General features: G+C 43.8%; 1 protein-coding gene across 5 annotated transcripts; it reads right to left on the bottom strand.

Annotated features, from left to right (window-relative positions):
• Positions 1-29,623: 29,623 nt before the first annotated feature.
• On the bottom strand, positions 29,624-106,366 carry LOC148037688 (uncharacterized). 5 transcript variants are annotated; one of them, XM_087676627.1, is made up of 5 exons: positions 106,028-106,366; positions 105,861-105,891; positions 75,561-75,627; positions 75,331-75,462; positions 29,624-29,856 (listed from the first exon to the last, which is right to left on the bottom strand). In XM_087676627.1, exons 1-5 carry the CDS (start codon positions 106,169-106,171, stop codon positions 29,811-29,813), a joined length of 420 nt encoding a protein of 139 aa, XP_087532753.1. In that variant the 5' UTR covers positions 106,172-106,366; the 3' UTR covers positions 29,624-29,810. The 5 variants fall into 5 exon arrangements, 2 of the variants coding, with proteins under 2 accessions (XP_087532753.1, XP_087532752.1); XR_015690671.1 differs by lacking the exons at positions 29,624-29,856; positions 105,861-105,891; positions 106,028-106,366 and adding exons at positions 76,062-76,138; positions 76,264-76,438; positions 76,543-80,859 and having other exon boundaries at positions 75,161-75,462; XR_015690670.1 differs by lacking the exons at positions 29,624-29,856; positions 105,861-105,891; positions 106,028-106,366 and adding exons at positions 76,062-76,138; positions 76,264-76,435; positions 76,543-80,859 and having other exon boundaries at positions 75,161-75,462.
• Between the last annotated feature and the right edge of the window lie 37,813 nt (positions 106,367-144,179).

Here is a 144,179-nt window from a genome sequence, read left to right as displayed (position 1 = left end):
AACAAACTCATGGAATAATTAACAAATTTCTATAAGATCCGCCATCGCAAGTCCACCCCCTATTAACCCAGAGCCAACAGCTAAGTTAAAGTCACCAATCGCATCCTCTGCTCGATCCTAACAAGGATGATTGTCGTACATCGTCGCGATTGGGATGATCGACTTATAGAGGCCCTCTGGGCATACAGAATCTCTTATAAGATAGCTACAAGACAAACTCCTTTCCAGTTGGTATATGGCACAAAAGTTGTCTTCCCTGTTGAGCTGGAGTTGCCCTCTTTGCGAGTGGCAGTTAAAGAACGCTTCAGAGATGATTAGTCTCTCTGGCGTCGCCTGCTACATTTGAAATATTTGAATGAGATTCAGCAGATGGCCCTGCACTGCATGGAAACCACTCAAGCATGACACAAGGCCTATCGTAATAGCTTCATCAAGCACAAGGAGTTCAAAGAAGGTGATCTTGTCTTAGCCTATGATTCTTGATTTGGCAAGCTTCAACAACGTTGGATGGGTCCCTATAAGATACTTGCTGTCAATCCGAATGGCTCCATCCAAGTGCAGGCCATTGATGCCTCTGATGATCCCTTTCTAATCAATGGCTATCGCTTGAAGAAGTACTTCCCTCCTTGGGGATCTTGACAATCACAGTCGACCCACCCTTTCCCTTTTGGATGTTGCACTGTCCTTCTCTTCGTACTTCTGATAGCCCTTATGGTCTTCCTCATGAGGCGGTCTCGTTCTGCTAGCTCCTTCCAAACACCTCCCATCCTTACTATGTTCTCCTCTCATCTGATTCAGCAGTGGTTATGAGGATGGTCCTAACACATGGTATTTCTACCATTCTTTTTATTAAAGAAAAAAAAAGATATATCGATCATGGGAGAAAATGACTTAGGTCGTTGTCATGTCGACGTATGCGAGAAAAGGTGGAAACACTCTCGAGAGTAGGAAAGAAGAAAAGAAAAAAAAATAAAAACAAAAACAAACTGCTATGGGCGAAAAGAAAGCAATTCCTTGTTATAGCAAGTCTCATTCCAAGAAAAGGTAATAAACACCCTTAGGTGGGAAGCTGGCTGTGGAAAAGGTGGTAACACACAGCATTCCAGAAAGTTGATCCATCAGTTGACATTTCCAAGACCTAGTTCCCAAGCCGCCTCCCTTGGTGCGCTGTGTCCTGCGCCTCTTTACAAAGCGTTTGACGGTCTTCTAGCAAACGATATGTTCTATATCCGATAGACAGTTCCGATCTGTTGACTACCTCCTTGGGTATGTGTCTTCATTAACAGACAAAGCAATCTTCATCGACAACCCCTTGAGTAATGTGAGCTTTCATCCTAACTAGATGGGGATGTGAGTATAGTCTGCCCTCTATATCTATCAGTGAGTGTGAGACAGGGGATGGGGTGAGTGACCATTCCTTTCCCTTCAATTCTAATGAGAGGTGCAATGTGTGAATGGAGTGTTGCATGCATGGGTTGGGCCGCTCAATGCACAAAGCATGATCTGTTCCTGTGTACTACACTATAAGGCTCCCTGGGCTTCCTTCTTGCACCGTATACCGGCACAGGGCAGGATGCATGGTTGCACCATCAAATGTGCACAAGGCATACAACCTTTGCACAAGTGACTGGAGGATTACATTAATGGGTTTCAGGAATGGGCTGCACTCTGTATCTTTTAACAGAGCGTGAGACAAAGGGTGGGCTGAGTGTAACTGGTGTTTCTCCTCAATCAATTCCGAGAGGTGAGGTTGAGGGGCATTACGACAATTGGAGTCAAATACGTTTTCGTTTCCCTATGCACACACGGGATGGGTCTCTTCCATCGTCACAGGACACATCACCCTGTTATATGCACTGCACTACAAGGCTCCCTAGCCTTCCTCCTTCCACCTATGCCAGACGGGTGGGCTTCACGACTGCACCAAAAATTGTGAACACTAGCGTATTTCCCCCTACACCATTCCCCTTGCTGATTTCTAAACCGAGTGTGAGATCTTGGTTTCCATAAATATTACCCTGAGTGATGTAAGTCATGGGGCGAGCGATTCTTCTATCCTCCTCTCGAGTGCCCGTGAGCTGAGAGTTCTATTCTTCATCATCAACACTGAATCAACGGACTTTATCGACAAAAGTTACCTCCCTAGGTGCTATGCATGGTCCCCGCCATGTTGGACGTGTTCTGTGGCGCGCCCTGGTCCCTCTTGCCTCTCGACGACAGCTTCAATCTTCCTGCATCAACGACAGCTCCCTTTAACCATCTACGCAATGAGCCAAGTGTTTCTAACCCTACCTCCTTTTGTTTGCCAGTGCATGTTATGTCTTAAGTGTAAGAACATCAGCATCCAGTCGGTTGACAAGTCCTAGGCCATGTCGATCAATCTACTCTAACTGGTAAGGTCTTAAGTGTAGGGACGCATCCCTGCGCGCTTGCTGTGCATACCACTGCATATGTCACTATCCAATCATGCATGTCTACCACATACTAGTTCTGCCCTAATGGGGTCCCTTCCCCATCCAACTACCCTCGTTTTCCCTATCATCGAGGCCGTTTCTCTCGTGGTTGCTTTTATTGTACTTTTTTTTTTTCCTTTTCTATGCGAGCGCACCCTACGTTCACCAAACTCCGATCCAACCTTCTAGTCCTATTCGTCCCTTCAACGAACTCTTTTCCTTTTTACATCCCCTGGTTCCGACTTCTTGTTTTTGCGTTATTAATTTTTGAAGTAATTTTTGCCACTTAGATGCTTTTCCATGTGAACGCTCCTTTCTTGTTTCAGAATGGTGATCTGATGTACCAACCCTATCCTACTCCTTCCCCTGGACATTTTTCCTTTTATCCGCCTATTATTCCGTTGTACGATTTGTCCGTAATTAATTTTTGTGTGGTTTCGTGTCTTTTTCGTGCGTATTTTTGCCATTTTTCCTTCGGAACCTATCATATTCTCCTCGGCATTCAATTTTGATTGGATAGCCTCGTCTGGCTACCCTTCTTGTACATTTCTCATTTTTCCTCCGCCCTGTTTCGATTGTTGGATTTTTTTGTTATTAATTTTTCTTGGTGTTTTCAAGCTTCATTTTCTTGTTTTTTCCATGTGCACGCCTCCTAACCCCATCCAAACTGAGATTTGATGTGACAATCTTGAAGATTATATGTATCTTGACATTTTTTTCTTTTTACTTCCCTCCATTCCAGTGCATGGATCATTCAATATTAATTTCCAAATCTCATTTCGGATATGATTTTTGGGTTTTTTCCATGCAAACAGGGTTTCTCTTGCTCGCATTGTGTTCTAATGTGATAGGATTGTCGGGCATATTTTTCTACACATTTTTCCTTCTTCCCTCACTTCATTCCGGCTAATGGATTTTTCAATATTAATTCCTGTATGCGTTTTTGGGCCCGATTTTTGTGTTTTTTCCATGTGAACCCCCTAAATTATTCTTGAACACCTAGTTGCCCTTTTTTGCTATCTTACCCTCGTCGTTTAGTCCATTTTTTCCTCATGTTAGCTGGTTGAAACATCATACTTAAAATTTAAAAATCTTTTTTTCATTAAACACAATAAAAAATAAATAAAACAAAAGTCAACACACCACCAACACATTAACCCCAACCAAATTCAATACACACATCCTAATCTTGTCAAATTTTTTTAAACATTGTCTTGAAAAAAAAACTACCAAATACCACATGTTTCTTTATTATTTTTAATGAGGTGTTGGTTTGGTTTTTTTTAAATGAGCTTACCATGTTTAAATCTTTTCTAGTTTTTGACTTTTCTCTTTTGAGACTCATTTGCATTGTGGGATTGATACGTGTGCATTCAATATCTTTGCATATGCACACACTCTCTCAAGTAATTCTTTCCCTCTTCTCATTTATTTTTACCACTACCCCAAAATTCACATATTAATTCCTAAAATGAATCCTAATCACCACCATGATACGCACATCCGTATTCCACACACATTCTTTTTAATTAAATAAAACTCAACCAACCGTTCACTTTGCACCCGCTACATATACTTCAGAGGCACCTTAATTTTAAAGAAAATGAACCAATTGTCACAAAAATGCACGCATTGAAAAAGAAAAGTGCATACATTAAATTTTTAATTAATGAATCTACATTTAGAGACCCAGTCTGGGTATCGAAGTCCGAGATTCGTTAAAAGCACTGTTCCACATTAATAAATTGTAACTAACAATTTAAAACCTTACATACAATAACTTATTCAAGGCACATCGAGGGGTTCTTTGGATAGATCAGCTCCTTTGCTGAACCGCTTAGTGACAGGGGATGCCATTCCTTTCCTTTGCAAAGACATTCATAGTTCTATTGAATTCTCAATGACAGCTTGTGCTCTCAACAGTTATATTCTTCTTTCTATGAAGAATTTATGCAATCCAAAGACTAGATGAATAAGGCAACCACAGAGCTAGCTTGTGCCAAAGACACTCTTTCCGATCTATTTAAGGAAATAGAGCAGCATACAAAAATGATTGAGACGACCCAAAGAGCAGACATATCTTCTTTAAAAATTTGGTTAGCAGAAGCTCAGTTGGAGGTCACTAGGGTTTCTGAAGAGAAAGAGAAAATATCCTAAGAAGCTCAAGAGTTTAAGACTCTTCTAGATATGAAACTGCCAGATTTGCAGATTGCTCACAATATAATGGAATCTCAAGCCTCCCAGATTAAATAATTGAAAGACCAATTGGCACAGTCACGATCCATTTCTCCAAGTCCCAGTGTTTCCATGATTCCTTCTATATCTCAGTAGAACTTGGCTGCTCTTCAACGGAATGCCACTTTATGTCCTTTATTTCAAGACAAGGTTGAGAGATTGCAGTTTAGAATGGATATCTTATGGACTACTTTTGAGCAGTTTATGGAGTTTATTCCTCCCGGCCATTCTTTCTATGTTCATTATCAACAACAGAAGTTGGCCTTTTATGTTAAACTTTCAACCATGGATTTATCTCCTCCAGAGGATGGCTAGAATGGACCTTGGTGTGTGGATCTGTTGTTTGAAGTGGTTAGAATGGTGTTTGAGGATTTGGTAGTCCCAGGTTCAATGTTGATGTCCTATATGTACCTCAGATGTGACTTGTTAATTCTAGATTATGAGGACCTTTCTTGGTATATTGGAGATGTAGTCTTGCAAGCAATACTCTATGTACACCAGTTGGAGCTTAAGATTGATGAAATGTTTCAAAAGTATTCTTCTAGAGTAGCTGATTGTCCAGAGGATTCTTGGCATCCAATGCTAGATTCTGTGATTTTAAATCAAAGACAGTTAATGACTTCGTCTCATGTGCAAAATGTCAACCAACTAAGAGTGGATCTGTTATCCAATCTTTCCAAGAAACCTCATTTTGATCCTTTATTTTTTGAGGCCTATGCTAGACGTTCTGTCTTAGAACCATCAACTCCATCCTTGACTTACTATCAACAAATGGCTCATAGATATGATGCTTATATGCCTCTTTTCCAGAATATCCCACATGTCATTTTACCCCTTTTATTTCAACCTAAAGATGCACCCCATATTCCTACTTTTTCGCAATGTCCTTTCATCATTGATCGGGTATTTTCTCCCCTTCTTTCTTGTCCTCCCCCATCTTTTTATTTCCTATCCACGTTCCCACCACATTTCCTTACTCCCTTCCTTTTTGATGCTGCTAAATTGCTAGATTTTCCTACCTTATCTTACTCTTCTTTTTACGATTTCGCTCATCCTTCTCTTCATCCTTTATCCCTTATTCCATTCCCCTCTTCTTCATCTTTTATTCAGACTCCCCCTTTGTTGGTTACAGAATGTGAAGGTTTTGATCAGACAATTCTGAGAAGAAAAAGCTGGAGTACTGCTGATTCTTTGACATGACCCCAAATTAATTGGCTTGTGATTCTAGGAGAATGGAAAACTACAAATCAAGCCTTTCACAACTATTTATGTTTTTCTCAGCTTCATTCTCAATCTTTGGATCCATCAGTGAGACTAACTACTCATTTTTCATGGTATCTAGCCTTTATGCACCGTCACTCTTATGGTGATCAAAAGCAAGTGTCAAAGTTATGTTTGGATATCAATATAGATGTGGATACCCATCAACTGGATGTGATTTATTTTCATGCTTTGTGCTTGCCAAGCAAATTTGTTATCCTATTAGAGCAAATGTGTTGTTTACAGTTCTTGCAAAATCCTCAAAAAACCTTTGTGGATGAATCTTTATCCCTATAAAGGTTTAAAAATCATCAATCCTTTAAAAGAGATCATCTTCATTAATCTATTATCATTTGTAACTTTGGTGCTTAATCAGAATACATCTATCTACCTTTTTCCTTCCAAAGAGGTGTCATTTAGATATTGTTTGTGTAAGTGGTGTGAGTTGTGGTATGTGTATATTGTTTATCTTTGTTGAATGGAGCTAAAATTGAAGTTGGATTGCTGAAGACGATATTGGATTAAAAGCTAGTAAAGATTATGGTCATTGACATGGTGGTTGAGAGAAATGGCTATGTATGCATAGGTGATGACACGCAACATAGCATTGAGCATAAATGCAAAGTGTCTCTTGTGATTCATGATGGCAAGAAGAAGCACTTACATGATGTACCGCATGTCCCATCAATTATGAAGAACTTAGTCTGTGGGCCAAATGACCGAGTAGAACTTGCAGGTTAGGTTCAATAAGCATGGGTGCTTTATTGAAGAATTTGGCAATGGATGAAAGTTGATTGCTTGTGGTCACATGAATGGCAGGATGTTTACTCTTGATGCCACTTTGCCAGAGCTAAATTCAACTATGTTTGCCCATAGTTATGGCACTATTAGAGATTTGAAAATTTGGCATAAGAGAGTGGGATATGTTAACGCAGCAGCTGCAAATGATGTAGAAAAAATAGCTTGTTACAGGCTTACCCAAGTTTGCATATTCTGATATTGGTCATATCTGCAGTGCTTGCCAGTTTGATAAACAATCTAGGTTGCCATTTGTCAAGCATGTAAGGCAGAGCACACGTCCGTTGCAGTTAGTGCACTCTAATGTCTGGGGGCTAGCCCATAATGCATCTATGGAGGCTTCAGGTACTATGTGACATCTATTGATGATTACAGTTGCTATACTTGGGTGTATATACTGAAGGCAAAAGATGAAGTGCTGGGTATTTTTCATCAGTTTAAGAAGCAAATAGAGAAAGAGTTTGGTTGCTATATCTCTTGCTTGAGATCAGACATTAGTGGTGAGTATGTGTCGAACGTATTTGACAGTTTTTTGGTTGAAAATGGCATACGCAGGCAGCTTACCTGCAACAATACTCCACAGCAGAATGGAGTGGTTGAATGTAAGAATAGGGTGTTGATGGAAGTTGCTCGGGCAATGATGAATGAGAAGAGTATGCCACTCTATTACTTGGCTGAGGCTATTATGACAACCATGTATATCTTGAACAGGACTCCCACTGCAGGTATTCATGAGATGACACCATTTGAGAAACTGTATGGCTACAAGCCTGATGTCAGTCACATGAAAGTATTTGGTTGTCTTGCTTATGTGCATATCCCTGCTAAGAAGAGGAAGAAGCTGGAACTGAAAGCTCATAAGTGTGTCTTTATTGGTTATTCGCAGTAGAAGAAGGCATATACACTAGTGAGCAGAGATGTTATCTTTGATGAGATGGCATCTTGGTATGCATCACCGGTTGCGGTGCCGTCAAATATGCCTTCTACACATGTTTCTACAGTTGATTCGTAGCAGAGTACTGCAGTGATAGGCCCTAGTGGTACAACGGTATCTCCATGGATAGGGAGATTGAGGAGCTCTGGCTCATCGTCCACTGACACCGCTATGTCAATGAGGGAGAGATATGGTGTGGTGGACAACAAAGGAAAAGAAAAAGTCATTGAGGATGCATCTAGTGGAATGACACCTGGCAAGACGACTTCACGCTATGACTCAGTTGACAGTCTAGACAGTGAGCTTGGTATTTCGACGGTGTATATGCCTAGTACTAGGCAGAAAAAGGTACATTCCGCCTCATGAGAGATGAGAATCGAGTAGTGCACCACAACTTAGACAATCGCAAAGAGTCAGGTACCCTGAGGATAGGCTGACTTATAGTGGTTACTCTGCAAAGCATTTTGCTTATATGACAAAGGTGACAGAGGTCAAAGAGCATGCTATATTTGCTGAAGCAGTGATGGATAAAAATTGGTGCATAGCTATGGATGAGGAGATAGATGCCTTGGTTGAAAATAGTACTTGGGATCTTGTGCCATTGCTAGAAGGAAAGGAGACCATTGGCTGCAAATGGGTCTACAAGATTAAATGCAAGTTCGATGGCAGTGTTGAAAAGTACAAAGCCAGGCTGGTTGCTAAGGGGTATGCTCAATACTACGGACTTGATTAGGAGGAAACATTCATTCCTGTTGCCAAGATGGCAACCATACACATAGTGATTGCATTGGTAGCTACTAAAGGCTGAAAATTGCAGTAGATAGACGTTAAGAATGCCTTTCTTAATGGTGACTTGGCAGAGGATGTCTACATGGATTAGCCCAAAGGGTATGCTCACCCTGATTTTTAGCATTATGTGTGCAAGCTAAAAAAAGCATTGTATGGGCTGAAGCAGGTTCCGAGAGCCTGGCATACAAGGATCAATAGTTACATGCAGAGTTTGGGATTTACTATTGAGAGGGCTGTTCACAGTATATTTACGAAAAAGATATATATTCATGATTTGATAATTGCTACTTATACATTAAATGAGCTGGATGGGATAGCAGTTAGAATTCCGGTAGCAGAGTAAAGAATCAAATTATACAAGAGGTGGAAATCTATTGCCTATGAGTTGTCAAAACTGGATGAAAATAGTAGCCATGATTATTTTTTTGGAAGTAAAATATGGCTGATTATATTATAAAAAAAAGTGATTACAATGGAATGCTCATGCTCGACAGACTAGCTGGAGTTGGTGCAAGGTCATAATTACATCATGTGTACAATCCTCTCAAGGCGGCATGGAGGGGATAGCGGCTAGAAGCCATGGGGGGAGGGGGGGGGGTGTGTATCACCATCTAGGGATGCCTGCCTGCATCAAGAAAAATAGGTCCTAGCCGCCCCAGGTGTGCATGAAGTGAAAACAGAGCTCCGGACGAGCTCGAGACTTGCCCTACACCTGGTCCCATTGGCTACGGAGGGAGTGGATGATGGAGGTCCAGAGCTCAGCCAAGATAGGGTCCGAACCATCATTTGCAGACATTACGCATGGCACTATGCTGGTTTTCCAAACTGCTGTCATAAACCAGCACCCAATCCCCATCTTGTATGGTTCTTGGTCTCAATCTATGTATTTTGTCAAACCATTTCTCGTTTTGTATCCTTGCTGCCCTTCACATTGCAACTACTGCTTCTATGTCTTCTAATTTCCTTTTCAACTATCTAATAGGTAGGGCCAACAACTCCTCTTCTCAAGGTAGCACACTGCATGTGACAGTCATCTCTTCTATCAATATGATAGATTTTTGACTGTACATTAGTTCAGCAAGCATATATCCTGTAACAGCACTATGAATTGTTCTATCAGCCCACAAAGCATAAGGGAGCAATCCTGGCTACTCTTTAACCTTCTCTCCACGTGCTTTTGTCATTGCCTTCACAATAGGCAGGTGACCTCTTTCACTTTTGTCATTTCCTTCAGGGTTATAAGCTGAAGTTAAAGCAAGCTTTATCCCCAACCATGCAAAGAAATCATGGGCTTCATCCACATCTAGTTCATCCTATCTGTAGTAATTTCTCCCACACAGCCATACCGACAAAAAATCTCTTCTAAGAGAAAAGTACACATTGCATTTATTCTCTTGGTACCCAGAGCTCTCCTTTCCACTTGATTAGTCAAGTCTTCACGGGCAAGTACAAGATACCTCATTTGCCAAAAACCTATAGGCATCATGACTAAATCCACCACCCACTTAGAATGAAAAGACAAGGAATATGTGGGCTACAATCCATCCCGGTGTCTCATAGATGAATACATTTGACATGTTGGACATGTTTTCACAAAGAGAGCAACATCCTTATACATGCCCTGCCACCAATATCTTTCTTTGATTTTCGCAAAAGTACCCCAAATGCCTCTATGGCCAGCCCATAAGCTTTCATGAAATTCTTGCATAATGTTTACCTGTGAAGCTTTGTGACCTAGAACTCGCAATGGCATACTCTATTTCATCTTAACATGTTTGCACAAGAACCCATCTTTTAAGAAAAAACCCATAGGCTTTTCTCTTGATCTTCTTAAACTCCTCATCTGACCACTTTTCTCTCTTTGTTAATGTGTTAAGGTATTGACCAATTCTCAGCCACTCTCCTGCATATTTGTCTACCATAAACACTTCTACACGATATACATAGCATCTAAAGCATTTTCTCTTTGTTGTCCAAGCTTTTATTAGTAGCAACTCCTTGCATTGTTGAATTCACTCTTACAACACTTGTACTTGACAAACCAACTACTGTACTTATTGTATTTAACGTTGTTGTTGCATTCATGAGATCTATACCTATAGTTATAATAGCTGTCAATTTAGTTTCACCAATCAAAATATCATTTTTGGTAGCAAGAAAGCCATCTTCTTCCTCCTCATCAATCAGCCCATCGTCATTCTCATACCGTGCCCAAGATAACATGTTTGCCACCGGGCTATCTTTTCCAACAATATTCTAAAATTGAGGGTTCAAAGATTTGATATATGCAATCCACCGAAGCATAGTGATGTCCAGGGTAGCACAACTAGTAATCATACCCAATACGAGCAATCAATCAGTCTCAATGACTACACAAGTACCATAAAATACTCATTGTCACATTTAAGGGTTGACACAATTCCCCATAATTCTCTTTTCACCTATGGATACCTTCTCTAAGGTTCGATCAATACTTTAGCACAAAACCGAATTGCATATCTTTGCCCTTTCTCATCATCTTGCCCGATTGCCCATCCAATCCCGATTGGGCTCGTATCAACAGAAGCCATGGGGGAGGGGGGGGGGTGTGCATGAAGTGAAAACAAAGCTCCAGACGAGCTCGAGACTTGCCCTGCACATGGTCCCATTGGCTACGGAGGGAGTGGATGATGGAGGTCCAGAGCTCAGCCAAGATAGGGTCCAAACCATCATTTGGAGACATTACGCATGGCACTATGCTGGTTTTCCAAACTGCTGTCATAAACCAGCACCCAATCCCCATCTTGTATGGTTCTTGGTCTCAATCTATGTATTTTGTCAAACCATTTCTCGTTTTGTATCCTTGCTGCCCTTCACATTGCAACTACTGCTTCTATGTCTTCTAATTTCCTTTTCAACTATCTAATACGTAGGGCCAACAACTCCTCTTCTCAAGGTAGCACACTGCGTGTGACCGTCATCTCTTCTATCAATATGATAGATTTTTGACTGTACATTAGTTCAGCAAGCATATATCCTGTAACAGCACTATGAACTGTTCTATCAGCGCACAAAGCATAAGGGAGCAATCCTGGCTACTCTTTAACCTTCTCTCCACGTGCTTTTGTCATTGCCTTCACAATAGGCATGTGACCTCTTTCACTTTTGTCATTTCCTTCAGGGTTATAAGCTGAAGTTAAAGCAAGCTTTATCCCCAACCATGCAAAGAAATCATGGGCTTCATCCACATCTAGTTCATCCTATCTGTAGTAATTTCTCCCACACAGCCATACCGACAAAAAATCTATTCTAAGAGAAAAGTACACATTGCATTTATTGTCTTGGTACCCAGAGCTCTCCTTTCCACTTGATTAGTCAAGTCTTCACAGGCAAGTACAAGATACCTCATTTGCCAAAAACCTATAGGCATCATGACTAAATCCACCACCCACTTAGAATGAAAAGACAAGGAATATGTGGGTTACAATCCATCTCGGTGTCTCATAGATGAATACATTTGACATGTTGGACATGTTTTCACAAAGAGAGCAACATCCTTATACATGCCCTGCCACCAATATCTTTCTTTGATTTTCGCAAAAGTACCCCAAATGCCTCTATGGCCAGCCCATAAGCTTTCATGAAATTCTTGCATAACGTTTACTTGTGAAGCTTTGTGACCTAGAACTCGCAATGGCATACTCTATTTCATCTTAACATGTTTGCACAAGAACCCATCTTGTAAGAAAAAACCCATAGGCTTTTCTCTTTATCTTCTTAAACTCCTCATCTGACCACTTTTCTCTCTTTGTTAATGTGTTAAGGTATTGACCAATTCTCAGCCACTCTCCTGCATATTTGTCTACCATAAACACTTCTACACGATATACATAGCATCTAAGGCGTTTTCTCTTTGTTGTCCAAGCTTTTATTAGTAGCAACTCCTTGCATTGTTGAATTCACTCTTACAGCACTTGTACTTGACAAACCAACTACTGTACTTATTGCATTTAACGTTGTTATTGCATTCATGAGATCTATACCTATAGTTATAATAGCTGTCAATTTAGTTTCACCAATCAAAATATCATTTTTGGTAGCAAGAAAGCCATCTTCTTCCTCCTCATCAATCAGCCCATCATCATTCTCATACCGTGCCCAAGATAACATGTTTGCCACCGGGCTATCTTTTCCAACAATATTCTAAAATTGAGGGTTCAAAGATTTGATATATGCAATCCATCGAAGCATAGTGATGTCCAGGGTAGCACAACTAGTAATCATACCCTATACGAGCAATCAATCAGTCTCAATGACTACACAAGTACCATAAAATACTCATTGTCACATTTAAGGGTTGACACAATTCCCCATAATTCTCTTTTCACCTATGGATACCTTCTCTGAGGTTCGATCAATACTTTAGCACAAAACCAAATTGCATATCTTTGCCCTTTCTCATCATCTTGCCCGATTGCCCATCCAATCCCGATTGGGCTCGTATCAACAGAAGCCATGGGGGAGGGGGGTGTGTGTGTATCACCATTTGGGGCCGCCTGCCTGCATCAAGAAAAACAGGTCTTGGCCGCCCCAGGTGTGCATGAAGTGAAAACAGAGCTCCAGACGAGCTCGAGACTTGCCTTGCACCTGGTCCCATTGGCTACGGAGGGAGTGGATGATGGAGGTCCAGAGCTCAGCCAAGATAGGGTCTGAACCATCATTTGGAGACATTACGCATGGCACTATGCTGGTTTTCCAAACTGCTGTCATAAACCAGCACCCAATCCACATCTTGTATGGTTCCTGGTCTCAATCTATGTATTTTGTCAAACCATTTCTCGTTTTGTATCCTTGCTGCCCTTCACATTGCAACTCCTGCTTCTATGTCTTCTAATTTCCTTTTCAACTATCTAATACGTAGGGCCAATAACTCCTCTTCTCAAGGTAGCACACTGCGTGTGACCGTCATCTCTTCTATCAATATGATAGATTTTTGACTGTACATTAGTTCAGCAAGCATATATCCTGTAACAGCACTATGAACTGTTCTATCAGCCCACAAAGCATAAGGGAGTAATCCTGGCTACTCTTTAACCTTCTCTCCACGTGCTTTTGTCATTGCCTTCACAATAGGCAGGTGACCTCTTTCACTTTTGTCATTTCCTTCAGGGTTATAAGCTGAAGTTAAAGCAAGCTTTATCCCCAACCATGCAAAGAAATCATGGGCTTCATCCACATCTAGTTCATCCTATCTGTAGTAATTTCTCCCACACAGCCATACCGACAAAAAATCTCTTCTAAGAGAAAAGTACACATTGCATTTATTGTCTTGGTACCCAAAGCTCTCCTTTCCACTTGATTAGTCAAGTCTTCACAGGCAAGTACAAGATACCTCATTTGCCAAAAACCTATAGGCATCATGACTAAATCCACCACCCACTTAGAATGAAAAGACAAGGAATATGTGGGCTACAATCCATCTCGGTGTCTCATAGATGAATACATTTGACATGTTGGACATGTTTTCACAAAGAGAGCAACATCCTTATACATGCCCTGCCACCAATATCTTTCTTTGATTTTCGCAAAAGTACCCCAAATGCCTCTATGGCCAGCCCATAAGCTTTCATGAAATTCTTGCATAACGTTTACTTGTGAAGCTTTGTGACCTAGAACTCGCAATGGCATACTCTATTTCATCTTAACATGTTTGCACAAGAACCCATCTTTTAAGAAAAAACCCATAGGCTTTTCTCTTGATCTTCTTAAACTCCTCATCTGACCACTTTTCTCTCTTTGTTAATGTGTTAAGGTATTGACCAATTCTCAGCCACTCTCCTGCATATTTGTCTACCATAAACACTTCTACACGATATTTATACATAGCATCTAAAGCGTTTTCTCTTTGTTGTCCAAGCTTTTATTAGTAGCAACTCCTTGCATTGTTGAATTCACTCTTACAGCACTTGTACTTGACAAACCAACTACTGTACTTATTGCATTTAACGTTGTTATTGCATTCATGAGATCTATACCTATAGTTATAATAGCTGTCAATTTAGTTTCACCAATCAAAATATCATTTTTGGTAGCAAGAAAGCCATCTTCTTCCTCCTCATCAATCAGCCCATCGTCATTCTCATACCGTGCCCAAGATAACATGTTTGCCACCGGGCTATCTTTTCCAACAATATTCTAAAATTGAGGGTTCAAAGATTTGATATATGCAATCCACCGAAGCATAGTGATGTCCAGGGTAGCACAACTAGTAATCATACCCAATACGAGCAATCAATCAGTCTCAATGACTACACAAGTACCATAAAATACTCATTGTCACATTTAAGGGTTGACACAATTCCCCATAATTCTCTTTTCACCTATGGATACCTTCTCTAAGGTTTGATCAATACTTTAGCACAAAACCAAATTGCATATCTTTGCCCTTTCTCATCATCTTGCCCGATTGCCCATCCAATCCCGATTGGGCTCGTATCAACAGTAATAATGATAGGCTTTTCATGTGAATAATCAACCTTTCTCAATGTAGGAGCAGATTTCAAGACTCGCTTCAATTTCTTCATTGCTTTCTTATGCTTCCTTTCCTAGTGAAACCTCTGATCTTTCCTTGAGTTGATACAAAGCATCAACTACATGTGCAAAGTGAGGGATCCATATCAAATAAAACACACATGCATCCAAGAATATGTGCACCTCGAATACATTCATACATACATCTTGCATTCTATCAATTTCATCTATTTTCACTGGTGATGGTATTCTCCCATAGGGCTCACACATATGCCCAACAATCAAAACCTCTTCAACTCCAAAGATTGAATTTTATCCAAAAAGAGTTAAGTGTGCCTCTTACAGATGCGTCAAATATCTTTCACAAGCAACAATATGGTCTGCAACAAACTATTTGAACCCATAAGCATCAATTTCTTCATTCTTTTCATCCACTACACACCCTTTGATCGGAACATCATCTAAGAAAGGCATTGTCAACTCTGATATAAAATCCCTGAGTACCCTATTCATAGCATTTGTCATGTGTGTTACTAAGTACATTGCACATTGCAGGAGAGTACACATCTGTACTAACCTTAAAAGAGTCTTCATGGTTGTGATATCCCAGCTCTCAAATCCAAGCTAAAACTGACCATACCTCGAGTAAAGATCACCCAAAGAATAGATCGCTTTGCCTGTAAAAGCCTCTACAAATTCATCAACCACGGGACTTGTACCCACATTTCTTATAACCACTTTATTAACCGGCTGCATGTCTTGAATAAATCTCAAGGCCCCATTCTTTTTGGGCACAATAAACCAACGATCTGAGTACGGAGCTGAAGAGGGCTCCAAGATCTTCATGTGTATGTTTTCATTTAGTAAATCTATTAGCTTTGGTAAGTAAACTTTAGGCATTGGAATAGGCATCAAGTTCCATGGTACATATGGCATAATAGATATTACCATAGGAGAGACAACATTCGGATCCACAGCTACATGCAAATGCTTTTCCATGCCTAGCCAACATATGCATAAAAAAGTCTCTTCCAACAAGCAAAAGAAATCCTTCTGCACCAACTTTCAGTTCTTGTAATGTTTCAATTGTAAACTAATGCCCTATACCTTTAGAATCTTGTAAACTTGGCTGCCTTGACACTTTTTCATACAAACCCTCACTGTCTAGTCGAAGCGGCAAAAGCAACTAGCTTCACCTTTTTGTCAACTGTCTTTTATTTTCTCTCCATAACTGCTTCAGCCCATTGTAATCCTTCCTACTATGCAAACAATGCTATAACATCATACATGTCTTCTCTTTTCCACGTGCTGCCTACTGAATAGCAACATCCTCAATTGATAACCCGGCACTTACATCATGCTTATATTCAGCCCAAATGCCCAACAAACCAATTTTCTCTTCAAATTGTAGCAATGCACTAGTAGTATTGCCAAGAAATTGATGCTTCCTCTTATTTATGTCAATGATTTCGTCATGAAATCCCCGCTTGGTGATGCCAAGCATCTTTCCCAATGTCAATTCTACTCGACTATTTAAAATCTGTTCTTCAAGAACCTTCTTGAGATCCATGGTTGTCTCACTATCAAATTGCAGCTTATATCCCGTTTGCTTGCCCTTCTTTTTGCCCTCTTGTTTGCTATCTTGTTTCTGCTCCTATCCAACCTCTTTCATAACATGCTCGAGAGGTGGTTGATTTGCAGCTTTAGGCTGATCCACACTTGTTCTTGTCACTCTCTTAGATGTCCTTGCATTATCTTCATCTCTCTTCCGTTTCTCTTCCACAAGTACATTCGTTTTTTGTGCTTTTACTAAATATGCATACACTGTATATGCATCTACCAATGATTCCCAACCAGAATGTCTTGCTCTGCATGAGATATTTCACTATTACTAGCTTTCCTCTTTTCAGCTGTATGCAAAGTATGTGTCCATATTATAGCCTTCAGACATCACTTCAAGCATTCTATCCGATTGTAGACCAAAAGTAACAACATGTACAGCCCCATAAGCATTTTGGACAACCAATTCTTCCAACAACTTTTGCATACCTCCCTTTCCAAAATTCAAAGCAAGAGACAATCCCATTTCTTGTGTATGGATCTTGCCATCTTTCCAAAAGAAGAGTTGTCATGCCAAGGCCTCTTGATAAGTAGCACAGTCCTTCCTTTCATGTTGGAAACTATCACACCACATACATCTTTTCCCTGGTTTAGGCGCTGATGCCCGTTCCCTTTCCTCTTGTCCTTTCTCATCCAATTTTGCAACTTCAACTAAAGATCTCACGCCTTTGATCAATTCATCTCATACATCTTCCCTAACAATGCAAACAACAGGTACCAACATAGGGTTAACCATAGAAGCAGGTGGCTTACTAGATACATTATGCAATCTTTCTCTTCTTCTATGCTTTTTGACCAATGCAATAACAACATCCTTAACATGTCTCCACTATTTGCGAAAAAAATCCTGAAAATGCTCATGTCTGTCACGTAGCAAGCGCCCCTCCCCTCGCCGCGTCTGATCGCGCCTGCAAGATTCTTCCTGTTGACGTAGCTGCCCCCCCTTCTCGACGACTCGCAATAGCCTGCGCCCCGCCAATCCCCCTCTGCCCCGACAGTTCGCCGCTCCCCCCCCCACCAACGGCTTCAGCCGCCTTCTTCGCCTACTGTAGCCTCCCCGCCATTCCATCCCCTCCCCCCCTGCTAGCCCCCCCGACCCCCGCCCGCCCTGCTGCCCCTGCCATACCTACCCCCTCCGTCCTGCTACCCCCGCCATACCCGCCCCCCCGTCCGCCTTGCTGGTCCCCCCCAAACTGCCAAAAACAGTAGCCCTCCCTCTCTCGCCATTGTTTCCCCTATCCTCCCAAGTTGCTTCCTCCCCTGCAGCAACTTTCCCCCTCAGGTAGCATCGCGACGTGATTGGTAGTTTTCTCAGAAGGGTCGTGCAATGGAAACCTCTGGTTAGATGCCAGCGCACTCAGCGAGTGCCCCTCAGACAAACATCTTGCGTGTCGTCCTCTCTGAGGAGTAGCTCTTAGCTGTCCGAGCTAAGGAGTTGGAGCTAAAGGAAACAACGATTTATGTTCAGGTAGTAGCACATTCCCCAACTAGGGCCCAGCTTCGGGACTGGCTTCACTCCACGTTGTGCATCGGCACAACGCAGATCATGGAGGTGGTCTTAATGGGCCAAGGGATTTTCATGGTCAGGCTCAGCTCGGCAGAAGCAGCTCGCGAGTTGCTTGCTAGTTCACCATATGTGTCCATGAAGGGGATCATATACATGGTCCCTTGGTATAGTGGCTTTACTATGGAGGCATTTGCACTCCACAACAGGTTTCTTCGGCACCCGGTCACCCTTCCTTTCTATGGCCTGGCGATAGAGTATCACCAATTGGTAGAAGACTTTGGACGGCTCTTCGGCACTATCCTTCCCGTGTCCTTTATAGATGTAGTGATAGCTACAGGAGTCCCAAAGGTATGGGTGGCAGTGAAAGAGGTCAAGAATATCCCACAGTTCCTAGAGATTGATGCGGGCGGGTACTTCTTTAGATAGTAGATCATTGTGACGGGGCAGCCAGGGTAGTGCCTACGCTGCCACGACTTTGGGCATCAGGCAGCAGGTTGCACGCGTTTCAGAGTCAAGGTGGCTCCGTCGACATGTTTGTAGGTGGACATTGATGGCTTCACACAGGTCCAGAGACGATAGAGAGGGAGACGACAGGGGGAGCGCAGCCAGCGTCTCAGACCTAGCCTTGGCAGCAGGGAGTAGGTGGGTGTGCGATGCCTCCTCGGTAGAGCATTCCACAGCCCCCCCTACCGGCCCCACCCGATAGGATCGTAGCCCCCCACATCCACCACCCGCACCACAGACTACCTCTCCTGAGTCCCCACATCCCCCACACCCACCTCCATTTACATCCCATGCCCCCCCTCCCCCACTGATCCTGGCCCATAGCCCTCCATTTCCAGGGCCACTAGCCCCCCCCACACCTGCCATGTACCTCCGTCCATCCCACTATCCCTCAATCATTCTCCCCCCCACCACCCCCTGTACTGAGTATCCCCCCTGATCCACACCTGGTTCAGGCGATTCCCCCAAACCCACCCCCCCTTCTCCCACAGAAGGTGATGAGCCACACATGTCTACATCCTCTTTGCACCAACTAGCAGTCCTCCTTCCATACAGCCACCAGCCCATCCACCCTTGCCACCCGTCACACTTTCTGTAAACGCCCCGAACAACGTAGTATGCTTAACAATTATGATATTCGCTTGTTTTCGAGATTTAATATAAAAGAGAATGAACACTTAAAGCTGAAAATGAAAATTACTCACAAAATTACAGCCATGAAAATGTAAAAGTAATGGAGACAAGATTGAGGGTTGAAGATGGGAAACCCCTCCCCTCCCCCGAAGGAATGTATTTTTGCTCAACCCAAGTCCCTTAGGGAAGAGCTCAGTTACAATCAACCTGAGAGTGAGGAGAAGTAATTCTCACTCTCACAAGATCATGCAAAGATGTACAAACACACATGCATTATCTATTATGCAATGATAAGAACTGATTTCTTTACAGAATGAGAGAAGAAAGAGAAAAAATCAGCCTTTCTTTATCGTTGATCAGCAGTACATGGATAGGGCTTGCTTCTTGTTGCTAAAATGGAAGAAAGAGCTCGAGAAGGAGGTGCTCTAATGAATTTACAGGCTTGCTGTCCTGTAAAACAACAGTGTGATAGAAGAGGGAATATGGAGGAATTTGATAATGGGGAAGTGGGGGATGATGACGGGGATGGATGGGGCCAATTTCTGGCTATCTGTGGGTGCTGTACATGAGTTTACAGCAAAGAAAAATGATACTGAATGAAGAAAAACGAGCTCTTATTTATAGGAGAGGGAAGAGCTAGTACAAAAGGGAAAAGTGAAGTAGCACAAGACAAGTGTCCAGCCACATGTCATGAGATGTAACAAGTGGTGGGACACTTGGAAACCTGTGTGACAAGTGTCTTGACACTTGTCTCTTCTTTATGGCCTTCCTTTTTGGGATGAATACTGTCAAGAATAGAAACAACCAAATTTAGTAAGCACAATCAGAGTACAGAATTTACTATTTTTAGAATGACATCCCTATTTTTTAGGACTAGCATTTTTAGGCTAATTCGAGGCTCCTAAAATTTAGGGACCCCTCCAATATGGGTGTCATATGAAAGCTTTTTCCGTGTACATCGCAAAAACGGTATCAGAATCTTCATGTGACTTTCCTATGTAAAGAAATGTGCATTTCAAGCTTTCAGCCCACACATGCACATTATACAAGCATTTCATGATCATGCCATCTTGTTGATTGTAACTGTCTGTTCTGCGGATCTAGCCGACACTTCAAGGCATCAATCCTTTTTGTGTGCAAGTCTAACCCTGATATGCGTGAGTTCTGATCACAAGCGCCCAATCGGGCCATATAGGTGGAAGTGTGAACTATCTTTTCTCTAACCCACTGCGTTGGTCCACCATAACCTGTGACCACTCCTCAATGGCTAGCTCCAATGCACTTTTCTTTATATCTAGTAGTGCAAAGGAAACAAATTTAATAAATCATTATATAGACAAATTAATGAAAAATGATACAAATTCTGTTTCTATAGAGTTGTGACAGCCCTCTGGATTTTATTCAGTTGTCCTCAGCTGAAAAGCTTCTTGATATGGCTGAAGAATGTCTGGGTAATCTTTCATGAATTTTTCATCTACCCACTGTGCATCTGTTGTGGATAGATTCTTGAATTTAAGTAAGAATTTTCGTGTCACAAGGCCACTTCTCATGGTTCGATCCTTGTGAAACAAAATCTGTTCAGGTTCCAAGAGTTGCTCTGTTTCTTCAACTTCTGGGGAATCTTCAGTAATGGGTTCCTTTAGTTCTGGTCCTATGTAAGGTTTTAGCAAACTTACATGCAAAGCATTGTGTATTTTCCAATGAGCAAGAAGCTCAAATCGATAAGAAACTTCATTTATTTTCTCAATCACTTTGAAGGGTCCAAAGTATCTACTGGAGAGCTTTGGAAAAGATGAATTTTGACCGGAACCTTGTTTGAGCCTACTTTTATCAAACTTTAGCAAGACATATTGACCTTTTTCAAAAGCCAAAGGTCTTCTTCGTTTATCTGCTTGCTTCTTTTGTCGCTCTTGGGCAACTTTGATAGTGGCTCGAACTTGATCCATTGCGGTTTTTAAATCTGAAGCAAACTCATCAGCAGCAAAAATCTTATCTTTAGTGTGAATAATTGGAGAAGGAATCACTTTACCCTGTACTATTTCATTTGGAGCTTTCCCTGTGGATGAGTGCAGTGTATTGTTGTAAGCAAACTTCAATAATGTAAGATATTTCTCCCATTGTGACTTATGTTCACTAACATAAGCTTTCAACATATCCAAAAGAGTGAGATTCATCACCTCTGTTTGGCCGTCAGTTTGAGGATGAAAAGCTGATGAGAACTTTAAAGTGGTTCCCAAATTCTCAAATAAAGCACGCCAAAAGTTACTTGTGAATTTGAAGTCTCTATCTGAAATGATCTCAGAAGGCATACCATGTAAACTGAAGATATGTTGAATGAAAAGTCTTGCAGCTTGTGCGGATTTCAATGTTTCATGACATGAAATAAAATGTGATTGTTTGCTGAATCTATCAATTATGACCCAAATCATATCATGACCTTGAGGTGTTCTTGGAATACCTGAGATGAAATCCATTGTGATAGATTCCCATGGATCTTTGGGCACTGGAAGAGGTTGCAACAATCCTGGAATCTTCTGCCTATCATACTTGGATTTTTGGCATACCAGACAAGTCTCAATGAAGTTATGTGTATCTCTTCGTAATGTTGGCCAATAAAAGTAGCGCTCAATTGCACTTAGAGTGGCTGCCCTCCCTCTATGCCCTGCATAAGGGGGTTCATGACTTTCTTTAAGCACCTTTTGTCGAATAGGAAGAGTGACACAAATGCGATTGTTCATGAGAAGGTAACCGTCTTTGATGGAATAATCCGGATGAGAACCTCCTTGCTATAAATTTGACCAAATTGCTGTAAAATCAGTGGCTTATGGCTTCTCCACTTCATGACCTTACAAAGAAGAAAACCTCTTTCCAATGGAAGGAAAAAGAAAAGGCAGCCTTGACAAGGCTGAAAACAGCTCTCACTTCTGGACCTGTTCTTATCATTCTAGATTTGGTAAAACCATTTGTGGTGGAAGCAGATGCTTGCCGTGATTGTATTGGTGCAATGTCAAACCAAGAAGGCCATGCCGTAGCCTTTGAAAGCCGCCGTCTAAATGATGTGGAGAAAAGGTATGACATTTATGAAAAGGAGCTCTTAGCAGTGATTCATGCTTTAAAGATATGGAAACATTATCTTTTAGGCAATGAATTCCTTATTAAAACTGATCATCAGAGCTTGAAGTATTTCAAGACTCAAAAGCATTTGCAAGAAAAATATGCAAGATGGGAAAATTTCTTGTCTATGTTTCATTTTCAAATTATGTACACTCCAGGGAAACAAAATGTAGTTGCTGATGCACTTTCTAGAGTGCCTCGCATTGCAACTATTACAATGGTATCAGAGCCTTGGCTCGATCCTCACCCCAACATTGGTAGTGCTTACAATTATAAGTTTGTTTGTTTTTAGCCCTTGCATTGAGTGCTTGAGCATATTTTTCTTAGAGTCTCAATGGATCAGTCGAGTGCTATCCTTCAAGCCATTCAAAGTCTTAGAGAGGAGAATCAGCAAATTCGTGAGCAACTTCTCAAACTAGAAAACGTTGAGAATCCCAAAGAATTCAAGGAAATAAGCCCATCTGCTTCAAGGAGACAAAGCCATACCAATGAAAGGAGCCGATCAAGAAGTCCAACTACTTCTAAGAGGCATTCCCATTCTACTTCAAGACAAAGAAAGAGATCGCGTCGAAGCTCATCCTCTTCTTCAAAGTCATCTGGCACCTACTCTGATGGACCCTCTTCTAGTGACGAAAAGTCACACCCTTCTCATGGAAGACCTCATCATCATCAAAGGCGTCGACATTCTTCACCCTCGTCTCCATCTTCATCCCCATCAAGCACTTCATCATCTTCAATCCTCAATCTTGTCTCCATTACTTTTACATTTTTATGGCTGTAATTTTGTGAGTAATTTTCATTTTTAGCTTTAAGTGTTCATTCTCTTTTATATTAAATCTCGAAAACAAGCGAATATCATAATTCTTAAGCATACTACGTTGTTCAGGGCATTTACACTTTCCCGAGACAGGCACACCTGTTGCCATAGGAGTTCTTCTGCAGTGCCCCATGGTCCTACTTGAGAGTTACGGAGCGTGGAGAGTTCCCACTACCTCTAGAGGTGGGGATCTTCGTGGTTCGTAAGTCAAGGAGAGGCAAGGTCCATCTACTAGCACCACTAGATGGATCAAACTACGCATTTTTTCTTCAATCCTCTCACTCACGGGAGTGAACGACAACATAGATAGAGGAAGAGTTGAAGAGTCAGGTAGCGGACCACACCTCCTAGTGGATGGGAGAAGAAGGACTAGCATTGTTTGCATAGCAAAGGCCTGGTTGCATGATGGATATTAACTGGTGGACTGGTGTCAAGGTTCCTCACCTGAGCATTATCTTTCGAGCCCCTCCACAATGGAGAGCTCCGAGGGATGTGATCGAGTGGCCCCTGGCACAGGCGGCCCGTTTCTACCAGTGCACAGAGTCTGGACTCTTAGCATGGTTGATAGGTGCATTGATAGTACCACCTAGAACATCTATCACCCCTATGGTCCGGCCGAGGGCCACCATGGGGGATTGGAGTTCACCGTCTAGACCAGTAGCAAAGCGTATCTGCATGCCTCATAGCTCCTCCTCTTCATCAGCAGCCTCCATACCAAATAGATGCATGTTCAGTTAGTCACAGATTTCCCCATGAGCTTACACCTTGCATCCTGGAATATGAATAGCCTCCACTATACTGGGGCACGTGGTTCCAGGAAATTGATTGTTCGGCAGGAGTTGCAGTCTACCCTTGCCTGACGGATCGACATCTTACTTCTACATGAGCACAAGCTCACCCCCACCTAGGCCCAGTGGGTAGGGAAGGTACTCCCAAGTAGCTCGCACACTTACTGGGAGCATGCCATAGGTACCCACGATAGGAGTGGAGGTGTATGCACCTCTATTGCTCTGAGTCTTATCGCTTGTGTATGAGACCACGCGATGGTAGGGAGGGTGCTATGGATCAGATTGGATATTGGGGACTCGTTCCTTGGATTCCTTAATATCTATGCCTCTACGGAGGTTAGGGCACGCAACAGGTTTTGGGTGGAGATCGCGGAAGAACTCCCAGAGGTGGACTCTTGGATTGTTGGTGGAGACTTCAACAACGTGGAGGATTTGGAGGACCAGCAAGGCAGAGGGAGAAACTACCAGGGCATGGCCGGGGAGGAGCAAGAGGCATGGGAGGTCTTTCTACTGGCAGTAGGAGCACACGATGCCTGGAGAGACCCTGCTTTTCACAGGAGGGAGAGGTCGTTGGACTTCTCTTGGAGATACAAGTGGCTAGGTGGAGTCCTGTTGGAGCAGTTGGACAGGTTTTATGTGGGAGAGTGGGAAGGCTCTCGAGGAGGCCAGATTGGGCAGTTGGCAAGCACCATGTTGTATGATCATTGCCCGGTTCTCCTGACAGTAGATCCCCTAGCATTTGCCCTAGATACACGATCTTCTCGGATCCCTGACTCGATCTATAGGAGGGAGGAGATGACAAGACAGATAGAGCAGATTTGGACCAAAGAGTGGGGCAAGAGGGACCAAATCGCAGAGGAGGTTGCAGAGCTCCTAGCTGAGTTGAGCAGAATCTGCCAAGAGGCAGCCATACAGGCCAGGCAACAGAGCTGGAAGGAGAAGAGAGCACTTCAGTAGGACCTTGCAACCACGTAGAGATTATTATAGGAGGCACCAGGAGATCCCACTCTCCACACGCAGGTGTGTGCGTGAGCAGCCATTGTTGGCCTAGAGGACAGGCGCTCAGAGTTCTCTTTTTGCACCTCAACAGCTTTCTGGGCACGGAAGGGGGACACGATATGCAGGGAGTTTTTCCAGGTGCACCGGCCTCGCACCTCAGTAGAGCAGATATGCAACCTCCGAGATCAATATGGGAGGACCTGTTCTAGCCTAGACAAGGTGATGGAGATTGCCACCAACTACTATAGTCGCCTCTTCCAGTAGGAGACAACCTCAGATAGAGGACAACGATGTAGATATCACGTCTGGGATAACATCCCATCCCTCATCACAGAGGAGATGGGACGCTCCCTCCTAGCCCCCTTCACAGAGAAGGAACTAGAGGAGGCTTTCCATACACAGGACGGGCAGAAATGCCTGGGAGAGGATGGCCTCTCTAAGGCTTTCTTCACTACCTTCTAAGAAGTGGTGAAGGACCCCCTACTGATGGCCTATCAAGATATTTTCACTTCAGGACAGATGCCAAGGAGTCTTTCAGCAAGCCTTATTAGTCTTCTCCCCAAAGGGGGAGACTGGTTGGAGCTTTCCCAGTGGAGACCGATCACCTTATTGTCAGTGGCCTATAAGGCGCTGGTAAAGATGATTGGTAGGTGACTACTCCCCTTGCTTCCAGACATCATCTGTGACACACAGACAGGCTTTGTCTAGGATGCTGGACAATGTATTCACCTTCATTGAGGTGACAGAGTGGGGCTAGCACAGCGGGCAGAGACTGACGGTACTACTCTTGGATTTTAAAAAAGCCTATGACAGGGTGGACTGGGATTTCCTAGAGGGCACCATGGTGAGGTTGGGTTTCCCCCAGGCTTGGATTTCGGAGGTCTCCGCACTTTACAAATCGGCCACCAGCAGGGTTCTCATAGGAGGGAGGCGAGGGGAGGAGTTTTGGTTGGAGAGATCGGTCCGATAGGGCTGCCCCCTAGCCCCATACCTGTTCCTTCTCTTTACAGAGGCGATGTCTCACTTCCTCAGTATGTAGATGATACAATGCTCTACATAGAGGACGACGAGTTGATGCTGGAGAGAGTGAGGTTGGCTCTTGAGGTGTTCTGTTTTGTAGCGGGAGCAAAAATCAACTGGCAAAAGTCGGTTGGTTTCCTCATAGACCCAGACTCTAGCACGGAGTGGAGCGTCCACCTGGGATTTAGATGGGTGAGTAGAGGACACAGACCATGCGGTACCTAGGGTTCTAGGTGGGACTCAACATCACTCCCGCCCAACAGTTTCTTCCAGTCCTCAATTCTATTCGGAGAAAGATGACCTACTAGAGCACGGTTACTAGCCGGTTGAGCCCTGGTGGTTAACCAGGTCCTCCTAGCGACAGCCTAGTACATCGCCTCGTGTTGGTGCTTCTCCTCCTACGTAATGCAACTTCGCCGCCTAGTGCAAAATTTCCATTGGTCCAGGTCAGATAGCTCCAGGGATTCTAGGGCCAAGGTGGTGTGGGTGACCATCATACGACATTGGTCAGAGGGAGGGCTTGGGATCATAGATCTAGAGTATCACAGCATGGCCCTCCTGGGCAAGCTAGTTGTCCGCGGCCTCACATCGGGAGGGCAGACGTGGAAGGTCCTATTGTAGGAGGGTCTTCAGGACTGTAGACCAAGGCTTGGCGGTGAGTGGAAGCCGTCCTTGAGATGGATCTTCACGTCAACCCAGATCACCCCCTCCAAATCACCCTTTCTACGCAGCTTGCTCTGCGTGTGGCACGGCCTTCGTAAGGCCCTAATCCAGAGCCCCCTAGGCTGCTAGGAGGAGATAGACCATCAGCCAATGATTTGGAACCCCAAAGTCAGGGACCGAGAAGGGGCATAGATTGGCGAGCGTCCCCATATCCAGTGGGCTGGCCTGGCTCGTACCATCAGGACATGGTGGGAGGTATACAGAATGGCGGACAAGGAGGTACTGCAGCAAATATCAGGCTGCCAGTGAGGAGTGGAGTTGAGGAGAAGGGAGATAGATGCAAATTTGGAACCCCCAGGTTAGGGATCGGGAAGGGACACAGATTGGTGAGCGCCCCTACATCCAGTGGGATGGTTGGGAGGTTGGCCTTGCTCATACCATCAGGACATGGCAGGAGGTATACAAGAGGATGGTGGACGAGGAGGTGCTGCAGCAAGTATCAGGCTGCCACTGAGGAGTGGAGTTGAGGAGAAGGGAGATAGACGCAGCAATACCTCAGGAGTGGCTTGCTCCCCTGATACGAGAGTTGATAGAGCTCGGGGAGGTGTGGGCCGCTAGGTTTTCACGAGCAGGTATCCCCCTACAGGTGGTAGGAAAGTAGGTGGTGCTCCACCTGGGACCTTTTTCACAGTGCAAGAGGGGGGGTGTTTGGCTCTTGACCGAGGGCAGCACGACCAAGGGATAGCTGTCCTTTCATGGAAGAGGATCCGGGTGGTTGGCCTTTAGGGGAAGACATGGCGGCTAGATCCTTTGGTCTTTTGCAGGAGCTCAAGGAATTGCACCTCTGGATCTGGGAAAAAAGGCCACTTGATGAGCTCGAATGGGATCTAGGAGAGTGGCTTTGGTCGGCCACTGTGGTCGCCAAGAAGCCACCGAGGTTCCTGGAGTACACTGCTAGGATTGGTAGACACGTACTAATGGAGGATATTGATTGGGCGCTGTCACGTAGCAGGCACTGGGCGAAGCACAGCATCACGGAGCCGTTCCGACGAACCTTCTAACGCCGCCTATGGGACAGTTGGAGGCCAAGAAGGGTATCGTATTTTCTATGGCTGGTGGCACATGGAGGCTTGGCGGTGGAAAGCTGGCTTGCCCAGATGCAAAAGGAGGGACTTTATAAGTGTTGCACACAAGAATCTATGGAAACCCCAAAGCATTGCCTTTGGTCATGTGAGGCAGCACAGCTCGTGTAGATACTAGTATGTCGTATCCTTCTCTGCATAGCACTTAGCCTTGGATGTATCTCTTGGGGAGCTTTCTACTGGCAAGCGGTCAGCCAGGGCCGTCACCTTCTATACGAGGCCGGGATGTAGGATACGATATTCATTATTGAGGCAGGGTCGTGCGCAGTGGTGGGTTTAGAGGCTCTACCCATCCAATATGTACTGGAGCCCACATCAGACCGCTCTGAGGTATGAGAAATCATAGGGAGTCTTATTAGTTGGCATATCTGGAAGGCGCGGTGGCAGGTGGCTTTCGATAGAGAGAGACTTTCAGTACATGTGACCTTAGCAAAGCTCTGGACCTCCATCATCCACTCCCTTCAAGGCCAATGGGATCAGGTGCAAGGCGAGTCCAAGGCTCCTCGTCAGGAGCTCCGATGTCATTTCATGCGCACTTGGGGCGGCCATGACCTGTTCTTCGTGATGTAGGCAGGCAGCCCCAGATAGCGATACACCCCCCCTCCATGGCTTCTTGCCCCCATCCCCCCCAGACCGCCTTAAGAGGCTTGTATATATGATGTATCTGTGACTTTCGTCAGCTCCAGCTTGGTTTGTTGAGCATGAGTACTCTGTTGTAATCATTTTTTTTTAGTAATATAATTAGCCACATTTTACAGGGAAAAAAACATGCCTCCACTCTATTTTAAGCCGTGTCTCTCTAGTTTGATCCTCTAACAAATCATCAAGCTTCACTTGAAGCTCAAGATCTGCCACTTATATAAACAACTTAATTTTCTAACTTACAAGAGCTTGCTGTTTTGCAAGATCTAATTGCTCAAACCAACTTTCAAATTCTCTTAATAACTCTGTAGCCACAAGACCGTTATTGGGTTTTAAAACCCACTCTTGGAAAGTCTTGCAGATAATCAAACTGGTGTCTTCAATGTAAAATTCTTCCCGGAGTGTCTTCTTGAAAGCTATCCAATTAGCATCTTGCATGTACAATTCAATAACTCAGGCTTTCAATTCATGTATAGTGACCCGTACAAAATATTGACTCCATGCAAGTCGAGCCACCCCAAAGAACTCCATCTTTTGAGCATAGGTATGTAAATATGCAGATATATTCCTACCATTAAACAACTTCATCTCACGCTCCACTGCCTACAGGGCATTCATCACAAGAGTTTTTATTTGAGCAAAAACTTGCATCACCTATTGTCGTTGTTGTACCTACATAAACATATTCATATTCCGCACTAACTACTACAAAACATCACTAGAAATTGTGCTTGAAGGTTCTCCCATCCTATCTTTCCTTCTGAGGACCTTTCACGTCAGGTTAACCAATGTCGGAAGGGTTTTCGTCAAAAGGTTATATCCACCGCGGATCAGAGAGAGAAAGAAGTAGAGAATAGGAGATAGAAGAGAAGAAAAAGAATAGACGAGATTCAAATAAATCCCAAGAATGTTGGAAATCAATTCTCTTCAAGACATGTCCATATATCATGTATCAATCATAAAACCTTCTACCAAGTTTGCCAAAGCCTTTATATATGATAAAAACAAAGCTTAATGATTCAAACTATGCATGTATTACATGTAAACTCTACTATACATCCAAGACAAAGAGTCCAAATAATCCAAATGTCAATAGGTTTAGATGATTTCTTGGTAGGAGAAGTCCAAGTACTTTTTCCAAGAGCACTATGTATTGATAGAACGTGAGAAAGAAAACAAAAGCCATGTATGAAACTCCAAATACACTTCAACTCTCTATATTCTTAGTTATTACAACAGTCATAAGCTAATTGTTTGATAGCTAAACTCCAAGACAAATGGTTCTTCAATTATCTAGACAATGTCTATTACTAGTCGAAAGCAATCTCCAAGCACCACGTCTCCTGGAGCTACCTGTTACATCCAAAAATGCGCACGAAACACTAGCTTCTACTCTGCTGCTCAGATGATCTAATGGTTCCGTTGGCTCTGAAAGGAGAGTACAACCCCAAAGACACTAGTTAAAATTCTCTTGGATCGCACATGACACAAATTCAAAAGCTCTTCTTTTTGCATGAGATCTCCCAAAACTAGCGGAAAAGGCCCTTGCTTTTGTTATGACACCCCATTCTAGAAGTTTTCAATACCTTTTTAGAATATTTACAAAAAATAACATCCCAAAAAGACTAGTCTAAAATTTATGTATTTTTGAACCATCCATACTATGGACACTAACACTAATGACTAATATGACATTGACTCTCTAGATTAATTAGAAAGTCAAATGATGATACACTCCAAGGTTTTCCACACTGTCCGCATAGAGGCACAATAGCCTGTCTTGTGCCAACTGGGGAGTTGTCGCCTAACTTGCGACCTACGTCTTGCTTACAGACTACTCCTGGTGACTTGCGACCTACACCCTGCATAGCCCCTCCGCAACTTGCAACTTACATGACTTGCAGCTTTCACTTGAGACTTGCATTTTTTTCTTCACATGGGACAAGTTGACATAGCTCTAACTAACTCCAAGAAGCGTACTCATGATAACCGATGCTCTGATACTAGTTTGAAGTGCCCAATACACAGCTGAGGTGCAATGGTCAATGATGGCAATGGCAAAACGAGAGAAAAGCATGATCAACAATAGAGAGTAGAGAGTAGCAAAGTGAGAGAGATGCACGATGTGTGGGTACAAGTGTTTCTCTTTTAGATTTTAGAGATAGATATATGTAATGTACAAGTGCTAAGGGTGTGTTCGAACACAAAAACTCCCCGCCATCGCAACGCGACACCACCCCTCTGTCTTGACGGAACTTTCGACTATGCCAGTCCTCCCCTCTCCCCACCTATGCCTATCCCCACCCCGCCCGCCCTGCACCAGTCCTCCTCCCCCCCGTCTTGCACCCTCTCGACAGTCCTCCCCCCTCCAACTCGAGAAGCCTCTCCCCCTGCCCTGCATTTCGACAGTCCCTCTCCCTCCCCTGCGCCTGCCGCCTACCTTGCGGACACTTGCCCCCTACCCCCTGCGCCCCCTCCCCGCCTACCCGCCTAGATCCCACTTGCGCTCCGCCTTTCCCCCCTGGTTGCCCATTTCCCTTCCCCCCCCCCGCCTCTTACGCCTTGAGGTCACACCACCATTCTAAAAATAGAAATTTCCCCTTCTCTCCCCCCTCCCTTCCTCGCCATCACTCCTCCCCCCCTATAGTTGCTCCCTCTCCCCTGTAGCAACTCCCTGTCAAGATTGTGGGAGAGAAGGAATGAGTCTCACTTGTAGCTTTCTTGCTTGCACAATGGGGGAATACACACAAAGGTGGAGCCTCAAAACAATTTTCCTCTTTTTAGTTGTGTAAGCCAAAAAGAACTCTCGTACATAGAAATAGAAGAACCCTATATATGGGTCTCAAACCAAACTCAACTAACTAAGGTGGCATACTAACTGAGCCACGAACTAGAGTAGATAAGGATAGCTGTCATCTAGCTATTATTCATGGGCAGTGTACCAACCGCATCTGCAACTGACAAGTCGGTGACATAAATGCATAACGATCATCCTGGCATATCACGAGTGGAGCTCGATATCTCAACACTCCCCCTCGAGCTCAACCCCAATTCCTGCACACCAAGCAAGTCTCTGAACTTGCGCAGTTCTCTGCGCCCAATGCTTTCGTGAATATCTTAGCTACCTGATCCTCTGTGCTGACATAACTAGATCAATAAGACCTAGTAAAACCCTCTCCCGCACATAGTGATAATGCACCTCAATGTGCTTTGTTCTAGCATGATAGACTGGGTTATTTGCCAAGTGTATACTGCTCATGTTGTCACAATAAATGGCAACTGGCCCATCTATAGGCTGATGCATATCATAAAGTAGCTTATGCAACCAAGCTACCTCACATGCAGCCATTGTTGTGCCCCTGTACTCAGCCTCTGTGCTCAACAAGGCAACTGTAGGCTGTTTCTTGCTGCTCCAAGTGACTGCAGCACTCCCAAAAGAGAACACATATCCACTAGTAGATTGTCTATCAGAAATACTACCAGCCCAATCAGCATCACTGTATCCATGTAACTATATCTGAATCCCAGACTCATAAAACAGTCCATACTGCAATGTGGACTTCACATACCTGAGTATGCGTCTAGCCGCATCCAAATGCGGTTTCCTTGGAGCCTGCATAAACTGACTTACCAATCCAACAGCATAGCTCAAATCTGGCCTAGTAATAATCATATAAATCAAACTTCCTACTATGCGTCTGTACATAGTAGGGTCTTCCAGAAGCTCATCTGCATCTGTGCTCAGCTTCACATTCTGCTCCAAAGGAACTGAAATAGGCTTACAGTCTGTCATCCCATATTTGGACAGCATGTCCAATCCATACTGCCTCTGCAAGAGCCGTATCCCACTTGGTGATCTAATCACCTCAATGTCCAAGAAATAACGCAGCTCTCCCAAATCCTTCATCTCAAACTTCTGCTTCAATAGCATTTTCACATGAATGATATCTTCATCACTGTCACCTGTCATAATCAAATCAACATAAATGACAAGTAGCATAATATCTTTCTCTGTTTTTCTCACATAAAGTGAGAAATCTGGCTTGAAAATCTAAAAGCCAATAGTGACAAGATACTATCATATCTTGTCAGACTATGCTCTAGGTGCTTGCTTCAAGCCATACAAGGCTTTCTTCAACCTACAAATAAACTCAAGATGAACAGCATGCACATAACCTGGTGGCTGCTCCATATAGACCTCTTCTTGCAAATCACCATGCAAGAAGGCATTCTTTACATCCATTTGATGTAAAGACCATCCCTTTAATGCCGCCATAGCAATGACTGCTCTTACGGTTGCCATTCTCGCAACTGGACTGAATGTTTCTTCATTATCAATGCCATATGTTTGTGCATATCCCTTGACTACTAATCTTACCTTGTATCTGTTCACAGAACCATCTGCATTGTGCTTCACCTTATAAACCCACTTACAACCAATTGTATTCTTACCTTTAGGCAAAGGTACAAATTCCCATGTAGCATTTGCTTCCAAGGCATCCATTTCTTCATCCATGGCTTTCTCCCATTTTTCTTTTCCCATGGCTTGCTCAAAAGAAGTGGGTTCTGGTTCATGTATCACTTTGACCATATAGGCATAGTGAATGGCTGTAAATCCATCATATTTCAGCCTATCCACAGGATACCTAGCTCTAGTAGACCTGCGCAAAGTAGGTTTACTCCCAGGTGCTCTCAAAACATCCCTAGTCTTCCTTACTCCAGGTGTAACAATAGAAGGAATACCCAACTCATCATCAATGCTATGTTTTGAGCCACTGGATTCACCATCCACATAAGAGTGACCTGTATTCACATCAACCATGGGCTAATCCACCGGAACCTCTTTTCCTTTTCGTGATACCTGCATACCACTATCTGCATTGCTTTCATAAGATTCTCCTGATCTCAATCTGCCTGTCCATGGCGAAGAATGTGAACCACTGCTAGAAGACGCTCCAAGTCCACTAATATCTTGTGACTACTGCTGTGAATTCTGTGCAGCATTACCATTTTGTGCATCTACATTATCAATCACATTTATTGGTTTATACCAGCTACTCATCTCATAAAAAACATCTCTGCTCACTGTAAACTTACGAGTAGAAGGGTTATAGCATCTATACCATTTTTGTTGCAAAGAGTAACCAATAAAGATGCACTTCTCAACTTTTGGATCCAACTTGGATCTCAACTCATCTGGCACATGAACATAGGCAATGCAACAAAAAATTTTCAAATGAGAAATATTCGGTTTCTTAGAAGTATATCTCTCCTCTGGAGTCATTCCATGTATTGCTACAGAGAGAGTCATGTTCATTATATAGACTACTGTAGCAACTGCTTCAGCCCAGTAAAAATCTGACAAGTCTTTTTCATTGAGCATGGCACGAGATACCTCTCCAATATGCATGTTTTTCCTTTCTGCAATTCCATTTTGTTGTGGGGTATGACTGCATAAATATTGCTGCTTTATACTATGCTCCTGCAGGAACCTTGCAAACTCATTTGAGAGGTACTCTCCCCCTCCATCTGTCCCTAGGCATTTTATTTACAGGCCTGTTTCTTTTTCAACCATAGCTTTAAGAGTTTTGAAATGCCAAAAAACTTTACTTTACTTTTTCATAAAATACACCCAAATTTTTCTGCTATAGTCATCAATAAAAGTGACAAAATAATGACAACCTCCAAGAGATGTAGCTTTAGTAGTCCACACATCAGAGTGGATTAATTCCAATGGCTTCTTACTCTCTTGAACATGTTTAGAAAATGATTTCCTTGCCTGGTTTCCAAATTGATAGGCTTCACATACCTTATGCATTTCTGCAACCTTGAATTTAGACAATCCTGCAACAATATTTTGGGCCTGCATTGATTTAAGTCATTGTACATTAACATGACCAATGCGTTTATGCCAGATATCAATATCTGCAACTACACCGGTCCCATGTGCAAACATTGTTGCACTCAATTCAGGCATGTCTGCATCCAACGTAAACATTCTGCCCTTCTTCTTTCCTTTTGCTATCAAGCGACCTTTATTTTTCATATCCTCAACAAAGCATCCATGAGGATTAAATCTGACCTGCAAGTCCTGCTCAACCATTTGACCAACAGAAACCAGATTCTTGGTGATATTCGGGACATGAAATACATCGGACAGGTATTTCTTTTCCCATCCTGCATAGACAAAGGAATTTTTCCAATCTGCACAATAGGATGTGCAGTATCATCACCAGTCTCCACAAATCCTGGTTTTTCAATTTTCCTTGCATCCTGCATCCATTCTGCATGACCTGTCATGTGGTTTGATGCACCTGAGTCAACATACCATACATCGTTGCTTTTTTCTGCACTTGTCACAGAATTGTTCATGTGCTGCACCATAAGCAAATGCTCATTTCTGTCATCACCCTGTCTACTAAAAGATGCGTAATTCCCTTGTTGCAATTTTCCATTCATGATGTCATTCTGCTTTTTATAGCAGTCTTTAGCCATATGACCCATTTTACCACAGTAGTAGTATTCAACATTACTGTTTGCATTTTGGCCTCTTTGCCATCCACCACGACCTCTTTGGCTCCCCCTGCCTCTAAAGTTACCATGTCCTCCTCCATAGGACTGGTTTTCTTGAGTTTGCTGCATATTCTAATTTCTACCACGGCCTCCTCTACCTCTGCCTCTACCTCTTCCAGCATTTGAGTAGAAGACAACTTCTTTTGAAGTTCCTCTTGAAGAGGATGCACCACCATTTCTTTGTTTCTCAGAAATTAGAAGAGCAATTAACTCCTCAAATTCAGGAAATCTTTCACGGACGGAAATGGATGTTCGGAACTCTGCATAATCCTTTCCTAGACCATTCAAGGTCACAGAAACTAAATCATCTTCCACTGGTGACCCAATGGAAGCAAGTGCATCTGCAATCTTCTTCACCTTCATGTGATAGTCATTGATGCTCATATTTTCTCTTTGCACATTATGCAACTCTTGCTTGAGCTGCATTTTCCTGGCTTGCATATTTGTGCTGTACATTTTTGACAAAGTATCCCATGCCTCCTTTGGCGTACTTGTATCTTGAATATGCACAATCATAGAGTCTGAAATGCTGATAGACAGCTAGTACATAACTTTCCTGGCTCTCTTATGCCATGCTTTAAATGCTTGCATTTGCTGTTGATTGGGAACATCAGGAAGAACTGGTTCTTCTTCATTCCCTGCAACAAATTCCCATAATTCTTTTCCCATAAGGAAATTTATAATTCTAAGCTTCCATGCTTGGAAGTTGTTCTTGTCAAGCTTTTCAGTGACAATCTGTGAAAGAGAATCAGACGCCATTACAGAACACTGCAAAAAATTTTGTCACTGTAAAGAACACAGCTTCAGCCTCACAAGGGCAAATCTGCAAAACTGACGAAAGTGGTATTTGACCACACAGTCACTTCCTAGTGACAATTTTGCATCAACAGGCAACAAGGATGATTCTGTAACTCCCAATGTCTCTGCGCACAGGCATACGATGCAATTTCTACAGTAACTTTTCACCGACCTATAGAATAGTGGTCCCACAGCATAAAACAGGGCATTTTCCTAAGTGCGTGCAGAAAACTTCCGCCTCTAAAACGGGCCCCGAAATGGTCTCAAATAAAAAAAACAGGGTCACCAAGGGCTAAAGCCCTTGCCCGCAGCATATACTGCCCTCTTGCCACACCGCAAAGGGCGTCTCAATCTGAGACAATGCACTCCTGCACTATCCGGCTGTGCTACCTGCAGAGACTTGCTCCCAAACCAAAAAAGTAAAAGCAACACTGGTCCTCTTACCAGAACACTGCGAACTTGGCTTGCTTTCTTGAGCTCCTTACCACGAACAAGTCTCTGATACCATGTCAAGATTGTGGGAGAGAAGGAAGGGAGTCTTACTTGTAGCTTTCTTGCTTGCACAATGGGGGAATACACACAAAGGTGGAGGCTGAAAACAGTTTTCCTCTTCTTAGTTGTGTAAGCAAAAAAGAACTCTCGTACATAGAAATAGAAGAACCCTATATATGGGTCTCAAACCAAACTCAACTAACTAAGGTGGCATACTAACTGAGCCACGAACTAGAGTAGATAAGGATAGCTGTCATCTAGCTATTATTCATGGGCGGTGTACCAACCGCATCTGCAACTGACAAGTCGGTGACATAAATGCACAACGATCACCCTGGCATATCACGAGTGGAGCTCGATATCTCAACACTCCCGCCCCGGGTAGCACAACAGCGTGATAGATAGGTTCCCAGACAGTAGGGACGCGCAATGGAAACCTCCAGTCAAACGTAGGCGCATTTTGCAAGTGCCCCCCAGTCAAACACCTTACACATCATCCTCTTTGAGGAACAACTCTTATCCGTCCATGCCACAAAGTTGGATTTGAAAGAAACAACGATCTTTGGTCAGGTCGTTGGACACTTCCCATCGAGGGCCCAACTGCGAGATTGGCTCCACTCCACGCTATGCATTGGCACAATGCAGATCGTGGAGGTAGTCCTCATGGGCCGAGGGATATTCATGGTTCAACTCACCTCTACAGATGCAGCTTGCGAGTTATTGGAGAGCTCGCCCTATGCCTCCATGAAGGGGGTCATTTACATGGTTCCTTGGTATAGCGGCTTCACTGTGGAGTCATTTGCGCTCCGCAATAGATTCCCAGACACCCAGTCACCTTACTTTTCCTCGGACTGGCGGTAGAGTACCGCGAGTGGCCGTAAAAGACACAAAGATTATACCAAAGTTCCTGGAGATTGAGGCAGGAGGTCACTCCTTTAGGGCAGCAGATCATTGTGATTGGGCAACCAGGACAATGCGTGCACTCCCATGACTTTGGGCATCAAGCAGCAAATTGTACGTGTTTTGGAGCCAAGGCGACTCCGTTGACAAGCCCACAAGTGGACACTGATGGCTTCACATGGGTCCAATGACGATAGAGAGGGAGTCGGCAGGGGGAGCCACAACCAGCTCCTCAGACACAGCCTTGATAGCAGGGAGTAGGAGGGCGAGCGATACCCCCTCGGTAGAGCACTTTGCAGCCCCCCCTTGCCCGTCCCACTCAGCAGGACTGCAATCCCCCGCAGCTATCACCCGCGCAACAGAATACCCCACCTAAGATCCCACAACCCCCACACCTCCCCCCCCCCCTCCACCTTACAAGCTCCCTACACTGACCCTGGCCCACAACACCCCCTTTCTAGGGCCACCAATGCCCCCCTACTCCACACTCACCACGTACCTCCGACTATCCCACCATCCCTTGATCCTCTTTCCCCCCACCACCTCCCTGCCGAGCACCCCCCCTGATCTGCACCCGTTTCAAGTGACCCCCCACCCCCCCTTCCTCCCACAGGAGGTGATGGGCCACACATGCCTACATCCTCCTCACACTAGCAGGTTTCTTCCTCCCACATAGCCACCAGCTCATCTGCCCTTGCTGCCTGTCACAACTTCTCGAGATAGGCTGAGTTGTTGCCACAAGAGTTCTTCCACAGTGGCCCATGGTCCTACCTGAGGATTGCGGAGTGCAGAGAGTTCCCACTACCTCTAGAGGTGGGGATCTTCGTCATTCGTAAGTCAAGGAGGGGCAAGGTTCATCTACTAGCACCATCGGATGTTGCTATTTTCTTTCAATCCTCTCACTCAGGGGATTGGACAATGCCATAGATAGAGGAGCTGAAGAGTCAGGTGTGTGACGGAACATATCTCCCAGTGGATGGGAAAATAAGAACTAGCATTGTTTGCACAATAGTGGCCTGGTTGCATGATGGACATTAACTGGTGGGCTAGTGCCAAGGTCCCACACTTGAGCATTATCTTTCGAGCCCCCCACAGTGGAGAGCTCCAAGGGATGTGATCGAGTAGCCCCTGGCGCAAGCGGCCCGTTCTACCAATGTACAGAGTCACGACTCTCAACATGGCTGATAGATGCATTGATAGTACCACCTGGAGCATCTATCACCCCTATGGTCCCAGCCAAGGGCCACCCTGGGGGATTGGAGTTCACTGACAGACCTGTGGCAAACCATACTTGCATGCCCCATAGTTTTTCCTCCTCATCAGTAGCCTCCACACCGAATAGATGCCTGTTCGGTAAGTCGAAGGTTTTCTCATGAGCTTACACCTTGCATCTTGGAATGTGAATAGTCTCCACTACAGTGGGGCACGTGGTTCCAGGAAGTTGATTATTCGACAAGAGCTGTAGCCTGCCCTTGTTGGACGGATCGACATCTTACTTCTATAGGAGCACAAGCTCACTCCCACTCAGGCCTAGTGGGTAGGGAAGGTACTCCCGCGCAGTTCGCACACCTACTGGGAGCACGCCATAGGTGACCACGGCAGGAGTGGAGGCGTATGCACCTCTATTGGCCCGAGTCTCACCTCCTGTGTACGAGACCACAGGACGATTGTGGCAGGGAGGGTTCTATGGATCAGATTGGATATTGGGAACTCATGCCTTGGAGTCCTCAATATCTATGCCCCTATGGAGGTTAGGGCACGCAGCAGGTTCTAGGTGGAGATCAAGGATGGACTCCCAGAGGTGGACTCCTGGATCGTTGGAGGAGACTTCAACAACCTTGAGGCTTTGGAGGACCAAAACAGCAAAGGCAGAAACTACCAGGGCATGGCTGGGGAGGAGCAAGAGGCATGGGAGGTCTTTCTACTAGCAGTAGGAGCACAGGATGCCTGGAGAGACCCTGTCTTCCACAAGAGGGAGAGGTCGTTGGACTTCTCTTGGGAATACAGGCGGCTAGGTGGAGTCTTGCTAGAGCAGTTGGACAGGTTTTATGTGGGAGAGTAGGAAGGCTCTTGTGGAGGCTAGATAGGGCACTTGGGAGGCACCACGTTGTCCGATCATTTCCTGGTTCTCCTGACACTACATCCCCCGGCATCTTCCCTAGACACACGATCCTGTCGGATCCCTGACTCAATCTATAGGGAAGGGAGGAGGTGACGAGATAGTTGGAGCAGATTTGGACCAGGGAGTGGGGCAGGAGGGACCAAATTGTAGAGGAGGTTGCAAAGGTCCTAGACGAGTCAAGCAGAATCTGCCAAGAGACAGCCATACAGGCCAGGCAGCAAAGTTGGGAGGAGGAGAGAGCACTCCGACGAGACCTTGCAACCATGCAGAGATTATTACAAAAGGCACCACAGGATCCCACTCTCCACGCACAGGAGGTGCCTACACGAGCAGCCATTGCTGGCCTAGAGGACAGGCACTCGGAGTTCTCTTTCTGCATCTCAGTATAGCTTTTTGGGCTCGGAAGGGAGACATGATTTGCAGGGAGGTTTTCCAGGTGCAACAGCCTCACACCTCAGGAAAGCAGATATGTAGCCTTTGAGATCAGTATGGGAGGACTCGTTCTAGCCCAGACAAGGTGATGGAGATTGCCGCTAACTACTACAGTTGCCTCTTCTAGTAGGATATAGCCTCAGCTAGAGGACAACGATGTAGACAGCACGTCTAGGATCACATCTCGTCCCTCGTCTCAAAGGAGATGGGATGCTCCCTCCTAGCCCCCTTCATAGAGAAGGAACTAGAGGAGGCTTTCCATACATAGGATGGGTAAAAATGCTCGGGAGAGGATGGCCTCTCTAAAGCCTTCACTATCTACTGGGAAGTGGTGAAGGACCCCTTACTGATGGCCTTCCAGGAGATTTTCACTTCAAGACAGATGCCAAGGAGTCTCTCGGCAGGCCTTATCAGTCTTCCCCCCAAAGGGGGAGACCGGTTGGAGCTTTCCCGCTGGAGACCGATCACTTTAATGTCAGTGGCCTATAAGGCATTGGCAAAGATGATTGGTAGGCAACTACGCCCCGTGCTTCCAAACATCATTCATGACACACATACAGGCTTTGTCTAGGATAGGAGCATCCTGGACAATATATTCACCTTCTGAGGTGACAGAGTGGGCTCAACACAATGGGAAGAGATTGGCCGTAGTACTCTTGGATTTTGAGAAAGCTTATGACAGGGTGGACTAGGATTTCCTAGAGGGCACCATGGTGAGGCTGCAGGCTTGGATTCCTGGGATCTTTGCACTTTATAGATCGGCCACCAACAGGGTTCTCATAGGTGGTAGGCATGGGGAGGAGTTTTGGCTGGAGAGATCGGTTTAGCAGGGTTGCTCCGTGGCCCTATACTTGTTCTTACTCTTTGCAGAGGCGATGTCCCACTCCTCAGGTCACGTGTGAGTGGACTACGCGGCCTCCGACTTCTAGTGAGAGAGGAGACTGAGTTGTTAGACTCAGAGTATGTAGATGATACAGCACTCTACATAGAGGACGATAAGTTGATGCAGGAGAGAGTGAGGCTGGCTCTTGAGGTGTTCTATTTTGTAGCAATAGTGAAAATCAACTGGCGAAAGTCAGTTGGTTTCCTCACAGACCCAGACTCTAGCATGGAGTGGGTCATCCACTTGGGATTTAGATGGATGAGCAGAGGGTAGACCGTCCTGTACCTAGGGTTCCAGGTGGGACTCCACATCACTCCCGCCCAGCAGTTTTTTCCAATCCTCCTCGATTCTATTCGGAGACTGACCTACTCGAGCATGGCTCGCCTCTCACTAGCCAGCCGAGCCCGGGTGGTTAACCAGGTCCTTCTAGCAACGGCCTGGTACATCGCCTCGTGTTGGTGCTTCTCATCTTGCGTAGTGCAACTTCACCACCTAGTGCGGAACTTCCTTTGGTCCGGGTCAGACGGCTCCAGGGATTCCAAGACCAAGGTGGCGTGGGCAACCACCAAACGACATCAGTCAAAGGGAGGGCTTGGGATGATAGACCCAAAGTATCAAAGTATGACCCTCTTGGTCAAGCTAGTTGTCCGTGGCCTCACACCGATAGGGCAAACCTGGAAGGTCCTATTGCAGGAGGGTCTTCAGGATTGTAGACCGAGGCTTGGCGGGGAGTGGAGGCTCTCCCTGAGATGGATCTTTACATCAGCCAAGATCACCCCCCCAGATCATCTTTTCTACACAGCTTGCTCCGTGTATGGCAGGGCCTCCATCAGGCCTAACCTAGAGCTCCCTAGGCCACCATGAGAAGATAGACCATCAGCCGGTGATTTGGAACCCCCAGGTCGGGGATCGGGAAGGGGCATAGATTGGCAAGCGCCCCTACATCTAGTGGGCTGGTTGGGAGGCTGTCCCGGCTCGTACCATCAAGACATGGCGGAAGGTGTATAGGATGGTGGACGAGGAGGTGTTGCAACGAGTATCAGGCTGCCAGAGAGGAGTGGAGTTGAGGAGAAGGGAGATAGATGCAACAATACCTCACGAGTGGCTTGCTCTCCCTATACGAGAGCCGATAGAGCTCGGGGAGGTATGGGCCGCCAGGTTTTTACCTGCAGGCAACCTCCTATAAGTGGAAGATAGAGTGGCCGGCACTCCACCTGAGACCTTCTTCACCATACAGGAGGGGGGGCATCTGGCTCTTGATAGAGGGCAGCAGGATGAGGGGATAGCTATCCTCTCATAGAAGAGGATCCAGGTGATTGGCCTTCAGGGGAAGACATGGCGGCTAGACCCTTTTGTCTTTTGGCAGGAGCTCAAGGAGTAGCGCCTTTGGATCATAGACCCAGAGTATGTCCAGGATCACATCCCATCCTTCATCACAGAGGAGATGGGATGCTTTCTCCTAGACCCCTTCACAGAGAAGAAACTAGAGGAGGCTTTCCATACACAGGACGGGAAGAAATGCCCGGAAGAGGATGGCCTCTCTAAGGCCTTCTTCACTAACTACTAGGAAGTGGTGAAGGATCCCTTACTGTTGGCCTTCCAAGAGATTTTCACTTCAGGATGGATACCAGGGAGTCTATCAGCAAGTCTTATCAGTCTCCTCCCCAAAGAGGGAGACCGGTTGGAGCTTTCCCAGTGGAGACTAATCACCCTGTTGTCAGTGGCGTATAAGGCACTGGCAATGATGATTGGTAGGCAACTCCGCCTTGTGCTCCCAGACATCATTCATGACACACAGAATAGCTTTGTCCAGGATAGGAGCATCCTAGATGATGTCTTCACCTTCTTTGAGACGATAGAGTGGGCCCAACACAATGGTCAGGGATTGGCTGTACTACTGGACTTCGAGAAAGCCTATGACAGGGTGGAGTGGGACTTCTTAGAGGGCACCATGGTGAGGTTGGGCCTCCCCCAGGCATGGATCCGCAAGGTCTCCGCACTTTATAGAGTGACTACACCGTTCTCATAGGTGGCAGGCGAGGGGAGGAGTTTCGGCTGGAGAGATCAGTCCGATAGGGCTGCCCTCTGGCCCTGTATCTATTCCTACTCTTTGGAGAGGTGATGTCCCACTTCCTCAACCACGTGTGAGCGGGTTATGTGGCTTCCGACTTCCAGTGAGAGAGGAGACGAAGCAATTAGACTCAAAGTATGCAAATGACACAAGAGTTTACATAGAGGATGATGAGTTGATGCTGGAGAGAGTGAGACTAGCTCTTGAGGTGTTCTGTAGTAGTACTACAGCAGGAGAAAAAATCAATTGGCGAAAATTGGTTGGTTTTCTCACAAACCCGGACTCTAACACGGAGTAGAGAGTCCACTTGGGATTTAGATGGGCGTGCAGAGGGTAGATCGTCCATTACCTAGGGTTCTAGGTGGGACTCCACATTACTCCCGCCCAGCAGGTTCTTCCAGTCCTTGACTCTATTCGGAGGAAGCTGACCTATTGGAGTATTGCTCACCTTTCCCTAGCGCGCCAAGCCCTAGTGGTTAACTAGGTCTTCCTAGCGACAGCTTGATACCTCTTGTTGGTGCTTCTCCTCATCCTATGTAGTTTAGCTTCGCCACCTAGTGCGGAACTTCCTTTGGGCTAGGTCAGATGGTTCGAGGGACTTCCGGGCCAAGGTGACGTAGACGACCATCATCCAGCATCGGTCAGAGGGAGGGCTTGCAATCATAGGCCCAGAGTATCAAAGCCTGGCTCTTTTGGGCAAGCTAGTAGTCTGTGGTCTCATAGCAGGAGGGCAGACCTGGAAGGTCCTATTGTAGGAGGGTCTCTGGGAGTGTAGACCAAGGCTTGGTGGTGGTGATTGGAGGCCATCCTTGAGATGGATCTTCATGATAGTCAGATCACACCCCCATATCCCCCTTTCTACGCAGCCTACTTCATGTGTGGCAGGGCCTTTGTAAGGCCCTAATTCAGAGCCCCCTAGGTTGCCAAGAGGAGATAGACCGCTAGCCGGTGATCTAGACCCTCCAAGACAGAGATCTGGATGGGGTAGAGATTGGCGAGCGCCCCCACATCCTGTGGACTGGTTGGGAGGCCGGCCCGGCTCGTATCATCAAGACATGGTGGGAAGTGTACAAGATGGTGGACGAGGAGGTGTTGCAACGCGCATCAGGTTGCTAGAGAGGAGCTGAGTTGAGGAGAAGGGAGATTGACGCAACAATACCTTAGGAGTGGCTTTCCCCCCTGATACGAGAGCCGATAGAGCCTGAGGAGGCATGGGTTGCTAGGTTTTTACCAACAGGTATCCCCCTACAGGTAGCGAGTAGAGTGGGCGGCGCTCCACATGGGACTTTCTTCATCGTGAAGGGGGGGGGGGGGTCTGGCCCTTGACAGAGGGCAGCAGGATGAGGGGATAGTTGTCCTTTCATGGAGAAAGATTTGGGTGGTTGGCCTTCAGGGGAAGACATAGCGGTTGGACCCTTATGTTTTTAGAGAGTAGCTCCGGGAGTGGCGCTTCTGGATTGGGGAGGGCACGTCACTTAATGAGCTAGAGTGGGATCTGGGAGAGTGGCTATGGCCGGCCACTACAGTCGCCAAGAAGCCACCGAGGTTCCTTGAGTACACCACCAGGATTGGCAGACATGTACTGATGCAGGAGGATATGGATTGGGTGTTGTCACGTAGTAGGCACTGGGCAGAGCATAGCATCACGAAGCCTTTCCGACGGACCTTCTGGCACTGCCTATGGGATAGCTAGAGGCAGAGGAGGGTATCATATTTCTTATGGTTGGTGGCACATGAAGGCTTGGTGGTGGGAAGCTGGCTTGCCCAAATGAACAAGGAGGCAGGTTGTAAGTGCTACACACAGCAACCTTTTGAAACCCCAAAGCACTGCCTTTGGTCGTGTGAGGCGGCGCAACTCGTATGGAGAGGAGCATGCTACATCCTTCGTCGTATAGAACCCAGTCTTGGATGTATCTCATGGGAAGCTTTTTGCTAGCAGGTGGTCAGCTAGGGCCGTCACCTTCTGTATGAGGCCGGAATGCAGAACACAATATTCATGATTGAGATAGGGTCGTGCACAATGGTCGGTTTAGAGGCTCTACCCATTGGCCAGGTGCTGGAGCCCACAACAGACTGCTCTAAGGTATGGGAGATCATAGGGAGTCTCATTGGTTGGCATATCTTAAAGGCGCGGTGTCAGGAGGCTTTCGGCAGAGAGAGACTTTCAATACAAGCGACCTTAGCAGAGCTCCGGACCTCCATCATCCGCTCCCTTCGCGGCCGATGGGGTCAGGAGCAGGGCGAGTCCAGGGCTCGTCAGGAGCTCCGATGTCATTTCATGCGCACTTGGGGTGACCAGGACCTATTTTTCGTGATGCAGGCAAGCAACTCCGGATGGCAATACCACTCCCCTCCATGGCTTCTTGCTCCCATCCCCCCCAAACCGCCTTGAGAGGCTTGTAGGCTTGTATACATGATGTATTTGTGACTCTCATCAGCTCCAGCTAGTCTATTGAGCATGAGCACTCCATTGTAATTAGTTTTTTTGATTAATATAATCAATTACATTTTACTTGCAAAAAAGAAAGGGTGTGTTCACACCCATGCACATATAAAAGGCACATTGGCCCTTTATTCCCGACATCATACTCCTAACGAATCCCAAAACACAGCAACCTCCAAGATGTCAAACAGTAACAAACGCAGCAAATGATGTGTCGGATGTGCAAAGGAGAAAGAGAACTGGCAATGCAGCAATAGGTAATGATGTGGCAGGCTGTACAGGAGTCAACAGTGCAAAACACAGCACTATCTGCATTTGACAGGGCCAGGGCAACAGCCAGTAGGTGTAAGCGCAGCAGTTGCTGCCACATGGCAGGTGGCTGCAACAGGTCGAGTGATCAGCAATCATCAGAGCTGGACAGCAACAGTAGATGGTGTAGATTGCGCAATGAAACCTAGAAACAGATGCTGGATGGATGTAGACAATGTCAGGCAGCCTCGACTAAGATATTCTCCGCAAACAGGGTGTGAGCAATGAAGCTAGAGGCCTTGAAACCTACAAAAACAAATGGGGCACAACCTACCTATTTATAGAAATTTTCGAGACCTCGAATCTCTCCCCATTTCAAACTCTCTCGAACCACACCTTGTTTTAGGTTTTTTTTATCAATTCAGCATTTTTAGAGCTATTCAAGAGGCTAATTCAGCATATAATGAATACTTTAGCTCAACAATATCCACTAAAGTCAACTCAACAAGTGAATCTGAAGGTGAAGCAATCTCCTCCTCCACTAATGGTGGAGCCTCAACTGGTATAGGCTCCAAAGCCACTGGCTTCGGTGCCCAACTGTCACCCAAATCTCCAAGTACGGGATGGTCAACATCCCCCTGTGCAGTTGAAACCCCATGAACCAAACATCTCGACTCATGTATACTTCCTGTGAAGCGAGATTAAAAAGCTTGTCTCTTTGGGACTGTGAGCCATAACCCATGAACACCTCTCTTTTGAAAGCCGACTCAAATTTATTCCTCTGTTTTTTCAGGATGTGAATATAGGCATCACATTCGAACACCCTAAAACAGGACACATCCAACTTTTGACCAAAATAAGCCTCAAAAGTTGTCATACAAATCACAACTGATGTGGGTATCGATTAAGGATGTGGACAGTGCTGGCCACTGCTTCAACCCATAGACACTGAGGTGTTTGACAATGCTCCATCATAGTCCACACCATCTCAATCACATTGCAATTCTTCCGCTTCAATAAACCATTCTCCAAAGGTGTGTTTGTGCTAGCAAACTCCTAGTGAATGCCACGATCTGCACAAAATCTGGCTTGCTCATTGGAGACAAATTTCCCTCCTTTGTTAGAGCACAGGGTCTTGAGTTTCCTACCAGACCTATTATCCTTGAAAATCAACCGATCCTTAAAAGTGTAAGAATGCTTCAAACTTCAACTTCAAAAAGTATGCCCATATCATCCTACTAAAATCATTACCAATTAGCATAAAATATAAACTCCCCTTAAAGGACTTTGTCTTCATTGGTCCACATAAGTTCGTCAAAACGAGCTCCAATACTCCTTAGCCCTATGTGCAGCTTTGCTCGGAATCCCATCTCTATGTTGCTTGCCATAAATACAAGACACACATGGTGGATGGCTCACCCCAATATTTGGCAATCCATGCACAAGCTCACCATGAGCTGCCTTCCAAAGGTACTTGTAGTTGAGGTGGTCAAACCAAGCATACCATAGCTAAGTCTTTAAAGAGAGAAGAAGAGGAGTAAAGGTTGATGAAGTCCACATCTTACAGACTCCATTCTCCTCATGACCTACACAAAGAACTGTTAGAATCTCCATTAAGAACTCAAAAAAGAGTCCTTATCAAACTTGACCATAAGGCCAAGAGCATAAATCTTACTCACTGAAAGAAAAAGATAATCTAAACCTAGCACATAGAGAACCTCCGATGTGTGAGCACCACCTTGTGTCATGAGGTCATGTATTTTTGAAACCTCACTTAACATGTGGATTAATTTATAATCACATGGTTAAGTAAATGTTGCACCCAGCTGTTGAGACAGAGCAGCAGCAGTAAATGACTGATTTTCTTCAGTTCTTTGCATTTACAAGCTGTTGAGATATGGCGTCAGTAGTAAATGACTGATTCCCTTCAATTCTTTGTGAAGAAAGTCTGAATTTTCTCTCTCTCTCATCTCCCAGCCTATCTACAGCCTTGCTCCAAAGATTATAGCATTGAGATCACCAAAGACTGAGAAATTTCGATTTTCTCGGCTGTAAACCCCAATTTGCAACAAAAATTAGGGTTTAGCAACAGCCTCACAAAGCGTGCCAAAAATTAGAAGCTCCAAGACTTGAATTCAACAGGGCCAAAGCTGTTTTCAGTCAAATTCAAGTGGAGGGACTAGCAAATCAATGAATTTGGGGCATTTTCCATCAACTGCCTGAATCAAGGGGCAAATCAAATTGAAGACTTGCTAGTCATTTTGGACAGCAAGGGGAGTTGGAATACTAAAAGGTATTGGGCGAATTCCATTGTACATCAACTTCTTCTTCAATTAAGTTAAAGAAATACCAAAAGGGACCCCAGTTTTGGGACCAACATGGTGTCCATTATCCAAGATTGTAAGTTAATTTGCATTTCTCAGTTTTGTAATAAATGTTACTGTTGTAACTAAGTTGTAATCAAGGAATTGCCACCCATCTAGAGAAGGAAGGCTAGTTTCACCTACCCATCCGAAATCAGTTGCATATCACCTTTGCCTTTCATAGGGACCGAAGAATTGTCACCAATGAGAATTTGCTCATGTATCAAGCACATACGGGCAAGATCATGTATAGAGGGAGTCCAAAATCGCCACTATCCATACTCCACTCGTGAGACTGGGGGCCGTCATCATTGAATTGAAGATCATCGAAAAAGCATCCTCAATCACCTCCAAATGGAGAAAAGCCGCCAATGAAGGAGCAACCACCACTCTCGATCCTTCATAGTGTTCTCCTTCTCGGTATCCTTCTTGTCCTTGTCAAGGAAATCCTTCTTCCAATGACCTGTCTTGCTTAAAACATGACATGTAGACTCCTTGGCTTTATCTTGCTTGGTCTTCCCATCATCATCCTTCTTCTTCTTTGTTCTTCCCCTTCTCTTGGGAAGACTGACCTAGCAACATCTCTAACTTGGAAGTGTTTTTAATCTTTGAGTTGTTCCTTCTAATCTAAGACCATCGAGACCAACTTCTCCTACTTAAGGGTATCTATCCACCCTGAAACAATCAAGGTAGAGTAGAATGCACTAAATTGAGGTAGCAATTGCAAAAGAAGAGTTATTGCCATGTCCTTTGCGATAATTACCTTCCCTGCATCTTGAACTTGCATCTACAATTGTCGAAGCTTATTGACGTGCTCCTGCATGGAAGCAAAATTAAAAGGGTTCAACCTCTGCATTAGTACCTCTAGAGATACCCGCTTCATCATGGTCATTCGATTGTACAACTCTTCCAATTCCAACCATATCTTTGGAGCAACAATCAAATGCTTGATGTGAGCAATCACAACTGAAGTGCAAAAGAGAAATAGAAATGATTAAATGTGGGCATTTAGTTTGTCCCAATGTGCCTATACCTTCACTAACTTAGCTTTCTCATCAACGGCAAGCTTGGAGACATCACGAGCTATGGGACAATCTATGACATCGATCACAAGCTCCATCAAATCATAAGACTCCAAGCATAGTTGCCAAGGGTTTCTAAAATGGAAGGTATGAAACAGATTTGATATGAGTTGTTTCAAATATGAAAGTTTTACAGACATATACTATATGACTCATGTGATGTAGAAAACACAAGTTGACATTATTCATTATTCTATACAATGCAAATGAATATTCAACATAGCATCGATATTTGCATATGTCATGGTTCACTATCCAATACAAGGAGCCATCATATATATGCAATCATCATCGATAAAACAAGTGAAAGCAAAACTCCAGTAATCAATGCCAATATCCATGTCAACATGTTAAGTAAATCCACCATAAACAATGATTACAAAAGTCTCAAGACATTTAGAGTGTGGCATTTGTGAAAGTTTAAAATAGATGTTTCATATGTTTATGAAACGCCTAGGTATAAAACCAGTTTCCTAACCTTATGAAATAGGTTTTTTGGCAATTGACTCCAAGATAGCAAGCATCATTACCTGCTAGATGTGGGAATTCTCCCCACTAAGCTTCTAATCTAAAGGAAGAGCCGATAACATCAATCTCGAAGACACTGTCACCCAAATAACCTGCACAAAAACAAGGGCAACCCCCTCTGACTACAAAAACGCAGCCTACTAGCCGCTAGATGAGATGAAAACTCAAATCTACACCAAAAGGATGAAAAAGCAGCCTTTTCTCCTTCATAAACAGCAAAAATTTGCAAAAAAAACAATAAGTTCGCTCCTTATCCGCGCTTCATTTGTTTGGTTCAGCCTTATGTCAATGCATACCCCTCATGCTCACCCTCAAACGCTCAAAATGCAAATTTTTGTAGCACAAAAATCTCCCTTTCAAGTCTTCCACGATCATTCAGCCCTTCGGCATATGACTAGACTAAAAGAAAATGAACATGAAGAGAAGCGGGAGAGCGAAAGAGACAGTAAAACGTAGAAGTCTATAGTAAATGAATGCTGAAAATTGAAATGAAGAAAGTAGATGTGTACGAGGGCAGTTGCGTGTATCTCCACCGAACAATCTCTCTCCCACCTGAAAAACAAGTGACAATGACCGAGGCTGGCCAGCCTTTAAATAGGCAATACAATAATCAGGAAAATGATCAGGTCAACTATTGCATACAGCAATCAGAGTAGTAAAATAATAAATAAAATGTCATGCAATAATACATAAGCCACGTGGCATCCTACATACACAGCATGCATGGCCACCTAACTGCCCGAGAATGCTGGAGCCTAGAATACACCTGATGACTACATGAAACTATCCAACCTATATCCAGGAAATGGATTGCTGTGTGCCGGAGTGCTAACAGTACAACAGTACACTGCATGTGCCTGTCCAAGAGATGATTGAATCTCTAATAGCATAGTGCTAGTGTTAAGGATTACTTCGCTTTGGAATCATATAAATGGTCATTGGATGTTTATCCATTGGCAGCATGCATCTCGGTTCCACCCTTGAGTTAATATGTGGCTTCCCATGCTGGACTGTCCTAATGGTTTTACCTAGGACTATTTAAGCTTGTACAACATCCCTTTTCCCCAGACATGTAGATGAGTACCTCCCTATGGAGCCTGTTTTTCCCTGAGACATGCAATAATACATGGAGAAAAGTTTGCATTGGCTGTCTTTTCTCAAACATTTGTACATCTTTCACATACAATGAAATGTAACAAGAAAGAATGTGTTCATAAAGCCCTGTGATGGCCAAAAACTAGTCTGTATAATGGCAATTCACCACGGCAATGTTCCACAATTAACCCTTAATACAATAAAGTCTAATGATACTAAGCTCTAATGCTTGATAAGCATCTTCTCTACACATGTAATGGAGACCTAGGAGAGAGGAGAGAAGGGAGAGATTGCAGAGAGGAGAGAGAAAGAGAAAGGTGAGGGAAGAAGAGAGAGAAATACTAACAAGAGGGAGAGAAAGATAGGAAAATAGAGAGAAAGAGAAGGCAAGCCATGAAAGTTGGAAGGAATGATAAAAGAGAGACTTAATTATTGATAACTTATGCCCTAATTGGGTCTCTCGATGCCTTAAATACCTCATCAATATAATTGGTATTCCTGTGCTAACCTGTGTCCTACCTATCTATCCCCACTCTTTTACATTTCATCCCGACCCCGAAGGTTTTTGCCCTCAAAAATAAAAAAGAGGACTTATTGGTGTGGCGTTGTAGAGTACTACTCTATTCAGCATTACAAAGGAGAATATAGGTAGGGGGATATACAATCTCATGTGGGATTGGGGCATACAAATGTGTTTATGATACATACAACATGTGCAAGTTGATAGCGTATAATTTTGGCCACCAATTCTTTTGACAAGTAGGGGCTGACAAACAGTCGACAGTATGGTGTCCAGAACAGGCCTGTTGGAGAAAACTAGTCATAACTTCCTATGGGCAGCTCTGATTGAGGGGTGTGACATGTCAAAACAAAGCTCATGAAGTGCACTTGCAGCCCATATAGGTGACACTTGACTATCATTAATACAGGGTAAAAACTATTCTAAAATAGTGTGTTGTCTGCAAGGTTTCTGTAGTGCAGACTAGGCAAAGTTAGCTAATCCTTAGTCAAAATTGCACCTTTGAAGTAGGGGAAGGATTGCACTGGTGAAATGTTGATTGAGGTAGGGATTTCCCCAAAACCATTCCTTTCCCCAGGATCAAATGGATAATCTACATGATAACCATTAAGAGCATAAGGGTCATCCATACAAGCATGGGTCACCATACTACCACCAAGGATAATGGCGATCCAACGCATCTGCTATAGCATAGAAGTGATTCATGGTATCATCTTCAAGCACTGCTGGTGGCACAAGATCCTCACTAATCCACACGGTAGCATGCATTGACTTGCCCATAAACTCATTGTGAGCCATTGTGCCATGTAGAACTGGAGTAGATGAGGCTGTAATCACTACTGCATTCACTCCATCAATCCCTAGGCACTGCATGTCCATGAGCCCCACATTCGTGACTACTATTGGGCATTCAAAGTTAAGGACCTTGGGCTAATGGGACATCTGCTCATGAAGCTGTAGTGAGATGCTCTCATCATGGCATCGTTTGTGAGAAGTATCATGTTGCTCATAAAGATGCACATGCTACTCATAGTAATGATCAAGTGGCTAATGATATTGAGCACTCCGTTGCTGATAGTGATGTTGCTCCCCATGTACATAAGGCTATCTAGATGGTTATCCATATATGTGACCAAAATGTAGTTCATAAAAACATACATAGTCATCAGATGCATGCTACTGCTCAAAATATACACAATCATCATATGCATACTGACCATAAGTAGGCACATGTTGCTGCCTTTGTGCATCAAACCCATGCCATGGTCATGATACTCATAATTTCCATGAGAATTTCCATGCTACTGCTCAGAATCATGCTGAGCCATCCTTTGAACTGCAGCCATTTGAGCAACTTGAGTCATAAGGGCTACAAGTTTGTCATTGATTTCCTGTGTTGGTGACTGAGATGGTTGAGATCACTCAGTCCATCTTAGACATGAATTGATTGTGTTGATCAAGTAGCTGATTGTGTCTTTCATCCCGGAAAGTTTCTTGTGGCCATAGAGTAGCATGCAATGCATTCATATGGGGATGCCAAGAGTGAGAAAAGGAATTGGAACTAGGAGCCATGACTGATTTGTTTTTACAAATACTATTGTCTCTTTGTTGGTGCATTTTATCCATCAAGTCCTTATGCCTTTGTGCATCCCCTGCATCAAGCCACTGTGAACTATGGAGCAAAGCTCTACATTCTTGGTCACTAATCTTTCTTTTACCCTTGTCCCCTACCATTGAAGGTGCAGTCCACACAGACCCCTAGTCACAAAATCTGAGATAACTTTGGCTAGGGAGCTCCAATCAGGGAACTTTGTGATTCAAAATAGAGGAAGAGTGCCCTCTACGAGCGTATGCAAAAATTTTTATGACAGAAAATATTCAGAACTGGTTGTGAACAACTTTCTGTGGCTGTTCAGAAAGGGAACTGCAGCCTGTCCCGCAGGACCATTGCACACAAAAGTGGCTATAACTCTCTAATGGGAGCTCCGATCGGGTAGATTTCTAGCTCTATTCGAAGGTATCAATCCCCTCCACGCAAGGAGCATAGGTATGTAATAACAGGCCTTATACAGAAAAATCTGTAATAAGAAATGCGTGGCTGAACATGTGCAGTCCAGCAGCCTGTTTGCAACTGTGAGAGGCTTGTTTTGAACAGTCAATACCCTGTAGGGTCTAACCAAGTTATCAAACTGAATGAGGACCTTTGGGAGAACTGTAAGCACCTTGAGGGACCTGCAAATACTTTCTCAACCCACAAATACCTTGGTAAACACCTGTAGAAGTCTACAGCAGCAGCATGTATAAGCCTTTTATGAGCTGAAAGGTGTCCTATAAATCATTGTGGGTTGGAAGTCGCTGCCAATATGATCCAAACCATTGCCACCATGGCAAAATGCATTGCCAACAAGAGCATAACCTTATCAAACATGATTCGGAAAGTTGCTTGTCGCCATAGAGTAGCATGCAATGCTTTCATATAGGGATGCCAAGAGTAAGAAAACAAATTGGAACTAGGAGCCATGATTTTGTAGATACTGTTGTCTCTTCGTTGGTGCATTTTATCCATCAAGTCGGTATGCCTTTCTGCATCCCTTGCATCAAGCTGCCATGAAGTGTGGAGCAAAGCTCTACATTCTTCATTACTAATCTTTGTTTTACCTTGTCCCCTGCCATTGAAGGTGCAGTCTACACAGATTAGGGAACTTTCTGATTCAAAACAGAGGGGAGAGTGCCCTCTACGAGCCTATGCAAAAAGTTTTATGACAGAAAATATTCAGAATTGGCTGTGAACAACTTTCTGTGGCTGTACAGAAAGGGAACTGCAGCCTGTCCCGCAGGACTATTGCACACAAAAGTGACTATAACTCTCCAATGGGAGCTCCGATCGGGTAGCTTTCTAACACTAGTCGAAGGTATCAATCCCCTCTACGCAAGGAGCATAGGTATGTAATAACAGGTCTTATACAGAAAAATCTGTAATAAGAAATGTGTGGCTGAACATGTGCAGTCCAGCAGCCTGTTTGCAATTGTGAGAGGCTTGTTTTGAACAGTCAATACCCTGTAGGGTCTAACCAAGTTATCAAACTGAATGAGGACCTTTGGAAGAACTGTGAGCACCTTGGGGGACCTGCAAATACTTTCTCAACCCACAAATATCTTGGTAAACACCTGTAGAAGTCTACAGCAGCATGTATAAGCCTTTTATGAGCTGAAAGTTGTCCTATAAATCATTGTGGGTTGGAAGTCGCTGCCAATATTATCCAAACCATTGCCACCATGGAAAAATTCATTGCCAACAAGAGCATAACCTTATCAAACATGATTCGGAAAGTTGCTTGTCGCCATAGAGTAGCATGCAATGCATTCATATAGGGATGCCAAGAGTAAGAAAACAAATTAGAACTAGGAGCCATGACTGATTTTTTTTTGTAGATACTATTGTCTCTTCGTTGGTGCATTTAATCGATCAAGTCCGTATGCCTTTCTACATCCCTTGCATCAAGCTTCCGTGAAGTGTGGAGCAAAGCTCTACATTCTTCGTCACTAATCTTTGTTTTACCTTGTCCCCTGCCATTGAAGGTGCAGTCTACACAGATAAGGGAACTTTCTGATTCAAAACCGAGGGGAGAGTGCCCTCTACGAGCCTATGCAAAAAGTTTTATGACAGAAAATATTCAGAATTGGCTGTGAACAACTTTCTGTGGCTGTACAGAAAGGGAACTGCAGCCTGTCCCACAGGACCATTGCACACAAAAGTGGCTGTAACTCTCCAATGGGAGCTCTGATCGGGGAGCTTTCTAGCTCTAGTCGAAGGTATTGAACCCTCTACGCAAGGAGCATAGGTATGTAATAACAGGTCTTATACAGAAAATTCTGTAATAAAAAATGTGTGCTGAACTGTGCAGTCCAGCACCCTGTTTGCAACTGTGAGAGGCCTGTTTTGAACAATCGATACCGTCCAGGGTCTAACCAAGTTATCAAACTGAATGTGGACCTTTGGGAGAACTGTGAGCACCCTGGGGGACTTGCAAATACTTTCCCAACCCGCAAATACCTTGGTAAACACTTGTAGAAGTCTACAGCAGCATGTATAAGCCTATTATGAGCTGAAAGTTGTCCTGTAAATCATTGTGGGTTGGAAGTCACGACCAATATGATCCAAACCATTGCCACCATGGCAAAATTCATTGCCAACAAGAGCATAACCTTATCAAACATGATCATCTCATGACCAACATAAGTATCATTGCCAAACAGGGGCATATACTTGCCAACATAGACACAGGTATACCACTATGAGTACCATTGTCAAGTTCACTTATTGTTAACTTGGATTTGGCTGTACCCTCTGGAGTCAACATTGCAGAGGCTTTCTGGAATGCTTTTGAATAACAGCAGCTAAGCTCCTTGGGTGCTCCTATTATTGCTGTTAGATCTCAATGACACAGCTTGACACAGATATTCGGAAGAGGGTCAATCCCTTCCTTTCCATGACAAAAGCTACTACAAGTTCCAAATCAGATCATTTGTATTAGCAATCTCTCTCAAATGGTAAATGCCTTGGGCCAGCTTGATACAAATATTCAGAAGAGGGTCAATCCCTTCCTTTCCATGACCAAAGCTACTACAAGTTCCAAATCAGATCATTTGTATTAGCAATCTCTCTGAAATGGTAAATGCCTTGGGCATGAGAAATTGGAGCCTCCATAGGTGCAGTAGGCCAATCTAATCAGGTGCTTCCAACTATGGCCTACAAATGTGGCTCAAAGTCCCTTGGATCTCAAGGAAACCTTGATCTCTATGTGTTTAAGCTCCTCATCTAGTACACCATCTGAAGTAAGATGCCCACACTTTATAACTGATCCTATAATCTCTGAGTGGTGTGCATTTGAGGTACTCCTTGTACTCCTTGGAGTCAGAATTTTTGAAACAGTTTGCTGATTTAAGTTTGCATTTCATTCTGCTGACCTATGAACCAGATAGAACAAAGGACTCCCCGTAAATTTTCCACAGCTTCTTTGTCAATGCCTCCTACTACATGCAGTCTTGTAGTGTAACCTTGTTCCTCTAATAAGGAACTTTTACCAACTTGATAAGCCCTCTTCCAAGGGACCAGAACTGCCTCATCAATAACCAAGTCCTCTACTGTGATGTTGGATCCATTTTGAATCTTGTCAAAAGCATCCTAAAGATTTTGCTGGTTGCATATACGCAGCAGTCCACCTTGAATGCCAACATGAGTGTCAATTACCATCATCAATGCATCCTTGAGCTTGATGTGAACCTCAAGTTCATAACCCTGCTGAGTAGTAGAACTCCTAGACCAATTCAGCATTTCCCACCATTCCACCTAATCTGGAGAGCTGGTACAACAAAGACAGAGAGTATCCTTGTGTCCACATGTGAGCTGAAGTATCCTCTGACAAGGAAAGGCGGTCAAACCAAAGATGCCAGCGATGTTTGCGAAGGCTAGTTCCTTGTTAAACTGCAGAAAAATGATCACGCTCCAGATCTCAGTTGTTGCAGACGTAAGCTACAATGGAAACAAGTTGTCTCAAAACTTGAAACATAAGGCAGCCACTTGCCTAGCTGCAGCAGCTGTTCTCAGTGCTATGGTACTGTCAAGTAATTTTCTTCTTGTAGACTCTGCAATTGCAATGGACCAAGGCAATGCGCAGACCGTTTTCCAACGCTCATGTGTAGGCTGTCATGTAGGAGGCGGCAATACCCTTTAGCTTTGAATGCATTACTATTTCCACCACTGTAATTGCCACTATTGTTATCAGCATCTCTGTCTGCAATGCAATTGCATTGCCTGTTTGAATGGTCATTCATCAAGACAGTAGCAACAATGGCAAGAGGTTTCATCTGCACTTTCAGGAAAAAAAATGCCACCATGAAGCAGAATGGTTTCTCTTGAGCTGTATCAAATTTCTTGCTCTGGTTTGCCTTCCCGAAGACTTGTTTGATCTCAGAAGCAAGGCTTTTCTGTCTTTTTTGTTTGATATATAAGGCTTGTACTCTTTTTCTTGCCACCTCGTGCTCTCGATGCCTCCCCATATCCTACCAGATACCTATTCTTGGGTGCTTGTCTATTACAAGAGACTGCACAGAGAGCTGGGGTGTCTCTTCTTGTGTACACAACCATTAAAGCTAGTTCCTCTACGGTAGCAGACACCTCTTCTGCAGTAAACTTCAGACACCTGTTTCTGTTGAGGGCACATGCTGTTGGTATTGTGAAGGAAGCTAGGATTTACTTCTGGCTGTGTACCTGAGCAGTTGAGTTGCTATCCAACAGTCCAAAATGTATGAGGTCAGGCAAGCAGCAGCACTTCACCAAGATGAGAATGACCGAGCTGACCTCAAAGGAGGAGCTAAGGGTGCTCTGGGGAATGGCAAATCCTTGCTTGTCCTTAACAACCAACATAAGGCATGGGGAGATATTGGAAATGTAGTGGGAGCTGCAAATGCTAGAATGGTGTTGCCAAGGATGGAAAAACAGAAGGCCAAAATTAGCCACTACTGATCTGGAGCAAAATGGTGTTGCTACTGTTGATGATATTTTCAGAATCACCTACTCAGATAGGGGTAGGATGCCGGGGTTTGGTGAGCAGTGTGCACCAAGGGGTTTGGTGAACACCCAGCTGAAGGCTTGAAGAAGCGAGTAAAACTCCAGTGTGCAGAAATCTTCAAAAGAAAGCGAGTTCAAGGTGACTTAGGGATGTGGGAGAGCCAAGGAAGGGGTAGAACTAAGATTTCACCATGGAAGAGAAGGAAGAAAAAGACCTCTTTTACAAAAAGTAATTGTAACCAAAGCCCTCTCTAACTCTTGTATCACTCTCTTTGACATAGATATCTTCAAAATGGCCTGAGAATGAAAAACGACACGCTAAGTTTGGCGGTTTGCCTCTAGATATGTCCAAAGCTTCTATGCACACTCCAAGAAGGCTGTCATCTCTAGTGCTCCTTGACTCCTGTGGTCTTTCAATGTTGTACCTATCCTAATGTACCTATGTAAAGTAGGGTTTTCGGAAAAGAAACTAAATCTAAAGGAAGGAGAGAGAGAAGAAGAAGGATCAAAGATCGGTGCTCTGATACCAGCTGTAATGAAGAAGACCTAGGAGAGAGGAGAGAAGGGAGTGATTGCAGAGAGGAGAGAGAAAGAGAAAGAAGGTGAGGGAAGAAGAGAGAGAAAGACTAGCAGGAGGCAAAGAAAGACATGAAAAGAGAGAGAAAGAGAAGGGAAGCCATGAAAGCTGAAAGTGTTAACCCTCAGACGAACAAGGTGGAAAATCGGGAAACTCTAAAGCAGAGGACAAGGCCAAGGCAAAAGTGAAACGGAAGACGAAGGAACACCAAGAAAAATATGGAAACACAAGAAGCACAAAAAAGTCCTAAATCAAGGAGAAAGGCGCACAAGAAAAAGCGCAAGTCAACACTTTTGTAAAAGAGCGCAAGGCACACCATGATTTACTTTAAGAAGTGCCGGGCTCTCACTCATGCAAATTGTAAAGGTAGATGGGTGGTAGGAAGGAAGCTAGGAAGAAAGGAGGACAATGGAAAAGGGCCTAGGCTATGGCTGGCCATGTAAAAAGGGGATGACCGCCCAAATGGGATCTAGGGCTTGTATATAAAGTTCAAAAGATGAATGAGAGCTCATTCTTGGGTGTGTGGCAAAAAGCTTCTTCTTCCTCTTTTCTTCTCGTCTTCTTGTGAGCACTTGAGTGAGGGAGTGTGAGAGAGTGAGGGAGTGAGTGTGTGAGAGTGAGGATTCGAAGAGAAGAAGCTCTTCATCTCCTCTTTTCATCTTCTTCTCTTCACTTCTCTTCTCTTGTCTCGTGCAAATATGGAGAATGGAGCTTGATGGAGAGGGATTGAGGTTGCTTGAGCTTGCCTCAAGGATCGTGGAGCTACCGGCGTGCAAGAGAGAGGAGGGTACTCAACCGAGCATCAAGGTAAGCTCACTACACCCCATGGGTAGGGATAGCGCATTGGCTATGTGAGAGGTAGTCATGGCTGCTCAGCTTCAAACGCTTGACCAATAAGCGGTCCGTAGGTCTCAAGGGTTGAGCAAGAGAGCTCCCTTCATTTTGGTTCCGTTTCTCGGACAGACGGATTTGAGCATGAAAGTAGGGTTTCATCCCCGAACTAGTGCTTGAGGTAGATAGGAGATTTAGGTATTTTAATCTGCAAAACAAGTAAGTATTTTGGGTTTCCAATGTGTAGATGAATAGGTTGATGCAGCCCAAGCATTGTCTTGTGATTTTCATTTGCATTAAGGTAGGATAGAACCAAGAGATTGTGAGAAAACAATAGGATTTTGCTACTGTAAACAGGGCACAACTAGGAAAAGAGCTAGGGACAGATGGGCTTCCAGGCCTAATGACTAAGGAGGGTGAGTTGGGAGGTAAGGACTGAGTAAGGCAAGTCCCTAAAACCCCAAGGATAGGGGGAAAAAGCTCATTTCTGCACATAGAGTAAAAGAGAGAGCTTGAGAGAGAGAGAGAGTTGTAGATCACAGAGAGATCACGCATGTTGATTCGGAGTCTTTCGGCCATACCAGGTAGATACAAACCTTCATGGCTGTGTATTTGCTTGATCTGGAAAGTCTTGCAGGTGGCCGCAACCGTTGCGTGGAGAAATTGGCCGAAACGCATCACGTTGTGCCGTCGAGTTGCACTCAGGGACCAATGTGTCTTGGTTCGATTCCTACAGTCGGGAAATCGGACCGTTCAACTGAAAGAATCGGACCATTCGACTGCCAGGAGTCGGATCACTAGACCATCCAGTCGGATACACTTGGAGTCGAACCAACCCCTTTTGTCTGATCAGACCACCAACCGTCGGATTTGTCCAATCAGACAACCTTCTCCAATCCCGATCGGACCCCTATCAATTGGACAGGCAAGGATCGGACCTGCCATAGCAATCGGACCCAGTAGGAATCAGAGCAAGCTGTACAATTAGACAACCTTTAGTAGTTAGACCACCACAGTCGGGACCGTCCCGACTCTGAAAGTCAGACCACCCAAAATCGGACCATCCAATTTTGGGAATCAAACCAGTTGGGCAGAAGACAGAGAAACTGGGAATAGGAACACCCCCCAGGTTAGGACCGATTGGGACACATTCCCGAACACCCCTAGAGACCCAGTCTGGCTTACTGAAGCCAGGAACCAAAGAAAATTGCAATTGAATAGTCTAGAAGCAGGCCTAGCAGCTTGGCCAAGGGACCCGACTTGACTTAGAGCTAGAGATCGACCTTTATGTGGTAACCAACCTTGATAGAGCGAAGAGGGAGCAGCATAGACCCCAGGAGGAACCAGAGACCGCACTTAGAGCCATAGTAGGTCGCAGACAAGCCAAGGGGGTAGCCATACCTATAAGATTGTTTTGTTTTTTTTTGTTTGCGCACCCCACAGTGATTTCGTTTACATAAGTGCACTAGAAAGATGGAAAGCCTGAATTTGCACCGTGTACAATAGAGCACCTAGCACTGAGTGTACACAAGTTGAGGACTATTTTTTATAACAAGGAACACACTCAGACATAATAACTCGAAGGAACCCGCCAGTAGAAGGAGACCCCGAAAAATAGTCGGGTACCTCAAAGCCCCATTAATAGGATCCACAAAGACGGTAGGGGGAGTGAAAGGATAGCAAGATTGAGGGCAAAGCGCTACCAAAGCTGCTCAGATTGATTGACAACCTCGTGGAGCAGGAAGCATGAATGATGTCAAGAGCAAACATACACCAGGAAGACGATCAACTAGACGTGGGTGAATTCCCAATCACGGTCCAAGACATGGTCAATGAATACGACCTATTCACCAAAACAATAATCCACGGTAGACCAATGGAAGAGGTAGTGGCAAGCCTAGAGGAAGAAAGAAAAGCAGTTAGGAAAGCGCCACAAGGCACGACCTACAACCACGAGTAGAGAGCTAGGAAGCTGCAGCAGGACATAGATGTGCACGAAGTTCGACGCATGTTGGACTTAGCCGGCAAAAGAAATGCGGGACCAAACGCGGAGAGAGAGAGAGCACGCTAGAGGCAGACCTCATGCTGAGCGAGCTTGTGACCAAGCGGCTCATGGACAACACGCCTGCCAAACAGAGTGCAGCAGCACTAGCAACCTCTCTACTCTCAGGCCTAGGAATTACTCAAGGGGCGAAGAGCCAATCAAAAATCCCTGCAATAGCTAAGCAAACTCGACAAGTACTAGCCTAGTAACGACCCGTACAACTTCGTAGAGCAGTTCGAGCAAGTTTGCGAGGCCAACAGTCTCACGGACCTTGCACAACGCTCCTAAGCATTTGGACTATGCTTAGGCGATAAAGGTAGAATGTGGTACACTAGCTTAGACGCAGCGGAGCAAGCGAACTTTGCCCGACTAAAAGATCTCTTCATTAAGAGATTCTCGGAAGCGGGGTAATCTGACAACCTCATAGTCCAACTGATGAACATCAATCAAAAGAACAAGGAGGACATCAGAGACTACGCCACTCATGTACGCAACCTCTTCAAGAGAATCCCTACAAATGAGCGACCCAATGAAATAGCAATCTCCATCGTGTTCATAAATGGAATCTGTAGCAACAAGGAGTTGTACAAGGCTTTGGCGAATAACTCTAGCTTGCAGGGAGGTATGTTAGCTAGGGTCTTTGACGAAGCAATTAGAATGGATGACCAGCTGAGAGAGAGAAGCTCTCGAAGTTCGAACCGCAACAACTCTAGTCAAAGGACCTCAAAGAGGACCACAACCTCTAGCAAGGGATCAACCCCTAGCACGTAGGACAGGGGGAAGAGTGTAGATCAAGGCCAGGAGCTAGCCGAGGTGAGGATGAAGCTAGCACGAGTGCAGAATTGATAAGGAACCAACGCGACCGCATGTCCAATGCGTGCATTGCGGCGGCAACCACCTCCCGGCCGAGTGCCAAGATCCTAGATCTAGGCCTTGCGCGAACTGTGGAAGATTCGGCCACGATGCCATGCACTGTAGGTTGCCTAGGAGATCCCCCTATGTCCAGTAGTACACCTCACCGTACCTGGGGAATAGGCCGCCAAATTTCTTTGGAAGAGGAGCCTAGCTGGCACTTCTAGCACCACACGACGCAAAACCCGTCACCCCTAGGATGGAGATCAACTCGACGGGCATACCCTGGCCACCAGGACCCTATGCGACCCATCCATTGAGTGATGCTCCAGTCCATTAGGTGGAGGAGCCTAACGAAGACGAATGTAAACCCTTACGTCTCGTACGACGAAGAGAGCGATCTAATTCTGATGGACTATCGACCAGTACCAGTGATGGCGTTAGATAGAGGTAGGGGAAGAGGATTCACACGGCCCACCCAAGATCCAATCTCGTGTTGGACTTGCGGTCACCTAGGCCATATCTCATCACGCTGTCTAGAGAGAGAACAAGTGAATAAGGAAAAAGCCAACCTCAGATGTGTTGATTGCAGTAGCACTCGTCTCTTTGCTGATTGCCCTAGACAAAAGGCATCCCCTAGCTCGGCAATCATACCATCAATGCCCTTGGGGCTATTTGGAGTCGAGATATTCAACTGCGAGGACACACCCATTCCGCTACATGTCATGACTAAAACACAGACGAAGCAAGCAGGCATATCACTGCCAGGGCCTAGCAATTTAGATGTAGCCGCAATAGGAAAGAAGAGCCAAAGGAGAAGGAAGAAAAAGACTGACACAAAGGTCACACTTAAGATTGAGGATGCGACAACGCTAGTGACTGGCAAGAAGGTCACGGATGCAGAGGCAAAGACCACCGCTCCAAAGATGGTAGAGAAAGGGAGCGCCAAGGTAGGGGGTATCTCCACCCTAGGCGCTAGCTCGAGGCAATAGACAAAGTCAAGGAGTGGGTAAAGGAAGCCTAGGAGCACCTCAAGGACGATGAGCCTATCTTAGAGGATGAGATCGAGGACCTCTCTATTGTGAGTACACGAGTCTCACATGCACGACCAAGGTCGAGAGATGCACCCATGCCACAGGCGGTGCCACCTAGGCCAATTGTAGATGCCACGGGCCAACCAGTCAGTCAAGACCAATGGCCAAGAAGCACAAACCTAGGAGAGAGGCAAGCAACCAGCAATCTCCTCGCCATGTTAGTGACCACCCTAGTGACTCTGAGTTTAGGAGACCTGCTCAGATAACACCCCACCCTATGGCAGGATTTGAAACATTGGGTAGAAGAATTGATGGAGCATGTTGCCGCTAACTTGCAAGATCATAATGCAGTCACGTAGATACCCAGCTTGACGCTGCACTCAGTGCTGAAGTCACTACATGTTAACACCTTTTGGGAAGGCAGTGAGACGCACATAGTTTTGCCTATCCTAGCCCTAGGCGACGTAACGCGGAAGGGAATAGTAGATACTGGGGTACGAGTGAGTGTGTTGAGCCACACTGTGCTCCAGGCTTGGGAAAACCCGCCTATCAAAACTACTAGGTTCACTGTCACTCTAGCCAACAAAATGAAGGTAAGGCCATTTGGATTCTTGAAGAATTGGCCAGTTAAGATTGCAAGTGTCCAGTTCTCTGTGAACTTCATCATCATGAAGCGAGTGGATTATGACATTCTACTAGGCCGACCCTGGATGAGAAACGCTCGAGTCATTGAAAACTGGAGAAACAATCTAATCTTCCTAGGAAACCGAACGGAATTAGTAAGGGTCGAGATGGACACTTGGAAGACAACCCCTATCGGCGACCTAGATGCCATCTCTACCATGCTCAAGGGTGATGTGCCAGTAAAGGAAACGTACGGGCCATTAACCAAGTACATCCTTTGCCTTGAGGATGAGCGAGATTGGATGCATGTCCTAGCAACCATCGATCTCCCATTCTTAGACGAAGAGGAGATGTACAAACAGGCTGTAAAAACTGCGAGCGTGTTAAAGGAGGAGCCCACAGTGCCACATTGCATGATGGCCAGGGGCTCAAGCACCTAACCAAGGCCTATCTCTTTCTATATCCCTAGCAATAGGCTGGAACTTCACAAGATCCTAGAATACCTAACAAGAAGAATAGCTAGCAACCCCGCTGCTAATCTTAAGCCCCTCAAAGATCTGCAGGACGAGCCTAAGTGGAAATGACATCTGAACTTACTGTACAATTGGGCCTTAGTCACCGACGAAGGACATGCTAGAGACGAGAGTCTAGGGGATGACAAGCAGTCAGGAGAAGCTGATTCCGATGATGAGTACGAGGACTGCCACTCCATTAGTGAGAAAGCATGACGGAAGATGTGGTTCGACAAGCACATCAAACAATGCGACTTTGAGCAGGGAGACCTTGTTTCACTCTACTCGATAAAGGGCCACAAGCAAAAAATGAAATTCCAAGGACTAGGACCTTTCCGAGTGCGCACCATTAGTAAGACCGGCAACGTAGAACTAGAAACCCTCGAAGGCACACAATCAAGCCACGATGGATCCCCAAAGATCTGTTGCGAGCCCAAGGATACTACCAAGGCAACACCTAGATATGGGTTCCCAGGAAGGGAAATCCTAGAAGCATAGCCCAACCACGACCATTTCTTGCCACCCCACCCCCACACGGCCACACTCCCACTAAGGCAATGAATATCCACGAAACCCGAGCTGCAAAGCCCATAGAACTCGTAACGGTTGCGGTAAAAAAAAACCAACCAATATATCGACTGAAATAGTAGCTCGATATCCCAAAATCATCTAAGTTCAGAGAACTTGGCACCCCAGTGGCTGCGCAAGAGGGAAGCAATGCACCATCCATGCCACTAGAGCCACCCTCAGTACCCCAAAGCAGCACTGGACATGTGGATCGGACTACGGAGTTATCCTTAGATCCAGCACTGCCTAGTCCGCCACCCCTCAAACCATTATTGTCTAGCTCAATTCCACCCCAACCACCAACAGGTCTTAGGCCTTCCTACGAGTGACATTCAATTCTATTGCTCGCCAAGGACCTTGCTGAGAATACGGGAGATGACTTGGTGACTTGCATCAAGCTCTTGGATAACACCTTTACCAAGTTCGCTAGGAGCTACGAAAGACTTGACCTCGGCTTGCTTGATGAACCCCTTGCCTCTGAGGTTTGTTCCTTATCTTGCACTTGGGAAGAATACGAGTTTATAATCGTAACATCCCCCAAAGTCTCAAAGGAGTTGATCGATAATGGTGAAATCTCAAAAGAGCATGCATTCATCAGATGATTAATAACATCCTACCACAAGCCCCAAAGGCCTGCATCAACCATTGAGATTGAGGAACTTTCTCGCCTCACTGACTCTAACTCCTCCTTCTTACAAAAATGGGGTAACCTATGTCTCCAATGGGAGAAGCGGGGTTGCTGAATAATGACTGATGCTGAGCAGCAATGCGCCATCAAGACAACTGAGTATGACCCGACTTACGTCGCGCACCAACCTTGTTTAGGGTCTTGGCCACCACTTGCTCCAAACACCTAGACGAGGTCCATCCTTACATTGATTGTATCCTTACGGAAGAAGAGCTACATGTGGCTAGCCGCATCAACTCGGGTGACTTTCTAACCGATGTCCTGACATACATTACCCAAGTATGCATTAGCCCTCATAATCTCAATCATCATGCTCACTTGGAATACAACCCGGATTTCTATGATTGGCTTTTGCCCAAGTAGGTAGCACCATACTGTGCTCAAATGTCTAATCCTAGGAGGGATTCTTCTCATTAAGGAAAAGTGTCATAAAGTCCTAGAAAGAAATAGAACTGCTTGAAGGAAAATTCTCTTTTTATGCTTAAAGCATGTTCTTTTTTCAATAAAAGCATGATCAATCCCTGTTATCCTCCAGCAAGAAAATGTCTCAAGAATACTAATGGTAAACCATGATATATGACAGGAACCTAAAATGGCAGGGCAAGATAAAGGTAGCAAGCTTCCGTTCACGAAGGAAGAGCAAGCTAAGTATGGATTGACAGTAGAAACGAGGGGCTACAGCCAGTTTACATTCAAGCACGCCATAAACCTAGAAGATGCCATCATGGAAAAACCTCCCATAAAACAGCTCATGGACCAGTGCAGCCTACAGAAGTACGTAGAGAAGGTTCGAGCAGGCGGTCAACTACGAAAAGTGCACGGAATTTTTGAGGAGCTTCAATGCCAAAAGGAACTGAGGCACGGTGACAATCAGGAAAGGGGAAGAAGCCCACCAAGTGGAGGTGGAATTGAGCCCTGAGAGAAGGCCGTTGCTATGGAGCTAGAGACCGAAAGAGAGGTTGCCGCAGCCCTACAACTAGAGATGACATGGCAAGCCTCTGAGCATCAGAAATAAATTCGGAGCTTGAAAGAGCAACTCAGTGCCCAAGAAAAGAAGACTCAAAAAAATGAAGATCGCCTAAGGCAAAGACTAGAGGATGAAGCCCAAGACTTGGTGGCAAAGCAGCGGGACCACAAGTGGCTCATCCACCAATATACTGAGCTCTAGCAGCCAATGGTATGGGTGGAAGCTATGCATGCAGAACTACAAGGAAGCCCGCAAGAAGGAGACCAGGCACCAAAAGAATGACACCAAGAATAGGAGGATGCCCTAGTACTCCAGTTGTGGATGTCAATGGAAGAGCAAGGAAGGCTGAAGAGAGAAATAGAAGCCGTGTCAGAAATGAAAGATGAGGCCATCGACAAAGCCACAGAAAGTCTACACGACAACCTGAAGAACGCTCGGAAGGAGGTGGAGGCACTAATGGCCATGGGCATGACTGAAAGGAAGCTGCACCGGCAGAGCTTGAAAGTTGTGCGCAAACCACTAAAGATCTATTAGAACAGATCGCAGAAGCCTACCAACAGTACTCTGTGGCTAAGCAAGGTAGGAGGATAGCCGAGGAGCAGCTGAACCGCTGGGATAAGGAGAAGACCAAGATGATGGAAATCTGGAGCAAGCAGCAACAAGTGGTAATGATGCTACCTCAGGAGATGGAGAGGGGTAAGGAATGTCAAGATTGTGGGAGAGAAGGAAGGAGTCTCACTTGTAGCTTTCTTACTTGCACAATGGGGGAATACACACAAAGGTGGAGGCTGAAAACAGTTTTCCTCTTCTTAGTTGTATAAGCCAAAAAGAACTCTAGTACATAGAAATAGAAGAGCCCTATATATGGGTCTCAAACCAAACTCAACTAACTAAGGTGGCATACTAACTGAGCCACGAACTAGAGTAGATAAGGATAGCTGTCATCTAGCTATTATTCATGGGCAGTGTACCAACCGTATCTGCAACTGACAAGTCGGTGACATAAATGCACAACGGTCACCCTGGCATATCACAAGTGGAGCTCGATATCTCAACACTCCCCCTCGAGCTCAACCCCAATTCCTGCACACCAAGCAAGTCTCTGGACTTGCGCAGCTTCTCTGCGCCCAATGCTTTCGTGAATATGTCAGCTACCTGATCCTCTGTGCTAATATAAACTAGATCAATAAGACCTAGTAAAACCCTCTCCCGCACATAGTGATAATGCACCTCAATGTGCTTTGTTCTAGCATGATAGACTGGGTTATTTGCCAAGTGTATACCACTCATGTTGTCACAATAAATGACAACTGGCCCATCTGTAGGCTGATGTATATCATAAAGTAGCTTATGCAACCAAGCTACCTCACATACAGCCATTGTTGTGCCCCTGTACTCAGCCTCTGTGCTCGACAAGGCAACTATAGGCTGTTTCTTGCTGCTCCAAGTGACTGCAGCACTCCCAAAAGAGAACACATATCCACTAGTAGATTGTCTATCAGAAATACTACCAGCCCAATCAGCATCAGTGTATCCATGCAACTATATCTGAACCCCAGTCTCATAAAACAGTCCATACTGTAATGTGGACTTCACATATCTGAGTATGCGTCTAGCCGCATCCAAATGCGGTTTCCTTGGAGCCTGCATAAACTGACTTACCAATCCAACAGCATAGCTCAAATCTGGCCTGGTAATAGTCATATAAATCAAACTTCCTACTATGCGTCTGTACATAGTAGGGTCTTTCAGAAGCTCACATGCATCTACGCTTAGCTTCACATTCTGCTCCAAAGGAACTGAAATAGGCTTACAGCCTGTCATCCCATATTTGGACAGCATGTCCAATCCATACTGCCTCTGCAAGAGCTGTATTCCACTTGGTGATCTAATCACCTCAATGCCCAAGAAATAACGCAGCTCTCCCAAATCCTTCATCTCAAACTTCTGCTTCAATAGCATTTTCACATGAAGGATATCTTCATCACTGTCACCTGTCATAATCAAATCATCAACATAAATGACAAATAGCATAATATCTTTCTCTGTTTTTCTCACATAAAGTGAGAAATCTGCCTTGGAAATCTGAAAGCCAATAGTGACAAGATATTGTCCTATCTTGTCAGACCATGCTCTAGGTGCTTGCTTCAAGCCATACAAGGCTTTCTTCAACCTACAAACAAACTCAGGATGAACAGCATGCACATAACTTGGTGGTTGCTCCATATATACATCTTCTTGCAAATCACCATGCAAGAAGGCATTCTTTACATCCATCTGATGTAAAGACCATTCCTTTGATGCAGCCATAGCAATGACTGCTCTTACGGTTGTCATCCTTGCAACCGGACTAAATGTTTTTTCATAATCAATGCCATATGTTTGTGCATACCCCTTGACTACTAATCTTGCCTTATATCTGTTCACAGAACCATCTGCATTGTGCTTCACCTTATAAACCCACTTACAACCAATTGCATTCTTATCTTTAGGCAAAGGTACCAATTCCCATGTAGCATTTGCTTCCAAGGCATCCATTTCTTCATCCATGGCTTTCTCCCATTTTTCTTTTCCCATGGCTTGCTCAAAAGAAGTGGGTTCTGGTTCCTGTATCACTTTGACCATATAGGCATAGTGAATGGCTGTAAATCCATCATATTTCAGCCTATCCACAGGATACCTAGCTCTGGTAGACCTGTGCAAAGTAGGTTCATTCCCAGGTGCTCTCAAAATCCCTGGTCTTCCTTACTCTAGGTGTAACAATAGAAGGAATACCCAACTCATCATCAATGCTCTATTCTGAGCCACTGGATTCACCATCCACATAAGAATGACCTACATTCACATCAAACATGGGCTGATCTACCTTCTCTTTTCCTTTTCGTGATACCTACATACCACTATCTGCATTGCTTTGAGAAGATTCTCCTGATCTCAATCTCTCTGTCCATGGCGAAGAATGTGAACCACTGCTAGAGGACGCTCCAAGTCCACTAATATCTTGTGACTGCTGCTGTGAATTCTGTGCAGCATTACCATTTTGTGCATCTACATTATCAATCACATTTACTGGTTTATACCAGCTACTCATCTCATCAAAAACAACATCTCTGCTCACTGTAAACTTATGAGTAGAAGGGTTATAGCATCTATACCCTTTTTGCTGCAGAGAGTAACCAATAAAGATGCACTTCTCAGCTTTTGGATCCAACTTGAATCTCAACTCATCTAGCACATGAACATAGACAATGCAACAAAAAATCTTCAAATGAGAAATATCTGGTTTCCTACCAGTATACCTCTCCTCTGGAGTCATCCCATGTATTGCTGCAGTGGGAGTCCTGTTCATTATGTAGACTGCTGTAGCAACTGCTTCAGCCCAGTAAAAATCTGGCAAGTCTTTTTCATTGAGCATGGCACGAGATACCTCTCCAATATGCCTGTTTTTCCTTTTTGCAATTCCATTTTGTTGTGGGGTATGACTGCATGAGTATTGCTGCTTTATGCCACGCTCCTGCAGGAACCTTGCAAACTCATTTGAGAGATACTCTCCCCCTCCATCTGACCTTAGGCATTTCATTTACAAGCTTGTTTTTTTTTCAACTATAGCTTTAAGAGTTTTGAAATGCCCAAAAACTTCACTTTTCTTTTTCATAAAATACACCCAAACTTTTCTGCTATAGTCATCAATAAAAGTGATAAAATAATGATAGTCTCCAAGAGATGCAGCTTTAGTAGTCCACACATCAGAGTGGATTAATTCCAATGGCTTCTTACTCTCTTGAACATGCCTAGGAAATGGTTTCCTTGCCTGTTTCACATACCTTATGCATTTCTGCAACCTTGAATTTAGGCAATCCTGCAACAATATTTTGGGCTTGCATTGATTTAAGTCGCTGTACATTAACATAACCAATGCGTTTATACCAGATATCAATATCTGCAACTACACCAGTCCCCATGTGCAAACATTGCTGCACTCAATTCAGGCATGTTTGCATCCAACGTAAACATTCTGCCCTTCTTCTTTCCTTTTGCTATCAAGCAACCTTTATTTTTCATATTCTCAATAAAGCATCCATGAGAATTAAATCTGACCTGCAAGCCCTGCTCAACCATTTGACCAATAGAAACCAGGTTCTTGGTGATATTCGGGACATGAAATACATCCGACAAGTATTTCTTTTTCCCATCCTGCATAGACAAAGGAATTTTTCCAATCTACACAATAGGATGTGCAGTATCATCACCAGTCTCCACAAATCCTGGTTTTTCAATTTTCCTTGCATCCTGCATCCATTCTGCATGACCTGTCATGTGGTTTGATGCACCTGAGTCAACATACCACACATCGTTGCTTTCTTCTACACTTGTCATAGAATTGTTCATGTGCTGCACCATAAACAAATGCTCATTTCTGTCATCACCCTGTCTACTAGAAGATGCATAATTCCCTTGTTGCAATTTTCCATTCATGATATCATTCTGCTTTTTATAGCAGTCTTTAGCCATATGACCCATTTTACTATAGTAGTAGCATTCAACATTACTGTTTGCATTTTGGCCTCTTTGCCATCCACCACGACCTCTTTGGCTCCCCTTGCCTCTAGAGTTACCACGATTTAAATGCCTGCATTTGCTGTTGATTGGAAACATCAGGAAGAACTGGTTATTCTTCATTTCCTGCAACAAATTCCCAATATCCTTTTCCCATAAGAAAATTCGTCATTCTGAACTTCCATGCTTGGAAGTTGTTCTTGTCAAGCTTTTCAGGAGAGTCAGATGCCATTACAGAACACTGCAAAAAATTATGTCACTGCAAAGAACACAGCTTCAGCCTCACAAGGGCAAATCTGCAAAACTGACGAAAGTGGTATTTGACCACGCAGTCACTTCCTAGTGACGATTTTGCATCAACAGGCAACAAGGATGATTCTGTAACTCCCAATGTCTCTGTGCATAGGCATACGATGCAATTTCTACAGTAACTTTTCACCGACCTGTAGAACAGTGGTTGCACAGCATAAATTAGGGCCTTTTCTTGAGTGCGTGCAGAAAACTTCCACCTCCAAAACTGGCCTCAAATAAAAAAAACAGAGCAACCAAGGGCTAAAGTCCTTTCCCACAGCATATACTGCCCTCTTGCTACACCGCGAAGGGCGTCTCAATCTGAGACAATGCACTCTTGCACTTTCCGGCTGTGCTATCTGTAGAGACTTGCTCCCAAAAATAGAAAAATGAAAGCAACACTGGTCCTCTTACCAGAACACCGTGAACTTGGTTTGCTTTCTTGAGCTCCTTACCACGAACAAGGCTCTGATACCATGTCAAGATTGTGGGAGAGAAGGAATGAGTCTCACTTATAGCTTTCTTGCTTGCACAATGGGGGAATACACACAAAGATGGAGGCTGAAAACAGTTTTCCTCTTCTTAGTTGTATAAGCCAAAAAGAACTCTAGTACATAAAAATAGAAGAACCCTATATATGGGTCTCAAACCAAACTCAACTAACTAAGGTGGCATGCTAACTAAGCCACGAACTAGAGTAGATAAGAATAGCTGTCATCTAGCTATTATTCATGGGCGGTGTACCAACCGCATCTGCAACTGACAAGTCGGTGACATAAATGCACAACGGTCACCCTGGCATATCACGAGTGGAGCTTGATATCTCAATAAGGAAGACATGGAAGAAAAGGCACAACAATGGGAGGAACGTAACCCTGAAAGAGTGTGGGGATTGACAAAGCGCTTGGCAGTATCAAAATATGAGAGGGTGCTCGCAAAGTCCAGAGTTGAGGCCGCTGAAGCATACTCCAACACGCAAAGGCAAGCCTTTTTGAGCACTGTGCTTCATATCACACAAGTTGAAGGCGAGGACTCAGTGGAGAGAATGAGGAGAAAGCTAGAACTGATAACCAGAGTTTTAAGATATGGCCTATAAAAGGACACACTTCCAACCAGAACGGGCATAACCAAGGAGCAACAACATAGCTACTTGTGACAAGCCGGCCTCCCCACTCATGAGCTCAAGGAACTTGGATTCGGAAAACAAGAGCAGCCCCACCCACCCCAAATCCAACTCCCTGTGGAACAAGACACTTAGAAAGGGCCTGATCTCGAGCAAGCATTCGAAGAAGAACCGCTAAACTGGGAGGATAGTCTGCCCTCACCTAATCTACCCCTAGAAGAGCCGGAGGATACCCAGGTTTTCGAGTGCGTTATTGCTGCAAGAAGAAGAAGATGGGAACTTGTGGGGCAAGCCTAGCAGAGGGCACATGTAAGGCCACAACAACTTCCTGACGAGCCCATGCCGCTATGCGAGGATCACTACCCCGTTAATTGGCTGCATGAGCTGATTATCTGGCAACAACAAGAGCTCCAATCCTGACCCTTCGCATTCTCCTTTCTCTTCCCACGGGCCTTAAACCAATTCTTACCCCTAGAAGTAGTGGAAGGAATCATTTGTTTAGGCAATATCCTAGCGAACCGATGGGACGAGGAGCGGAGTATCACCATCAACCAATGGAGGCAGGAGCCCACGGACTACTGGCAGGACAAGGTCTATCAGATTCCCAAAACCATCCAAGGCTACAAGGCATAGCCAAAGTGGCGAAGGAGGATTTGGGACACCAATTTCGTGCAGCTATGGAGGATGGAGCTTGATGGAGAGGGATTGAGGTTGCTTGAGTTTGCCTCAAGGATCGTGGAGCTACGCGTGTGCAAGAGAGAGGAAGATACTCGATTGAGCATCAAGGTAAGCTCACTACACCCCATGGGTAGGGATAGCACGTCAACTATGTCAGAGGTAGCCATGGCCACTCGGCTTGAAACGTTTCACCAATAAGCGGTCTGTAGGTTTCGGGGTTGAGCAAGAGAGCTCCCTTCAGGAAGGAAGGGTAAAAGAGAGACTTGATTATTAGTAACTAATGCCCTAATTGGGTCTCTCAACACCTTAAATACCCCGTTAGTATAATTGGGTATTCCCGTGCTAACTTGTGTCCTACCTGTCTATCCCCACTCTTTTACAACATAAGTATGCTCTCAAAACTATAAAAGTGGAAATTATTTGGAGTGATTCAACTCAACCTTTCTTTTAGTTATACAGACATGTATTTTGATAACTAGCTTACACTCCAAAATGAAATTCGTTGGCCTACATATTGGTTATCATTCATGAAGATGAACTAGATCAAGTTTCACCTCTCTAAAAATAGATCCCAATAGTATTATGGTATGGGACAATTTGGCAGATCTATCCATTCTACACATGAAAGGACATTCTACTGTGCATTGAAAAACATGTTTACTCGCATCCTCGATAAAGGAAATTCTCATATGAAGATAGGGGTGTCTGCAATTGAGTTTACTTGAAACTTGGATAATGATGCAATAGGTGAGCCTCGTAGCCTTGGATGGTCTATCAGTTCAGAGTTCTGAAACTTTCTATGAATAGCTAGCTTTCCCTAAATTAAGCCAATCTCTTTTTTGCAGGCCCTCTAGCTTCACCGCCCACACCGTGTTTGCAAAGCACATCTCAGTCGGGGCTGCCGGACCTTGTCTACACCCATGCAAGGCCTATTTCAACCCTTCATCATGTAGTCCACACCTTCTATAGCTACTGCCCAACCTCGACTGTTGTTGCTGTTCACTCCTCTATTGTCACCAGTTTGCTACGTGGCATTCTACTGTTGCGTTTGTAGCTATTGGCTATCCCCCTGCCCCAAACAACAACAAAAATCATGTGTTTGTTGCAACAGGCTGCCATACACACTACCACGTCACCATCTTCATTTGCGTTTGCATTGTAGGCTCCCGCTGCGTTCTGTTTTTCTCTCTCCTCTGCACAGCCAACACTAATCGAGCATATCATTTGCTGCATTTACTACTGTCCAATGTCTTGGAGGCGGCCTTGCTACGATTTGGGATCCATCTAGAGTACGACACACTCTTCAACTCATTAGCTCTGCCTCGATCCTCCAGACACAAGAATTTGTTGTACAATTTTCATTCCTTACACGGTTTGTTTACTACTTGAGCATTGTATATTCAGTATTCATTCATTTATTTAGATCCTCAATGTGTTCATTGTCTCTAAGTTACACTAACTCTAACTATGTTCTGTTGAGTTTATGCTTTGTCGTATACTTTCATTTATGTTTTTGTGTTAGGGTATTTCTTCACAAGCACCTCACGCCTTGTTGCATTGACCAATTTGACATTGTTAGGCCCAATCCAATATTTGTCTACTACCAAAAGTCAGAAGCACTAACGCATTGTATACTCCGCTAGATTTTGTGGCCTTATTGACGACTTTATGGTTTAAAACTCGTGCTATAAGAGAAATTAAAACCCATTGTATAATCTCATTCTCTATACCTCCTTGGTTAATGCATTCCTAAGCTAAATAGCATGTCTACTACACTTCACTAACCTACCACGCTGGAACGACCACTTACTAGTCATATATCCCAACTCACTCTTTCCTGTGAATGTTCTTCACATCTCGGTAATTACCTTACCAATCTAAATAGCAGTGATATTATGTTTCTCTCATTTACAACGCTCAACTAATCACTTATTCGTGGATATTCTTCACCCCTTTTATTTGACACATATACTAATATCCTACTTCAAGACTATTTTCAGCATGCCTAATGATGCCCGCCGGAAAACACCCAACTCCCACATAAGATGCAGAACTGGAACAAAAAAGGTTGAGCTCTCCATTGATTTCACCCATGTAATATGAACAAAGATATCTAGTACTTGTGGTCTCTCCGATTTGCTTCCATATAGACCTTGTCTCGTATTGGTTATGCTTTCTTTTAACATGCACATGCTTTCTTTTAACACACACATGCATGCACACAATATGTCATATGTCTACAATAGATACTCTTCACATATTGAATTTCCCATTTTCAATTCATCAAAATGATAATTGCCATCAAAGGCAATGGGTTGATGGCTAGGATAGTCAATACACACCACAAATAACTCTTGGAAAACCAAATCTAGAGTCAATATACACCACAAAAAGAAGCTTGGAGAGAACGTGATTTACAAGAATTATGAGGATACCTTCGCAAATCTTCAAAATTAGCTAATATCTCACTCTCATATCCCTTCCAGGCTTCTCTCATAGCTTGGAAGAGTTGTCTTGCTGCTTTACCTCTTGCTCGACAAAAATCTACATGCTCTTGCTCATTCATCCTAAAAATTATGATGAAAAATAAGTTTTCTTACCTCCAAGGAACTAGAACATTTTTGATACTTGAAAACAAATCATGCAAATCCACACTCAAACTAACCTCTGTCCCATGGCTGTAAAAATCTTCTCACTAGGATCATGGACAGTACCAAATGTAATATACTCAACTGTAAAAGAAACACAAATTAATTAAAAACACACATTGTGACCTATATATACTGATCATACAGACCATGATACACCATAGTACAAAACTATGGAACACGTACTTCACCCTATTGTGGTAAAACATGCAAAATAGCTTTCCTATGATTGACATAAAATGATCAAACATGCAAACCACCATATAAAACCTTGTAAAACTACACTATATTTGTTAAATCATGCGCTGTACTCCATTGTAGTTTGCATAAAATGATCAAAGTTGTGCAAACCTAGTGTAAAACTTTTAAAGTACCGATAGTATAATGTAAAAATCAGAGTCCACAAATCAAACTACACTATAATTTGATTTGCATTTGTACACCATTGCCCAATGATCCACATGCAAATTGTAGCACTATATACATGCACTCTTATCTCAACCTTGGTACAAGCTTACCCCCAAGCTTGGCCATATATTCTTCCATAGGTGATCATTTACGTGTACCATGAGGCAAAACTTCATTGACCTTGGTACTGATAACACATGAACAGACCAAGGACAATTAGAAAACATTAGTCGTGAGAAAATAAAATGAAATTTAGTCAAAATTAAGACCTGAGTAAAACATGAACAAAACCTGAAGCCGTGAATAGTTTACCCTTGATGATGAGTTGAAGGTGGGGTCGAAAGTGAGCAACAGATCTGGAGATGGCGGGCATTGTGAGATGCACTAGTCACGGCAAGAGACGGAGAAGCCTTGTAGGCCATGGCAGCTGCTTGAAATGGCGCAAGAGGACATTGCACATCCATAGCGACCACTTGAAAGGGAACTGCTGAACAAGAAGCTAGATGTAAATGGAACTGAAATGGAAAAACATGATGTAGAGATACAGGCAGCCATGAAAAATTCAAAGAATATTTATTTGTATAGATTTACCGGTGTGGAAGGCCGATGTTGAGGTGTTTTGCTACTCCTGGCTGAGTAGATTTCTGTGTAGATATAGAACGCCAGCGAGGTTGGTAGATTAGGTGGCCATGATCGTATTGCCTCAACCTTTGTAGGGTCCATGCGAATACCATCAGCTAATACAATATGCCCCAAAAAGTGAATTTCATGCAAGAAGAATTCACTTTTCTTATCATTGATAACCAGTCTATGCTCATGCAATTCATTGAATACAATGTCCAAGTGTTTTCTATGCTCTGCCTCGTTCTTTGAATAGACAATCATGCCATCAAAGAAAGTGCACACAAATCCTCATTGTGGCCTGAAGATATGATCTATCATCCAATTAAAAGTGACAAGAGCATTCGTAAGTCCAAAAGGCATAACAAGAAACTCATACAATCCAAAAGACATCCTAAAAGCTGTCTTAGGCAGATCTTCTGGTCTAATGTGTATCTGATGATACCCACTTTTCAAATCTATACGGCTAAATATGGCTGCCCCTTGCAATCTATCCATAACATCATCGATCCGAGGAATCGGAAAGTGATTATTTATTATGATCTTGTTCAGAGCACAATAATCAATACACATACGCCATGAACCATCCTTTTTCTGCACCAAAAGCACTAGAGAACAAAAAGAAGATGAGCTGGGCTGAATCAGCCTTTTTTCTAACAACTCATTTACCTAACTCATAATCTCCTCCTGTTGGGCTGCACTGACTCTGTAGGGTGGCTTATTAGGTGGGCTATTTCCAGGGATAAGATCTATGCCATGATCTTCTAGCCTTTCAGGCGGTAGCTGCCCTAGAAGTGACTGAGAGAAGCAATCAACATACATTTTCAGAAATGACATGCAATCCTTCTCTAGCTTATACATGTTCCCAACATTCTCACTATCATCTTTATCCTTAGTAAAAACCAAGTACACTGAAAGATGATTTTTCATTACTTTAGAAATGGCAGCTGTAGATACAACAGGGACAGACTTGCCTTTCAACTTTACATCAAGTGTGAGTACCTTTTCCTTATGCTGAATAATGATCTTTTTTGCATGAGAATCAATCACTGCATGCATACGGTGACACCATGGCATACCAAGCAATACATCACAACCCTCAAGTGGAGCAATGAAGAACTCTTCATTGTCCATATATCCTTGTATGTGCAACCAAAGCTTTCCAATGAGCAGTGTGACAAGCTCTGCATGGCCTTTACCTGCCATTCCAATTTTCCCCATGGGTCCCATCTCATCCTCTCTAATGCCTAGACGGGCGGCCATGTCAACTGAGATGAAGTTGGCTCGACCACCATTATCAAAGAAAATCAATGCATGCTGATCCCTAATTTTGCTCCATGCTCTGCACAACTCAGTAGCATCATCATTGGGAAAATCACTAACAACATCAGGCACCAATCCCACTGATGTTTTGGGCTTCTTTCCTTTAGAATCTCCCTAATTTCCTGATGTTTTGGGCAAGATTTCCTTTAGAATCTTGCCCAATAGCAACATTTTCAGCCTGTTGTCCATAATCTGAGCCTTGGCATTGCGTTTCCTTCATTCCCATGTGAACGTTCATACTGAGAGGCATCATCATTGCTTGAGTCCATCTCACTATATGAAGACATATTGCTTTAATTTCTCAACTGAGAGTAAAAATTAGCACTAGCACAAAGCTTTGGCTTTCAATCAGGTGCCTCGGGCACACTAAATCAAGGGATTGAGTGGTATCTCGGCAATGGGACCATGTAACCAGCCTTCCTTCCGCGGATGGGTGGTAAATCCCTGATTACAACTTAATTACAGCAGCAAACAATTAGTGAAAATCTGAAAATACAAATTTATCTACATGTGCTGAAATAAACTGCTGAAACACAAGACAAAAAGAGAAAAGAAAAGAACACGATACAGAAGAGAGCTCAGATGTATGCACGGGAAATGAAATCCATATATCTGAACACGAGACAATCGCATACAACAGTGAGTCACTGGCTGCGTGGGCACTGGCACTGGCTCTGGCTCTGGCTCCTCTCTCCACAGAGTCTGCAGATGGTGAAGGTGATGATATTGACTGAGGAGGAGCACTGAGTATAAATAGGCTGAAAAAGTGGGGAGCAATAATGCTGGTCGGACAGCATTAATGCTGGCCGACTGGTGCATAAAAATGCACCACTGGCATAAAATGCCACACCAAAAAAAAAAAACTAAAATACCTAATAAAAATGCCCAGCCCAGATCAAGCTCAGACTCACACATGAGCTGACAAATACTCTGCTAACATACCATAGGTATGGTGTCTCCAGAAACTCCAGCTTGGATCTCGTATTTCTTGCCTTTGTTGGTGAGTTCTACCTTCTTTTTCTGAGAGAAGATGGTTGAATCTACTCTATGATTCCAGGGCATACCAAGAATCACATCGCAACCATCAAGGTCTCCGATACAGAAGGTATCTTCATCACTGTAGCCTTGAATTTGAAACTTGAGCTTGCCAATGCAGGGTGTCACAGTCTTCACTGTGTCACCTTCATCAGCATTTAAAGCTTAGCGAACTTATGCCGGAGTGTCCATCTCTTCATTCTTTAATCCAAGCTCTTTAGCTAATTGCAAGGAAATGATATTTTCATTCGTTCCAAGATCTATCAAGAATAGTGCTTGCTTACCTTGCAACTGTCCCCAAGCTTTTAATAATTTGCACGTCTCTGGAGTGTGAGTTGTGTTTGCAACTACATCACTGATAGCATTGATTTTCACTAGCGACTTAGGCTTGTTGTTAGAAACCTTGCTTTGTCCCTTGTTTGGACATTGCTTTGCTATGTGGCCTGTTTGTCCACATCTAAAGCACTTCCCTTCTTTCATGAAGCGTTGCTTTTCTTCTTTGGAAAGTTGCTTTGCTTGTGGGTATAGATTGGAGAGAAATTGAGGAGCATTAGGAGGTGCATAGGGCTTTATCTTCTTTTGATTTGATGGCTGCTTTTGCCGCTCTTTTTGTCCTTCATTTGGGGCTGAATACTCCTCATCATCAGCTACTCTCTTCTTATCATTCTTTTGGAATGATTTGTTGCCATTGTGCTCCATTTCCCATGTCTCAGCATGGTCAATGAGTTCCCTGAGACTAGAACAATGATAATGATTAAGAGCAGTACGAAGTTTAAAATGCAAACCTCCTTGAAACTTCCTAAGCTTTTCCGAACTGCTGATCTTCTTGAAATGTTGGACCTTCAAAAGTAGCTCCCAAAATCTCTTGGTATAGTCACCAAGTGACTCATTTTTCCTTTGCCAAAGCCGATCCCATTCCATTTTTACATCTCTTTTAAAATGAACAGAAAGAAATTGGCTTTGTATCATGCGAACAAAGGACCGCCATGATTTTGGGGCAGCGTGATCATATTCCAACCCCGTCCACCAAGTATGGGCTAAGTCAGTTAAATGTAAAGCTGCAAACTTAATCTTTTCTTTTTCTTTATACTTGTCACGACCATACAAAATTTGAAATTGACAAATAAACTTCAGAAGAAGATCAGGATTTCGGGAACCATCATACATACTGAACTTGATCTTCTTTTCAAGTTGAGATAGTGACTTAAGTCTTCTTCTTCTTCTTATGCCCTCGTCCATGCCTGGATCTTGAGGTTGAAGATGATGAAGTGCTTAATGGGGATGAAGATGGAGACAAGGGTGAAGAATGTCGATGCCTTTGACAATGATGAGGTCTTCCACGAGAAGGGTGTGACTCTTCGTCACTAGAAGAGGGTCCATCAGAGTAGGCGCCAGATGACTTTGAAGAAGAGGATGAGCTTCGACGCGATCTCTTTCTTTGTCTTGAAGTAGAATGGGACTACCTCTTAGAAGTAGTTGGACTTCTTGATCGGCTCCTTTCATTGGTATGGCTTTGTCTCCTTGAAGCAAATGGGCTTCTTTCCTTGAATTCTTTGGGATTCTCAACTTTTTCTAGTTTGAGAAGTTGGTCACGAATTTGCTGATTCTCCTCTCTAAGACTTTGAATGGCTTGAAGGATAGCACTCAACTAATCCATTGAGACTCTTAAGAAAAAAAATATACTCAAGCACTCAATGCAAGGGCTGAAAACAAACAAACTTATAATTGTAAGCACTACCAGTGTTGGGGTGAGGACCGAGCCAAAGCTCTGATACCACTGTAACCGCCCCGAACAACGTAGTATGCTTAACAATTATGATATTCGCTTGTTTTCGAGATTTAATATAAAAGAGAATGAACACTTAAAGCTGAAAATGAAAATTACTCACAAAATTACAGCCATGAAAATGTAAAAGTAATGGAGACAAGATTGAGGGTTGAAGATGGGCAAACCCCCCCTCCCCCCCCCCCACCCGAAGGAATGTATTTCTGCTCAACCCAAGTCCCTTAGGGAAGAGCTCAGTTACAATCAACCTGAGAGTGAGGAGAAGTAATTCTCACTCTCACAAGATCATGCAAAGATGTACAAACACACATGCATTATCTATTATGCAATGATAAGAACTGATTTCTTTAGAGTATGAGAAAAGAAAGAGGGCAAATCCGCCTTTCTCCATCGTTGAACAGTAGTACATGGATAGGGCTTGCTTCTTGTTGCTAAAATGGAAGAAAGAGCTTGAGAAGGAGGTGCTGTAATGAATTTACAGGCTTGCTGTCCTATAAAACAGCAGTGATAGAAGAAGGAATATGGAGGAATTTGATAATGGAGAAGTAGGGGATGATGATGGGGATGGATGGGGCCAGTTTTTGGCTATCTGTGGGTGCTGTACATGAGTTTACAGCAAAGAAAAATGATGCTGAATGAAGAAAAACGAGCTCTTATTTATAGGAAAGAGAAGAGCTAGTACAAAAGGGGAAAGTGGAGTAGCACAAGACAAGTGTCCAGCCACATGTCATGAGATGTGACTAGTGGTGGGACACTTGGAAACTTGTGTGACAAGTGTCTTGACACTTGTCTCTTCTCTATGGCCTTCCTTTTGAGCTGAATACTGTCAATAATAGAAACAACCAAATTTAGTAAGCACAGTCAGAGTACAGAACTTACTATTTTTAGAATGACATCCCTATTTTTTAGGACTAGTATTTTTAGGCTAATTCGAGGCTCCTAAAATTTAGGGACACCCCCCCTCCCCCAATATGGGTGTCATATGAAAGCTTTTTCCGTGTACATCGCAAAAACGGTATCAGAATCTTCATGTGACTTTCCTATGCAAAGAAATGTGCATTTCAAGCTTTCAGCCCACACATGCACATTATACAAGCATTTCATGATCATGCCATCTTGTTGATTGTAACTGTCTGTTCTGGTGGATCTAGCCCACACTTCAAGGTATCAATCTTTTCTGTGTGCGAGTCTAACCCTGATATGCGTGAGTTCTGGTCACAGGCACCCAATCGGGCCATATAGGTGGAAGTGTGAACTATCTTTTCTCTAATCCACCGCGTGGGTCCACCATAACCTGTGACCACTCATCAGTGGCCAGCTCCAATGTACTTTTCTTTATATCTAATTAGTGCAAAGGAAATAAATTTAATAAATCATTATATAAACAAATTAATGAAAAAGGATACAAATTCTATTTCTATAGAGTTGTGACATCTCCGAAACCTGGAAGGGCCCAAAGTATCTCATACTCAACTTCAATAACAATCTTTCACTTCCTTTCATCTTTTTCATCCTTGCCTTTCCAAAACGCAGCAATACATAATCGCCCTTTGCAAACTGCAAAGCACATCTATGATGATCAGTTGCCCTCTTTTGCTTTTCCAGTGATCTTTGAAGTGCATACTTTATCTTTGCATAGGCTATATCCAAGTTTTCCACATAACGGTCAGCATCAAAGATCTTATCCTTAGTTTGCAAGATAGGTGGTACCTTTTTGCTACCCTCAACCACCTCAAATGGAGCTTTGCCAGAGTGCAACTATGCACTGTGTTGTTGTAAGCAAACTCAACCAAGGATAAATACTACTCCCACTGTGTCTTATGGTCTAAAATATAGCACCTCAAAAGATCTAACATTGTGGAAATTTTCTTCCTCAAACTAACCATCTGTCTGCACATGGAAGGACGAGGAGAATTTTAGCATGGTACCCGTATTCTCAAACAACCCCTTCTAAAATAAACTAGTCATTCGAGGGTCTAGATCACTAATGATTGACTCTGGCATACCATGATACTTAAAGATGTGTCGCAAAAAAAAGCGTACCATATAATCAGTCATTATTTTCTTCCTCATCGAAATGAAATGGGCTTGTTTACTAAACTTGCAAATATCCCATCATTCCCTGTAGATGTCCTAGGAAGCTTAAAAATAAATTCCATTGCAATGCTCTGACAAGGCCTATCCAGAATAGGCAAGGGCTGCAATAAACCTGGCATATTTTGCCTATCATGCTTTACCTTCTGACATATGATGCAAATCTTGACAAATAGTTCTACATCGTGCCTCAAAGCTGGCCAATAAAAGAAATACTCCATTGCCTTGACCGTGGCATCAATATCTCTTTATCCTGCATACGAAGGAGCATGACTTTCAATGATAACTCTAGGCCTTAACTGCTTTGTGACACATAGTCATCCATGCATAATTAGAAATCCATATCTTAGCACAAAGTGTTCATGCCTTTGATCATTGCAAAGTTGATAGCAAAGTCCAAATCAGCAACATATTGCTCTTTCATGGCATCCAACTCAGTGTAATAAACCATGCTGACGACGACTAAAATTTATAGCTTACGTGATAGTGCATTAGCCACAATATTCTTTTTACCATCAATATGTACAATTTGAAAATGAAACACAGAGAAATTTTTCCCATCTCATATGCTCCTCTGATAACTTTGTTTGAGTTAGAAAGTATCTCAAAGTTTGATGGTTTGTATGCACTGTAAAATCAGCCCCCAACAAATAGTGTTTCCATATAGATAGTGCATGAATTATAGCCAACAACTCTTTCTCATAGACATGCAAACTCTTTTTTGCACTGTGGAGAATTTGGCTCTCACGAGCCACAACTCCGCCGTCTTACATAAGAACAGTCCTAATGATGTTACCACATGCATCACATTGAACTTCGAATGACTTTCTTAGATTGGGCAACACAACCATAGGATCTAAAGTCATCTCTTCCTTCAACTTTTCAAATGCTGAAATTTCCATTACTCTCCATCTAAATGGCACATTCTTCGTTTGCAAAGCATGCAATGGAGATGCAATTTCAGCAAACCGTAATACTTCCTATAATAAGAACATGAACCCAAGAAGTTGCAGATCTCATGCACATTTCTCAAAGGTGGCCTCAACCTTTGCAGGGGATGTAAATACCATCAACAGATATAATATGTCCCAAAAGTGGATTTCATGCAAAAAAAAATCACTTTTCTTGTCATTGATAACCAGCCTATGCTTACACAATTCATTGAACACAATGTCCAAGTGTCTTCTATGCTCTGGCTCATTGTTTGAATAGACAATCATGTCATCAAAGAAAGTGCCCACAAATCCTCTATGTGACCTAAAAATGCAATCCATCATCTAATTGAAAGTGGCAAGATCATTCATAAGTCCAAAAGGTATAACAAGAAACTCATACAACCCAAAAGATGTCTTGAAAAGCTATCTTGGGCACATCATCTGGTCTACAATGCGAAAGCGAATGACCAAGACAAAGAGTGAACAAAGAGAGAAGAGAGAGAGAGAAGAAGACAGTGAAACATAGAAAATCTGCAGTGAAGAATGTTGTATAAGGATGCAGAAATATACACGAGTGCAGAGAGAATATATGTGTAATGTCTCCACCTCAAAGATCTGAGTCTCCATAAGCCCCGAGAGTAGTCTCCACGGTCTGCAGCCTGAAATCTGTGAAAACAACTGTTGGAGACTGCTGAAATCAGGGCCAATAAATAGGCCAGGGAAAATGCCATAAATAATGCAAGTCGGTTGCATTTAATGCAACTGATTGGATAGCAACTATCCGACGTGCCTTGGTTGACTGCAACAAATCTAACCAATTGTACCACATGGCACCTGCACTTCCTGCCTGCTGTATGGACTGACTGCCATGTGGACTGCCTGGAGAAACTGCAGAGAAACTGCTCAGATCTGAATCTGTGTGTTCAGGGAATGCCAATCTCTAACAAGAATTGCTTTCCAATTCCTCGAATCGATGATGTTATGGATAGATTACAAGGGGAAACCATATTCAATCATATAGATTCGAAAAGTGGATATCATCAAATACTCACTCTAACATGGTATCAGAGCATTGAAGGACTGGACCCATTTGAAGAGGAGATTTCAGCGTGACACAAGGCTACGTTTTCAGTGTTCAAATGCGAGCAGGAGGGCTGTGCATCAAAACAAGGCTAAGGTGAGCGTGGGTGTGCGAGAAAGGAGAAGATTTGCTGAAACTACTCCAGGTTTTTGTTGTTAGAGAAGGAAGAAGGTTGTGTTTTGGGCCTTCAAGTGTAGATTCTACCTTTTCATCGCCTTTGGCGGGTAAAGAAGGAGCGGGATGAGCGAACCAAAGTCCTAGCATGCTATATTCTCACAATCAAAGGGGACTGCTTTTTGTGTTTTGTGTAGCCATTGTAGGCGAAGATGTCTTCTAGGGCTGAGACAAAGTTTTAGGTGATCATGGATCGGAAGGTGCCCGTCTTACCGACTCTTCCATAATATCAAAAGCTCGATATCGAGAATTAGCACATCTTGTGGGTCATGATGCTTGCCATTCTGGAGTCCTATGATTTGGCAAAGCTTGTTACGGAGGCTATTCATCATCCTTCTTTATGAGATAAGTCTCGATTCTCTTCCAGTGATAAGGTGGAGTTGGCAAAAGCTCAAGCACATTGGGATAAACTGAATGCTCACATTCGCTTGTTTTTATTTCTCTCATGTACTACTGCTATTCTCTCATATTGAGCATTTGACGGTGGCCCGGGAGATATGGCCAGAGCTTGATCAAGTGTAAAATCGGATGACCATCATGAAGTGAGTTTCTTTAGAAGTGCAGATGCGGGCCATGAGTGTCAACAAGTCATCTTCTATATGGGAGCATATTAACAATTTGAGGCAGCTTCAGATGCAGGTTCAAAATGCAGGGAAGGTGATCACTTTTGAAGACATGGCGATAACTCTTCTTTCACAGTTACCGCCCCGTTTTAGTGGTTTTTTTTCCACCTTGATTGCTTCAAGGCGGGTTTGAGACTCTTTGGTGGGAAGAGTTGGTTCCTATGGCCTTGAACCAAGAGGAGTAATTGAAAGGGACCAATGCTTCTAAATCTGAGGCCTTGGTTGGCCAATCCTCTCAAAAGAAGGGAAAGGACCGAAAGGAGGAGGATAAATCTAAGAACAAAGAAAAGGAGTCTACTTGTCACATCTGTGGCAAAACAGGTCACTGGAAGAAGGATTGCCTCAACAAGGAGAAGAAGAAGAAGTAGAAATCTTCAAAGAATTCCGTAGTAGTGGTTGCTCTCTCATCAGTTGCTTTCCTCCACTTGAAGGTGGTTGAGGATTCGACATTAACAGCTTCTAATGCTGCATTGACTGCCCCATATACTCGGGAGTGGATTGTTAACAATGGTGCCTCCCGGCACAACTCCTTCTTCAGCATAGGTGTTGCTCATTTGTGGCCTTCGCATGGCCAAATTCTCATTGGTGATAGTTCATCTATTCTTATACACGTACAAGGAAACATGCATCTTATTCCAGATGGACAAGGTGGTGCCCATACATCCGAGGTACTTTATGTATCGGCCTTAGGGTACCATCTACTTTCGGTGCACAAGATTTGTGCCCTCCGCCTCTTGGTCGAATTTGATGTGGATTCTTTTCGAATTCTTGATCGAGGATCAAGACAGGTTCTTTCTTTAGGTTATGAGGAGGATGGAGTCTACAAGTTGCGGTCTTTTTCTGCCTTGACTTCTCTTTTTCTTACCTCACAAACTCAGTCTAAGCTTTGGCATGCTTGGTTTGGCCACCTCAATTATGATTACCTTCGGAAGGCGTCCAAGGGACAGCTTGTTTCGGATATTTTGGTAGGCTAGTAGCCTTGTGTATTTTACATCTGTGAGAAGCAGACTTGTGATGTTATTCCTAGCAAGGCTTTGAGGTAGTCTTCAGTACACTTGGATCTTGTTTCTACCAATCTTTGTGGATCGATGAGGATAAAGTCTCTTCAAGGCAGCTTGGGAGCTTGTATTTCATGCTAATTGTGGATAATTACAGCAAGATGACATGGGATTATTTCTTGAAGCTAAAGTCACTGGCTTTCTCCAACTTTAAGGATTGGTTGCTCTATATGGAGAACCGATCGGGCCGGAAGCTGAAGACCTTACGATTGGATAAGGGCGGAGAATTTGTTCCTAATGAGCTTGCTTATTTTTGTGCATATTGTAGTATTCACCAAGAGTTTGCAAATACAAATACCTCTTAAGAGAATGGCATCTTGGAGCAGAAGAATCACAATGTGATCGAGATGGCCCGTACCATGATGGAGCATCGTCAGACACCTCAGTGTCTATGGACTGAGGTTGTGGCTACGGCAACTCACATCCTTAATCATTTCCCTACTTCCGTTGTTGCTGGTATGACTCCATATGAGACATACTTTGAGTCTAAGCCAGATGTTTCTTATTTCAAGGTTTTTGGGTGTGATGCCTATTTTCACATCCCGAAGACAGAGCGTGACAAATTTGACGTGGCTTCCACACAACAGGTGTTTGTGGGCTATAGCTCACAGTCTCAAGGCTATCGATTGTATGATCCTGTTAAGCCGGATGTCCACACGAGCCGTGATGTTCGGTTTGTGGAAGTTCGAGTCTCAGAGGGGAGTGAGAAACAACCTGTTTTTGGAGATCCCGGTGATAGGTAGGTGCAAGCGACTCTTCCTCTAGAGCTTGTGTCTCTTGAGGACTCTTCTTCAGATGAGGAGCTTAGTTCTCAGCCACTGGATTCACCGATTGCCCCCCCGCCATCGGTGGACCTTCCCAAAACTTCAGTAGATGGTGAGCGACAAGGCGAGATCCGGCCTCCTTCTCATTGGGCTCATGCCACTCTTCCTGATACATGGATTGAGGGGGTCCTTGAGGAGTGGTAGCCACAGGATGGCCTATGGCATTCTCGGAGGAAGCAAGCATACCACACTGAGCTTGTTTACACTAATTACTATTTGATGTCTTGTGTCATGCAAGATTGAGAGCCCACTTCCATGAAGGAGGCTTTATAGCATGATCATTGGTGAAAAGCAATGGAGCAAGAGCTGGAGTCGATCGAGAGGAATGACACTTGGTTTCTCGTGTTGAGGCGTCCTCATAAGAAGATCATTGGAGTCAAATGGGTCTTCAAGTCCAAGTACCGCAGTGATGGCACATTGGACAAGCACAAGGCCCGCCTTCTTGCTAAAGGTTTTGCACAGCGCCTAGGCATTGATTTCCATGATACTTTTTCCCTTATAGCTCAGATGGCCACTATTCGTTTAGTTCTTGCCTTGGCTAGCCATAGGAGATGGCCGGTACTCCCCACTCTCTAGGGAGCCTAAATCCTTCCCACACAGTAAAACATCGGCTATAGCAACAGTCTCTATGGGCTAAGACATGCTAGACACAATGGATTTAATGCAAAAATCCCTGATTCCTTTGGGCAGCCCACAAACATATTTTTCCACTTGCTCATGAAGGGATATGGGCCGATAAGAAGTAATAGGTAGCAATGCATCCCAAAAATTCTTATTATATTGCTCCAAATTATTAATTTCCTTAGTGTCTAGCTTATTCCAAGCTGTCATAATGTCCACCTCAAAGGTACTTGCCAACCAATTTGATGCAAACATTTGCTTGAATTGTATCCACATTGACGGTGCTCTACCTTGCATTAAAAGAGTGGACCACCACTGCAATGCATTCCCTTTCAAGAAAGTGATTGCCTTTCGAATCTTCGAGGACTCCATGAAATTCCCCCCTGAATAGGTTGCATCAAACTGCTGAATGAAAGTCAAAGCTTTCAATCTATCTTGTGCACCACTAAAGGACTCAAACTTCACTGCTTTTCCAACCTCATCATAGTCTTTTGCTGCCCCTTTGGGTGTGAAGTTGTCATACACTGGCTGTTGCAAAAAGGGTACATTTGTTGAAATTTACATCAAAACCAACACCAAACGGAGCATTTGCATGACCAGCACTCATTCCTTGAGCCCCGGTGCAAATTCATTACCAAACATGCTACTTTGTGCCCCAGGCATAAAATCAATGTTGTCATACATAGGGTATTGCACATTTCTAGCCATACCCAAATACATTGGGCCTTGCATACCATACATTGGCTGCTGAATACCATAGGGATTTGTGCCATACATTACCGTATGTGGTCCCTGTCCACATAGCATGAAAAATCGTGCTTCCACCAAAGTATCCTAGCTGCTCTAGCATAGCATGCATGCTCAGCTATCCAAAATCCATTGGATCGACACTTCCATGGCCTTGCATTTGCATTCCTTGCCTCCTAGGTACCAACTATTTTGCTTCATTAGTATCTTTGGGAGCTTTAAGTGAAGGCTTTGGCATTAGCTTCAGTGTACCTTGCTGTCCTGAAGGTGTAGAATCTGTCTGCTTCTTCTTCTTGCCCTTGTTGTCCTTATTTGGAGCATTCGAAAATTGGATAAACTAAGGATCCTTTGCCAATTCAGCAAAGAGATTTGCTATTGTCCTCATCGATTCTTAAACTAGTCATCAAATTCCTATTCACTTTGCTGGTCATCATCTTTGTCCAAGATCAAGCATTGCATTTTTTTCATTCCCATGTAAATGTTCATACTGAGAGGCATCATCACTGCTTGATTGCATCTCACTATATGAAGACATATTGCTGTAATTTCTTAGTTGAGAGAAAAAATCAACACTAGTACAAAGCTTTGGCTTGCAATCAAGTGCCTCGGGCCCACCAAATCAAGGGATTGAGTGGTGTCCCAACAACAGAACCATCTAACTAGCCTTTTTGGAAAGGATGGTAATTCCTTGATTCAGCACTTAATTACAGCAATCAGTAAATAAACATAGATTGAAATGCACAATTTACCTTAATAATCTTGGACATTAGACACCTGGTTGGCCCCAAAACTAGTGCCTCTTTTGGTATTTCTTTAACTTTGATTGCTAATGGATTGAGTATAAGTTGAGATTCCACAATCTCCTTGGCTGATCCAAAAGTCCCTTGCCATACATACAATCAACAAGCAATTTGGGTCAATTGCCCCTTGATTTTCACCTAGGAATTGCATAAATGGAACCTCCAATTGGCCAAATGTTACCCCAATTCACAATGGATGGCATGGCATTTGAAATCCCTGTTAGTCCCACGGATTTTAGGTGCTGATCTCAGTGTACGATACCTTCTCCTATTGGCACGGGTCCCAAGGTGGCTGCTAAACCTTAATTTCTGCAGAAATTTAGGGTTCATAGTGGAGATCTCTCTGCTATCAACCAAATTTGGCTGAGATCTACTCAAATTGAGTGAGAAATGCTAAGATCTCTTGAGAATGGGTTAGAGAAGGTGAGAAAAAGCCAAGATGAGAAAGAAAGCTGATTTTCTTTGTGAGAAAACCTTAAAATTTACTTGCTCCTTGCTCCAACCTGCATTTAATACAATCACCTACTGCCAAACACCTCCAAAATGCTGTCACCTGATCAACAATGCTGTTGCTAACTCCTGGAAGGTGACTCCTTGCTGTCCCTTGCCTACTGAGCCCCCCAGATGGCTGTCTTCTACAACAAATTGTTGTTCTTTAATTAGAAAATGGACAAATAGCTCTCTCTCTCTCTCTCTCTCTCTCTCTCTCTCTCTCTCTCTCTCTCTCTCTCTCTTTTCGTAAAAGGTAATTTTATTAATTACGAAAAAAAGTACAAGATTACATGAGTACAAGAGACACGAGGGCCCTAGACCAACGTGTGGGAAATCCCCGAACTAGTATACTAAAAAGGTTACACCAATCATGGCAAGGACCCAGAGGCAATTGCCAAATGCCAGGAATGCAAATCCTCCCGAGGGAGCAAGTCAGAGTGCCTGATGAGATCTAGCTGCCAATGCAAGAGCCCTTTAAGCCTTGCAATATGTCGCGGTACATTAGAGGCCGAATCAAAGAGAGAAGCATTTCGGGTGGTCCAAATGTGCCAGCATCCCCAGTATCTGAAAAAGTGAAATAAGATCTTCATATGTAACGGTGGCGGTGTGGGATACTTTGGGCGCACAAAAACCCAATCGAAAGGAGTCAGAGAGGACCCCACTACTGCGCGCCAGATTTGCGACAAGAGTGACCAGATATTCTTGGCGAGCGGGCAAGAAAGAAAACGATGTCGGGCCGATTCTGCCGTAGTGGTGCAGAAGAAACAATTGCCATTCGAGATTCGACGCTTGGAAAGGGCCGAGGCAAGAGGAAGACCACCAATCATTACCCGCCACAGAAAGACCTTGCATTTGAAAGGTGTCTTATTCTGCCATCCCTCCATCAACGTTGCCTGCCACCATGACAGTGATTTCCGCAGGCCCCAAACAGTATTAGCTTTCACACCCAACCATTGGTGATCTTTAATGAGAAGATGATACACCTGATTAGTAGAGGCCTTTTCCAGACTCAACCGGCCTGCAAGATCCCAGTCCTGCCAAGGGCGATCCATAGCCACGGCAGGAAAGGGTTGCCTACCCTGAAGTTCCGACGAAAGCTTCCCCCATAAATCACGGTATCCGCGCGGGATCCTGAAAAGTCTCCTAGCAGTCCGAAAGGATGCGAGGACATTGCGAGTAGCAAGGGTAGCATCCGCAATCGAAGTCACACCCAAACGGGCCATACGGTTAAATCTTGGTCTGAGCTGGTGTTTATCTTCCCATGAAAGTAATATGGATACTGCCAACAATTCCAGCTGAAAAGAATTAGTCTGCAAGCGGTCCCCTATAGGATGCCAACGGGCCTTTTGGAGCACCACTTTCCAAGAGCCGACCAAATGCAGTAACAAAGAGGAAGAGGGACTGGAAAATCGAGTGTCAGCATTAAGGACATGCCACCATGAGGCCCGAAGCCGTGTGTTACCCTGGCAGAGCCCGCTATCCTCAAGAAAATAACGGGCTATGATGGTCCACGGGTGATGATCCACACACATAGCACGAAAAAGAGACCAACGAAGAGCCAGCATATGAGTTTCTGCATCCAAAATAGCTCCACCACCCATGCGCTTAGGGGTATAAGCATGTGACCATGAAATCCAGGAAATGCCTGCCTTCAGTGAATCCTTCTTCCATAGCATGAAACGAATGGGATGAGTGAGAGCCTTCAAAGTAGTGGGCGTCCATGGCAATAATGGCAGGAAATACGTCAGCATTGGTAGCATAATTGTCTGAGCCACTTTGAGACGGACATGGAACGGCCAGGCTTGCGACTTCCAATACATAAACTTCGCGGCCAGTTTTTGTGAAATCCACTCCAACAGGTCCTTTGGCCGTACATCCACCCCCAGTGGGTATCCAAGATGCCTGACAATGGAGCCACGGGAAACCACCTGGCCCTGCCAACCTAATGACTGTAAATCAGGCTCCGTGCAACTGAGAATGGCTGACTTAAAGGCATTGATGCGAAGACCAGAGGCTTGACCAAAGAGCGTCCAAACATCTAATGCCTTGCGAATGTTATCCCTGTCCGCCTGCAAAATCATAAAGGAGTCATCAGCCAAAGATTGGCTAATAAAGTGCTGCCCCAAAGGAAGAGATAACCCTGCCAGCTGGGCAGAAGCCGCCATGGAGGATAACATTGAAAGGACCGGGTGAGTCGCCAAGGCAAAGAAGAGAGGACTCAAAGGGCAACCTTGTCGGACCGAGCGTGCAAGGACAAATGGCTCTGTAACCCCACCATTAAGCATAACTCTTGAAGAAGCCTCAGTACTAATGGTGTAGATCAATCTGGACATCCGGATACCAAAGCCCATAGCAGACATAAGATCTGCAAGGAAAGACCAGTCCACACAGTCAAACGCCTTTTCCAGGTCCAATTGAATCAAGACCACTTGCTGATTGGAGTGCCGCGCATAGTCAATAGCCATTTGCACATTTAAGATATTATGCAAAATGTTGCGGCCCTTAATGAAACCATATTGGAGAGGGTGCACAATAGCTGGAGGTGCTTGTGAAGCCGATTTGCCAGCACTTTGGAAAAGATTTTATACATCGCGCCCATCAACGAAATTGGTCTTCAGTGTTGCAGCTTTGACGGCGAAGGGACCTTGGGAATCAGTTTGATAAGGCCTTCTTTCCATGAAGAAGGCATGACCCCTGTTTCCCAAACCTGCTGAAACATGACCACCAATGGCTTTACCAACTGCGTGGCCGAGTGCTCAAAAAATTCATTAGTGAGACCATCCCAACCAGGACTTTTATCCTTAGGCAGGTGCAACAAAACATCCATAACCTCCTCTTCGCAAATATCCGCCTCCAAAGTGGCTTGCATATCAAATGGAACCTGCTGGCGGACCAGATGATAGAAGACCGAGCGGGCATGCGTAACCTGGCTAGAAGGCAAGGGAGAAGAACCTAAAAGATCCATAAAATAATTTCTGCACATATTGATAATGGTCTGCAGATTAGTGACCATGCGACCTTCCGAATCCTGGAGTCGAGTCATATTTTCGCGAGCCGGAGAAGCATGCAAGGCGCGAAAGAACTTATGAGACTGGCAGGCACTATCTTGCAATGTGTCAGTCAAGTTATGCAGCTTGGCCTGCTGATAAGATTTCAGGCTAAATACTTGAATAAGATGGGCCAAACGCCGCTCCAGTGACAGCAGAAAATCATCATCTGGGGAGTCCAGGAGCAAGGAACGGACCAAGGCCAATAAGTCCTTTGTTGCATGTTGACGTCGGCGACAAAGAGAGGCATTATGAATCCCATACTGCCGAGCAACCCGCTGCACATTAGAGAGCAGGCGTGCAAACGAAGCCAAGCCCTCAGAGGCGAAGTCCAATAAGAACCTCTCAATCAATTGCTGCATATAACCCTGAAAAATTGGATGCTTCAAATAAGAGGAGTTGAAGCGTAAAGGGAGCTTATCCAACAACTGCATAAAAGGTGCAATAGATTGTGCCCGCATCTCAAGCTGGAGGGGGAAATGATCCGACAACGCATATTGCTGCAAGACCTTCATCTCCAGCATCTCAGGAAGAAAATCATCCCCCTGCATGATATACATTCTGTCCAACCGCGACCAAGTGGTTGCATATTGTGCGGAATGAAAAGTAAAACCTGAAACAGAAGGGTGAAGCCACGACCAAAGATCTTGCTTAAGTACGTGCAAAGCAAGGGAGTTCCACACCCGGCTTTCCGGCGTATCCATTACCGAATGCCCTGAGGTGGACTGAGAAGAGTCAAGACACATATTGAAATCTCCCATCAAAAACCCCCTGCGGCCAAGTGACATGGAGCCCTGCAAAGTCGACCATAGATCCCGTCGGGATGCGGGATCATTCGGAGCATAGAGTCCCAATAACCATAAAATTTCTCCTTCAAATAAGACTTCGATCACCAGAAAACGACCCTGCACATCATTTTTAACAAGAACAGGCTGGTATTTCTCATGGACAATCATCAGCACGCCCGAATAGTGCTTAGCATGTGTCCCTACATAAAACAGACGGAATCCATGACAATCCACAACTTTTCCTGCCTCACCGTGACTTTTGTGCTCCACTGCACACAATACATCCCACTGGTTCTCATGCAAGACAGACCACATGGTATGTTGCTTATGGCGAGAGCAAATGCCTCGCACATTCCACGTGGCAATCTTCATATATTTTCAAAAAAGGAAGTCAGGAACGAGGCGCCTGTTGCCTTGATTGCACCTTTTCCGCGAGAGCATCCAGGACACCCTCATCCAGAAAATCAGCCAATACTACAAACGAATTCGGGCGACCTGCTTTAGAGGTAGAAGGGAAATCCACTGCCTTGGGAGTAGGACGGGGATAACGCCTATCCCAAGGTGTAATCACATTACCTTTTGCATCAAACGCCAGCTTATTCGGTGGGCCCTTGGGGCCCTCTGAATAGACTTTCCTTGAAGACGGATTACGGGGGGCGGACGAGGCCATAGTACGCGCAGCCTGCTATGAGGTGCCCATGTCTTTCCTGCGCGTGTACGTGCGCACGGAATCCGGGGAAGCATTAGGCCCAGGATCTGCCAGGCCTGCGTCCAACTTTTTACCTTTTTTTTGCCGTGCCTCAATCCAATCAGTGCTAGGGGAATCCAAACCCCGGACCTGTTGTTGGCCTTTATCCATGGCAGTAGGTGGCTGAAGGGTCTCCTGCGTCGGGGCATCAAGCACCATGTCATCCTTGGGCTGCACAGCCTGCGCCTCCTCAGAAGACAGTTGCCGTTCCGGGCATTCGGCCATAAAATGCCCTAATTTACCACATGAAAAGCAGTGTCCGGCAAAATTGCCCCATTTCAGGCAAAAATGCAAAGGATGCATGCCAGAACAATTGAGGTGAAGCCACGCAGGCCTTTTCCTGGCCGTATCCCATAACATGCATAAACGGTTTCGGTTCATAGCCCTGAGGCTTGGGGGAACCAGCACTGTGCCCACAACCGCCATCGCGTCCTTCAACAATGGCCAATATACCGCTGAACAATTTTCCACTTCCACCCACACCGAGCATTCTCGTTGAAGCAGACGCTGGAAGTCAGCCATAGGGCGCCATGGTACCACATGGACCAAGCGGCGATCAAAGAATAGTGGCAACCTGGACAAGAGCTCAGCTCGATGCGATTCCGATTTCAACAGCACCTCATAAAAGCCGCGAGGTCCAAGGAAGATCTCCTCAACACACTCCCCTTGCAATAAATGGTGCATCCACTGGCGAATATGTGAGAGCACTGGGATCCTGCCGGTGAAAAAAAGTATAACTGCGCGGTCATAAAACACCGAGAAGGACCGCAAGACTGATTTTGGGTCCACCGTGGCTTCCAGCACATCATCCGCAGCCGCAGCAGAGAAAGTTTCATTATTATGCTGGACATAATCGCCAAGCAGAGTATTGGCAAAGTCCAGCAAATGTTCCCAGTCAATTTCCTGCGAATCCACAGGTTCAGAGGCAACCTGCGCATAGGAACGGTCCTGAGGACCCATTGGCTCGTCTGAAGTATGCTTGGAGCGTTTGCCTGCAGGCGGCAGTTCAGAACCCGGAGGCGGCTCCTCCGTGCATGGCACCATGTCCTCCGGCTCCTCTGTATCGGAATCAGGGCCAAGGGCTGCCACCGTCCAGTCGAGAAAATCCATATCCAAGCCAGCCATACTGCTGGCTTCTCGCTTTCGCTCGCTCCCTTACTCTCTCTCTTTCTCTCTCTGTGCAAGTCCCACAGACCTGCAAAATCAGGGAACCACCTGGCTGCAGCAACAGGACAGTGAGACTTCAACGCGGCTGCAACAGGCTTCCACGCTGACGCAGAGCAGCCGACCACAAACGGAGGGCTCTGCACCGGGCAAACGTCGACAGGGCACGCGAGGCGTCAAAGGGTCAGGCACAGGCCAGGCGTCGAGGGGACAGCGTGGAAGGGGGCAGAGGGGCAGGCACAGGCCAGGCGTCGAGGGGCAGCTTGGAAGGGCGCTGCTCGCTGGCGCAGCACCAGCGACCAGCAGCGGATCTGACGCAGATCAAGGCGACGGCAGGGGTCTCTGCCGTTCGAAGCAATCGGGGAGAAGGAGCCTCGTGTCCAGCCCCTTTGTGTCATGGTGGGATAGGCGAGCTGCGACCTGGAATGCGACAGAAGGCTTCTTCTTGTATCGCGCGATGAGGCCTTGCTGCTCCGTCAGACGATGGCTATGGCGACGATTCCTCTCTCTCTCTCTCTCTCTCTCTCTCTCTCTCTCTCTCTCTCTCTCTCTCTCTCTCTCTCTCTCTCTGTGTGTGGCGTCGACGGGGTCAACGGAAAGGGTCAGGTCGCCATCGCTCGATCATCCATCGCGTCGTCAAACCTCTCTAAACTTGCCTCTCTCTCTCTCTCTCTCTCTCTCTCTCTCTCTCTCTCTCTCTCTCTCTCTCTCTCTCTCTCTCTCTCTCTCTGTGTTTTTTTTTTCCGTAAAAGGTAATTGTATTAATTACGAAAAAAGGTACAAGTTTGCATGATTACAAGATACACGATGGCTCTACCCCATCATGTGTACACACTGACTCTCTACAAGAACCAGAGAACCAAAGAGTTACAAAGTCATGGCAAAGACACAGAGGAAATTGCCATATGCCAGGGACGTAAGTCCTCCCGAGGGAGCATGTTAGAGTGCCGGAGAAGATCTATCTGCCAATACAAGAGACCTTTAAGCCGCGCAATATGCCACTGAACATTAAAGGCGGAATCAAAAAGAAAAGCATTCCGAATGGTCCAGTTATGCCAACAGCCCCAATATCGAAGAAAGTGAAACAAGATCTTCATATGAGGCTGTGTCGGTGTGGGATATTTGGCCCTCGCAAAAACCCAATCAAACGGGCGTAGCGAGAAACCAACCACCGCTTGCCAAACGGCCAACAAGAATGACCAGATTTTCTGAGAGATGGGGCAAGAAATAAAACGATGACGGGCAGATTCCACAGTGGTGGTGCAAAAGAAACAGTTGCCGTTGGAGATTCGACGCTTGGAAAGGGCTGAAGCAAGCGGAAGACAACCAATCATCACCCTCCAAAGAAAGACCTTATATTTGAAGGGTGTCTTGTTCAACCAGCCCTCCATCACAGTTACCCTCCACCATGACCTGGATTTATGCAATCCCCATAGAGTATTAGCTTTAGTAACCAGCCATTGATGATCTTTAATCAGAAGATGATACATCTAGTTAGCTGAAGCCTTTTCTAAATTCAGCCGGCCTGCAAAGTCCCAGTCCTGCCAGGGATGATCCGTAGCAAGGGCAGGAAAGGGTTGTCTGCTTTAGAGCACCATCAAAAGCTGTTCCCATAAATACCTGTATCCACGAGGGATCCTGAAAAGCCTCTTGGCTGTACGAAACGATATCAACACATTGCGACTGGCAAGGGTGGCATCCGCTACCGAAGTTTAGCCCAAACGTGCCATGCGGTTGAATTTTGGTCGAAGCTCATGTTTACCTTCCCACGAAATTAACCGCGATACTGCCAACAGTTCCAATTGAAAAGAATTAGTAGCTAAGCGATCCTCCGTTGGATGCCACTATGCCTTCCGAAGGACCTGTCTCCAGGAACACACCAAATGGGCAAGCAGAGATGAAGAAGAATTGGAGAAGCGAGAATCGGCATTAAGAACATGCCACCAAGAACTCCGGATTTGAGTATTACCATGCAGAAGCCCGTGATCCTCAATAAAATAATGGGCTATAACGACCCATGGATGATGATCCGAGCACATGGCGCAAAAAAGAGACCAACGGAGTGCCAGCATATGAGTTTGGGCATCTAAAATAGCCCCTCCACCCATGCGTTTGGGGGTGCACGCATGCGACCAAGAAATCCAGGAAATGCCTGCATCCATGCAAAGAATCCTTCTTCCATAACATGAAACGAATAGACTGAGTGAGAGCATTCAGTGTAGTAGTAGTCCAAGGCAGCAATGGCAAGAAATATGTGAGCATTGGCAACATAATTATCTGGGCTACTTTGAGGCGAACAGGGAAGGGCCAGGCCTGAGACTTCCAATACATAAATTTAGCCGCCAGTTTTTGTGAAATCCACTGTAGTAGCTGCTTTGGGGGAACATCAACACCCAAAGGGTACCCAAGATGCCTGACAATGGAGCCACGGGGAAAAACCATTCCCTGCCAGTCCAATGACTGCAAATCTGACTCCGTGCAGCTGAGAATGGCTGATTTCAAAGCGTTGATGCGAAGACCGGAAGCCTGACCAAAGAGAGCCCAAACATCTAATGCTTTGCAAAGGTTATCCTTGTCCGCACGTAGAATCATAAAGCTGTCATCAGCCAAGGATTGACTAATGAAGTGCTGTCCAGAGGGAAGCGACAATCCAGCCAACTGAGAAGAAGCTGCCATGTGAGATAACATCGAAAGAATTGGATGAGTCACAAGGGCAAAGAAGAGGGGACTCAAAGGGCACCCCTATCTGATAGAGCGGGCAAGGACAATTGGCTTGGTAACGCCTCCATTCAGCATGACGCGCGAAGATGCTGCATCACTGATAGTGTAGATCAGACGAGACATCCGAGCACCAAAGCCCATAGTAGACATAAGCTCTGCAATGAAAGACCAGTCCAGATAATCAAAAGCCTTTTCCAGGTCCAATTAAACCAATACGACCTCCTGATTAGAATGCCTTGCATAATCAATCGCTAATTGCACATTTAATAGATTGTGCAAAATGTTTCTGCCCTTAATGAAACCATATGGAGAGGATGCACAATGGCAGGAAGATGCTTATGGAGCCGGTTCGCCATTACTTTGGAAAAGATTTTATACATAGAACCCATCAAAGAAATTGGACGCCATTGTTTCAACATGGACAGCGAAGGAACTTTTGGAACCAGTTTAATAAGACCTTCTTTCCATGAGGATGGCATGATCCCCATTTCCCACACCTGCTGAAACAAAGCCGTCAATGGTTTCGCGAGCTGGGTGGCAAAAAACTCAAAGAACTCATTGGTGAGACCATCCCAGCCAGGACTTTTATCCTTGGGCAAGTGTAGCAAAACGTACATAACCATCGCCTCACAAATATCTGCCTCCAGAGTAGATTGCATGTCCTGCGGAACCTGATTGCGGACCAGATCATAAAAGACTGAACGAGCATGAGCAATTTGGCCTGAAGGAGGAGAAGTGGAACCAAGAAGGTCGAGAAAATAATTCCTACACATATTCACAATAGTCTGCGGATCAGGGACCATTTGCCCGTCTGCATCCTGGAGTCTAGTTATATTCTCGCGAGCAGGAGAGGCATGGAGAGCTCGAAAGAACTTATGAGTCTGACAAGCACTATCTTGTACAGTCTCCATCAGATGTTGCAATTTGACCTGCTGATAAGATTTTAACTGAAACTCTTTACTAAGATCAGCCAGACGCATTGCCAGTGACCGCAGAAATACATCATCTGGAGAGTCCACCAGCAAAGAACAAACCAAAGCCAGGAGGTCCTCCGCTGCATGTCAACGCCGCCGAGAAAGAGAGGCATGATAAATCCCATACTGCCGAGCAACCCCCTGCACATTAGAGAGCAATCTTTCAAACGAAGCAGTGCCCTTAGATGAGAAATCCAATAGGAATCGATCAATCAATTGCTGTATATAGCCCTGAAAGATTGCATGCTTCAAATAAGACGAGTTAAAACGCAAAGGGAGTCTATCCAAAAATTGCTTGAAAGGTGCAATGGGTTGTGCAAGGAGCTCAAGCTGGAGAGGGAAATGGTCTGACAAGGCATATTGTTGCAACACTTTCATTTCGAGCATCTCAGGAAGGAAATCATCATTCTACATGATGTAAATGTGGTCTAGCCGCGACCATGTTGTAGCATACTAGGTAGAATGGAAAGTAAACCCCGTAGAAGAAGGGTGCAGCCAAGACCAGAGATCTTGCTTAAGAACGGCAAGAGCCAACTCCTGCCATATACGACATTCCGGCGCATCCATTACCGAATGCCCTGATGTGGACTGTGAAGAATCAACATATATATTGAAATCCCCCATCAAAAAAACCCCGTCTGCCAAGAGACAAGGAAGTCTGCAAAGTATGCCAAAGCTCCCGGCGAGATAAAGGATCATTTGGAGCATAGAGGCCAAGTAACCATAGGATCTCTCCTTCGAATAAAACTTCAATGACCACAAAGCGGCCATGTACATCATTCTTAATAAGAACCGGCTGATATTTTTCATGTACAATCATAAGCACCCCAGAATACTGCCTGGCATGTGTCCCTACATAGAACAAACGAAAGCCATGGCAATCCACAACTTTTCCTGCTTCCCCGTGACTCTTGTACTCAACAGCACACAAGAAATCCCACTGATTCTCATGCAATACAGTCCACATGGCATGTTGCTTGTGGCGAGAACAAATCCCTCGCACATTCCACGTGGCGATCTTCATGCGTATTCAAAAAGAGAATTAGGTACGAGGCACAGCTTGCCTCAATTTGACCTTTTCTGTGAGAATGTCCAAGACTCCGTCATCCAAAAAATCGACTAACACATCAAAAGAGTTTTGACGACCAGCTTTGGAGGTAGATGGCATATCCGCTGACTTGGAGTTGGGACGGGGATAACGATGATCCCATGGGGTAATGACGTTACCTTTAGTATCAAAAGCCAGCTTAGTAGGTGGGCCCTTTGGACCATCCGAATACACTCTCCTAGGTGGCTGTTGACAGGGAGCAGAAGAAACCATAGCAGGAGCAGAGGGCTCTGAAGACAACATTTCTTTCCTGCGCATATACGTACGCATGGAATCTGGTGAGGCAGTAGGCACAGTATCCACCATGCCAGCAACAAGCCTATTGCCTTTTTTCGTGCGTACATCCACCCAGTCATTGCCACGGGAATCCAAACCCGAGACATGTTGTTTCCCTTTATCCAAAACTTTAGGTGGCTGGGTGGCATCCTGCGACGGAGCATCACACACCATGTCTTCCATGGGCAGCGCAACATGCTCAGCATCTGAAGTGTGGTGCTTCTCTGGGCATTCAGCCATAAAATGCCCCAATTTTCCACACGAAAAGCAATGTCCTGCAAAGTTGCCCCATTTCAAACGAAAATGTAAAGGATGCATGCCAGAGCAATTGATACGTAACCACGCAGGCCTTTTCCTAGTAGTATCCCACAACCTGCAGAGACGGTTGCGATTCATGGCCCTTAGGCTTGGGGGGACCAGAACAGTGCCCACAGCGGCCATGGCGTCCTTTAACAGTGGCCAATAAACAGCCGGACAGTTTTCCACTTCAACCCACACAAGGCATTCACGTTACAGCAGGCGCTGAAAATCTGCCATTGGGCGCCATGGCACAACATGGACCAGACGGCGATCGACGAACAGTGGCAGTTTAAACAGGAGAGCAGCACGGTGCGTCTCAGATTTCAACAGCGCCTCAAAAAACCCCCGGGGCCCAACAAAAATCTCTTCAACACATTCCCCTTGTAGCAGACTATGCAACCACTGGCGAATACGGGAAAGCAGTGGAATCCGACCAGTGAAGAAGAGTATCACAGCACGTTCATAAAACACTGAAAAGGAGCGCAACACATGTTTCGGGTCCACAGTGGCTTCCAGAACATCTTCCGTTGCAGAGTCAGAAAAGACTTCCTGATTATGTTGAACGTAATCGCCAAGTAGAGTGTTGGCAAACTCCAACAAATGCTCCCAATCAACATCCTGAGAGTCCATAGAATCCGAAGCAACCTGAGCATAGGAACGATCCTGATGATCCATTGTGTCAACCAAGGTATGCTTGGTACGTTTGCCCGCAGGCTGAAGGTCAGAAGCAGGGGGCAGCTCCTCTGTGCACAGAACCATATCCTCTGGTTCCTCGGTATCATAATCCGGACCAAGAGCTGCCACCGTTTGGTCTATAAAATCCAGATCCAGGCCCGCCATCTTGTATCAGTACGTATGTCGTCAGAGGCCGATTGAAGAGCTCACGGGAGACAGATACACGCAGGCCTCTCTCTTTTTTTTTCGTAAAACGCAGGCCTCTCTCTCTCTCTCTCTCTCGCTCTCTCTCTCTCTCTCTCTCTCTCTCTCTCTCTCTGTACAGGAGAAGATTAGTTCTCTGATCTGTGCAAGGTTGCAGTTACGTGCTGCTAGGTTAGGGTTCCCTGACTCTGTCGCGGCCCAGCAAGATGCACAGGGCAAGCACCTGCAGGCAGACGCCGTGCAGATGACTGACAGGGCAGCAAACGAGAGGTACCTATTTCTGCAAACGAAAGGCGTTCAGTCTTCAGGCGTCGACGGGGCCATAGGGCGCTGCACGCTGATGCAGGGGAAACGATCACAGGCGGCTCAGGCGGGCAGTCGTCAGGCGGGCAGGTTCAGGCGGGCACAAGCGAACACGAGCGGAACAAGCAGGCAAGCTGGAGGCGTCGGCGGTACGCTCTGTCAGGACGCGCAGGTCCAAGCGACGGCAGGGGCAGGGCTAGGCTGTCTAGCGACGTGGCGACGGGCAGCCTGGCGCGTGGGCGACGGGACGCACAGGCGACAGGGCGCTCAGTTTTGCAAAGACGACGTGGCGATGGGACACCTAGGCAAGCAGACGACAACGATGTGTGGGCGACGGGACGCACAGGCGGCAAGCGGCTAGGCGACAGGCGCCAGATGACCCCTGCTCAGATCCGGCGAAAAGCTCCCCATCGTCGTTCTCCTCTCTCTCTCTCTCTCTCTCTCTCTCTCTCTCTCTCTCTCTCTCTCAAGCTATAAACTAACTAAATGGGTGAGACCTAGCCACCCAAAACGTTTTCTTAGTTTGCACGGATATTATCCAATCATTTAATTACTTTTTTAAATTAAATAATCTTAAAAATTAATTTTAGCTCTTCTCACCTTGCCCAAAATTAAATGTGCCTATCCATAATTAAATTGGCTAGGAAATTTGTAACATAGAGTGGTCCCAACCTTTATTGACCCTTAGATTAGCATTAATTAATTAATTAATAATGCTAGTCCTTAGTGTCACCACCAACACTTATTGGCCAAATAATTGTCCTAGGATCAAAACAGACACATAGTGACCTCCAAAGCCCATTTAGCATAACTTATTACAACTTTTTCCTTTGACACCCACTGCATTCTCGAGGTCCTTGGCCTGTTACTATGAAATACATGCCATGTGCATCACATGTGCTTAAACAACCTTGCACATTTGATTAATAACTTAATCAAATGTTATCAACAAGATTAAAGCATCTCAAAATTTCACGTTCTCTTGACAATACTAATTGGACACAACAACCATTCTCAGAGGGCTTAAATGAGATGGAATTTCTTATTATTAGTCATGGTAAATTAGTATTCAACGTGTCTCAAAAAGGCAACAATTATAGTAGCTACAATGAAGGGATCCACGTTCAATGTGTCTTGAAAAAGGCGACAATTACGGTAATTGAAAATAGCCTTCCTCCTTTGAAAGGGTGGTAACTCCCTGATTAAGCACTTAATTACAACAATCAACAAATAAACAAAACCTGAAATGTACAAATTACCTTAATAATCTTGGACATTGGACACCTTATTGGCTCCAAAATTGACACCCCTTTCGGTATTTCTTTAACTTGATTACTAAGATTTACAATCTACTTTGCTATTCTAAAAGCCTCTTTTGCTATAGCAACAATTAGCAATCGATTTGGGCCAATTGCCCCTTGATTTTCACCGGGAATTGCACAAACAGAACCTCCAATTGGCCAAATGCTGCCTTAGATTACAATGAATAGGTTGGTATCGGAATTCCTTGACAATTACACAAATTCCAAGTGTTGAATTCAGTGTACAAAATGCCTTTACAAATTGGCAGGAGTCCCGAGGTGACTGTCAAACCCAAATTTTTGCAAAAATTTAGGGTTTATATTAGAGATCTCTTTGATGTGCACCAAATTCGACTGAAATCTGGTGTGAAAGGCGAAGAAATATTGAAATTGATTGAGCATAAGTTAGAGAAGGTGTGAGAATACCAAAAGAGAGAGAAAATTCACAAATTCTTTACGAGAAAGGCTTGAAATCTGACTGCTACTTGTACCAGACTGGATTTAATGATATCACCAATTGCCAAGAGGGCCCAAAATGCTATCATCAGCTCCAAGAAGCCTCAAAATTGCTATCGCTTGATGTAGGTTAGTCTTCTCCTGTCCCTAGCTACCTTAGAAGATTCTCCAATGGCTACAAATTAGACAAATAGTATCTTCTCCCTCTCTCTTACAAGCTGAGTTCACTTAATATCTCTCTCCAACCTCTAAAGACATTTTTCAGTCTTGCATGGGCATTTTTGCCAAGTGATAACCTCCTAAATCCATTTTTCAACATTATTTAGCTATTTAATTAATTTTTAAAATTAAATAATCTTGAAAATTTATTTCAGTCCTTCTAACCTTGCCCAAAATTAAATGCACCCATCCATAATTAAATTGGCTGGGCCATTTGCAACCTAAAGTGGTCCCTAATCTCTGTTGACCCTTAGATTTTCATTTCTTAATTAATTAATGCTAGTCCCTAGTGTCACCACACCGACACTTATTGGCCAAATAACTATCCCAATGTCAAAATTGACACAACTGACTAACAAAACCCAGCCGACATAACTCATCACAACTTTTGCCTTTGACACCCACTCCATCTTCATTGTGCATCACATGTGCTAATTAATCATTTAATCAAATATTATCAGCAAGATTAAAGCATCTCAAAATTTCATGTCCCCGTGACAATAGCTACAATGAAGGGACCCACATCCAAAGGCACAACCAGAATGCATTATGAGAGGCCCATAATTAGAGGCCATACAAGAACATTGTTTAGAGAAAACATATCAAAACATGTAAAATCCACCGATACCAAAAGAAGTGTCCAAAGGGGTTGTGTAATTTTCACTTATGTTGTTTTTCATTTTGAATTTGAATCCATGGACACACTGCCATCAAAAAGAGTTTAAGCAAGTATCAACTAATACTTCAGCTGCTATTGACATCCAGGATAGAGACCCATAATGAAGTTGGATGCATTACCAAGAAGTAAGAAAGAAAGAGAGTGTCTTCAAGCATAATAGCTGAAACTTATTGTTTAGAGAGGAGTGAGCAACGAAGCGCCTGATATATAGGAAGCAACCTACAGCCTATGCACATGGTAGAGGTAAACCATGAGGAGAGTCTAAACTATCTGAAGGCTAGTTGCTTGGGATGAAGCTGGATTGTACCAACTACAAGTGCTAATGACACAAACCCAGCCCTACCAATGGGTGACTGAAAGATCAGTCCCAGATTATATGTAAAAATGGTTCACAATTATAATAGTGCCTTGCAACATCAAGGACCTTCAGAAGAGGCAGCTTCATTAAACACCTTTGAAGGGCGTATCAAAACACACCATTATATGTAGAAGAGCGGTTGATGAGCCTCATGAACCATTTTTTGCCTGTCACTATTCATGGTAAATGAGAGGTATTAAAAAGGGCATAAAAATGACTACAATAGGAAAGCCTCATCAAGAGTTGGTAGTTAGATGGGTTTAGGGAGACCAATTGAGGGTCATACAAGAACTATCATTTACATTAAAAATTTGCATATAGCAGAACTGCCAACAAGAACAGCAACCATCAGAAGAGTTATTGCAGTTGCGTACCTGCGGAGTTCCTCCTTTTGGACTCTATTTCCTGGAATCCATGAAATCAAAGAGAGGAGATAGGAATGACGTATGGACATGCTAAAGCAAGCACCAACCAAAACATCATCTTCAGCTCAAAATGAATACTTCATACTTCCAAGGTAGATAGCCATAACAAAGCTTACTTCATAACTAGTAGGTAAGATCAAGAAATAGCTTCTGCCCAAAAGGCCACTTGAGTCTTTTTTGAACAGCTCCCATTTAAATGGACCTGTACATCTTCTGCATTCCCATATAGGCACGCCATGGGCTTGATTGTGAGCAGTCATGTTACTTCCTCCACTTGGAAGTCAACAAGGATGCAACTCATCCTTAGAAAGGCAATCGTCCTGCAATCGTCCTGGGTAAAGTTGAACTTAGTGACCTATCCCAGCCCATCCAACCAACATCAGGAAGTCACATCTTGGAGTAAGCCCAACAAAAGGACACAGAAGTAGTAGTTTTCTTCAGGAGAGGCATTCCCATTGTAACCCATATGTTGGGGAAGTGCAAGTCACACATTATATATCAATGTGTGCGTACATGTACATATAGACATGTATACTAGGGAAAAGCTTTATGTTTATTCCAAACTGTCATCTCAAATAGGGCTTGTATCATTCTTTCCTTGTTCATAACTTTATTCTCACTTCCATTTTTTATATTTGTCCAAATCTTTGAGCCTTTGGATTGTTGTATGCTCCTACAATTTTGAGTCTTTTTTTCCATCTTAGATTCAATGAAATTTTCCAATACATATAGGTAGAGCTATCTTTCTTTGTTCAACTTAAGCACTTCCTCGGGTACTTCATACATAGCAAAGCTAGTGAGTGCCATGATTTCACATGGTAGATTTCCATCCTTTGGGCCCTTTGTATCAATATTTTTCACCTCCATATTTCTATCATCCAAATGGTGGGATTCTATACTTGCAATGTGTATTGAAAGAGCTAGCACTCACTCATATGGAAGGTGTCCTTGTTTTCAAATAAATTATTTTGTAAAACTTAGGAAGTATCTTGCAAAATCTAGATCAAGAAAATTAACACCTTCCTTATTGATTAGTCTCAATATTATCTTTTTTCCTACTAATACTCTTAATCTAGTGTGCATATTTATGCATTTTTGAGTGTGCAATAGATTCCCATTTATGTGAAGGAATTAAATAAATATAAACATATGCATGTGTCCTAAACATCCCAATTACATATGATCCATGTAAATCCCCAATCTACGTAGTATGCTCAACAATTATAATATTCACTTCTTTTCGAGACTTAACATTCTCAAAAAATGAACAAAAAAACAAATACTTCAAGTTGAATATGACAATTATTCAGAATACAGCCATTGACATAAAAGAAGTGGAGACAAGTTGAGGATTGAAAAGCGGCAACTCTCCTTGAAGGAAATGTATTTTTGGTTAATCTAAGTTTCTTAGGAACGAGCTGAGTTACAATCAAGCTAAGAGAGAGAAGCATTTCTTACTCTCACAAGATCATGCAAGGATGTATATGAATTTATAGGTCTGCTATTTTATAAGATAGCTGCGAGAGAAAATGAAATTTAGAGATTTGATGATAGGGTAGTGGAGGATGATGAAGAAGTTGGCTGGACCAACTTTGGGACTATCTTCAGTTGTTATGCATGACTTTATGGTTTAAAAATTGATCTAGAATGAGAGGAAATAAACTCTTTTTAGGATGAGCATTTTTATGCCAATCCAAGGGTCCTAAAATTTAGGGATCCCAAATATGTGTATTATGTGAAAGCTCTTTTTGGGTACATTACAAAAACAATGCTAGAATCCTCATAATAGTTTTCTATGCAAAGGTATGTGCATTCTAAAGATTTAGGTGTACAAACTTTTCATGGTTATGTCAACTTGCTGATTATAATTGCTTATTTTGGCAGATCTAACCCACATTTCAAGGTATTAATCCTTTTTGTGTACAAGTCAAACCCTAATATGCTTGAGTTTCAATCATAGGCACCTAATTGGATCCTATAGGTGGAAGTGTATGTTATCTTTCTTCTAATCCACCACCATAATATGTAACCTCTCAATAGTGGCCAATAAGGCACTTTTGTAGATATCTATCGATTACAAAGAAAAAAAATTCAATAGATAATTGATTATGCAAATTAATTAAAAAGGATACAAATTCCTTTTTTGTTGTGTTGTGACACTTTGAGCTCACAAATACATGCCAATACTCAAAACCAATCTCATCTTCATATAATTAGCCTAAATTTGTTGAGATTTTCAGTCCTACCAAGGTTCAAAGATTTACATTGATATTGGATTATCTAGAATCTGCACCCAAGGGGCCATTTAACGAGCTTCTAGAACCACCAAAGGATTGTATGGAACAAATGAGACCAAATAACACAATAGAAGTCTAGTTTTACTTGTAGCTTATTAACACAAAGTAAATGATATGTAGGGAGGAATCCAACACTTGACAAGTGAAATTTTAAGAGGCTAGAATGTAGGGGAGAGAGAAATCTAACACTTGATTGGCCTCAAACATTGGTGCTCCTTGTGGTATTTCTTTATTCTTGGTAAGAAGTAAATGCTTAGGAGGACCAACACCCAAACGAGAGAGAGATTTTATGGAGCAAATAGAGTCCAAGTTGTATTTTCTGAAGGAATTAGCTAATGGCATGCCATTTGGCGGCTCAACATCACTCCTATAGAACATCTAGTGGCTAGTATGCCACCATGAAGTCCTTGCCTATCCTATCTTGAATCATGTGGACAAACCCTAACATGCAGTAGAAAATTGGAGCCAAATTTGACCTCTTTCTGGCACACAATTATGGAGAAAAGTAAATGGACACATGCAGAATTAGTTGAGAATCATACTCGCCAATATGAAAACTTTTTGCATGATGAAAACAAAGTTTTTCACAAAACAGTGGCTGAATTAGTTGAGAATCATACTCGCCAATATGAAAACTTTTTGCATGATGAAAAAAAAGTTATTCACAAAACAGTGTGGCTGAACTTGCAGATTGCTGATTTACTCAGCAATTAAAACTTACATATTCGGGTTTTGAGCATTCTACATGCATCTCCACATTTTTGTACATAACATATACAAGAACCCCCATACAGAGAGATGGGTATTATGAGAGAAGTTTAGTTTTTTCAAAGGTGCTGCTCTGTAGGACAGCATTTTGTTACAGCCATGAGCATTAGCAAAATGTGTATCAACTCAGATTGTTGAAACTTGCAAAAATCTGTGACAAAAATGCATGCTCTAGCTGAGAATAGTCTCTCCCCCTGCTACTTCCTAATTTAATTATGAGGCAAGTCATTCTAATGTTGCAATGTGTCCGAATTTCTAAAGTGGATTCAATTAGTTTGTGGGCAAGTGACTTAAAACACTCAAGTTATTAAATGTCTACTTATTACCCATTTCACATCAAACCTTAGAGGTGACTTTGGCCCTAAATTTTAAAAGTTATCTAGGCTTTTTAAAACTGGCACATCCCTTTGATTTCAATGTCGATTGGACCCCGTACAATTCATACTCATGGCCCAGTAGCCTTGGCTTATTTCACATTGGCCATGTAATATCCTAGGGTCTCCAGGCCTTGTCCACTTGTCCATCTCCAAGAGGTTTTGGGAAAAATAAAGAAAATAAAAATAAATAAATAAGTCAATGTAATAAAGAGAAACTAAATTTCACCTCCTGGTGACAGGTCACTTGGTGTAATAATGGTAAGAGAATGTAGGGTAGTCATTGTAGGAAAAATTTCACCTCTTGGTGACAAGTCAGTTAATGTGACATTTTCTTACCATTTCTTTACACCCCTGCAAATTTTAGCCTGCGTTAAAAACCACCATGTGACATTTCCTTACCATTTCTTTACACCTCTTTGCAAATCTTAGCCAAATTTATAAATCCCAAAATCTATATTTATTTTTTCCATATAGACTATGGTAATAGTGAAAGTCTTTTTGTGAAAGATATTCTACTTTTGGAATCACTTTGGAAGTAGTATGAGAGCCTCACATTGGACATGCCTTGTTAAGACAAGATCACATCAAAGATAGTGCATAATGAATAGGCAATTCTTTTGTGAGAGCATACCGAATCTTCACACTCGCTATTATAGTACATTCCAAGGTACTATATCCCAAACAGCCTGCTTGTCAAGCAACTGTCATGTTTTCGCTGGAACATTATACTTAGCATACATATTGACTATGATTGGTAGAGCACCACACTTTGAAGTTTCCATGTATAATGATTATAACCATTGGTGGGTACACCTTGCAATATCTTGAACAATCAATGTGTCAAGCTTGTCAAGAAAGAAAAGATCTTTGTATCTGATTCCAATCTTCAAGTGTGTTTTATGGGGCCAATAATTTGGCCCAAAGAAGTGCCCCAAAAGGTCCTAAATTAAGGGCCTTAAGGGCTCCAAATTAATGACCTAAATGGCCCCTTTTTTAGGCAATGGCAGGTTGGCCAAGATGAGCCCTAAATTTTAGCCAATCCCCCCTTGCCCTAGGGTTCTAGGGATATATGTGCCCCTCCTTGGTCCACTTGGGCACAAACTATAGCAGTGCTCATGTCTACCTATTCCTAGTGCCTTGACTCATATATTATCAGTACCCATGCATACCTATGCATCAGATCTCCCCTCTTATCGGATTGTTGTCTCTGCAACCCAGATCATGGGAGAAAGATTTTGTATGTAAGACCCAATTTTGTTATGATGTTGGTTCCTTACTCTTTGTCTTGAGTTTACAGTTTTTTGATGGGCTATGTTCTTTAGTGCCATGGTGTTCCCAGTCTTGTTGTACAATTGTACATGGTTCACAGGCTTGGCTTCATGAACTATAATTATAAGTATGGAAGATTGGAATCAAGTTTTCCTTTTTATGGTACATTTTTAAATAAAAGCAAGGATTGAGTGGGGTGCCCCCTTGTAAGGTAGAAACCCTTGCCCCTTATTTTCCTTATTGTTGTTGCAAAGTGTAGTCTATAGGCTGCCCCTTGTATAGTCTCACAACAAAGGAAGAAATATATCCTCTAGCGGTGTCACCTTCTCTTCACACAAACAAAAATGCTAAAAGAGATTCTAAGGCATCTTGGGCTCTCAAGGATGCATGTGAATAGTGCAATTTTAAAAGTGAACTGAATGAGGTGGAGCAAATTGCAAGAGAGGTTCCCAGTTCTGATTTCATGGAAAGTGGCTGTGTGTAAGAGATTCTCAAGAGATCTCTCCTTTCATTGGCTTTCTACATGAAGATAGGGACTTGGCTGTCCTTATAAATGTATGTTGCTGTGGTTGCCATCAGGAAAGCTCCAGGTTTGTGGCACATAATAAGGTTTCATTTTGGGCTTGACATGAGGCATGGGAGGAAGAAAAGTAGACAACAGCTTCGTCTATGGATTCCTCTCTCTTGGTCTTGTGTATAAAGAGGGGGAACTCGGAGACAGCTTTCTTCTTTGCCCTTGATGTAGCCAGGGCAACTATGTCACAGAACAAGACTAGTGGGCTCTATTTCATTGCATGACAACTATTGTTTTGGGCCAAATTTAATGCTGATTTAATGACAGAGATGCAAGAGTTATAGGGGATGAAAGTCTTGAAGAGAGCTTCGTTCAGAGCCATAGCATATTTGATTCACATTGGTCAATCACAAGTTTTTACAAATTTAGTGCAGTAGGGCCTGCAATGGAAAACACTATGTCTACATCTAAGAGGAGTTATTAACTGAAGAATTTTTACCCACCATTTTATTTTTGTGCTTTCCAATGGGTGTAAATACTTTATAATTGATTCTTAGTTCTATAGTTGTACTTCGTTCAATGAATCCTTGAAGATTAGATTAATTTTTATTTGGTCTATGCAGAGTACTCTGCCCCTTTTACCACTTGGAAATGCATTGTAATAAGTCCTATCTTTGTTTTGGAGGACATAAACATCCAAGTGGATGGAATGTGAGGAATTGAATTAGGGACATATTTGAATAAATACTTAGTGTCACAGTGACCCAAGTAGGTACAAGCATCATTTGAATAATACAAATTTTTCATTTCACCTTCTCAAGCTTCTCTCATGTCCTTTCATAATTGCTAGCCTTCTCTCTCTCTTCTTCTTGCCATTCTCTCTCCTTTTCTAGTCTTTCTTTCTCGTTTAGTATTTCTCTCTCCTTTGTAGTCTTCTCTCTCTTCTTTCTCTCTCCTCTCATATCCCTTTTTGGAATTCTCAAACAACATCCCTACAAGTGGTAGTAGACTTGAACAACCTAAAAATCTTGGCTATTGAATGAAGCTACATGAACCTTCAAGTAGAAGTGTCACTTCTACTAGTAAGCTCCAAAGAAAGGGTGTTTCACTTGATGATTGTGGTAGCACAATTAAAAAATTGGTTGTATGATTGATAACATGCTTAATTTATGGATTTGCCACATGGACAAAGAAGTCTACAAAAGGCTCAATTTCTTGGATTTGGCATATTGATGAAGAACTCTACAAAAGAATAAAAACCCCAAAGTCTTATCCACATATTGTACCCCAACCATCTCATGAAAAGGTTTCACTTTAAGTCCTTACTAAAGAATTTTTGCTTTTCCCAACATATATCCTTGCCTAGTAACATTTGGCTTTCAGTTTCATTTGGATGGTCTTTTACCCCATCTTTGAAAGATATTGTATCAACCTAGAGTATGCTTCTTGAATATGAATGAGCAATAATGTTTTTGCAACTTATACAATGCCAAATTTTACTTTTTTCATATTGAGAAACATGTTGTGACATGTGATTTGGAAATTATACCTAACAAAAAAGAAAGGTCAATCTTGAAGAAAGGTCTTAACCACATCCCCTCTCAGTTGCTACACAACTCATATAGTATGGAAAAGTCATTGACGAAAACTTTCAATAGCTTCCTTGAAGTATGTAACTCAAATAAAATCCATTTGGTTCTACTATTTAAGAACTTTATTTGTAATAAACTTGGAAACATCCCAGATTATGATCTATGTGTCCATGAGGATCCAAATCAACTTAACATATCATTTCTCTAGTTAGGGACTAGATAAAGCCCCCAACAATGCTGCACTGATTTGCAAAAAAAGTATCTTGCAAAAACCATTTGAACTTGACTCCTTCCCAACCATCCCTTCTCTTCCTTATGGCTTAATTGAAAGCACACAAATTGGACTTTAGATGGTTGACCAATGCCTCTATATGTATCTACTCAGAACTCTTTATGCTTCTCTACTACTCTCGTGCAAAGGGGCAATTCAAGAAAAATGCAAGCTACTTGATAATTGTATATTCCTAATTTTTGGACTAAAGACACAAATTTTTTAGAATATTGGATCCACACTAGAATTTATCCTCAACTTACCAAATGAAAGGGAGAGACGGATCGAAGCTTGGACTCGAGAGCTATGGCGGGAGAGCAAGAGCAAGAAAGAGAGAGACAAGAAATGGGAACTCCAACAGTCACAATGTGTGATCGGGCCTTCCTTTATTCAAACTGTCACTAAAAGAATAAAGAATAAAGTGACGGTGATGAGCGCCCGCCACCTATAGTGTGCAGTGGCGGTGACTGTCAGTGTAGTAATATACGGGCGGCTAGGCAGAGGCGTCTTTACCCCCAGCAACCTCCCACTTAAAGGCGATTTTGCCCCAGTGAGGAGTGAAAAGAAAAAAAAAGAAAAAGACAGTACAACATGTACATATGTACAACAGGATGAGGAAAGACGTCATCTCATCCCACGCCCATCAACCTCCTGAGGAAGGCAAAGCGCTCTCTAGAGAGGCTTTTCGTGAGCAGATCTACAGGATTCTGGTAAGTTGAGATCTTGACAAGATCAACAGACTTGTCCTCAACGACCCCACGTATGAAGTGATACCTCACCTCAATGTGTTTTGTTTTCACATGGAAGACTGTATTCTTGGCTAACTGAATAGCACTCATAGAATCCGAATGCAGTGTAGGGATAGCATCAATACCAAGGTCTGCAACCAAACGACCCAATCAAATGGCCTCCTTGCAAGCCTCAGTGGCTACAACATACTCGGCCTCTGTAGTAGAAAGGGCCGTACATTTCTGCACCCTGGACATCCAACAAACAGCACCTCCAGCATATGTGAATACATAGCCGGAAGTGGACTTCCTACTATCTACATGTCCTACATAATCAGAGTTAGTGTACCCCACGACTCCTATATCCTGGCTGCCATAGCATATGCACATATTTGCAGTGTCCTTCAGGTACCTCATGATACCCTTCACGACATCCCAATGCTTCTTGCCAGGTGTAGCCATATAGCGTGCCACAACACCAACTGCAAAGACAATATCTGGACGAGTGGCTATCATGGCATACATAAGACTGTCCACTGTGGATGCATAGGGAATCTTGGCCATCTCGGCCCTCTGCTCATCTGTCTGCGGACAATAAGCCTGTGATACCTTCACATAAGAAGGCAATGGACAACCAATAGGCTTTATGTCCTGCATGCGGAAGTGCTCAAGGACTTTATGAATATACTCCCTCTATGACAAGTAGAGGAGTCCCTAATGCCTGTCGCATCTAATGCACATACCAAGTATGTGAGCGGCCTGTCCCAGATCTTTCATCTCAAAGCTCTTCTTGAGCTGAGCCTTAAGAGCATCTAGCTCATCATGAGCTTTCCCTACTATCAGCATATCATCCACATAGAGGACCAAAATCAATAAAGAACCATCACGGACTTTCTTCGTGTAAAGACACAGATCCATAGCACTCCTGCTGTAGCCCTGTGACTGCGTAAAGGCATCAAACTTATGATACCACTCCCTAGGTGCCTGTTTCAAGCCATAAAGACTTTTCTTCAATTTGCACACTAGGTGCTCCGTGCCAGGTTTTGCAAAGCCCTTAGGCTGCTCCATATAAATCTCATCATGCAAGTCCCCATGTAAGAAAGCCATCTTGACATCCATTTGGTATAAATCCAAGTCAAGCTGAGCAACCAAAGCCAAGACTAAGCACAGGGTGGTCATCTTAACCATAGGAGAAAAGACCTCATCAAAGTACACACCATGCTCTTACTTAGAACCCTTTGCTACCAATCTAGCCTTGTATGCCGACTTGGGGTGTCCAGGGGTACTTTTCAGCTTGTACACCCACTTGCATGGCAAAGCCTTCTTGCTCGTAGGCAAGGAATGTAGGGGGCGGTCAACTGACGCTTAATACCCCTCTCATCACATAACTGCTCAAAAGCATGTGAGACATACTCACCCCCATTATTTGTTCGTAGGCATTTTAGCCTATACCTAGATTGGTTCTCAACCAATGCAAGCCATCTTTGAAACACAACCAAGACATCGGATTTCAGCTTAATGGGATAAGCCCAAAATTTTCGTGAAAAATCATCTATGAACGTAGCAAAATACTTTGCACTACCCATAGACTGACAAGGCATGGGCCCACAGACATCCGAATGTACCAATGCCAAGGGCTCACTCATGCGTGGCCTACTAGACTTCTTATGCATAGACCTAGTCTGCCTGCCATAAAGACAATGCTCACATGAATCAAAACATGCATAATCAAGGGGCGGTAAGTACTACAACCAAAAAGCATTTTCATTCCCTTCAAAGACATATGGCCCAAACGAGCATGCTAAAGAGATACATGTGGGATAGAACCCACAGAAAAAACATGATCAAGGGAAGAAGCTGATGCAATCAAGGGATAGAGGCTGCCAGCCTTGGCACCTCTCACAATCACAAGTCTGCCACGAGTGATCTTCTATGCAAAGTCTCCAAAACATACACGATATCCTGCGTCATCAAGCTGTCCAGCTGACATGAGACTGCGTGTCAAAGCAGGTACATGACATACATCCTGCATAACAAAACTGTTGCCAGAAGGAAATTGCAGCCTAACATCACCAATGCCCATAATATCAAGAGAGCTGTCATCACCCAAGCGCACAGAACCCTAAACAGTACGGTATGAATGAAACCACTCTCGACAAGGTGTCACATGAAAGGACGCACTTGAGTCCAAGAGCCAACACTGTGCATACATAGAGTGTATCTCTGTCATCTGCGAAACACTAGAAGAAGCTGCTAGGATATAATCATCATCATCAATATCCTCAGGCTGCATAACATTGATCTCTTCAATTTTAACACTGGACTTTGCAAGCACTATGCTGTGATCAGAAGACTTGTCCTGCACTTTGTCTTTCCCTTTATCTTTGTGCCTTTCATTGCGCAGTTCATGGCATTGTGGCCTAATATGGCCCTTTTTTCCACAATGGTGACAAGTAACATTTGCATTCCTGCCACGGGATTTGCTACGTGACTTCCCACGAGACTTGGACCGAGATTTTTGAGAATCCCGTCCACGTCCACTACCACTGTCATGCTTTCCATATCCATCATTCCTGCCTCTAACTGTCATAGCATGCGACACACGAGAGGTATCCAAATTCTTACGGTTAACCTCTTCCTACAGAAGAGCACTCTCAACATCAGATAATTTCAAGGTAGCAGTAGAGGCACATAATGCAGTGCGAAATACATCCCATGACTCATTAAGAGTACCAAGAAAGAAAAGAGGAGTGACATCCTCTGCAAAAGTGATGTCCTGCGAAGTCAAGTTCTTGAGTATAGCATGGAACTAGCTCAAGTGAGTAGACATAGTCACATTCTCCTTCATGCGCAGATCCATAAGCTACTTTAGCCAATACATCTAACTCGCTGGACTTTTCTTGTCATAGAGATTCTTGATCTTATCCCACAACTGCCATGCACTCTGTTCTTCCTCAAAGACATTGTAATGAGCCTGTCCTGTGAGAGACAATACAATAGTGGACTTGTATAGCTCATCAAGCTCAAGCCATTCCTCATCTGGCATAGTTGCAGGCAGATGCCCGCTCAACCTCAAAGGTTTGATATGCGATTTTTGCACCAACACCTGCCAAATCTGGCTCTTTCAATAAGACTAATTCATACCATCAAGCTTAATGATGTTGAAAATAGCATGATCAGTGGACGAACTCGCCATAATGCAGGCTAGAAGATTGTAGACAATTCAAAACTGCTTGCTGTTTACTGTAGAAAATGACCAAAAAACCACCAAGATCGAGGGAAAATGGCGAGAAAAGTGGAACCAAAGCTGCTGCCCACCAAGTACTAATGAAAGTACATCATTTCAGAATGTTTCAGCATGAAAAATCCATGTCAGTCCATACATATATCCTTGCTGTAATAAATTACAGATTTCAATAAAAGAGCTTATCAGACATTGAGCAGGTGGTACTTTTAGGCATTGAGCAGTTACATGCTATTGAGCAGTTATACGAACACTTGAGACTTTGGGATTTCTTACCCTTTGGGATGATCCATTATATGTCTTGGTTCACTGTATGCTTATGAGCTGAGTCAGTTTTGGATCCGTATCTTTGTGAATTGACACCTACTTATGTCAAGTTTGGGTAGTGACAAGAATACTTTGCCCCGTTGACTGGGGGGTGTGCCTCCTCACTGGTAGATGTTTGTATGACATACTTGGGTGTTGGATTCATGCTTATCGACCATCATATTCTTATGCTATGCCCGCATGATGTCGGCTTTGGTCTTGGCAGTATCTGATTTCCTTGGGATCCGATTTTGGTACTGTTGTCCGTTCAAAGTTGTAGAAAAGGTAGCGGTACCTAGTTTTGGAATGTTGAATTAGAATTTACACCCGATAATCTGTTCGCATTAGTGAATACATCTTTGCCCGATCCTCCTTCTGTAGTTGTGGCCTTTCCAGTTACTTGGGAGAGTTTACGCTTCGGGGCCATTTTGGAGCTTGGAATATGGCCTTCATTCCTCTCAGATCACTCCTTTGTGCCGGTGTTCCCTACGCCTGGCCTTGACTTTCACGATCTTTTTGTCAACTAGAGGCAGTCGATGGAGAGATATCAGGAAATGGCCATGGGGAGAGAAAGTACTTGAGGCTTCGTCCAAGAAAGGAATTGCTCTTGAGCCTCTTCTCTCTCTCTCTCTCCCCCTTTCTCTTTTACTCTAAGGTTCCCCTTCCCTCTGCCTCTCCCTCACACACACACACACACACACACACACACACACACACACACACACACACACACACACACACACGCATACTCTCTCTCTCTCTCTCTCTCTCTCTCTCTCTCTCTCTCTCTCTCTCTCTCTCTCTCTCTCTCTCTCTCTCTCTCTCTCTCTCTCTCTCTCTCTCTCTCTCAAACCAACAGCAGGGCAGAAAAGAAGAATTTATCGTACCCCTTTGCTTAAGGGGGGGGATTTATAAGGGGAAGATGGGTAATAAATAGGAGGGAGAAGGTGCTGTGACAAGGGGCCCTTAACTCCATCCACATAGCCTATATACCTATCCCATGCGGCCCTAATTAAGGGTAAAAGGTGTAGTGGGGGGTTGGAGGTCACATGCGTGCCCCTTCCCCCCATCGGATTCATCATCACGTCCACTCACCATCTCTCGATGTCGATGTCCACTGCAGCTCTACCATCTTTGTCATCCTCTTTACCTACCTCAACTACGTGTTTAGCTCCCTCCCCTCCCTTCTTTACCTCCATAGAGATTGACCGTTTAGCTCCCTGTTACCGTCATAATCTCCTCCTTCACCTAATAATTACGGCTCCCCCTATCGTTGTCATCATTATGACCGTCTTTGCAGCTCCCCCTTTGCCTACCAGTCGGCGTGGATAGGGGAGGTGAAAAAAAATTCATTAAATTAGATTAAAAAGGGGGGAGAATCTTACTACGGAATGTTACATCCTTTCCCCCTTAAGGAGTCGAGATGTCCTCATCTCGAAAGGTATTGGGGGTATTGTTGGTTGAGAGTACTCTCATCAATCCATGTGGCATCTTATTTTGGAAAGTCCTTCCACTGGATGAGGTACTCTTTGAGGGCTTTATTCCTCAATCTCTTTTCCCGATTGTCTAGGATTCTATCTAGCCAGAGCTTAAGGACTCCTTGTCTTGGCATTACAACTTGTTGATCATTGAGCACATGGCTAGGATTGGATACATATTTCTTTAGTAGGCTAACATGGAATACATTGTGCACCTTTATGTTCTTAGGGAGTTGAAGTTTATAGGCATTGGGCCCTAGGCACTTGAGGATCCTGTAGGGTCCACAATACCTTGGACTCAATTTCTTAAATTCTCCCAATGATAACGAACTCTTCTTGGGTCATACACAAATTAAAACCATATCTCCCTCTTTGAAGAGTCGCTCTTGTCTATTTAGATTTGCATAGGCTTTTTGCCTATCCTTGGTGGCTCCAATGTCTTGTCTGATAGCCTTGACCTGCTCATCCATTTTCTCAAGCATTTTCTTGGAATCTTCTACCCTTAAGGTAACGGAGTACGACAATCATGCCCATACAATGCTTGAAAAGTTGTCATTTGAATGCTTTCTTGGTAGGAAGAATTATTGGCGAATTCTTCCAATGGTAGGTATTCTCGATATTGGATCCACCTCTCCTGGGTTTGGACAACAATATGCTCTAAGGATATCTTCAATGACCTAGTTGATCCTCTCCGTTTGGCTATCAGTTTGAGGGTATTGGCTGTACTAAAACAGAATTGAGTTCCAATGGCCTCTAATATCCCTTTCTAGAAGTGAGATGTGAAGAGGGAATCATGGTCACTGATGATCCTTCTAGGCAACCCATGGAGTCTGAATATCTCCTTGATGAATAATCTAGCAATATTTGAAGCTTTATATTTTGTCTTGATTGGAATGAGGTCTGCAACCTTGGTGAGCATGTCTACTATAGGCATAATTGAATTGTATCCTCCTTGAACTGAGGGTAACCCAACAACAAAGTCCATGCTAATAAATTCCCACTTCATTTGGGGAATGTCAAGAGGTTGCAGCTTCCCAGGTATCTTGACATGTTTTGCCTTAATGCGCTGGCAAGGCAAATATTTCGTGACATACTTGAGCACATCTCCCTTAAGCCTTTCCCAATGGTAGCTCTTTCTGACCATGTTGAGGGTCTTGACATATCCAGGATGGCCTAAAAAGGGGGAGTCATGTGCTTCCCACAGTATTCTCTATTTGAGTATCTTGCTTGAGGGTATGCATTATATTGTCCTAAAATAGAGAAGTCCCTCATTGAAAGAAAATTCTTGATACTTGACCTTAAGTATGGGGTTTTGGTCCTTTTCCAAAAACTCCTTCATCATCTTCAGATATTCTGGGTCATGGCTAGCTTCCTCCTTAGCTAGTTCAAGGATAGGGTTGCTAGGCATTGACACCATAGTTGCCAATGATTCCGCCATTGAGGGTTCCTCCATGATAAGAGAGTTGAGGAATGCCTTGCGACTTAAAGCATCAGTGAGACCACATTCTGTTTACCGGGTCAATACCTGATCTCAAAGTCATATTTTTTAGAACCTCAATCCAACGGCATTGCCTCATATTGAGGTTATTCTGGGTGAAGATCTATTTAAGGATCTTATGGTTCATGACCAAAGAGAACTTGTGCCAAGCAAATAGTGTCGCCAAAGCTTGAGAGCATGAATAATTGCTAATAGCTCCAGGTCATGAGTAGCATAATTCCTTTCATGGGTTTTTAGCTTCCTTGAGGAATATGCCATAGGATGACCTTCTTGCATTAGTACACAACCTAGTGCAAGTGAGCTAGCATCCGTGACAAATTCAAATTCCTTGCTCAAGTCAGAGAGTTTCAGAATTGGTGCTATCACTAAGCTATGCTTGAGTTGATCAAAACTTGATCGTTCAGTGGGCGTCCACACTATGGCAACCTACCTTTTCAGCAAATGTGTGAGGGGTGCTACAATTAAGGCATAGTCCTTAATGAAGATCCTATACCAACCTATTTATCCAAGAAAGCTACACACTTGCCTCTTGAGGAAGGCACTCTTTTTCTTCTTAGCATAGAGCTTATGAGTCCTCATGGTCTCAAGGACGATGCGAACTTGGCATTCATGGTGCTCCTCTTCCTTGGAATAAACCAAGGTGTCATCAAAGAAGACAAGTACAAAATCATCGAGATATGGTCTAAAAATGTCCTGCATTAGCCTGTTAAAGGTGGCAAGGGCATTAGTCAATCCAAAGGACATCACTGTGAATTCAAAATGACCATATCTAGTGTTGAATGCCGTCTTAGGAATATTCTCATCTTTGACGCAGATCTGGTAGTATCCTGACCTCAAATCAATCTTGGAGAAGATCTTTGCCCCCTGTAGTCGATCGAGTAACTCATCTATCCTTGGAATAGGATATTTATTTTCGATGGTTACCTGGTTTAGGCCTTTATAATCTATGCAAAGGCAAAGTGTACCATCTTTCTTCTTTTGGAACAAGACTGGAGCCCCCCCAAGGAGAACTATTGGGATGTATGTACCATTGGTCCAACAGCTGTTTAAGTTGTTCCTTTAACTGAATAGCTTCAAGAATGGACATCTTGTAGGGCCTTTTGCAACTGGTGCAGCTCCTAGAATTAGCTTAATCTCATGATCCACTTCCCTGGGCAGTGGTAATTCTAACAATTCTTATGGGAACACATCTGCATACTCTTTTAGCCATGATGGTTCTTCATTGGAGTCCTCTACCTGTTTTGGTTTGTTTAGCTTAATTAGATAGATGGGTAATCCTTTTCTTATTCCTTGAACTATTCTTGTTGCCTTAGCTAGCTGAATCTTTGGTTTACTTGCATCTCCTTGAGTTGTAATTAACTCACCTTTTAGGATTCTGAAAAGAGACTTGACCCTTCCCACAATGGATGTGAGCATCATTGGGGACTAGCTAGTCCATTCGGAGCAGGCACTCATGGACTCCTAGATTCATTACTGTGAACTTAATAGGTGTGGGCTCATTTCTAAGTAGGAATTCAACCTTAGCAATTTTTCTAGTGCAAGTGATTTCTTGCCCATTTGCTAGTTCGACAAGCAAAGTAGGTGCAGCTATAGTGGCTATCCCTAATCTTCTTGCACCAGCTGGTGAAATGAAAGAATGAGTGTTGCCACAATCAATTAGGGTTTTGAATTTCTTACCTTGGTAATCCGATGGTGTTTGGATCACCAAAAATTGGCGGTTTGGTTCCTTTTTATGGAGAGCGACATGAACGGATGCCCTCTCAATCTCAGCTTCCATGGACGGGTCTTCTTCTTCATTGATTCTCTTAGTGGAGATACTGGAAATTTTTTTCCTTCCCATTGCTGCACGATCGAGGCCACGGGTAGCTCTGGCTTGTCTATTGAATTTTCCTTGACGACGATCTTCGCCAAGTTTGAGGCATTCCCTTTTGAAGTGCCTAGGTTCATTGTAGTGAAAACATCGCATGCTTTGGTCACTTCTTTGAGTGGGGACAAAGTCTCCGATTGCATTTGCCCTTGATTTCTTCCATTGGCCCTTAACTCTATCCTTGCACCCTTTTAAATTGAGCTTTCAACATCCCTGGATTCTGGTCTTTGTGAAACTAGGGCCTGTTATTCCTGGACTTTAGCTAAACTTCTTGGGTGAAAGGTCCTACTCTTATCAATGGATCTTGTAAATTTGAAGGACATATTGATTCCAACCTAGTGTTCATTGGTGGGTTTAGCCCATCGCAGAACTTCAAGATTTGTTGGGGAATACTCATTGTCGGGGCGTATTTTAGCAAGGAGACAAATCTCAAGTAGTACACCTCCAAAGACATGCCCAATTGTTTCAACTTGAAGAACTCATTCATCTTTTGAGTTATGTATGCAAGTGGCATGTACCTCCCCTGCACTGTTTCCTTTAGCTTATCCCAAGTTATTGTGCTTTCAGTTGACTGCTTGGTCTTTACACCATTGCTTCCACTAGAGCCTAGCTTCACCAGTAAGCTTGAGCTTGGCAATCATAGCCTGGTTTACAGGTGATGTTCTTCCTGCTGCACTGAAGTAATCCTCCATGGATTCAATCCATACTTTGGCATCAACTTCAATAGTTTTTCCTTTTCCGTCAAATTTTGGTGGTTTAATTTGTTTGAGAAGAAGCTTATTCTCTTGTGCCTCTGCTTGGCTCAATGCGGAAACAAGATTTTGGTTCTGTGCTTGGGGTTGTATCTGATTTTCAATTTAAACTTATGTTTTAGGATTTCATTTACACATCTCTACACAACTTAAAGCAATGCACAAATTATTTTTCATCACTATTGTGTGACAAATCAAATAATCATAGAGTTATTTTTTATTCATAAAGAAGTGTAAGCCTCAGGTACAATTATTCGGGAATAGATAGAGATTGGCAGGGATGATTTCTTTTCAAGAGATACATCAATGCCAGGTTAATAATTCCCTATTGGATTCAGCTACAGGGACAAAGTAGTAATATGGATTGGGGGAATGGATTCTCAAGAAGCACTAAGTCACGAGAAGTTCAGGAAATCCCCGTTTTTGATAGCCATGATGTTTGTTTCACCCCATTACTTTAATTCTATCTGCTGGCAAGACATTGACGACCTCATCATAGATATAGCGATTCTGTTCTACTTGCCAGTGTCTGATGTGTAGGATCAAATTCACATGAACCTCATGGAAGATGAATAACTTGATAATCTTCAAGTCTTCCAACCACTTTAGCCTCTTCAGATTGTTTTGAAGATAGACGAGTTGATTGGCATCTATGTAGCAGTATCTTGCGCTCTAAGTCCAACGCCTTTCCGCATACAATGGTGAAGGGTTGTAGAATCGTTCCAAGAATCCCCATCATGTTAGATCGTCAGCGATAACTTGAAGAGTTCATAGCCGACCTAAACATGATATGAAATATGAGGAACCTATTCCATGCCTCTCGTAAGTCTGGAAGCGGCAACAATCCACAAATGAGTAAAAGAAAAAATATTTTCTAGTGAAAATATCACTTCATGTTGAGATATTTGCAATCACACCTATTGTAGCCTCTTTTTATGAGGCAGTTCTAGGCTTAGGACATACATGTAGACTGAATCTCATAGGCATAGAAAGGGAGACTGCTACCCATCCAACAACTATAAAGCATTGTACTTGACTACCACTTTTTATATGGAATGAATACAATGCCATGATGCTTTGTGCTTTCAGTTAAGTGTCTTGTCTTTGTCAATCCTACACAAGATTGTGTTTATGAGTCCAAGCTGCCATCTTGGAACCTAATTCACTTGTGTAACAGTTTGTCTCTACTTGTCTATGCCATCATGAGTTTGGTCTTCATCTTCCATCCGCCATAGCATTTTCCATGCTCTAGATTCGTGTGTTTTCACATGGTATCAGAGCCCAATCGAGCATGGCTCAACTCTCCTCTCTACTCCTCCAACTCCTCACAGTCTCAGATCAACTCAGGATAAGTGCATGACTTCATTTTTAACTTCATTTTCATCTTGCACCTTGTGGCAGCCATAGCCAGTCTGCACCCTATCTCCTTTGAGCCCTTGGATCTATTTATAGAAGCCATAACTTTGCAAGATTCCTTCTGGAGATATCTCCCTTGACTCAGGGTGCTTCTCTCTATCACATAAAGCCCTAACATTGCTACCTCTCCAAACCAACATTGCGTGAATTCCAGCTCGCTGCCTATTTTGTGCCATCATTAGGTCATACTGCTGTCTGTTGAGTGTTGAAATGACTTGTTTTTGGGCTGATTTTTGTTGTTTTTGAGAGCTGAATGGTTGATTGGTTTGGAAGTGGTTTGAGAGTGTTTTGGATGATATTAATTGTGGTTGGAAGTTCATGTTGTTTATTAGTGGAGATATGAGGTTCTGTGATGTTTTGATAGGTTCTGATTGGTTCTGTATACCTTCTGTATAGCTTCTGTTTTGTTCTGTTTTATTCTGATTGTCTTCTGTAAGGAGGGATGGATTGATGATTGATGAAGATTGAGATCTTATGAAAGCTTATTGAATGGTTTGTGAGAGTTTGGAATGGTTTGAGTATGAGTTATGTGGTTTTGATGACCTTCTGTAACCTTCTGTAGGTCTTCTGTCTCTGTTCTGTTCTGTACTGTAGCTGTTCTGTTACTGTACTGTGACTGTTCTGCATGCTTCTGTATGTGTTCTGTAGAATGTATGTGTAGCTTGGAAAAGTTTTCTAGCCTTGGGAAGAGGTGAATACAAGTGCAAAAGAGCTGAAAGAAGTGAAAGAAGTAGCTGCTGAAGACTCAAGTAAAGACTGGAGTGAAGTGACAACAGTGAGCTATGAAAGGACACTGTAGTGGCTCTGGTGACTCTTCATATCAGACATACCTCTTGGGAGGGGTATCCACGACCTAAGAAGGATGATTGAGAGTGATTATGAGAGATTTTAGTGAGGATATGATGTATTATTGATGGAGAGAGAGAGAGAGAGTCAGAGATAGCCAATTCGATTAAAACAGAGTGATTGTATATGAGAGATTGAGAGAGAGAACTATGAAGACATTGAAGATGAATACTATGTGATGTATTTCCATTCAAAGATGGTGTATTCCTTTGCTTTCTTTGTTATATTGATAGATTTTGTGAAGATATTGAAGAATATGGTTGATTCTATCAAATCCGTGGGAGATCTACATGATGCTGCATGAAGATTTGTTGTGCCTGGTGTTCTTTTCTTCATTGTGATCATATAAAACTTAATAAATAAGCTTGTTGATGTTACAAGATAGATTTTCTTGCAAGAGAATTTCCTTTTCCTTGGTGTTCCTCTTGGGGCTCCATGTTTTTGGTGCGCAGTCGGGGAAGCTTGCCATCAATAAGCACCAGAAGAGGTTGAAAATGAAGGAAATGGCATTGCCAAGAAGAGAAGAATTCAATGGATGTTTGTAAAGTTCCTTCTTCCACTGAAGAGTTGGAATTTCTCATAATCAAAGCCACTTTCCACAAGAAGTTCATCCCACAATGGCAGAAACACATCACCATCATGATGCATGCTCTATGTGGTGGACAGTTTCCTCTTCCTGTTGAAGCAGCAAAAACTTGCATCTTGGTGGCAAACTGTTTGGGAACAAACTGAAGAGTAGAAACAGAGAGAATGACCATACATGGAAGATTTGGCATTCATTGAGAAGTTTCCAGATATCATCAAGTGGGAGATTGTGAAGAAGCTTCAGGAGTCTTGGTCTGTGGAGGTTCACAGAGACAAGAAGGAAAAGAGTTGGAATTTGTTCGTGGATGCTCAACAGCAAGATACATGGGATGCTTGGTGCACTGATAATCTTCTATTTGTTCAATTAGCAACCCACTAGAAGTTGGTAGACAGAGTGTTCTTCACAACATACACTGTTGAAACCATCAGAAGCTAGCATTACTATGATGATGGCACCACCACAATGCTTAGACGGATGCATTTTGACACCTTCAAAACCGAGTACCTTCCTCTGTGCAGTAGCATGAAAGCAGAATTCAGATACGTTGAAAAGGAAGAAGTAGAAGAAATGTTGGCAAGAGAGTCCTCCAGAGACTGAAGCCTTCTGTTAACCCTCTTTGGAGCACTAACAACATAGTGGAACCAACCCCCTGATGAATGACGCAATAAAGAGGCAAGCGTTAGAACGAGTCCAGAGGTACGTGAGAAGAGAGAAAGAAAAAATCAAGGCTGAGAACGAGCTCGCAGCAGAAGCTGCCTTTGACGCCCTTGCGGAACTCTTTACAGAAGTCCCAATGGCACATCAAGCCCTTCCTCCTCCTACTGGAGGTCCACTTTCAAGCCAGATCCATCCTGGAAATATTGATGACAGGCCAGCGAATGTACTTCCATTGCCAGTTTTTAAGGGAGAGTACAATGAAGACCCCGATGTTCATGTAGCAGAGTTTATGGTAGCATGTGTGGCTAACAATGCCAGAACCCCTGAGCATTGGCTAGCAATATTTTCCGCCACTTTCAAGGGCACGGCGTTTCAGTGGTATGAGAGATAAGCAGCAGGAACTTTTGGCACATGGGATGACCTGAAGTTGGCCTTCCTCACTAAATTCAGGCGTGAAGGTTTTGAAGAGCGGATGCGAGAGGAATTTATGAACCTAAGTCAGTCCTCTGGAGAAAGAGTAGAAGCTTATGTCTCACGAATGGAATCCATCCTGAAGAGATGGACTAACCATAATCTAGATGATGGCATTCAAAAGGGGGTGTTTCTCAGAGGATTACAACCAGAAGTCCGTAAGTTTGTGGAGCTGCAAAGACCAGCCACACTGTAAGCTGCAACAGAAGGTGCAAGACTGTACGATGAAGTGGAAGCTAGATTGACGATGAATCCAGGAAGAGGAGTCCTATCTCCTCTGGTGCCAGGAATGATGTACCCAACGAATGCAGTCCCAGGGACAGTCCCCTACCCCTACCAACAGATGCCCCCAATATCACAGTACAGTGCACCAAATCCACAGTGGCCACAATCAATGCCTCCAATGATGGTTCAACCACAACAACAATGGTCCCAAACAATTTTCTCAATGCCAAATCAGCAGCAACAGTGGAACCCTACCAACTGGAGCCAAGAGCCAACAGTTCAAACAGGAGCTCTGAATCAGAATCAGAACAGAGACCCCTCTGCACCAGCCTAACCTGTTTATGTAGTGATTACAGAGACTCCTCAAAACCCTCCTGCCAGTGCCTCAGGAGAAAGCTTGAAGGATTACTTATCCAACTCAGTTGCAAATATAAAAAAGGAGTTGATGGATGTGATTACAGAGCAGCTACAGACGCCGAAAGTGAATACCGCTAGCATATCCAACGTTACAGGAGCAGGAAGAGATGTGATGCGGTCAAATACTTGGTGTGGAAAGTGTCATCAAGCAGGCCATTTAGCCCCACTGAATGTACATGAAAACCAACCATTCCTGGAGCCTTCTGTTCCTACTGTTTGCGAAAGAACCATACAGAGGACATTTGCTCTCTGAAGGAGATGCATGATAGGAGAAGGAAGGAAGAAGACGCAAGATTCAACTTGCTGGAATCCAAAATGACAACACAGGATATTGGACCCAAGCCTAGAGAGTTTGGTCCTAATTTCGGTCCAAGAAGATTTCCATCCCAAAGTTACAGAGGAAGACAGTCTGGCGGTGGTCAGAGATCAGAAGTGGAGTGTTACAGATGTGGAGAAAAGGGACACATCTCACCAAATTGTCCAAATCCCAGAAGGTCAGTGGATTACAAGCCCTTATGCAGTCGATGCAAAGGAGAAGGCCACACTGCAAAAGATTGTCCAAGCCCAGCCCCACTGAAAAACAGTGCTACTGATAGTCCGGCCAAGGCCCAAGAGCCTACCTCCAATTTAGTGGAATTGGAAGTTGCTACCATCACACGTGCAAAGAAGAAGGAACCACCTATCTAGAAAGAAAACAATCCTCCTACCAGAACAGTGAAGTTCAATCTTCCACCAGAAAACCAGAACAGGACAGAGCCTGACAGTGCCGTACAGAGCACTACAGTGCCACAGAGAGTTACAGAGACAGTTCCAGAGACAGGACCAGAGGTCCAGGAGATAGAAGAGGAGGAGGTGCCACAAGTGGCAGAAGAAGTTCCCATGATTCCTCTGTTGGAAGAAACAAGGAAAATGAAAATGGGTGTTGTCCCATTCCCTAACCGGTTAGAGAAGCCAGTGGATCCTATTAAGAAATACGATCTGGTCAGAGATCTAGATACCTTTAAACCAAACCTAACATTTCGAAAATTATTGGTGTTGTCTCCCAGTTGCCGAAAAAGGTTCAAAAGTATACTGACAAGAAGACGTGGATTAAGAATTGCTCCCTCAACAGCAACAAAGTCCAAAAAAGCTCCAGAGCTTGTCAAAGAAGTGGACGTAGCTAACGCCTTCCTAGATTCGGGTACCCCAGAGACTGGCGTGTGGATTGAAGGCTGCTTCATTGCAAATGCATTGATTGATGGAGGTTTATCAGTGAACATTATGATGGATGTGACAATGAAGGATCTAGGTCTACAAGGTGTGCAACCAACCCAATGGCTCATCAGACTGGCGGATCAGAGCAGAATCAAGCCTTTGGGCATTCTCCCATATGTGAAGACTATAGTGGCTGGAAAAGATTATTGGCTAACCTATCTGGTGGTGAAGCCAAACTCTTATGGTACATCCTACCCCCTGTTACTGGGCAAACCATGGCTTTTTGAAGCCAGAGTAAGGACGGATTGGTTCAAAGGAACCTTGACCTTGGGTAGAGGACCCAATAAAGTGGTGCTGAAGTTATATGGTTCTCAAAAAGGACATGGATCCACCTCCTTGGAATTATCTTCTGACTCCCCTAATGAGGCTACGGATGGAACATCAGCAGACGAAGATGCTATCAAACAGATTCTTCCCAAGCAAACAGTGGCACGTTCCTTAACAGTGGATACTGTAAGCCAACTCCCAAAAGATGCAAAGCCCTTGACAATGGGTGAATACTTCCTGCCTGAACCAGGAACGGTTTCTGAAATCACTTCTGACAGTGAGATAGAAGCATGAATGTATTGCTCTCCCTGTTACATGGCCATAGCAGAGACAGAGACAGAGCCAGAGCTAGAGCCAGAGACAAGACAGAGACAGAGACAGAAGAGGATGGAGATGATATGGAAGATGATACCATTTGGTTTGGTAAATGGATCTTCTCATATGCAAAATCTTTATAAGAAATGGGTTAAGAAGAACAAGCCATCTTTCAGCAGTGGCTCTTGCCGCCCTCACCCACCCTTGCCAAAGAAAGATGATGATGATGCATCGTGCCAACAAGCACTAGTCCCAGAAACCCAACAGGCATCAGTGGGTCCCTGTTATGTGATGTTCCTGGACGTGTCATCAGAAGAGGAGTCTTCAATCCAAGAGGTCACTGATTGTGAAACCAAACCCGAAACGGCCCTAATCCCATTTCAACATCTCCAGGAGCAACCTAAGTCTCCATCAAAAGAAGAAGTTGGTTCTAGTGGGACATCCAAAGAGGACATCACTTCCTTGAAGGAGTCGGATCTGTATTCAGAAGCAGTCCGTGGGACCTTCATCCGTGAAGTAGAAGGTGAAAGGTAGTTAACCTTTGTGGATGCAGATGGCACTGAACGCCACTTGAAGGTGGGTAGCAGCCTCCCAGAAGAGGAGTTGTCAACCTTGTACAACTTGTTGAAAGAAAATTTGGATGTGTTTGCGTGGTCCTACAAAGACCTAAAGGGGATTGATCCCACAATATGTCAGCATCATATTGACTTGGAGCCTGATGCCAAGCCAATACGGCAACGGCAGAGGCGAATGAACCCGAATTAATCCACCTTGGTGAAAGCAGAGCTGCTGAAGCTTCTGGAAGCTGAGTTCATCTATCCAGTGGCAAATAGTGAATGGATCTCACCCATCGTGGTTGTACCCAAGAAGAATGGCAAGCTTCATATATGTGTGGATTTCCGAAATCTCAATTCCAAGACGAAGAAGGATCACTTCCTGATTCCTTTCACAGAGCAACTGTTGGACACAGTGGCAGGACATGAGCTTTATTCCCTTCTGGATGGGTTCAGTGGATACAACCAAGTCCAAATCGCAGAAGAAGACCAGTCCAAAACAACCTTCACCACAGAATGGGGGACCTACGCTTACCGAGTGATGCCATTTGGACTCTGCAATGCCCTTGCTACTTTCCAGTGAGTCATGATGGCCGCATTCCAAAATCATCTGCATGACTTTATTGAGGTATATTTGGATGACTTCTGTGTCTATAGTTTGATCCGTGAACACTGGGAACATTTGGAACAATGCTTTGACCGATGCCCGGAGTATGGGATTTCCCTCAACCCTGAGAAATGCATCTTTGGGGTCTCTTCTGGAGTTCTGTTGGGCCACATTGTCTCTGCACAAGGGATATCAACAGACCCTGCAAAGATGGAAAAGATCGCAGCTCTGACAGCACCCACCAACCTCAAACAACTGAGGGGATTCCTAGGCCATGTAGGTCACTACAGAAGGTTCATAGCCCATTTTGCAACAAAGGCAACCTCCTTGCACAAGCTTCTGAGGAAAGATGCAGAGTTTGTTTGGACGGAAGAATGTGACAAAGCCTTCAATACTCTGAAGCAGTGTCTAATTGAGGCACCCATTCTGCAACCTCCTGATTGGATGAAAGAGTTCCATGTCCACACTAATGCATCCATTGAAGGCTTAGGCGCTGTTCTATGCCAGAAGGGCTCCTCGAAGCTGGATCAACCCATCTATTATGCAAGCGGAAAAGTCACTGATAGGGAATGGAACTATACAGTGACAGAGCTAGAGTGCTTGGCAATGGTGTTTGCCCTAGAAAAGTTTCGCCACTACCTCCTATCTACCCACTTTAAATTTTATGTGGATCATGAGGCCCTATCCTTCTTGATGAACAAAGCAGACGCGAAAGGACGAATGATGAGATGGTTCCTTCTATTCCAGGAGTTTGACTTTGAGGTAATTATCAAACCTGGTCATTCCCATGTTCTGGCTGATCATCTGTCGCGTATCCCACAGACTGCAGACGAGGAGCATGATGATCCAGACCTCCCTGATGCTTCCCAATTCTTGGTAGAAACTGTAACTCCCTGGTATGCAAACATTGCCAATCTGCTGGCAAACCAACAGTATCCTCCTGGTATTTCTAGTCGGGAGAGGAAGAAGCTTATGTTAGAATCATCCCCCTACACCCTGCTAGGCGGTGCATTGTACAAGAAAGGCAAAGATGAAGTGCTTCGAAGATGTGTTGCAGGAGATGAGATTGGGATTGTTCTGAAGGCTTGCCATGACGAGCCATGTGGAGGCCACTTTGCAGAAGAAGCTACAGCCAGGAAGGCTCTGCTAGCAGGATACTGGTGGCCTACCATTCATAAGGATGCCTATGATTACTGTAAAAGATGTGATGCTTGTCAGCGAATGGGGAAACCCACCAAGACAAGTGCTATGCCACTTCAACCTATCCTTCCCTTGAAGCCGTTCGAGAAGTCGGGCATCGACTTCGTAGGCCCAATCGATCTTCCCACCAGAAGGAAACAGAACCGATACATCCTCGTATGTACGGATTATGTCACAAAGTGGTGTGAAGCTAAAGCCCTAAAGCGGGACGATGGTAACAGCGTGGCCCTGTTCATGTACGAGAATATCATCACCCGTTTTGGCAGTCCCTTAGAGCTGGTAAGTGACAGAGGCACTCATTTCATTAATAAAGTCATGGAAGAGTTGACAGAGTTGTATAAGATCTGCCACCGTAAGTCCACTCCTTATTACCCCAGAGCCAACGGCCAAGTCGAAGTCACGAATCGCATCCTCTGCTAGATCCTGACAAGAACAATTGCCGCACATCGTCATGATTGGGATGATCGACTTACAGAGGCCCTCTGGGCGTACAAAACCTCCCATAAAGCAGCAACAGTACAGACACCCTTCCAGCTGGTGTATGGTACAGAAGCTGTTTTCCCTGTTAAACTGGAATTACCCTCTTTGAGAGTGGCTATCAAAGAGCGTTTGGGGGACGATGATTCACTACAATGCCGTCTCCTGCACCTAGAATGTTTGGACGAAACTCGTAGGATGGCTCTACAGTGCATGGAAGCCACCCAAGCTCGACGCAAGGCTTACCATGATAACTTCATCAAGCACAAGGAGTTCAAAGAAGGTGATTTGGTCCTAGCCTATGATTCACGATTTGGCAAGTTTCCTGGCAAGCTTCAACAGCGGTGGATGGGCCCATTTGCTGTCAACCCTAATGGCTCTGTCCAAGTGGAGACCGTTGATGCCTCTGATGATCCCTTCCTGATCAATGGATTTCGCCTGAAGAAGTACTTCCCTCCTTGGGGATCTTGATAATCACGGTCACCTGATCCTTTACCTTGTTGGCGTGGCACTATACTTCTTATGATGCTACTTCTGATAGCCCTTCTTCAGCCACTCCTGATGAGGTGGATACAACCCTCTGTCCCCTCAACCCTATCTTCCAGCCTTGATCTCTTATCCTCTATTTTCCACCAACGACAGTGGCGAGGTTGGTTCTGATACATGGTCTTTCTACCATTCCCTTGCTTAATTCGAAGAGAAAAAAAGAAAAAAATATACATATCGGTCATGGGAGAAAAGGACTTAGGTCCCTGTCATGCCGACCTATTCTTCGAGAAAAGGTGGAAACACCCTCGGGAGTAGGAGAAAAACAAAAAGAAAAAAAACAAAAACTGTTATGGGAGAAAAGGAAGCAATTCCCTATCATAGCAGGCCTTGTTCCAAGAAAAGGTGGCAAACATCCTTGGGCGGGAAGCTGGCTGTGGAAAAGGTGGCAACACCCAGCAGTCCAGAAAGTGGATTCCTCAACGGATATCCCCAGGATCCAATTCCAAAGCTACCTCCCTTGGTATGCTGTGTCCTGGGTTTCTCTACAGAGCGTCTAACTGTCCTCTCGCAGACGACATGTCCTATTCAACACAACGTTCGATTTGATGGCTACCTCCCTGGGTATGCCTCTTCAACAACTGACGACGCGATCTTCATCGGCAAACAATCGAGTGATGCGAGCGTTCATCCTAACTGGATGGGGTTGTGAGTATGGTTGCCCTCTGAATCTATCAACAGAGAGTGAGACAGAGGGTGGGGCGAGTGACCAGTCTTTCCCTTCAACTCAAATGAGAGGTGAGAAGTGTGAATGGAGTGTTGCATGCACGGGATGGGCCTCTCAATACACAAAGCACAATTTGTTTTTGTGCACTGCACCATAAGGCTCCTTGGCCTTCCTTCTCGTACCGTATGCCGGCACAGGGCGGGATGCATAGTTGCACCATCAAATGTGCACAAGGCATACAACCTCTGCACAAGTGACCGTGAGGATAACATCAATGGGTTTCAGGAAAAGGCTGCTCTCCTGTATCTATTAGCAGAGCGTGAGACAGAGGGTGGGCTGAGTGTGACTGGAGTTTCTTCAATCAATTACCGAGAGGTGAGATTGAGGGACGTTACGACACTTGGAGTCAGGTATGTTCCCGTTTCCCTATGCACCCACGGGATGGATCTCTACCGTCATCACAGGACAAGCCACCCTGTTCTGTACATTGCACTGTAAGGCTTCCTTGCCTTTCTCCTTGCACTTATGCCAAACGGGTTGGATGCACTAATGCACCATCAACTGTGCACCCTGGCATACTCTCTCTGCACCATTCCCTTGTCAATTTCTAAACCGGGTATGAGATATGGGTTTCAATCATTCTTCCTCGAGTGATATTAGTTATGGGGCGAGTGACAGTTCTTTCATTCCATTTGAGTGATTGTGAGTTGAGTGCAACATTCCTTATCATCGACAAATTTCCTGCGATTCTTTCAACTAGCTACCTCCCTGGGTGCTATTGCGTGGTTCCTGCCATGACGGATGTGTGCCGAGAAGATGCCTTGGTACCTCCTGCAGCCGACAACAACACAGGACGTGCCATCGACAATCAACCTTGATCCTCAACAACATGGGCCAAGTTTTCTAACCCTACACCTTCTGTTTCTCAGTGACGTTCATGTTTTAAGTGTGGGGACGTTAGTGGATGGTCTATGGCGTGGTCCTAGGTCCCTGTTGCTCGGTTAACCCTATTCGTTCATGTTTTAAGTGTGGGGACGCGTCCCTGCGCGTCTACATTGCATACCCTTCTGCATATGCCTCAACCTGCTCATGCATGTATGCCATGATTTGTTTTTACCCTGATGGGGTCCCTTCCCACCCAACCGTCCATTTTCCACCCACCCTTGGGGCTGTTCCCTTGCCGTTCTCCTTAATTCCCTTATTTTGCTGTGTTTTCATGTGAATGCACCCTACGTTCAGCGGACTTCCAATTTGACCTTATAGCCCTGTTCCTCCCTCTGAACTGACCATTTTTCCTTTTTACCTACCCCTATTCTGGTGCACGGTTTTTGAGTTATTAATTTTTGAAGCATTTTGCACACATTAGCCGGTCTTCCATGTTTTTCTCAAACTACTTCCAAACCAATCAATCATCTCATAAAATCAACCATTCAGCTCTCAAAAACAACAAAAATCAGGCAAAAAACAAGTCATTTCAACACTCAACATATCCCCACACATAATAAGGAAGCGTCCTCGCGACCCAGGAAAAAGGGAATACAAGTTCATTCAAAAGCTCAACTTTGATATTCAATATCTCTTCAAAAACAGTCCATCCAACCACGACCCCAACTTATAACCTGTATCTAATATAAAAATACAACGAAAGGAAAACCCTTTATACATTAACACTGCTTATCAAACTAAAAATCACAACAAACTTGTAAAGGATTTAAGAGGTTGTCTTCTTCTTCTTCATCAGCATCTTCAACTCTCCAACCACGACCCCATCACCACAATTCTCCAAAATGTAGCTCGCACGAAATCCAATCCAATAGGAAACCACCACGTTCTTTTTACATAAATTAACCCAAAACACAAATACTACACACAACACAACCATCTGAATGACTCCTCCAAAAAAGAGAGATTTTCATTAAAAATCATCCACCATACATTGGAAAAGGTATCAATGAAGATGATCCCTCTTGAAAGATTGGTGATTTCGGAAACGATCCATAGACAAGGATTCATCTACAAATGTTTTGGGAGGATTCTGAAAAAACTGAAGAGAGCACATCCTTTCCAACAGGACAAGGTATCTGCTAGGCAAACAAAGGGCATGAAAAGACAATATATCCAGCTGTTAGGAATCAATGCTCACATTGACATTCATGCACAACTTTGGAATAGGCTTGGAATCATTATGAGAGTGCCTATGCATATACACCAAGTACCAAGCAAAGTGAGCAGTTAATCGCACAGACTGTGAATACTGCTAAGCAAAATGAATATAGTTCTGATAAGCTTGACTGACAGCTGTCCATTCTCTTGGAATTACTGGCCAGTTTATCTGAGGTCTTGTAAGGGAATCATTTGAGCTCCATCCCCTTCTTCTGGAAATCTGATGATCAAACCCGTCATAGTCACTAACCAACTGAGGTGGTTGAGATATAGAAGTGTTAGGAGAGGGAAGTGGAATAAGGAAAAGTGGATGAAGTAAGGGGTAGGCAAAATCATAAAAGGAAGAATGATTTAAAGAAGGAGTGGCTGAAATTTATAGGGAATCACTTAAGAAGGGTGTTAATTGATAAATAGGAAAGATGGAAGGTACATGAATGGATGGAGAAGGATATGGTGGAGAAGGGGAAAATACTCTATCCTCAATAAAGGAGCAGTATGTAGAAATGGAAATTTGAGGAAAAGAGGAAGGTTGGAAAAGAAGGGGTAAAATAGTTGTGGAATTGGTTTGACAAAGGGAAAGATATATATGATATCGGTGAGCCATTTGTTGGTAATATACGAGGGTAGGAACAGAAGGTCCTAAGATAGATCGTCGATGATAGGCATAAAAAAAGGTAGAATCAAATGGATTATGTTTAAAAAAAGAAAAAAATTTATTGCCTGATACAGGGATTTGGGTGTTTGCATGTTGCATAGCATGAAGCTTTCAGTCGCATATGTCTAGAGGTCATGTCAAATTTTTTCTAGGCTGTGGCTTGCTTGGGGATCGTTGGTCGAGTCACGTTTTATTGCTTTGGTTGATATCTTATCCTTAGTTTTTTGTCTGTTGCTTTGCAGGCATTCTCCTTGTTTGTCTGTGTTTGTGGTGTGTGTGTAACCATCTGAATGGCGCCTTCTCACGCTCCTCCCCCTATCCAGTATGTCCCACTAGTTAGTAGGGATTACTCTTCCCTACTCACTTTTGAGCCTCTCATGAAGGCGGGACTCACTGCTTTTGTGGCTACCTCCTTTCCATTGCTTCCAAAGGATCCATCGATGTGTGATGAGTTTCTGGCCTCCTACAGCAAGAAGTCGGGACTGGTCCAGGGTATTTCTATGACTTTGACACCTCGCGGCCTAGGGAAGGCTCTTTCTCTTAACTCCAAAGGTGAACCCTTTGTTAACACTCGCCAGCTTTTCTCTAACAAAGAGATTTTGAAGCTGTTACAAAAGCAGACAAGGGAAGTGCTGGATGTTAAGAAGGTGATCAACTCTTCAGGAGTTTCCTTTTCCATGATCACTGATCCTATGTGGAAGATAGTTTGTCAGTTTCTCCAGGACAGGTTTATGCCTGCCAAAACGCCATCCCAGTACTTGTCCAAAGAGCTTTTCACAGCTTCAAGGATGGTGTTGAAAGGAGTCGCTATTGATTGGAGCACTTACCTCCTCACTAAAATGGATCAACATTTCGTCAAAGTCACCAGGGGTAATGTTACCAATGTCACCTATGGATCGTATTTGTCTGCCTTCTTGACCTATTCAGGTTTACAGAAGAGTGTGCCTCCACCTCCTCCATCCGATCCAGTACCTCCTCCTCCACCTTCAGATGAGTCGAAACCCATTGATATAGAGGATGATGATTCTCCGCCTCCCCTGGTCATACAGTGCAAACGCTTGAAGCGGGTAGCGGATAAAGCTCCTTCAGTTCTTCCTTCAGTGCCCATTCCTGCTACCTCTGGCAGTGATCTCCCTGGGTATCTCACTTGTAATAACCTGTTTAGAGCACATCCCGAAGGTTTGTTGGATATATCAGTTCCCTCACTGAACAGTCTAGTCTCGGGCGATGCAATTCCTTTCCTCTGTAAAGATATTCAGAGTTCCATTGAACTGTCAGTGACAGCCTGTGTTCAACAGCTGTATGCTTCCTTTTATGAAGAGCTGATGCAGTCTAAGGACCAGTTGCATAAGGCAACATCTGAGTTAGCCTCTGCTAAGGATACCCTAGCAGATTTGTTTAAGCAGATGGAGCAACAAATCCAACTGGTTGCAACCCAAAGAGATGAGTTATCTTCTTTGAATATCCACTTACTCGAGGCTCAATCCGAGGTTACTAGCCTTTTAGAGGAGAAGGAGAGAATGTCCAAAGCAGCACAAGAGTTCCAAACTCTTTTAGATGACAAACTTTCAGCCTTACAGACTGCTAATGACACAGTGGAATCACAAGCTTCCCAAATCAAGCAGTTGCAAGATCAACTGGCAAAGTCACGGTCTATTCCTCCAAGCCCTAATGTTCCCTTGATCCCTTCTCTCTCACAGCAAGACTTGGCTGCTCTTCAGAGACAGGCTACCTTGTGTCCTCTATTCCAAGATAAAGTGGAAAGATTGCAATCCAGAATGGATTTGTTATGGTCTACATTTGAGTAGTTTCAGGAATATGTTCCTCTAGACCATTCTTTCTTTGTCCACTACCACTTACAAAAGTTGGCCTTCTACATGAAGCTTTCCATGATGGATTTACCTCTTCCAGAGGATGGATGGAGTGGGGCTTGGTCTGTTGAGTTGCTAACAGAGGTGGTAAGGATGGTGTTTGAAGATTCTATCACGACAGATACCATGTTGATGTCATACATGTATCTACGTGGAGACTTGTTGATTCCAGATGAGGTGGATATGGCTTGGTATGTGGGAGACGTGGTTCTCCAAGCTGTTTTGTATATCAACCATTTGGAGTTGCGAATAGATGACATGTTTCAGAGTTACTCCTCCAAAGTGACTACTTGCCCTGATAATTCCTGGCATACCATGATTGATTCTGTGGTCCTGAATCAAGACAAAACACAGCCCCTACCTATGCCCAGAGTACTAATCAACTGAGGGTGGATCTCTTAGCTTATCTTTCCAAACATAATCCGTTTGATTCTACCTTTTTTGATGCCTATCATCGATGATCTATCTTAGGACCTTCTGTTCCTACCCTCCTATATTACCAACAAATGGCTCACCGATATCATATATATCTTTCCCTTTGTCAAACCAATTCCACAACTATTTTACCCCTTCTTTTCCAACCTTCCTCTTTTCCTCAAATTCCCATTTTTACATAGTGCTCCTTTATTGAGGATAGAGTATTTTCCCCTTCTCCACCATGTCCTTCTCCATCCATTCATGTACCTTCCACCTTTCCTATTTATCAGTTAACACCCTTCTTAAGTGATTCCCTATAAATTTCAGCCACTCCTTCTTTAAATCATTCTTCCTTTTATGATTTTGCCTACCCCTTACTTCATCAACTTTTCCTTATTCCACTTCCCTCTCCTAACACTTCTATATCTCAACCACCTCAGTTGGTTAGTGACTATGACGGGTTTGATCATCAGATTTCCAGAAGAAGGGGATGGAGCTCAAATGATTCCCTTACAAGACCTCAGATAAACTGGCCAGTAATTCCAGGAGAATGGACAGCTGCCAGTCAAGCTTATCAGAACTATATTCATTTTGCTCAGCAGTATTCACAGTCTGTGCGATTAATTGCTCACTTTGCTTGGTACTTGGTGTATATGCATAGGCACTCTCATAATGATTCCAAGCCTATTCCAAAGTTGTGCATGAATGTTAATGTGAGCATTGATTCCCAGCAGCTGGATATATTGTATTTTCATGCCCTTTATTTGCCTAGTAGATACCTTGTCCTGTTGGAAAGGATGTGCTCTCTTCAGTTTTTTCAGAATCCTCCCAAAACATTTGTAGATGAATCCTTGTCTATGGATCGTTTCCGAAATCACCAATCTTTCAAGAGGGATCATCTTCATTGATACCTTTTCCAATGTATGGTGGATGATTTTTAATGAAAATCTCTCTTTTTTGGAGGAGTCATTCAGATGGTTGTGTTGTGTGTAGTGTTTGTGTTTTGGGTTAATTTATGTAAAAAGAACGTGGTGGTTTCCTATTGGATTGGATTTCGTGCGAGCTACATTTTGGAGAATTGTGGTGATGGGGTCGTGGTTGGAGAGTTGAAGATGCTGATGAAGAAGAAGAAGACAACCTCTTATATCCTTTACAAGTTTGTTGTGATTTTTAGTTTGATAAGCAGTGTTAATGTATAAAGGGTTTTCCTTTCGTTGTATTTTTATATTAGATACAGGTTATAAGTTGGGGTCGTGGTTGGATGGACTGTTTTTGAAGAGATATTGAAGATCAAAGTTGAGCTTTTGAATGAACTTGTATTCCCTTTTTCCTGGGTCGCGAGGACGCTTCCTTATTAAGTGTGGGGATATGTTGAGTGTTGAAATGACTTGTTTTTTGACTGATTTTTGTTGTTTTTGAGAGCTGAATGGTTGATTTTATGAGATGATTGATTGGTTTGGAAGTGGTTTGAGAGTGTTTTGGATGATATTAATTGTGTTTGGAAGTTCATGATGTTTATTAGTGGAGATATGAGGTTCTGTGATGTTTTGATAGGTTCTGTATACCTTCTGTATAGCTTCTGTTTTGTTCTGTTTTATTCTGATTGTCTTCTGTAAGGAGGGATGGATTGATGATTGATGAAGATTGAGATCTTGTGAAAGCTTATTGAATGGTTTGTGAGAGTTTGGAATGGTTTGAGTATGAGTTATGTGGTTTTGATGACCTTCTGTAACCTTCTGTAGGTCTTCTGTAGAGCTTCTGTCTCTATTCTGTTCTGTACTGTAGCTATTCTGTTACTGTATTGTGACTGTTCTGCATGCTTCTGTATGTGTTTTATAGAATGTATGTGTAGCTTGGGAAAGTTTTCTAGCCTTGGGAAGAGGTGAATACAAGTGCAAAAGAGCTGAAAGAAGTGAAAGAAGTAGCTGCTGAAGACTCAAGTAAAGACTGGAGTGAAGTGACAGTAGTGAGCTATGAAAGGACACTGTAGTGGCTCTGGTGACTCTTCATATCAGACATACCTCTTGGGAGGGGTATCCACGACCTAAGAAGGATGATTGAGAGTGATTATGAGAGATTGTAGTAAGGATATGATGTATTATTGATGGAGAGAGAGAGAGAAAGAGATAGCCAATTCTATTAAAACAGAGTGATTGTATATGAGAGATTGAGAGAGAGAACTATGAAGACATTGAAGATGAATAATATATGATGTATTTCCATTCAAAGATGGTGTATTCCTTTGCTTTCTTTGTTATATTGATGGATTTTGTGAAGATATTGAAGAATATAGTTGATTCTATCAAATCCGTGGGAGATCTACATGATGCTGCATGAAGATTTGTTGTGCCTGGTGTTCTTTTCTTCATTGTGATCATATAAAACTTAATAAACAAGCTTGTTGATGTTACAAGATAGATTTTCTTGCAAGAGAAGTCCCTTTTCCTTGGTGTTCCCCTTGGGGCTCCATTGTCACTGCGCGCATAGGCCACGATCTTCCTTGCGACCATAGGGAAATTGAAGGTTGGCTCATGATCTCTTTCCCCATCAAAGAATTCATTAAATGATTCCCTCTACAGGCTGATGTAATAAAAAAAACTAGTCGACTGCTAAACCCTAAAAGAAGGCTCCATAGCCATTTCAACATCAAGCTCTTGAAATTCTTCAGTTTCTCTCTCTTGCCACTCAAATCATATGCCTACCACTCTGATCTGAGTCCCACTTAGTGCCAACAAAGACTTGAGCATTTAATCTTGAAGATTTGGAAGGCCTTGAAGATTTGAAGCACTCATTTGAAGGACAAGCATTAAGAATAGTGAGATTTCATGCTATCACTACTTGTGCTTTTAAACACACTACTGCAAGTCAACTTGGTTGATGGTCATCTTCAGGCAGTTGAAGAATTTTTGAAGCCATTCAAGATCAACTCCTTGCTAGCCATTTGGAGTTGATACCCTATCATGGGAATGCCAAATAAGAAGACTTTTGTATGGCTACTTCTAATGAAGAGTAACATTACTCTTGTTGCTCATTTCAATTACATAGAATATGTTTTTACTCTACATGTAGGAGGAAATGGAGTTGCTCACACTCAAGTGCAATCAATGATTCCATCTAAAGATTTTGAAGACACTCCAGCTACCTTGGTCATCATGCAAACCTCAAAGATGATACCTTTGCTTGAGGGGGACATGAACATGAAGATTGATGCAACTGTTGCGAGCCAAGTCAATGAAAAAGAAGAACAGGAGAACCAAGAAAAAGAGGACCATGAAGAAAAGGACCAAAAGGTCAAAAAGAGCAAGCTCGACTACATCGACAAAAAGACCTACAATGAATTGAAGATCTATGTCAAAAGAAATGCTGAAAACTGCAAGGGCCTGACGGTCCTTGACCCAATTTTTCGCTAGACTTTTTTAGCCTTGTATTGCCTAGCCCAAATGTCTTTATCATAAGCTTGTAAACTCCTCGTGTAGCCTTGTACTATAGCCTCTGTACACTTTGTGAGGCCCTGTTACAGCCTTTGAATGTCCACTCACACTTAGCCTTTTCTGCGTGACAGCCTCTAGTGTTTTGCCATGTTTATGGTGTACCCACACTTTGCATGTGTTGCTCTCACTAAAGCCTCTACACATTTTGTACTTTTTGGTTGTGATTGAGGAGGGGTGCTGAGATATTTGCAATCACACCTATTGTAGCCTCTTTGTATGAGGTAGCTCTGGGCTTAGGACATGTAGGCAGACTGAATCCCATAGGCACAAAAAGGGAGACTGCTACCCATCCAATAACTATAAAACATTGTACTTGACTATCACTTTTTATATGGAATGAATACAATGTCATGATGCTTTGTACTTTCAGTTAAGTGTCTTGTCTTTGTCAGTCCTAGACAAGATTGTGTTTATGAGTCTAAGCTACCATCCTAGAACCTAATTCACTTGTGTAACAGTTTGTCTCTACTTGTCTATGTCATCATGAGTTTGGTCTTCATCTTCCATCCGCCATAGCATCTTCCATGCTCTAGATCCTGCATATTTTATCAATTTACTCTTCTCGATTTATTCATATCCTGATTGTTTTATTCATTGGTTTGCTTTGATACCAACTGTAACGTGCCTGCCTATCGGCTGTCGAGGCACATTTTTAGCGGTCCATTGAGAGACGAATCTAAGCGATGTCGGCCAGCACTCCCATGGAATGTCACAGGTTTGTCACCTAGGGTTTCCCGAGTCCTCCTCGCAATAGAACGTTCACGGCTAAACCCACTAAGATCGACTTGAAATATGGGTTTCAAGTGGTCAAGGTCTTCTGACAGCATTCTAGCATTGGGTCTCGGATATCCTACTTCACGCAAAGATACCCAAGCCGAAGCTGACCCATGCCGCACTTGGTTGAAAAAGAATGGGTAACGAGAGGGGTGTACCACTCAACCTCTCTACCCGTAGGGTATAGTCCCATTCCGATCCCCTAAAATGGCACGATTCGGGTTTTGACCTATCAATACCTACAAGTCATATGACTGCTAGAATCTTGTGAGAAGCCTCCCAGTTCTTCCTGGGACCACCCTTTCGTAAAACGGACCCGCCGTCAGGGATTCCGCCCACCCGCTTCCCTCAATAGGTATTCTTTAATTATCTAATTAGGTCCTTACACATTTATGTGTGACATTTAAAATCAGCTTCCTTAATTAAGCCTTTTAGGGAATAGGGTTCGTTCATGTAACTTATGGCGCTGACATGAAAGCAGTTCAGATAGGTTCCTTGGAAATAAACTTTATATTATCATCTTAACCGAGATACAAATCTTATCCAAAAAGGACGATTCCCACAGTCCGTGTGAGGATGCGTCTTATTTCCTCCAAGTGTTTGCCATTGAACTAGTAACATGGCCTCGAGAATCCATCTCGAGTCACATAGATCATTTGAGTAGGACCCGAAGGCAAGGAATTTACAACCAGAGCCCCCCCTCACATCCAAGTGTCCTCCTACGTTCAAACTAACCCATGGAGAGACCTCTCATGGTAGGTTTGGTCCAGGTTCCCGTCACGGTTATTTAGAATCCCCTTGGATAGGGTTGGTGACCAAATGGGGGTGGTTTGGCGTGCCCTCCATGAATTCAACCTGATTCATTATTCCAATTTCTTTTATGAGTTTGGGGTCATACAAACCTTTCTTAGATGGCGTTCCTAAATTTACAAGCACAAACAATAATGAAGGCGAGTGCTTGAGACATTTGCTAAGGTAGAGTTCCTATAGTGTTCGCCCTTCTTGGGTCTCTCTTGCCTTGGTGTCAATTTCCATGACTTATGAGGGATAGAGAGAATACCCTCTTTTGGACCTCACTCCTATGTGATAGGAGCGAGAAATTATGCTATTGGATCTATATCTGATATTTTTTGGATGGTAGCTGCCCTAGTTTGCTAGCCTTTAGTTCAAGGTTCTTGTCTTAAGGTCACAGGTCTTAGATGACTCAAACTAGGATTCCAATTCGTTAGTTGGTAGCTCTTTTCCCACCTTAGAACTTTATTGGGCTTCTAAATTTCCCTAGGGTTTCATTCCCTCAAGATAATAGGACCTTTTGTTCATTTCTCTTGCAAGTCAAGAGTAAACTAAGCCCTTCTGCAATCCTTAAATAGTTGTGAGCATCGAATGTCACGTGCAAATGGTCATTCTTTCTTGTGGATACGACATTTGAGT

The sequence above is a fragment of the Lygodium microphyllum genome, chromosome 4 (assembly GCF_053477565.2).
Source record: "Lygodium microphyllum isolate KBCC chromosome 4, Lygodium_microphyllum_v1.1.10, whole genome shotgun sequence".
In the NCBI taxonomy this organism is placed as follows: Eukaryota; Viridiplantae; Streptophyta; class Polypodiopsida; order Schizaeales; family Lygodiaceae; genus Lygodium; species Lygodium microphyllum.
This window is presented reverse-complemented; position numbering and strand designations above follow the sequence as displayed.

Coding starts and splice junctions, on each gene's coding strand:
- LOC148037688 (XM_087676626.1), bottom strand. CDS start 106,171: ATGACTGCTCACAATCAAGCCCATGGCGTGCCTATATGGGAATGCAGA. Junction 105,892..106,027: donor TCTTACCTACTAGTTATGAA/GTAAGCTTTGTT, acceptor CATGGATTCCAG/GAAATAGAGTCCAAAAGGAG. Junction 75,463..75,560: donor TTTACAGCCATGGGACAGAG/GTTAGTTTGAGT, acceptor CATAATTTTTAG/GATGAATGAGCAAGAGCATG.